General features: G+C 35.7%; 15 protein-coding genes and 3 pseudogenes across 25 annotated transcripts in view; 11 read left to right on the top strand and 7 right to left on the bottom strand.

Moving 5' to 3' along the window:
• LOC147542846 (putative phospholipid-transporting ATPase 8) overlaps positions 1-4,219 on the top strand; it is a 7,287-nt gene extending 3,068 nt beyond the window's left edge. The window contains exons 2-11 of the mRNA XM_086632791.1: positions 1-141; positions 271-381; positions 472-748; positions 1,701-1,789; positions 1,909-2,017; positions 2,107-2,316; positions 2,452-2,577; positions 2,852-2,950; positions 3,151-3,342; positions 3,470-4,219. The exon at positions 1-141 is cut by the window's left edge and continues 1,217 nt beyond it. Of these exons, the coding sequence (XP_086488917.1) occupies positions 1-141; positions 271-381; positions 472-748; positions 1,701-1,789; positions 1,909-2,017; positions 2,107-2,316; positions 2,452-2,577; positions 2,852-2,950; positions 3,151-3,342; positions 3,470-4,030 (1,915 nt within the window). The 3' untranslated portion in view covers positions 4,031-4,219. The remainder of the gene's footprint in view (positions 142-270; positions 382-471; positions 749-1,700; positions 1,790-1,908; positions 2,018-2,106; positions 2,317-2,451; positions 2,578-2,851; positions 2,951-3,150; positions 3,343-3,469) is intronic.
• A 21,142-nt stretch (positions 4,220-25,361) lies between these two features.
• Positions 25,362-26,810, top strand: LOC147542845 (uncharacterized). The gene has a single exon (XM_086637627.1). It carries the CDS (start codon positions 25,602-25,604, stop codon positions 26,616-26,618), a length of 1,017 nt encoding a protein of 338 aa, XP_086493753.1. The 5' UTR covers positions 25,362-25,601; the 3' UTR covers positions 26,619-26,810.
• Positions 26,811-29,835: 3,025 nt separating this feature from the next.
• Positions 29,836-33,764, top strand: LOC147542844 (amidophosphoribosyltransferase, chloroplastic pseudogene; annotated as a pseudogene).
• Positions 33,765-47,973: 14,209 nt separating this feature from the next.
• On the top strand, positions 47,974-52,243 carry LOC147542843 (phosphoglucan phosphatase LSF1, chloroplastic). Its single transcript, XM_086636594.1, has 10 exons — positions 47,974-48,600; positions 49,078-49,184; positions 49,695-50,154; positions 50,309-50,380; positions 50,470-50,591; positions 50,836-51,051; positions 51,190-51,295; positions 51,388-51,500; positions 51,667-51,814; positions 51,919-52,243. The coding sequence occupies exons 1-10, from the start codon at positions 48,256-48,258 to the stop codon at positions 52,036-52,038; spliced, it is 1,809 nt and encodes a 602-aa protein (XP_086492720.1). The 5' UTR covers positions 47,974-48,255; the 3' UTR covers positions 52,039-52,243.
• On the bottom strand, positions 52,210-56,996 carry AMSH2 (associated molecule with the SH3 domain of STAM 2). Its single transcript, XM_086636595.1, has 12 exons — positions 56,564-56,996; positions 56,389-56,453; positions 56,215-56,287; positions 55,977-56,084; positions 55,368-55,405; positions 54,910-55,177; positions 54,655-54,744; positions 54,085-54,147; positions 53,898-53,972; positions 53,441-53,503; positions 53,000-53,052; positions 52,210-52,640 (listed from the first exon to the last, which is right to left on the bottom strand). The coding sequence occupies exons 1-12, from the start codon at positions 56,645-56,647 to the stop codon at positions 52,466-52,468; spliced, it is 1,155 nt and encodes a 384-aa protein (XP_086492721.1). The 5' UTR covers positions 56,648-56,996; the 3' UTR covers positions 52,210-52,465.
• A 935-nt stretch (positions 56,997-57,931) lies between these two features.
• PEX14 (peroxin 14) lies at positions 57,932-62,792 on the bottom strand. Of its 2 annotated transcripts, none has more exons than XM_086636591.1 (13): positions 62,363-62,792; positions 62,118-62,245; positions 60,984-61,195; positions 60,842-60,890; positions 60,535-60,722; positions 59,941-60,121; positions 59,709-59,861; positions 59,388-59,464; positions 59,211-59,259; positions 59,052-59,110; positions 58,872-58,916; positions 58,709-58,777; positions 57,932-58,597 (listed from the first exon to the last, which is right to left on the bottom strand). In XM_086636591.1, the coding sequence occupies exons 2-13, from the start codon at positions 62,179-62,181 to the stop codon at positions 58,115-58,117; spliced, it is 1,629 nt and encodes a 542-aa protein (XP_086492717.1). In that variant the 5' UTR covers positions 62,182-62,245; positions 62,363-62,792; the 3' UTR covers positions 57,932-58,114. The 2 variants fall into 2 exon arrangements, with proteins under 2 accessions (XP_086492717.1, XP_086492719.1); XM_086636593.1 differs by having other exon boundaries at positions 59,388-59,461; positions 62,363-62,727.
• A 1,865-nt stretch (positions 62,793-64,657) lies between these two features.
• On the top strand, positions 64,658-69,465 carry AO (L-aspartate oxidase). 5 transcript variants are annotated; one of them, XM_086632948.1, is made up of 10 exons: positions 64,726-64,838; positions 64,989-65,057; positions 65,601-65,744; positions 65,824-66,178; positions 66,257-66,499; positions 67,437-67,493; positions 67,657-67,737; positions 67,975-68,036; positions 68,152-69,174; positions 69,380-69,465. In XM_086632948.1, exons 3-9 carry the CDS (start codon positions 65,611-65,613, stop codon positions 69,161-69,163), a joined length of 1,944 nt encoding a protein of 647 aa, XP_086489074.1. In that variant the 5' UTR covers positions 64,726-64,838; positions 64,989-65,057; positions 65,601-65,610; the 3' UTR covers positions 69,164-69,174; positions 69,380-69,465. The 5 variants fall into 5 exon arrangements, with proteins under 5 accessions (XP_086489072.1, XP_086489070.1, XP_086489074.1 ...); XM_086632947.1 differs by having other exon boundaries at positions 64,759-64,856; XM_086632946.1 differs by lacking the exon at positions 69,380-69,465 and having other exon boundaries at positions 64,658-64,838; positions 68,152-69,329.
• A 477-nt stretch (positions 69,466-69,942) lies between these two features.
• On the top strand, positions 69,943-72,371 carry LOC147542839 (GDSL esterase/lipase At3g27950-like). Its single transcript, XM_086632949.1, has 5 exons — positions 69,943-70,508; positions 70,805-71,011; positions 71,141-71,313; positions 71,401-71,671; positions 71,853-72,371. The coding sequence occupies exons 1-5, from the start codon at positions 70,247-70,249 to the stop codon at positions 72,086-72,088; spliced, it is 1,149 nt and encodes a 382-aa protein (XP_086489075.1). The 5' UTR covers positions 69,943-70,246; the 3' UTR covers positions 72,089-72,371.
• A 2,062-nt stretch (positions 72,372-74,433) lies between these two features.
• On the top strand, positions 74,434-79,060 carry LOC147542838 (subtilisin-like protease SBT5.4). Its single transcript, XM_086636585.1, has 11 exons — positions 74,434-74,783; positions 74,903-75,012; positions 75,113-75,210; positions 75,317-75,472; positions 75,616-75,718; positions 75,886-76,453; positions 76,639-76,736; positions 77,000-77,236; positions 77,347-77,461; positions 77,727-77,940; positions 78,307-79,060. Exons 1-11 carry the CDS (start codon positions 74,700-74,702, stop codon positions 78,867-78,869), a joined length of 2,346 nt encoding a protein of 781 aa, XP_086492711.1. The 5' UTR covers positions 74,434-74,699; the 3' UTR covers positions 78,870-79,060.
• Positions 79,061-80,147: 1,087 nt separating this feature from the next.
• Positions 80,148-85,035, top strand: LOC147542837 (subtilisin-like protease SBT5.4). 5 transcript variants are annotated; one of them, XM_086636586.1, is made up of 11 exons: positions 80,148-80,441; positions 80,610-80,719; positions 80,802-80,899; positions 81,002-81,166; positions 81,323-81,431; positions 81,540-82,077; positions 82,244-82,341; positions 83,127-83,372; positions 83,571-83,685; positions 83,800-84,013; positions 84,337-85,035. In XM_086636586.1, the coding sequence occupies exons 1-11, from the start codon at positions 80,367-80,369 to the stop codon at positions 84,873-84,875; spliced, it is 2,307 nt and encodes a 768-aa protein (XP_086492712.1). In that variant the 5' UTR covers positions 80,148-80,366; the 3' UTR covers positions 84,876-85,035. The 5 variants fall into 5 exon arrangements, with proteins under 5 accessions (XP_086492712.1, XP_086492713.1, XP_086492714.1 ...); XM_086636587.1 differs by having other exon boundaries at positions 80,261-80,441; positions 80,807-80,899; XM_086636588.1 differs by having other exon boundaries at positions 80,293-80,441; positions 80,629-80,719.
• Positions 85,006-87,744, bottom strand: LOC147542836 (serine/threonine/tyrosine-protein kinase HT1-like). Its single transcript, XM_086636596.1, has 3 exons — positions 86,636-87,744; positions 85,541-85,996; positions 85,006-85,362 (listed from the first exon to the last, which is right to left on the bottom strand). The coding sequence occupies exons 1-3, from the start codon at positions 86,987-86,989 to the stop codon at positions 85,117-85,119; spliced, it is 1,056 nt and encodes a 351-aa protein (XP_086492722.1). The 5' UTR covers positions 86,990-87,744; the 3' UTR covers positions 85,006-85,116.
• Positions 87,745-103,012: 15,268 nt separating this feature from the next.
• On the top strand, positions 103,013-104,879 carry LOC147542835 (RNA exonuclease 4-like). Its single transcript, XM_086635341.1, has 5 exons — positions 103,013-103,035; positions 103,167-103,318; positions 103,790-103,911; positions 104,002-104,438; positions 104,549-104,879. Exons 1-5 carry the CDS (start codon positions 103,013-103,015, stop codon positions 104,877-104,879), a joined length of 1,065 nt encoding a protein of 354 aa, XP_086491467.1.
• A 3,268-nt stretch (positions 104,880-108,147) lies between these two features.
• On the bottom strand, positions 108,148-111,964 carry LOC147542834 (uncharacterized). The gene is made up of 3 exons (XM_086636442.1): positions 110,446-111,964; positions 109,996-110,131; positions 108,148-108,594 (listed from the first exon to the last, which is right to left on the bottom strand). The coding sequence occupies exons 1-3, from the start codon at positions 111,660-111,662 to the stop codon at positions 108,400-108,402; spliced, it is 1,548 nt and encodes a 515-aa protein (XP_086492568.1). The 5' UTR covers positions 111,663-111,964; the 3' UTR covers positions 108,148-108,399.
• Positions 111,965-120,985: 9,021 nt separating this feature from the next.
• Positions 120,986-122,835, bottom strand: LOC147542833 (Phosphoglycerate mutase family protein). Its single transcript, XM_086637504.1, has 5 exons — positions 122,430-122,835; positions 122,084-122,329; positions 121,810-121,891; positions 121,378-121,592; positions 120,986-121,264 (listed from the first exon to the last, which is right to left on the bottom strand). Exons 1-5 carry the CDS (start codon positions 122,663-122,665, stop codon positions 121,144-121,146), a joined length of 900 nt encoding a protein of 299 aa, XP_086493630.1. The 5' UTR covers positions 122,666-122,835; the 3' UTR covers positions 120,986-121,143.
• A 1,562-nt stretch (positions 122,836-124,397) lies between these two features.
• LOC147542832 (uncharacterized protein At4g28440-like) lies at positions 124,398-127,560 on the top strand. Its single transcript, XM_086637637.1, has 3 exons — positions 124,398-125,320; positions 125,808-126,032; positions 127,002-127,560. The coding sequence occupies exons 2-3, from the start codon at positions 125,810-125,812 to the stop codon at positions 127,190-127,192; spliced, it is 414 nt and encodes a 137-aa protein (XP_086493763.1). The 5' UTR covers positions 124,398-125,320; positions 125,808-125,809; the 3' UTR covers positions 127,193-127,560.
• A 2,593-nt stretch (positions 127,561-130,153) lies between these two features.
• On the top strand, positions 130,154-133,740 carry LOC147542831 (polygalacturonase 1 beta-like protein 2). Its single transcript, XM_086638128.1, has 3 exons — positions 130,154-130,360; positions 131,373-131,591; positions 131,758-133,740. The coding sequence occupies exons 2-3, from the start codon at positions 131,517-131,519 to the stop codon at positions 133,606-133,608; spliced, it is 1,926 nt and encodes a 641-aa protein (XP_086494254.1). The 5' UTR covers positions 130,154-130,360; positions 131,373-131,516; the 3' UTR covers positions 133,609-133,740.
• Positions 133,741-135,059: 1,319 nt separating this feature from the next.
• Positions 135,060-137,484, bottom strand: LOC147542830 (polygalacturonase 1 beta-like protein 2; annotated as a pseudogene). The gene is made up of 2 exons (XR_015224214.1): positions 137,352-137,484; positions 135,060-137,090 (listed from the first exon to the last, which is right to left on the bottom strand). The product of XR_015224214.1 is annotated as a polygalacturonase 1 beta-like protein 2 (transcript).
• A 2,340-nt stretch (positions 137,485-139,824) lies between these two features.
• On the bottom strand, positions 139,825-140,361 carry LOC147542829 (agamous-like MADS-box protein AGL62 pseudogene; annotated as a pseudogene).
• Positions 140,362-140,605: the final 244 nt, after the last annotated feature.

Below are 140,605 nucleotides of genomic sequence, written 5' to 3'. Positions count from 1 at the left end.
AATTTCTTATGAAGCTGAGTCTCCAGATGAAGCAGCTTTTGTTGTAGCTGCAAGGGAACTTGGATTTGAATTCTATGAAAGAACGCAAACAACCATCTCATTGCATGAATTAGATCCTCAGTCCAGGAAACAAGTTGACAGGTGAACTTTATTCAAGAACTTTTTCTACAGCATCTTTCTTCTTTTCTTAATTAATATTTATATTTGCCTTCCTTAGTTCTGTGCAAATTGTAGTTGCTTGTTAAGTCTGTGCCCCTTTCTCCATTTCAGATCATATAAGCTTCTCCATTTTATCGAGTTTAGTAGTTCCCGTAAGCGAATGTCTGTTGTTGTGGAGAATGAAGAGGGTCAGATTTTACTACTTTGCAAGGGTGCAGACAGGTCAGAATCTGCATCCTCTTTCTCCTAATGATTTTACTTCCACCATGTAATAAAATTGACATTACTCTATGTTTATTTTTGTTCCTTTAGTGTAATGTTTGAAAGACTCTCGAAGGATCGACGGATATTTGAGGCTAAGACCAAGGATCACATCAGGAGTTATGCAAATGCAGGTTTACGAACCTTGGTAGTTGCATATCGCGAGCTTGGTGAACCAGAGTATAAAACATGGGAAGAGAAATTTCTCAAGGCGAAAAATTCTGTCACGGCTGACAGAGATGCACTAGTAGATGCTGCAGCTAGTGAGATCGAGAGAGATTTTATTCTTCTTGGTGCAACAGCTGTTGAGGACAAACTACAGAAGGGGGTAAATATAATGAGCTTCATTTACTTAACTTGAAACTTATAGACTATTTTATTCCTTGAAATAGTCTAAGATTGAAACCTTTGACTGATGAATTTGAGGACAAACTACAGAAGGGGGTAAATATAATGAGCCGAAATTTGTCGACATTTCATTCCTTGAAATAGTCTAAGATTGAATTTTGAGGGTGTTATGACGAAGAACAAACAAACCAAGAAAAACAATAATGTAAGCAAACAATCTCACAAACACAAGAGATTTACGTGGTTTGGTTGGTGAGACCTACTCCACGGCGAACAATGGCGCGATGATTTTCACTATGAATGAAGAACAAGATCACGGAGATTTCTCAAGGGTTTAAATTATTTCTAACTCGCTAAAACCCTAGCTCTCGGTCGCCTTTAACTCTCTCCCTCAAAACCGAAAATAGGATATACCCTTTACAGTGATCACAACCCCTTATAAGACTAGGGTGAACATAAGTAAACGGGTCAACAGTTTCTCAGGTCGCACACCGGGTCAGACATCGACCCATAATCAAGGCACTTTAAACGAAGGGGTTGTTGCAATTTCGAATAGACTGAAAAACTGCAAAAGTTGATCCCCCTGAACTAGTCCACTGGCAAGTTGCTACATAGGCATGCCCCAACTCTAAGTAAAGTTGAAAAAGGGAAGTTATCTTTGAAGTAGAGTTTCTATTATAAGTGGAAAAGGGGAATGCTAATAGAGAACATCCTATATTATGGGAATTTGAGAGTCGTTTGCAGTTCATGATCTAATTGTCTTAGAAACCAGCAACTGAACAAGTGCAAAATGGACAGTATACTTTTGTGTATTATGAATGACCTTATCAAACACAAGCACTGCATCCAGAATGTTGATTTTCATTTGGGTAAAGTGAAATAACTAACGTCTATAAGTGCATAGCCGAACTGATTACTTTTCGTGTTTATAGGTTCCTGAGTGTATCAACAAGCTTGCGCAGGCTGGAATCAAGATATGGGTTCTAACTGGTGATAAGTTGGAAACTGCAGTTAATATCGGGTAATTTACTAAGCTTTACTACGACTATGCGGATAATCCTGTATCCGTGTGACATATTATCCAAGTCTTAAGACCAAGACCGCTTTCTAGATTTTTGATGTACAAAGGTGATCTTACAGGTACTCATGTAGTTTGCTAAGAGAAGATATGAAGCAGATTGTTATCACACTAGATACACCAGAAATCAATGCCTTGGAGAAACAAGGAGACAAGGAGGCCATTGCGAAGGTATCCAGAATGTCAATTCTAAAAAAAGATATGGAAGTACGGAACATTCTTTCATGGTTTTCTATGTCTAAACCTCTTATACTTTTTAGGCTTGTCATGAGAACATAACAAAACAATTACAAGAAGGAAAAATTCAAGTATATTCAGACAAGAAAAGGAATATTCCATCGGCTTTAATAATTGATGGAAAGTCCTTGGATTTTGCTCTTACAAGACATCTGGATTACTTATTTTTGGAGCTTGCAGTTGGTTGTGCCTCAGTTATCTGTTGTCGTTCTTCACCAAAACAAAAGGCTCTTGTAAGTGTACAGTGTACTTCAGTTGTTCCTGTCAATCTTCTTTTATGATCCAATTTTCGTAGATTATCCTATAAAACCAATATATGTTGCTCATCATATGCAAAAGAAACCCATATGACTGTAGAGGCTATGCAGGTAACGCGATTGGTTAAAACCGGTACAGGCAAAACGACACTAGCAATTGGCGATGGAGCAAATGATGTTGGCATGCTTCAAGAAGCTGAAATAGGAGTTGGCATTAGTGGTGCTGAAGGAATGCAGGTCACTATATCTTCTTCTCGAATAACATATTTTCTTGATTGCTCGCTGTGAAGAAAAAAACATAGCGAGTTTTTACATTGAAATGCTTCGACTTAGTAATATAGACCTATTCTTATGTGAAGAATTTGGCGTTTTGGTTACTCTCACAAAACGTGTTTATAATCTTAATTAGTGTGCTCGAATGATAGAACTAAAGTCTTAACAATCAAATCTTGTCTCTTCCAACAATTACTTGTGTCTTGAACTCTTGATCCCAATTTAAATTTTATTGCAGGCTGTTATGGCTAGTGATTTTGCAATTGCTCAATTTCGGTTTTTGGAGCGTCTCTTACTGGTCCATGGCCATTGGTGTTACAGGCGAATAACTATGATGGTAAAACTATGCCCCTATCATTTTCTCTTCATGCCAAAATCAATGGAACTCTTTTCGTGGTTGTGTTGTTTTCCGAAAGATTGATGTATCTAGCTCTGCTAACCATGTTATTTAGACATCAATATAATGCTCCATCTTCTATTATACTCATCGATGTCATTCTCTATGAAGGGCTGAAGCATGTTTCCATTTATTTGCAGATATGCTACTTTTTCTACAAAGACATAACATTCGGGTTCACACTGTTCTGGTTTGAAGCTCATGCTTCTTTTTCTGGTCAGCCCGCTTACTACGATTGGTATATGTCCTTGTACAATGTCTTCTTCACTTCACTTCCTGTTATTGCTATTGGGGTTTTCGATCAAGACGTTTCTGCAAGACTTTGTCTCAAGGTAAACGATATCCATAATCTAACTTCATCTTTCTTGACATTAAACTATGAGAAGAAAGCTTAGAAAAGAAAGCCTTAATAATTCATGTATTTATCTTTCTTCATTTACGGGTTTTTCTGACATGCAGTATCCTCTTCTGCATCAAGAAGGTGTTCAAAACGTTCTCTTCAGTTGGTTTCGAATACTAGGCTGGATGATGAATGGTGTCATCAGTTCCGTTATCATCTTCTTCCTCACCTCCAACTCCATCCTTCACCACGCGTTTCGGGGAGACGGTCGAGTAGCAGAGTCTGAGGTTTTTGGTGTGGCAATGTACACTTGTGTCGTATGGACGGTAAACTGCCAGATGGCACTATCCGTCAGCTATTTTACCTGGATCCAACATGTCATAATCTGGGGAAGCATCACCTTCTGGTATATTTTCTTAGCGATTTACGGGTCAGTAAATCCGATAGTATCAAAAACAGCTTATAAAGTTCTAGTCGAAGCTTGTGCTCCTAGCCCTCTCTACTGGTTAACCATTCTCCTCGTTGTCATATCGGCACTATTACCTTACTTTTGTTACTATGTTTTTCAAAACAGGTTTTTTCCTATGTACCATAACTTAATTCAGAGAACTCGACTTCAAAAGTCGAATTCTGAAACTTCGGCCGGGCTTTTTGGAAAATCAAGACGAAGAGAATCGTGAAATATAGGATGTAATTTTCTTCTTTTTTGCTTGTGGTTATGGTAGTGAACTATAAAGTGTACAGAACTCATTTTACTTGTTATATAGAATGTAAAAATTGTTTTTTTTTTTTTTTTTTTGATGAAAGATGTAAAAATTCTGTTGATTTCTGAAATTGAAAATTGCAACAACAAAAGAAGATTTATGAAATGGATAGAGTTTATTAGTTTTCAACCAAAAAAAAAAGTTTATTAAGGTCAGAAGAGAAAGTCACCAAACCGAAAAGTTAAAGGCGGCAGATTTGGGGCATCCAAAATATTTTTGGGCCATAAAGACTTCGGGCAATCAAATACGAGTCTAATTGACTTAGGAGATAACCTTGTTCTCAGATCGAAATTTGAAATTTCAACTACTATTTCTGGTCCTTACCGACCACAACGGCCACCATCATTACATTCACTTCTCTCTCCTCCCCACTTTCTCTTTCTCTCGATAAAATTTACCCTTGTTTGATGGAAAAACCTTTAGGTCGATGGGCAAATTTTTATCTACAGAGAATATTTTAGATGCCCAAACAAGAATACATCCAATTGGATGTAAATATATGAAAATCGTATTTTTTGGGTTAATTTGACATTGACCCCCATTTATAATGTGATATTAGGACTTCACCCCCAAAATCAAAAGTGTTTAGGCGTTAACCCCCAATTGCCCTTTTTCCGTCTTTTTCACGTTAAGTGGTTCGTGTGTGAATCACACGCGTGATTTGTGACCAAACTGCCCCTCGTACCATCCTCCATCTAATCCAACGGTCTCCATTTCATCTCTTGATGAACGGTCTAGATATGATATTTCAAAATAGCTGTTGAAATATCATTCCCAAACCACCCCCCAAAAGCTCCAACGGTAAGAACCCTAAAGTCTTATAAAAAGCAAGAGCTTCACTCGATGGATGATGAGGTTTTGGGAGGTTTGAAACAAGGAAGTGAGTTCATTGTTGCAAAAACGATGGGAGGAGGAGCTAAGTCCAGTTCATCAACTGAGGTATGATTTGTTGTCTTCTATTTTCTGTTGGGGGTCCTTCCCTAATTAACATATTTACAGTGGGGTGTTATCTCATAAGTTATGAGCTATTTTCGTTTTCAGGAAGGATTGTGTCAAATTTGTGAGATCAAGACTCATGTAGCTCTAAATTGTCCCTTTCTTTACTCGGCATGTACGAAGAGAAATTGCGATGGCATTCGAAAAGTGATGGTGTCGAGTACTTCAAGAAACCCCGGAAGAAAGTATTTGAGATGCCAATACCTCAAATGTGAATCTTTTCAGTGGCTAGATGAAGCTATTCTTGTATATCAAACTCAACGTGTGAAACAACATCGAGTAGTGGGTTGCTATGGTTGTGGAGATCCAAATCACTGGAAGAAAGATTGCCCGATGAATAAGAACCAACAACATAAGCAAACTAATCCTTCCCAAACTCAAATTGTGATCACCACTACTCTTGAAGAGTTTTGTAACAAGTTTAACAATGTGAATCTTTAAAGTATGTATCAAGATGATATTCAATAAGTTAGAAGTTAAAGATAGTTCCATAAGTTAGAAGTTAAAGATAAAACCAACTTTTATAGCTCCATAAGTGCATGTTACATAACCAACTTTTATAGCTCCATAACTAACACTCAAAAGGTTTCAACTTTAGAAAAAACAAAGATTCAAAACATAACCAACTTTTATAGCTCCATAAGTGCATGTTACATAAACCTAACAAGACTTAACATAGTTCCTGTTAGATACCTAACACATCCTTCTTAGATTCCAAACCAACTGTTCTTCACAAAATGATCAAACTTAACAAGTTTTGATAAAACCAACCTAATGCTCTTCACAAAATGATCAACTTTCTAAACATAACTATCTTTCCAACAAAACAAGAGCAAAACTATCAGTATGTTCTTCACAAAATGATCAAACTTAACAAGTCTGCAAACTACTTCTTCCCTGCTTTTCTTGGCAGTAACTTAGAAGGCCTAAATACTTGGTTCATGGGTATTGTTGGTGACCTGCCAAAGAAGGTTATGCATCCTGGGTTTGCTGTAGATGTTGATGGTTGGGCTGTGGATGTTGATGGTTGAGTTGTGGTGGTGGACTGTTGTGTGGAAGGTGTAGCACCATTCATTCCCCTAGGCAGAGTTGGTGGGGGTCTTTGTGGTTGTGATTGACCACCCTTGCAGGTCCTACTGTTATGACCAAGACCACCACATCTCCTACACTTCTTTGGCTGCTTTTGGCTGGAAGGTCCTTCATCTACACCTCTCCTCCTTTGCTTCCTTGGCCTCCCAGCTGGCCTAACTATGATAGGTGGAAGAACTTCATACATTGACTACAAACACCACCAACACATCACATAAACAATCATTAGGACAAGATTAACCAAATAACAAAGTAATATTCATCAAAGAAAAAACAATCATTAGCAACACTTACTTCACCCCAGTCTTTGCTTTGCTTCATTGGAGTTATAAATCCACCATATGCAATTAGGTAAGTACTTACCTTGTGATAATCACTACAATATCTATCAATGAAGTTATAAGAAATGTTAAAAAGGTTTACACATGTTGCAATGTAATCTTAAACTACAAATGGTTAAAGAATTATCAAAAAAGTTATAAGTTCTTACTCTGCCCATGATCTCCTAGTTTGCATGATGATAGGGACAGCATGAATGCATGGGATTCCAGTAAGATCCCATACACAACAGGAACAAGTCAAGTTAGCCAAGTTCACAGTCCATCTATTTGCAGTATTCACCTCATACACATTGAAAAGATGGTCACTGGCTCCTTGGATTCTAAACTTGCTTATGCTCTTTTGATACCCATCTATTACCCTCTTGGCTCTTGGTACAATCCCATTGGGATCCCACTGTCTAGCTGTTTTCCTTCTCTCATATAGCAAAGACATCATCATCAAGTGAAACTTATCTATCATAGATGACAATGGTAAGTCCCTCAAGTCTCCTATCCAACTATTGAAGCTCTCTGAAAGATTATTGGTAATATGCTCACACTTAGTTCCTTGATCAAAAAAAGCTCTACTCCATGAACTAACTTCACACTTATGTAACCAAAGATATGCAGCTTCATTGTCTTTCTTCAATTGATCTGCCCACAATTGATAATCTTCTCTTTTATATGCCTTGGCTGCACCCCAAGCCAAATGCATAAGATCCTGACCACCATAAGACTTTTTGAAATTCTTATACATGTGCCTAAAGCAAAATCTATGAGGATTGTTAGGAAATAGTTGTGCAACAGCCTCTATCAACCCCTTTTGCCTATCAGAGATAAAAGTCAGTAATTTTGGATGCACTCTTACATGTTCACCTAGTTGTCTTAAGAAGTCATACCAAGTTTCAAAGCTCTCTGACTTGCAGATGTAGATGGCCAATGGATACAACCCATTATTCCCATCCAAGGCAGTTGCAGACAAACACACACCACCATACTTCCCTTTCAAGAAGCAGCCATCCAACCCAATAACAGGCCTACAGCCCTTCACAAAACCATCTAAAAATGGCTTAAATGCAATGCACAAGTTTTTGAAAGTGTGGTCAAAATCAGACCTTGCACATGTAGCCATAGAGCCAGGGTTAGCAGCAAGTAAGTTCATGCACATGGCAGGTGCCATTTTGTAACCATCCTCATAGTTACCAAATATCCTCTCAAGAGCTATGGACCTAGCTCTCCAAGCAGTCCAATAACTTATCTCCACTGTAAACTCTTTCCACATTGCAGCCTTGATGTTTGTGGGATTAAAGTTTTTTGGTTTCTGTGCTCTAATTGTTTCCTCTAAAACTTGAGCTACAAACATACAATCAGCCATTTTGTTCTTCAATCTAGAGTTATGCTCACAAGTGTGGTTATTATCAAGTTGTTTCAGAACAATTGTGCCTTTGTCCTTTACACTCTTCCTTGCATAGAAGAACCAAGGACAACCACTGGCTGCATTAACACATTTGGCTCTTAATCTGTACTCCTCATTTTTGATGTATTTGTACTCAAATCTTTGATCAACAGCATATCTTCTCAAGAACTTCCTAGCTTCATGTATATTGTCCCACATAAGCCCTACTGTTAGCACATCTTTTGCAAGTTCAGGCCTTTGGTGCTCCAAAGAGTCTTCATTGGTGTAAATGTTGGCTGACTGTTGCACAAACTCATTAAACTCTTGAGTTCTTGGCCTATAACCATTTTCATCTAAATCTACATCTGCTTCTTCCTCAATCTGTTCACTGTCCTTACTTGGGTCATAATCATCATCACTTGATGAATTATAACTAAGATAACTATCTTCTACAGGGAGATCATCCAACTCATCTGGCAGACCCTCAGTCTGAGGGTCTTGAGGGATTTGAGGTTCAAGAGTCACATTACTTTCATTTGTCAAATTTGGTTCTATAATGGACTCTGGTTCATTGGGATCAATACCATCCAAGTTGGGCATATCATCTAACTCTTCTTCAATAAGATCAACAAACTCTGAGTTGACATCATAAACTTTCTTCTTTCCCTTATCCTTTCTTCCACTGTTTGCCACATCTTGACTACCAACCAAATCAATAACTGTGTTGCTCTGTTCTTCCACCCTAGAAACTTGACTGACCTCAACTTGACTGACCTCAATCTTATCCTTGGTAGGACTTGATGTTTGATATAATTTCTTCCTAACACCACTAGAACTCAGTAAGCAAGGGGTCCTCTTCTTCACTGTTTTTATACCCTGTCCAACTGGAGTTGAGATGAGAGGTGGATTGTGCTCAAGAAACAACTGTGCTCTACCTCTTGATTGAAGGTCCCCTTCAATCCACCATGTTAGCAAATCTGCTTCTTTAACAACTTTACAGATAATACCCTCTTTCAAGTAAAAAAAGGTCATGTCATGCCCAACTAGATCTTTGTCCCTACTTACCATCCCTTGAACCAAGTCAATTATGTTAAGCTCATCACCATCAACATTTGGAATTAAGGCAATTTTACCACTCATATAGTCTTCACAAGTCCAATAATGTTTTTTAGGAAAAATATAGCTCTTCCAATGACCATCATAATTTACCACCAACATTATTTTGCCAAGTTCTCTGCTAGGCCTAAAGACATGAACAAATGATAGCATATAATCATAAAAAAACAACAAGTACATGAAGCAGAGTCTTATATGACTCTTGACAAAAGAACCAGACTCTTATATGACAAGAATATGAGACACAATAATATGAATAGAGCCTAAAATACCAAAACAGAGACTAAAAACCCTAAATAGAGCCTAAAAAACATAAACAGAGCCTAAAAACCCTTATATGATATAATGGAAAGTGTCTTAAAGCCCTTCTATGAACATTTAGCCATTTCTATGAACATTTAACCTTGTGTATGAGCATTTAGCCATTTCTATGAACATTTAAGCTATTTCACAGTAAACCCATCATAATATACATGCTAAATAAGATTATAGTTAGGTTGATAAGTACTTACAAAGGAATGTTGGACTTTCGTCCTCTATCCATTGATGGTAGTTCAACCTTAGGGCTAGAGAGAGAAAGCTATTTCTTCAATCAAAACGAGCTGCAAAGGGAAAAATCAAATGAGGAAAATACTTTACAAGTGATTCAAGAAGAAAGCCCTAACGATTTCGTTTGGAATCATGATGATCGAGCTCAAAATGAGATTAGGGTTTACCTGGTTCGATGAGGAAGAGATGGAACTCAGAACCCCAAAGGTTTCTCGCGGGTAGTAGGCAGTTGAAATTTGGATTTCATACATTAAAAAATTCTCGATCAGATCTGGACCGTTGATCGGGAGATGAGATGGTGTCCGTTAGATTAGAGGGGGAAGGTACGAGGGGCAGTTTGGTCACGACTCACGCGTGTGACTCACACACTGACCAGTTAACGTGTAAATGACGGAAAAAGAGCAATTGGGGGTTAACGCCTAAACACTTTTGATTTTGGGGGTGAAGTCCTAATATCACATTATAAATGGGGGTCAATGTCAAATTAACCCTATTTTTTTTAGTTTTGTGTGTACGAAAGAAATGACCTGTATATAATCAAGTAATCACACTCAATGAGACCTACAAACCTCATTGGATTCGTCACTAATTTCTCCTATTAAAAGATAATGACTTGTATTATTAGATAATTCCAAAATCTATTTCTTAACGAACACAAATTTGACTTTTTAAGTATGACTTTACTAGTGAGTAGCTTATTTTTTTAATTTGTGGTGGTTTACTCTTATATTAACATTATTCTTTAAAGATAAAATAAGAAAACATTCTAATTGCTTACTTGCATCAATTTTCTTGTTGAACAAGTTCTCTCTACATGACTTAGAAAATAACTATTTGTTCATCTAGTGACTTATTTTTGTTATTATTATGAAAATACTGAAATATATATATATATATATAAGTATTGGCACAAATATTTATGTTTTTTTTTTGGTCGAAAGGAGTATTTATGTTAATTGTTGGTTAAGTAAAATATGGGATGAACAATAGTATTAAAAAATGTTATTTTTATTTTTGAGTAACAATCACCAAAATCACATACATATTTGTAAAAATGAACAATCCGAATTTCCTATTTATTTGAGATACAAATGAACAAAAAATCGATAACCCTCCCAAATCTATCTAAAATTTCAGTTGTCAAACCATTTTTGTTTGGGAGTAACTTGGTGGCTAGAATTGCAATCAACCATCAATAAATCTGGTCAATGGGATTGGTCCTGATCCTAAAGCAATGGAAGGAAGGTTCTATAGCAACAACATGTCATCTATAACTAGGTCAAACTTCCCTCAAACAATACTTGTTTCCCACTCATTTATTGATTTTATCCATAAACCAACTTAATTAAAAACATTAAAGTAGAAAAAGACATTTATTATTGTTGACATGCAATATCCCAAGAAGGTTCTAAAACTTAAAAAGGAAAAAATACATATGTTTTTAATAATATCTCTCTTTAAGATTGGGATTTCTAGAAGAAAATTTTAGTCCATGACCAAACAGGTCCAGTCTCACATGTGATTTATTTTTTGGCGACTCACATGTGACTTCTTACTCTTGTGAAAAGGTGACTTGTGTTTGCGTATACCTACCAATTTCATCATTCTCTTGATTGAATTATGTATATATGTATTAATTTAGTATAAGCGAAACCGACGTAGTTTTAGAAGAATATATTTATTTACATATTCGAGACTAAGAGAAGACCAACATATAAGCCTTGACCCTTCAACAAAAAAAAAAGAAACATACAAGCCTTAATCAGAACACGGTTAAACTAATAATACCAAGGTGATGATTGACTCGATCTGAATTAACATACAGAAAAATAAGAAAACATAAACCATTAGTAAAAATACGAAAAGAAAAGTCACGAATAATAGAAAGAAACGCTACATATAGTTCTAAGTAGATCGCACAATCAGTTGCAAAAAAAATCTTATCAAACCACAGGAGATTACATCTGTATATTGATGAAATATATTGTGTTAATTACTTAACAAGAACAAACTTACAAACATAAAAAGTTACTCGAAAGCAAAGTGAAAATCCAGCCACACAATGTTCTTTTCTCTGAGTAGTAGTATAATCACTTGGGTGAACAAATTTGCAGTCAATTATTGGAGACCACCATTTTACCAATAAAAATGTATGATCACATACCCCAAAGTGTTGCCCGACCTCCTTGTGCTTATGAAAGGCCAACACAAGAGACTCCCCAAATTAGTCTGATTACATTTGTTTTACTCATTTATGTGTGTGCTTTTTATGGGAGTTTGAATGCATTTTTTATTGAATATAGTACTTATTACAGTTGGAATTTCGTACTCTCCCTTGTTTTGTGCAATAGTTTTCGAAAACGGGTCAATCTACAATGGTTACCAGTTACGTTTATCGTTATTGAATATAGCACAATGCATTTTTTTTGTACTCTCCCTTATTGAATATAGTAATAATATCAATAATTATATATTTGTTTTTAGTTAAATCAGAAATTACACTTATTTGTAAGAAATCGATCTAGGATGTTACATGGTTTTGAAATTTTTGACTCCTTTAAGTATAACATGAGATTTAAAGAAGTAAATTACAACAAGGAACGTACACAAAAGTGAATTACACCATGAAAGGAAATGAGTACAACATTATAATAACTTACTGAAAAGACCCTAAAAGTCACAAAACGAGAAGATCCTAAAGATCACGAATGAGTGATGCAGGCGCATAAACATGTGGGCCCACGTCCACGCGTGCCCACATCCTATTCGGCCATAATAGTAGTTTTAATTAGTATAGGAGAAGTTACTTTAATTTGATATTTCTTTATTTTGAATTTTCTATGTTTTGAGTAGTTTATTATTTTAGGAATCCTAGTTTGAGTCTATCTAGGAAAGTTTGTTATCCTATAAAAGGAGATCTAGTCTATGTTATTATGCACCTTGAAGAGAAAAACCATTGAAGTTATTAAGAATTTTAGTTTATTTTATCGTTTCTTATCGTTTTCTTTATTGTTCTTAGTTTATTTTATTGTTCTTTATTAATTCCGCTGCGTCTACATCAAGTGGTATTCAGAGCCATTTTTTTTAACCAATCACAATGGTTAATCCTACCGTTCTTGCTACAACAATCAAAGAGAACACACCAACTTTTGCCTCCAAATGGGACAACATCAACAAGAAGTTATCCTCGGTTACAAAATTGAAAGAAGTTTTCGAAAATTACAAGAAGGAAAATATGGAAAAATTCGACAATATCAATCATCGATTCGATCAAGTCAATGATTCCATCATGAAGTTATCTAAACAACTCGAAGGCATATGTAAGTCTCCCTCTTCTACCACCACTCCTTCATCTTCTACTTCAATTTAAACATCATCACAACAACCACCTCCAACCACCACAAACACAACCGTTGACACCACCACACCAACACTACACCACCACTCTCACCGGTTTTCCCATTAACATACATAAACCCTACAAGCATTCCAACCACACCACCTTTTTCCTTCACCAATCAACAAACATCAAACCGACCCGAGTCGTTCTCCCACCAATCTATTACCAACCCGAGTATAACCCAACCATACCCCTTCCATACCCCTCGGCAATACTATTCTCCAAACACCCTTCCACTCGAGACCCACCACCAAAACCGCAACCCCGAATCCTCAAAAACCAACATGGAAACACCTACTCGCCAACACTCTCATGCCGTATCTCCCCATCTCACGCCAAACCGAGGAACATCTTCTTCGAACCACCGAACCGATAGCCACCACCCCTTCCATCACCAAGAACCGGAACCCCTTACTCACCACGTCCATCAATTTTCCGACAACTATCCACCTTCCCGAACCCGGCTAACCGAATCCATCATCAACCGACCCACCGATTTCCCGTTTCCTCCTCATAATCGAGACCTAGATTTCCCCTTGACCCATCACCATAACCGAGAGGACCTTCGTGAACAAACCCGTCAACACCTCGTTGAACCCGACTATCCACCTTACCGTCATGAAACCCGTCCTCAAAACCGACCACACCCTTATGAACCGGATAGACCCAAAAACCGTCCCACCTATCAAGAACCGAACCATAATAGGTCCATGCAACGTAACCGTTTTGCTCATCCACCACGTCCCACTTATCATGAACCCGACGACCATCGCCCCGATGATCACGATTCTCCACCGGCTTATTCTTCGTACCGCGTCCGAATGGACGTCCCGGCATATGACGGTTCCATCAACATTGAAAACTTCTTGGATTATATTGCTAGATTGGAAATCTTCTTTGATGTTATGCAGGTATACGGACAAGAACAGGTTAGATGTGTTACCGGATATATTTCAAAAACAACTTTAACATGGTGGAAACAAGAATCTGAACAACGACGGTTATCAAATCTTCCTCCCGTATCCTCGTGGTCTGAACTTAAACCACTTATGATGGCACGTTTCCTCCCTCCTGATTACGAAAATCAGTTATGTCTGGAATATCTTCGTTGTCGTCAAGGACGACGTTCAGTTGAAGACTATGCTTCCAAATTCCAGCGTTTAAGTACTAGGCTTAATATCTCCGATACTGAATCCATGAAATTGGAAAAATTCAAAGATGGCCTTCGAGGTGACATTAAGGATCTTGTCAACCTTCGTCCTTTCTCTTCCGTCTCGGAATGTATTAGTGTGGCTCGTTCTTTTGAGTCAGATTCTCGATCTATTTATAGAGGGAACTACAATCGTACTAATTATGTTCGACAACCTATAGATGATACTGATCTTTCAAAACCAACGGATGACAGATCTAAGAATGTTCCTGAAAATCCGTACCAAAAACAACCTCCAGATAAGTGTTTTCGTTGTTTTGAAACAGGTCATTCTTCTAATAATTGCCCGTTACGTGGTATGGCAAATTTGGTGGAAAACAGGATTACTTGGATTCCTTCGCTGAGGAGATCGACCATGTCAATATTGATCCAGATTCAGGTGACCGTGTTATGTTAGTAACTCGTAGGGTACTTTTTACTCCTCTTGAACAAGACCATTCTCAACGGAAAAATTTATTTGTTACACGAGGAACAGTTTTGAACAAAGTTTGTACGATTGTTATTGATAATGGGTGTGTGGAGAATTTGATTTCTTCCAGACTTGTAGCTTACTTGGGTATTCCTACTATTCCAAAACCACATCTTTATCGTACTGCTTGGATTCAATCCGGTACTACTACACGTGTTGATCGCATGTGTACCTTTTCCCTCTCTATTGGCTCTTTCTATTTGTCTGACATTACTTGTGATGTTACCGATATGGATCTTTGTCATATTATTTTGGGACGCCCTTGGCAGTCAGATGTGGATGCTATTTACAAGGGTCGTTTGAACGTTTATGAGTTTCCATGGAAGAAGAAGATTATCACTTTGTTGCCGATTGCAAAAGGATCTGCTGAACTTACTTCCATCCAACAATCGGTTCGGGACGAACCTTCTGGGGAACAGGGTGCTGATGCAGACGCATAAACATGTGGGCCCACGTCCACGCGTGCCCACATCCTATTCGGTCATAATAGTAGTTTTAATTAGTATAGGAGAAGTTACTTTAATTTGATATTTCTTTATTTTGAAGTTTCTATGTTTTGAGTAGTTTATTATTTTAGGAATCCTAGTTTGAGTCTATCTAGGAAAGTTTGTTATCCTATAAAAGGAGATCTAGTCTATGTTATTATGCACCTTGAAGAGAAAAACCATTGAAGTTATTAAGAATTTTAGTTTATTTTATCGTTTCTTATCGTTTTCTTTATTGTTCTTAGTTTATTTTATTGTTCTTTATTAATTCCGCTGCGTCTACATCAATGAGAGTCATAAACTTTATTATACTAAAATATATGAAGGAAAGGTGAACCAATTAGAGAAATTGATGTCACCGGAGAAGAATTATGAATGTCACCGGAGACATTGACATTTGATTTCAAAGATGAAGGTTGAGTTGATTCCGTAACCTATCTTTTTGTTGTTTATGTGGTAATCTTCCTTCCTCCATTGATAGAAACTTCTTGTCATCTCCCATTGTGTTATTTTCTTCTTCTTCCATAATAAGTTTATACATTTCCCTTTATGTTCACTGATCCCTCTTCTGTTTCTCTCTCTCTCTCTCTCTCTCTGTATGAATAAGTATCAGAGCAAGAGAGAGAGAGATGGAAGTTGATACGAAAATCCAGATCGATCGGGAGGAGAAGAAAATTTGGGAATTGAAAATACCTTCTAGTTTCCTCTCCTTTCATGTTTTCTTTCTTTCTCTCTCTACTTCCAAAATGATTATAATAGAATACATACTATAAAAAGAGAAAATTCCGGGGAAAGAAACCCTCCAAAAAAATGTATGAAGATCGCGGGTTCTCTCTATAGGGAAGATCTTGGTTTCTCTCAGTAGTAAAGAAAACGGTTATCCTTAGCACACTCTTGGAAGATAGTCCAGATCTAGAACGAAACTATTATATCAATAACTATATGAAACATTTATAATCGCCTGATTTGATACAATAGCCGACTTTAAAGGTCACACAAGCAACCTATCAAGACTAACAACCCAAGGATACCAAACCTTACCTGCTTGAACGGGTCTACGACCACTAGACTGGACTATCCACGCGTAAAAGATATATTAATAAACACAAAATAAGCATTTAACTTTCATCCCAGTAGAATGTAGCAATAGTAAAAGACATAATAACATTTGTAACAACAATATCCATGGTTCAAAGTGTTGGAATCGGAGCCAATTTTGGATCGGTTCAAGTCGTCAAACTCAGAAACGAAGCACGTCATTGCGTTCGTCTCATCGAGCTCTTAAGTTTAGAGCCAAGAATCACTCAAATCCGATTCCGGATGAATGAGATATTCAAGTCTGAAGTTTGATCGATGTTTGGTTGATTCATGGACTAAGTCGCAGTAAGGAAAAGTTGGTTTAGGGACCATTTACACAAAGCGGACACGGCCAGATCTGATGGCAGGCGTTCGCTCCGCGCAAATGCGCAAGATCCAACGGATCTGGTTAAGTCCGTGTTGGGCACGGAGTGGGACATCTCCCGAACCTCAATCCAACGGTTATTTTCCTTCAGATGACGGGCTAGTTTCGGGATATCTCTTGTGATCTAACGGAGGGCGTTATCTCCGCGCTTTTGAGCGAGATCTGACGGCCCAAATCCCAGCCGACACGTCTGTTGCTAAAGAAGTGACCCATCACTTTACTTTCCAACAGATGCGTCCCTAAATCCCAACAGAAGTGTCCCTTATGAATGCATCTATTCGAAACCTATTTATAGGACTCAAATCAACTCCAAATTTCAATCCGTTTTTTCCAGAGTGTCAAGCATTGTTAGAAGATCATATTAGAGTATCTAAGAGAAAAATTTAGCAGAGTTTTCAAGGAGTTTCATAAGCAAGAAGTTTGGTCCATTTGCATTAAGTCAGAGGTTAGTATACTTTCAAGTTCGACTGCTTTCTGATTCGAAGTACCATTGAACCGAAAGGTTAATCGTTGTATCTTGGGAGACAAACGCCGGTAACTGTTTGGTACTATACAGGGCGTCAATTGTCTTAAGGAAAGAGGAATACATCGCCTCGATTAAAAAAATTATTTCTTCTTCTTATCCTCCGATTTTTCTTTTTCTTTTTAGTCTATCTGATTTCTTAATCAAAGACATTCTGATTTTCCAAATCAGAAGTGTGTTGATTTTTAAAGTAATAAATCAGTAAACACAGAAGGATGCAATTCCTCTTTCCGATCTTAAATCGATAGTGAGATTCGACTACGAATCATCTGTTCTGGATAACAGACATTATCGGTTAGAAATACGAAAGATATTGAGTTGTTTTATTCCTTAGTTTTCTCCATTAATTTGGAAAGTGTTTTTGATTAATTTACAAATAAAATCAAAGTAGTAACCAGTTTCACCAGTGATCCGGTTAGAGACTCGTTGAGTCAACTCGTTGAATCGGTAAACCGAAACCAACACAAAGAACCAACCAGAAAGGAGTAACACTTTTGAAAGTAGCCAAAATCAATTGTCATTTATGCCATAACCACTTTTATTTTAAAACTAGATATTATGCTGTCACTAATTACGTATGCACAAATTATTAGCTAAATAGTACTCTAATCATTCTTTTATAGTTTATTAGTTTGTGATATAAACCACATAAATAATGCCCATGTTGTAATATGGAGTCACTTTCAATTTAATGAGCCAAACTAATTTATATAAATACTTAAGTTTAATTAAAAAATGATACCACATCATGTGTTAATAACTTAACTAGGTATAACTTTTCTGGTGAACAAAATAACTGATATGATTATTTAAAAAAATAATAAATAATTTGGTGACCATGTGCATAACTATATACGTTGCATGGAAATATCTGGAGGGATGTTAATTATAAAACCTAACATTTGAGGATAACAGGAAATTAAGGTCAAAGCCGGAATTGTTAAAAAAAAATCGTAAAATTACAGGATTATCCCGAAATGAAATTGTTCATTTAAATTAACGTGAAAAATATTTTTGAAATTTTCTGGATAAATCTCAGTTTGCTCTCAACAATTTATTAAATTTCTGAACAAATTTATTTTTACTCAAAACTGTTTTACATTTTTTTTTTCATTTGACACATATTGAATGGCACTATCATTTTGCCTAAAATATTTTTTGATTTGTCTTATGAGAAAAGAAATCGTTTCGCATTTTTTGTTATGCTTTTGACATAAACATTTAGAGTAACGCTTTTTTCAATTTGTCTTTTGCAAAAATTAGAATGTTATGCATATTATCCTTTATATTTGAAAAAATCATGAAAGGAAAAATAATGTATTTGTAATGCATTATATATGTTTTTGCAAATAAACATATATACAACAAAAAAAAAACAAGCCACGACATTATTGTATATGTACATTGTCAACAATTTATAACAACACAATCATATATATATACTAGGTGTCCACCGCGTCCTACGGACGCGGTAGATCCCTTTTAGCTAACGCTTTTGTTATTGTACCCGTCGTGGTCGATCACGCCTCAGTGGTGTGTGTATCTCGAGATTGTGCATATCCAAATGCTAAATACGTCACGGATTTCATTTCTACACCATCAAACATCATACAGGGATCTGTAATTCGCATATTCCATGCGAATCACAGATTTTTGTGTCATCCTCGATGTTGTAGAAATTAAATCTGTGATGCATTTAGCATTTGGATATGCACAATCTCGAGATACACACACCACTGAGGCGTGATCGACCACGACGGGTACAATAACAAAAGCGTTAGCTAAAAGGGATCTACCGCGTCCGTAGGACGCGGTGGACACCTAGTTGAAGAGAGAACACATAAATGTTCGGATTTTTATAGCACTAAAGTACCAAAAACTAAACAAATAAAGTAAGAAAATAAATCTTATCCAAAAAAAAATTGTATCCATAAAGAGCAAAGGAGTTAAAAGGCATGGCGTAATATATTGATTATCAAATTATGTAGAGAAATTATAAGAAAATGAGGAGATTGGCAAATTAGATAAACCTCTATCATTCTGTATTTTTTTTTCTCTAATTTGATCTTTTAACATATTATCTCTCTCACAGAACAATAAAATGAAACCATTAACTATGAAACTTGGTGAAAGATAAACAATGAGAATTTATGAAAGATATGGACGAAACAATCTCACATGATCTGAAAATATGAATACAAAATGAAGACAAACATATATATATCGAAGATATAAGGACGTAACAAAGTTAAAGGTAACAATTCAAGAACACTAACATGTAAAAAGAAAATAAAGAAAAGAAAAGAAATTTAGAAGAAAAAAATATCTTCTAAGTTTGTTCGTTTCTTCATCTTCATTTTCTTCTAATCCTCTCTCTTCAAACACCTCTCTTGGGTCTTCGATTTCAAGAAGGTTATACTGAGACATTTCTTCTCTAGATATGTTGTTATCTCTTAAAGACTTTTTTGCATCTTTAGTGTCTGTAAACCAAAATAAAAATATAAATCTTGTCAATTAAAAGAGAGACAGAACAATGGAAAACAATATCAACCCAACCCCTAACGATAAAAACGCAAAATCAACATGAATCCATAAAATTTTGATCCATTAAGATTGTAGAAAAGCAAACTTTAGATCAAACCTTGAGATTGAAGTGTTGATGTTTAATCCATTAAGATTGTACTGCATGTAAAACACTAATATAAACTGAGACATCTGTCATTAGTAACGAAGAAGAAATCAATTTAAATTTGGAATAATTTTAACAGAGATATAATAGGAGGTAGTTCTGATTTTCTCCCCACTAATATCTCTTGTCCCACGATTTCATCACATGATTTACAAACGAAAGTAATGAATTTCATATTCTCAGAAATGAAAAGAACAGACAAATGGAATTCTAAACTATTGCCAATGTCCGCAAAAAATATATTTGAAAAGGTAAAATTATATTCAGCTTGACACATAGAACATATTGAGATATACATGGAAGAAGGTAAGCAATTGAGGGTTACCTGATCCCTACAATTAAGAGAAAGAGGTTAGAGAGAAATCAAATACAATAAAGAGTGGGAGGTTAGAAAGAATATATAAACTAAAATGTTCTACACAAATCTAAACTTTTTATGCTAAAATTATGGAGTAAATCATTTATCTGATTAAAGAAAGTACTAAATTTTGGTGTGCTCCATCTTCACCTTCATTGTATGGTTGGCACTATCCATCAATGTAATTTATATCAATTACATATATGACTCCATCTGAAAAATAAACATATATAAGATATTAACCTAATCTTAAAAGAAGAGGCAAGAATAACTATATGAAAGATATATAACAAATTTAATCGAATATAGGTAAGAAGATTGAGAAGAAAAAAAGAATAAAATGGAGAAGAAGATAAATCTAAGGTTTGTTGGTGTTTTTCTTCGAAATTGTAGTACCTGTAAAATAAAAATTATGTGACAAAGATATTACTGCAATTAAAAATTACATGGACTACATGAAAATAACTGTACGAAGCTATATAACAAATCTAATTGAATATAGATAAGAAGATTGAGAGGAAAAAGAGAATAAGTGGAGAAGAAGATAACTTAAACGTACTTACGAATTAAATTAACTTACCCAATGTTTGGAATATCTTCACTGTTTAGATGAAGAGGGGAAAAGAGAAAAAAAAAGAACTAAATTGTAATTGCACATTAGTTCAACAAAAAAAAAACTGCACATTGAATTGAGATGAAAATTCAAATATAATCAATCAAGAACACATTTAAAACCATAATATACCTCCACATATTCTCTTACTTCTTTTCTCTTCAATCACCAGTTTGAGTGCCTCTCCTACAAAGAGAATTAAAAACATTGTGTAGAGTAAGATGCAGATGAGAAAACATGGTGAAAATTTTACAAAACAATATGGAGCATGAATAATCTAACTTCAAGAGATTATGAGTTTTAGTTGGATTGGTTAAAAGATTGAGAGAAAATAGAGGCAAGTTTGTGAAAGCATTTGTTTGGTGAAATTAAAGTGATATAGGAAAGAGAGGGAAGATAATCGGGTTTGACAAAGAATAAATGGAGAGATCGTGAGTTATTTTGAGAGATCGTGAAATTATTAATCGTTATGAAATCGTGGAGGGATAAAAATGTTGATGAGAGAATCGTGGATGAGTTAGTTACAATTGATTTTTATGTGGGTAGTTATTTTATGAGATTTAAAACAACCATTAGATCGTAAAGTTTGTGATGAAAATCCAACGAACATGAACATCCAGGATATAAATCGACGGTCATGCGCAAAAAACACCATTGAGCTATATATAATAGATATATATATATATATATATATATATATATGTTGTCAACAGCTTATAACAACATATTTATACGTGTTGTCAACTTAGAAGGGTGAAAACTAGATTATTAAAAAATAGGTTTGTCTTGTTAACGACATAATTTTTTTTTTTTTTTGAAACCATCAAAATCATATTCATTCATAAGTGAACCAAACACAAGTTACATGGATGATAATTCTTATTTCTCTCCTTTGAACACTTCATAAGAGTTACATACCTTTAAATGCAAAGTGCCTCATGAAGAGAAAGAAATCGACTAGACACAGACACAAATAAAAAACAAAGAACGAAAATTGAAGACCCTAATAGTCGACAAAATAAAACTAAGAGATGTCCCAGTCGAGAGTCGCCGCCGCCAATACCAAATATGCGCCACCACCACTGAGGAACCATCAATTTATTGTACTAAACTATAGTGGAATACAAAAAAACCTCTCTCTTATACCTTTCTCCACGCCACCACCACCACTGCCATGAAAACACGCCACCAAAAACACCACCATTACTGTCACGGTACCATCTCCCCCGTCACATACCACACTATCAAAAACACCACCCTTTCTAGCCACCACAGACCACACCAGAAACCGCAGCAATACACACCACCACCCTTAACCACAAACCTCTTCCCTGCCCCACACCACCACCAGGCCATCACCACGAAACCCTCCACCACACCACCACCGTCACTAAGCAACACCACCAGATCTAGCGATAGAAACCAATCGCATCCCCGCCACATTCATTGAGAAAGAGAGAATATTTTGTGAGAGAAAAGAGGAGAAGAAACGGATGAAAAGAGACTTAATCTCGACCAATATAACAAACAGATAAGAGAGAGAAGAGAATCACGGCAGAAACTGAAAGATGACTCCTAGTATTTGCCTGGAACCGCCCTATAAAGGTTGCCCTAGATACTCTCTCTAGAGCGGTTAACGACATAATTATATATGTTGTGAATAGTCAAAAAAAAAATGTTAAAAATGAGTTTTCTACATTAATTTTCTGGGTGAATTTTTATTCCTATTTGGATCCAGTTAGGGTTTTTCATGCATTCTTCCATATCAAATTTATTATTGTTCATTTCAATAAAAAACAATTGTTGTTCAGGAAAAAACATAAAATAAAATATATATTTTTGGGATTTTGTTATAGTATTTTTGTATTAAAATGTTATATATATATATATATATATATATATATATATATATATTTGTTGAAACAAATGTTATATTATATTAAGGGTCAAATCATCAAGATATATTTATATTAGTATGGTTAAATGCCTGACAATACTTAAATCATCCTACAGTTTAGATATATTTTAGGTGGGTTCTACAAAAATTTCGTATAAAGAATTTTAGCCACAAATTCTTGTGTCGTTACAAGACGTTTTTAAGATAATTACAAATCTTGTTGATATAATCTTGTTAAGATACATGAAAATAATATTTTATTAATTATGATATATGTGATTAGCTATTACATTTGTCGTTTTATTTTTGTAAAAGGTTTGCATGGAATGTAAAGAAATTTAAAACTATTTGTTTTCATAAATATCTATTATTAAAATTAAGTGGACTTTTGGGGAAGATTTTCTTCTAGAACTCTAATGTGCAGAAGCAGATTAGGGAAGATCCTTAATAATTGCACCTGCCTAATTTTAATTAATGATGAAAAGATTAAATTAAACCATCCAAATCAAAAACCTTTGATTTTGATGAAACTCCTTAATGCCCAAGTTACCTTTTTCTCTACCAAATTCTTTGCCAACCTATCAAGAGTACTAAATATTATGAATTTTTCCTCCCACCACTACTACACTAATTGGGTTTGGTTGAGAGCTCCTAAAAAATGCCATTCATCATTCAACATGTTAAATGATGTATAATATCTTGAAGTTCAAATCTTCTAGATTTAAATGTGATGTGGATTGTAATCTAATTTAGAAGATAATGCCATCAAATCACTCGAGCTACAACACTTTGGCCTGTAAAATATGGTTATGTTTTACATGATTTTATGCCATTGGATACACCATTGTGAACGCCTTTTAGGCCTCGTAAACTTAACAAATCCTTTCCTCTAGATCTATTTTTCTTTAGCATCTAATCTCGAGTGCTTAAAAAGTTCAATCGTAGTATATGTTCATGAAAATGATAGGTTAATTCAGAAAAGATAAAGAAAATGTTGATTGGGTTGGTCATTCGACAATGACTCCAGAAGTCATTACATCATTACAGGACATTGATATGATAAGAACTTAAGTCCTTCTCTAGGGCAACCAAAGATAAACGTAATACTAGTAGAAAACTTTATTAATAACTTCAAGATTAATCTCCCCTAACTACTATGAACTCAGTCATATATATAGGTTACAACCAAACAATTTAGACTCCAACTAAAACTCCTAATTAGACTTCAACTAGAACTCAATATCTAGAAATACAGAAACGTCTAATATTAAATATCTATAAAATATCTATAAAATATCTTTCAAAATATGGAAACTCTTAATTTTAAATATAGAGAATATCTTTCTCTATCATGATATGTCATGAGGATAGCTATGAAATCATATTCTCAAGTCACCATTAAAACACATGGGCGAAAATAACATTAGAGAATACGTACTGAAAAACTTCAATCGCATCGTCAGTATTATAAAAAAGAGGGGAGATATATCTTTTATGAATGAAATTCCAGTTATCCAAAACATGAGATCGAAGAAGGTACTACAATATTTGTTGTTTTAAATAAAATACTTTAGAAAAAGCTAAATGATAGTTTTGTAATTACCTAGATTAATCAGGCTCTTCTCTCAACAACAAAAAAAGATTAACCAGGCTCCAAATATAAGTGCTTTCCGTAGTATTCAAATACTAGACCATGCTACTCTCGACCAAACAATCCGGAAACGATTTACGATCTCACTTGCATTGGCTACTTGATAACATACGAGAAAAAGTCTTATTATTAGTTTCTTAGTTGAGGCTATGTTAATTTGTAAGTCCCTTAGACTTTCACAGGGTGTTTTTGATTGATCTTTTAGAAGAGTACTATGAGAATAGTCTCGCATGAGAAAAAGGGTAACTAGCAACCAAGAATATAATGTACAGGTCATCTCCGCTCATTGCCAATTAGTTTTGAGTTAGATGACCACAAACTTAACAAGTACCAAATGATTAAGTTATTGGTGGGTGTATCGAGTATGCGGCTGATTTGGCTTCGCAACTTGGCCTAGGAGATAGGAGTAGGGGTGGGAATCAAGCTCAAGAGCCCGTTACCCAGTTTGGGATGCCCGAGCTCAATGGACTAATGAACTAGCCTGAAGCCAAGATGTGCACTGTCACCCCGACTCCTTATATCGGGCAAGAGACCCTTTAGATTTTGCTCACCCGAACACTATGCTCGAACATTAGGCCCAGAGAAAGAAAATGACTTTCATTCATTCGAACCTCCAAATCCTCGTTTTGTAGCAATCATGTTTACGGCCAAATGCCATACGACTCTAGTTTTTCATTTTGTTCATCTCTTCCTCAATTACAAATTGAAGTTACTATTTTTACTACCCATTAATCTAGCTCATCTGCTCCTAATCAAAAAATTGTTATTTTTAGTACCCACGGAAGTTCTCGCATCGTTTATGAATCTTTACCAACTACTAAAAAATTGCGAATCCTTCAACAAAAAAAAAAATAAAAAATTGCGAATTGCGAACCAAATCCAAAACTAATGAACCCATATGGTGTCCAACCCGACCCGTAACCGTTAAAAATGGGTTTTATATCACGGACCCGATTATTCACATGTGTAGATATTGGCACGTATAGCGTGTGAAACAAGGAAAGAAGGAAAGAAATAATGGGGATATGGGCGTCAATTTATGATTTGTCGCGTCAAGCGCGTAATATTTTACAGTATTTGTTTCTCTCTCTCTCTCTAGAATCTGTTCAAATCAAAAGCCATCAAACCCTTCCCTATAAATCTATCAAACTGAAAAATTATACCAACTTCAAAAACAACACCAGTTCTAAACCTAGAAATAGAAACTTTGAGTACCTAATTTTAGAGAGAGAGAGAGAGAATAGATCCGTAAAAATTGTTTCAAATGCTTAGATCAAATTCAATTTTTGTTCATTCACCAAGCTTTACTAGTTATTCTTCTCATAAATTTGCAGAAATTGCAACTAAAGTATGTGAAGAATTTGTTGATGATCGAGAAGAATTAGGTTTAGAACCTGTTCTTCTTGCTAAAGAAACGAGTCAGATCGGTCCGATTCACGAAGAACAAGAAGAACAACAAGGAGAAATCGAAGAAGAAGTGGAAGAGGAAGAAACTGGTAATAATGAAGAAATCAATGACGAAGATGAAAATGATGATGATGATGATGATGATGATGATTTTGAGTTTAGTTTTGTTTGTAGAGATCCAGATGAATCATCGATTTCAGCTGATGAAATCTTTGTTAATGGACAGATCAAACCGATTTATCCTATTTTTAACAGAGATCTTCTTTTTGCTGGATGTGAAGATGATGATGAAGAATCAAAATCTTCTTCAATTCGAGTTCCATTGAAAAATCTTTTCATTGAAGAAAGAGAATCAACAGATCTTCCATCATCATCATCATCTTCATCAGAAGCTGATGAACTTGAAAACTTACCAGAAGGAACTTACTGTGTTTGGAAACCAAATACATCATCTCAATCTTCACCAGAAACATGCAAAAAGAGTAATTCAACTGGATCTTCATCATCAAAGAGATGGAAATTACGTGATTTTCCATTCAGAAGTAACAGTGATGGTAAAAACACTTTCGTTTTCTTAAATCAGTCAGATACTGGAAAAGTTAAGAGTAAAGATCAAGACAAGTTATTAGAGAAAGGAATTTCTTCCGGTTCCGGTCAAATGAAACATTCCGGCGAGGTTAAAGTCGGCGGAAAAGGAAAATCGAAGATCATCTCCACTGGAGAAGCATTACCATCAGCTCATGAGATTCATTATGTGAGAAATCGAGCATTGAAACAAAGTGATCGACGAAAGTCATATCTTCCATACAGGCAAGATCTTGTTGGTTTCTTTACTAATGTGAATGGATTAAGTAGAAATCTTCATCCTTTCTAAAAAAAATCCCCAAAAAAATTCACATTTTTTCTTGGGGATTATCTCTAATTTTTGTTATTCACAATGTAATTTAATTAAGAATTAAGAGTTAAGAGACTTATACATACAGAGAAAGTGTTTTGATAAATTATTAGGTTATAATTTTTGTGGGTTTTGATCAAATATTTGGGGATTTTGATTTGTTAGATCAAATTAGGGTTTTGGGGATTCTTGAGAGTACTTCGTTTTTTTCTATTGTTTGATTTATTTCATACACGGTAAGTTAATAGTTTTGTTTGTTTTTTATAATTCCAAAGTTAAAAACGTGTAAACGTGTTTAATTTAATTGAAAAAGTTTAATTAATTTTTGAGTTTATAGCCCAAAAAACGGGTCCTAATAGGAGATATAGTCCTCTATAATCCTAAAAAGGATTTCAAAACCTAAATAATAATTTAAATGGATATCTAGTCCTTTTGGTCTCATCTAGAGAAAAAATACAAATCCATATAATACATATTAAAGATTTAATACCTATATTAACCTTCTTTAATATCAAAACGTGATTTACATTCTAAACTGTTAAAGATATTTTTTCCATTTTTATCTCAACTTTCTCTCTCCAATCACGTTTTAATGGAAAGTAACCAAAATCTTCAATATATTCCGTGATTGAAATCTGGTAACTTTCTCTCTCTCTCTCTCTAAAAACTAAATCTTCAATAAACCTCCATTAAACTCACCAGCAGCAGCTCAAACCTTCATTGTTTCATCTTCATACAGCAGCAGTAGTAAAAACCTCCATTGTAATTCAGGTTTTAAATTGTTTCTCTATTTATTCAAACCATTGAGAAGATCTAATTTTTATTTCCTCTCTTTTAAACTCGAAACTAGTTGTTAAACCTCCATTAATCTCAGAACTTTTCTTTCATCTTCATTAGATTGCTCGAAAATCATTCATCTTTTATATGGTTTAAAGTTACAGTTTTGTATTAACACCATTGTTAAGATCTAATGATGATTCTTTTTTTCCATTATCAGATTACGATGCTCTATTATTGAACATATTACATTTGTGATCCAACTACATAAGATCTGTTTCCATCTTAACTAGCTTCGAATGGAAGATTTATAATTTCTCTCTCTAAAACTTTCATAACTCTTTAAGATCTTTGATTTTTATTTCTTTATTTAGTGATGTGTTCAATGTTAGTATGTTATTTCTCCTTCCAATGTTCATTGTATATTTCTTCAGATCTACGTTAATTCCTCTTTTTTTTGTTTTTTTTTTGCAGATCAGAATCATCTGTCCGTACAGTTCTTGATCTTTGTGATTATCCACACTTATTCCTTTAACAGAATATAAAGTACAGGTTCTAAAACTTTCATAACTCTTTAAGATCTTTGATTTTTATTTCTTTATTTAGTGATGTGTTCAATGTTAGTATGTTATTTCTCCTTCCAATGTTCATTGTATATTTCTTCAGATCTACGTTAATTCCTCTTTTTTTTGTTTTTTTTTTGCAGATCAGAATCATCTGTCCGTACAGTTCTTGATCTTTGTGATTATCCACACTTATTCCTTTAACAGAATATAAAGTACAGGTACTTTACGATAACTTTCCATGTTTTCTGATACAATTGGTTAATAATATATTGATGTTTATCCTTTCTGATTCTTGTAACAGAATAAAAATTACAGTTACTTTACGATAAATTACCATACTTTCTGATACAATTTGCATACATTTCACATAAGATGATGTGTTAATGAACAAAGGTGCGTAAAGTATGAAAAATTTATCCAACATTACACGTCCTTTTTTTACCAGAACAGTGGTCATGACAAGCATATAAAACTTCTCTTAACCTAATAAACAATTGTACTTTTTCATACATTATACATAACTTATTGATCTGTACCTGTTATTTATGATCCATCTCATTTGTTTTTTATTAAATGTTTCATTATTAATGTATGTAAATTTGATTATAAATTTTTTTAACTAATATATATGTTTTTTTTCTTGTAGTAAACCAGCACTGATGGAATTTCTTACAGAATCATCACATAAACTATAGAAGTATAAATTACGATGAAGAAGATTGTTTCTATGATCCTGTTTGGACAACGGAGTCTTACGTGAAGACTTACAAGGAACATATAAACCCTGCCCCTAACTTCGATGAACCATGTACATTTAATGAAGAGTCAAAAACACTACCATGTTTGATTCGCCGTAAACCTGAAAGACCAAAGACAGTAAGGATCGAGAGCTCGGGCAACATTCTGACGGAATTTGTTTTTAAGTTACCTAGTCTACTATGTTCTTTTCATTTACAATAAAACACAGATTATTGTTCAATAAAATTTCGTTTCAGTCGTACAAAGGTTGTGTTATTTACTATACAGTATACATAATTTATGATAAATCACATACTTTATAACAAAAAACATCATTTCAGATTTACATTTCCTAACAAGTTACTATAATTTATGGTATATAATGGACATGTACGCGTAAAAAACAAGTAATTTATGTCAGAAAATAATCTAAGTATTCAATGGTACGTAATGGATGACACACACACGTATGATAAATTACGTTGTATACATGACAAATAATGGTTTCCTCGTCATAAATAACACATAATTTACGAACTTGTTTCATAATTTGTATTCGATGTGTGTTTATGTATGAGTAAAAAACGAAAGTTAAGTGAGAGAAAGTTGATACATATGTTTTGAATATTAACCCCCAAATCACGCTAATTGATCTCAGAAAATATATTCATTCCAAATCTGAAAATTAAGTGAGAGAAAGTGATATATAGATTTGGTTTCCAAATAAGAAAGGACGAGAGAGAAAATCTGTTTTGGAAAATATCTATTTTCAAAATCTGTTTTGAAAAATCTGTTTTGGAAAATATCCTTGATCCGTTACTTCCTATTAAATCTTTTCAGTTTATAACCTAAATATCTCCCCCAAATCACGCCCCCTGGTTTGGGAAACTTTCCGGATTCATTCCGAAATTTAAAAACCCCGAATTTTTTAGACGAGGGACATGGAGGGTATTTATCAATAAAGTATGAGTTATTTATGCCCTTATTGTCAAAGGACTAAATGTCCATATTTTGGGAAGATTGGTCTATATACCTATTATGAAAATGATTTTGGTCTATATACCCATGGACTCAAAGTTTAATTGTTGGATTTATATAGGTTAGATTCATTATCAATGGGCAATTAAATAATTTATTCATCTTGACCGTCCAAGACTAAAATAATATAGCAAAAAGATTCTTTATATCGCTATTGGAGTATGTTGCGGGACAGAATTCAGACAGAGAATTGTGTCATCTTTCAAAATCCTGTTCGATCACTTATTTTTATCTAGGTTCAATCGGATTTGTGGCCGGACAAATTATCATTCTGTTAAGAATTATGAAGAATGAGGAGATAGATTAAAGTTGGAATGCATTATTAAAACCACAAGGCTACACAATCCGCTTCTAAGGACTCCCACTTGAACCGTATTGATGCAGGGGCACCCGGCGTGGAGGCTTTTTCCATGACTAAACCGGGCCATGAGCCATCCGGCCATGGAGAGTAGCTTTAGGAAGTCCCAATTTTAGTATGATTATTAGAGAATTTAGGTTTAGGAAATTATGTTATTTTAGTATTTCCAATAATTGGAAAGGTTCAGATTTGAGTCTAGTTATTTAGGAAGTTGCAGTATTTTATTTATTTAGGAAAGTCTAATTCAAGTCTATCTAGGAAAGTCCAGAATCATATAAAAGGATATCTAGTTTGTCCATTATTCCCATGTTGAAGAGAAAACCCAATCAAGTTTAATCGAGTTTACAGTTATTTAGAGTTATTTAATCGTTATTTTATCGTTCTTCGTATTAGTTTATTTTATTCTTAAATTCCGCTGCGTTCTACATCATGTGGTATCAGAGCCACCAAAGTTTTTGGCTAATAATTCTGGAAATTTTTTTCCAGACCAGTTACATCAGTATCAATCGTATTATATTCGTCAAGATGATTATATTCAATCAAATTATACTCATCAAGAGATAACGAATCAATGCTCATGTTCTTCATGTTTATATGCGAATAACGACTCGTACAATTATCATTGGAATCCGGGAGAAATCGAACGAGAAACCCCTCCACAACCGTATTCATCATCACCGTCACCACCCCCACCATTGTCTTATACAGCTTCACATCCATATTCTTCTTCTACACCACCTCCGTACTCTTATTATTCACAACCGTTTTCACCACCTCTACCTTCATACACTTATTATTCACCACAATCACCACCACCACCGCAACCTTCGTACTCTTATTTTACACCGGCACCGTATTCACCACCTCTTATACAACCGTATTCACCTCCACCACCAACACAATCATCTTCTCTTACCTATTCACCACCACAACAACCACAACCGTCTTTTTTCGAAATAGTTCCATCGCTAATACCCGATTTAGTTAAGGTTCAACATGTGGTGAACGACATCAAAACAATAATACGTCAACCATATTCATCGTCTATTTTATCTTTCAATAAGGAAGAAGAAAGAGAAGAACACAAAGAAGTTGAAGAAGACGCTCACAACGATGTTCAAGTCGACGAAGAAGAAGAACAAAAAGAAAAAGAAGCGTACGAAGAAGTTGAAGCTATAGGTATTTACGCAATTACTTCATCACAAACTACGAAAGGTGAATTATTTTTGGTTGATTTTAACACTAAGTTAAAAAACAAAAACATCACTACCCGTATCAAAGTGGACACAAATTCTAGGGTCTTCAAAAACATTACTTATAATAATCCGAACCCTAGAACTACTCTTCAAACACTTCTTAAATCTTCTCATGCATTGAAGAGTAGTAATAAAAAGGTGTTCTTCACTAGTGACATTCGGAGATTTGGAATCGTTACTGTTCATGAAAATATTCTCAAATCCGTCGCCGAAGTTGGATTAGTTGCAGAAGTTTTCAACAAATCGAAACTCAATGAACTTGCCGGCGATTATGCAATCGGTCATGCCACCACCAGTTCTTCTATGCTAAAAAACGTTCAACCCCTTATTGCTGGTTACCCATTAAGATCTGTTGGAGTTGTCCACAATGGTAATTTAGTCACTTATCCTAAACTCAGAGATATGCTTGAAGAAAATGGTTCATATTTTTATACTAGTTATAGTACTGAAGTTGTTTCCCTTTTAATAGCCATTTCAAAAGCTAGACCTTTTCTTCTTAGGATTGTTAGTGCATGTGAACAACTTGAAGGAACTTACTCAATGGCTTTTCTTACTGAAGATAAATTCATTACAGTTCGTGATCTTCATGGTTTTCGACCATTAGTAATGGGTGGACGACGTACTGAAGCTTGTGTTTTTGCTTGTGAAACTTGTGCACTTGATCTTATTGAAGCAACATATGAGAGAGAAGTTCACCCAGGTGAGGTTATTGTTATTGATAATGATGATATTCAAACTCTTTCCATACCTCACTTTCAACCAAAAACTTCCATCGTATTTGATCGATCTATTTATAAATCAAGGAGAGTATTCAGTGAGATTTTAGCAACAAAAACTCCTATTGATTGTGACGTTGTTATTGTTGTACCTGATTTTGAGGTTCTTGCTGCTCTTGGGCATACATCAAAAGTTGGAGTTCCATTTGAACAAGGTTTAATTTGGTCACATTATGTTGGTATAACTTTTATAGAACCATCTCAGAGAATTAGGGATTTTGAAGTAAATTTGAAATTAGCCCTAGTTCAAGCTGTTTTGGAAGGGAAAAGAGTTGTGGTTGATGATTCAATTGTGAGAGGAACGACTTCTTCTAAGATTGTTAGGTTATTGAATGAATCAGGTGCAAAAGAAGTTCATATGAGAATTGTTAATCCATCCATGGTTGCTTGTTATTATGGAGTCGATACACCTACTTCGGAAGAGTTGATTTCAATTAAGTTAAGTGTTGAGGATATTAGGCAGTTTATCGGTTCCGATTCACTTGCTTTTGATAGTTGGAAGAGTTTGCTAACAGAAGACTCGTCTAAATTCTGTTATGCTTGCTTTACCCGAAAATATTCTGTTTCACCACCTAGCACAGAGATTAAAGCAAAGAAGGTTGGGGATTTCGTCGTGATGGTTTGGAAGACGACACTCAAGGTTAATTTTCCCATAGAGGGGAATGTGGTGCTTATGATATTTTTCACAGACCTACAGGATGACGGGAGATGTAGAAAATTATTGGACATATATTCTCTAAGATCGATTTTTCGAGGATCTTTGCAACGTTGGATTCGGTATGAAGTTGGTGTTTTGGTCCTTATTCTTCTTCGAAATTCCGACAAATGTCGAACAAAGTGGGAATTACGGATCGCCATAACAGAGTTCACCTTTTGCTGGTGCATTACGTTATTTTCTTCATCAAACGGTTCGGGACGAACCTCTTGGGAGAAGGGGATGCTGATGCAGGGGCACCCGGCGTGGAGGCTTTTTCCATGACTAAACCGGGCCATGAGCCATCCGGCCATGGAGAGTAGCTTTAGGAAGTCCCAATTTTAGTATGATTATTAGAGAATTTAGGTTTAGGAAATTATGTTATTTTAGTATTTCCAATAATTGGAAAGGTTCAGATTTGAGTCTAGTTATTTAGGAAGTTGCAGTATTTTATTTATTTAGGAAAGTCTAATTCAAGTCTATCTAGGAAAGTCCAGAATCCTATAAAAGGATATCTAGTTTGTCCATTATTCTCATGTTGAAGAGAAAACCCAATCAAGTTCAATCGAGTTTACAGTTATTTAGAGTTATTTAATCGTTATTTTATCGTTCTTCGTATTAGTTTATTTTATTCTTAAATTCCGCTGCGTTCTACATCACGTATGTGAGAGAAACAAGACATCTCACATGTTTGGTCACCTAGAGAGAGAAACAGGAGTTTCTCTCACATGCGGTTCAAGTGGGAGTTCCTGGAGGTGGGCTGAATATACTTTTTGTTATTAAAATAGATGGTGGTAGATTCCAACAAGTTTTGGCATATTCATACCGATCATATGAGCTTTGAGACTAATTATTTTAGGTTCCAAGTATCATGTTTATTCGTGAATATGCTATGTTTAAAAATGTACTCCATAAGAGATGAGCAAGGAATCATCCAATAAAATAAGTGGAAGATAAATTGTGGTTGGATGAATAGATTCATATCTCCAACGAGCTAAAAATATTTTATGTGTTTTGTAAATTCTAATATAAAAACAATCACCTTGTAGACATTATCAGACACAACTAGAAAAAAAAAAAATCGGTCTTCATGTTATATGGTCTAGGGTGATACTTAGGACGGTCTAAACATCCAAATAATGTATTCTTATGGACATTGTTCACTAGGGTATGTCTTTTTTTTTTTTGAAATTAGGGTATGTCTTGGAGAAGAGAGTCATCCAATGGTGTCAATTGGTATATGTCTGATCTCTTCCCCAATAATATCATTGGGAGGGCATGCTGTTTAATGGGGCCAAAATAGCAACTCCTTTATTTCATGTGATTAACTAGAAAACTTAGTCTCATATTTGTCTAAGGTTCTACTTTAGTCTAAAAAATTATGATTTGTTAGTCAAATTTAACCGTCAGTAATTTTGTATAACTATTCTTACTTTGTCCACGACTGATTTCTGATTAGTTGAGATTGAAAATAAAGAACATGAAATTAATTTTGAAACTAAAGATTAGAAATGAAAGAAATTATTGATTATTGATCAGTAAGTATGACCAATTTTTTTTTTTTTGAAAATTGAGTATGTTCAACGATAGTCATTACATTTGGCATTGATACATCAAAGATGTGATAAGTTCGATAACCGTCCATTCAAACTCTAACAAGACCGGGCCTATAGCCCAACTAAACGACGACCTAAAGCCCAACTACATTATTTATACCCTAATAATCTCAATTCAAATAACCAAAAGATTCCTTCTTTGAATTCGAACGCGGGACCTCCATGACTTTTTGGAGTTTATGTCAATAACTTGGAACCACTTGGGCCACCGTTGACATTAAGTATGACCAATTGAATTACCGTTTGAGGACCCAAACCAAAATGTTAGATAAATAAAGAGACAAAATAAAAATATTTGTTTGGTTATGAATGTGGAACCAAATTGTAGTTAATTCTTTATGAAAATGCCCAAACTACTCGCGTGGTTGTCTCTTTGTCTCCTTCCGTTCTTATGCATAGGTCTCTTACCTGTTGGATGGTCTTAGACTTCTCTCATGCTAAATGTTAATTTAAAGGATGTGTTCTTGATCATTTATGAACTGACCACCTACTTCTTCGACAACTAATATGAACCCGCCCATTCTCTCATAAGATATATACACGGCCAACGTTTTGGGGAAAGCAGAAAAGTTTCAGGGGAAGGCGGTGAAAAACCAAAAAAGGTCAAACCAAACACTCCCCTTCTCTCTCTCTCTTCTCCTCTCTCCTCTCCGCCTCTTTATCTCTTCTTCCCCTTTCCATTCTTTTTTTTATTGGAGAAACATTTCCATTTTTTTCTATTGTTTGATTCATAGCTTGGTTTGCAATAGAAAATGTATATGATTTCTAAGACAAAACTCTAACAGCAAAACTAAAAGTTGATATTCAATAATCTAAAGTTGTAAGAAATTACAGTATACATCAACAACATTTTGAAGCCCTAGAAGAAAGTAGGGGCAGAACAATCAAAGCATTCATTATTGTTTCAATTGAATCAAAGAAGATAAGTCAAAGTTGATGAGAAGATGGAGTTTTAGAGGTATTGTTGAAGATTGCAACAGATTCACAAGATGATAATTGCACAAAGATAACAACAAAAGCAACAAAAAACAGTAGGAAATAACAGGACACAAGATTTACGTGGTTCGGCGTTAAAACCTACTCCACGGGGCAGCAACAATCAATCTTCTTCTTCACTAAACAGGAACAGTTTTACAGGGTTACTCTTAAAGCAGAGAATAAATTCAGAACATGAAAATAAACCACTAGTAATTACATATATATAAGCACTTGGTAGTTTTCACAAAACAGTTTCTAAACTGCACAAAACTACCACCCACTCCAACAAGGCTTCACACATTGCCTTAAAAATAGGATATTTCTCAACATTCTCCCACTTGAAGACTTGTTCTCTTTTAGTGCGATGAACGATTCTTCAAGTTGCTGTCCAAACGTTACATCTCATCAAGTAACAACAAGCCCGAGAGGTGTCATGCACCTCTCAAACTTCTCTCTTGCAACCGGCTTCGTAAAGATATCTGCAAGATTATCATTGGTACTGATTTTCTCTAAGGAGACCTCTCCATCATCAACAACTTCACGAACAAAATGATATTGAACATGTATGTGTTTAGTCCGAGCATGGAAAGTTGGGTTTTTAGCCAAGTGCAAAGCACTTTGACTGTCACAATATACTGTCACCATATTCTGCCCAAATTTCAATTCACCAAGCAACCTCTTCAGCCATATAGCTTCTTTACATGCTTGTGTTGCTGACATATATTCAGCTTCTGTGGTGGATAAAGCAACTGTTGACTGCAACTTTGATTGCCAACTAATTGCTCCACCACCAAGAGCAAAAACATAACCTGTAGTTGATCGAGCTCTATCCTTATCACCACCAAAATCTGCATCTACAAAACCAACCAATTTCAAATTTTTCCCACCATAGGAAATAACACAATCAGAAGTGCCCTTCAAGAAACGAAGAATCCACTTCACGGCATCCCAATGCTCTCTACCCGGGTTTGCCATGTACCTACTAACTGCTCCCACTGCTTGGGCAATATCTGGCCTAGTACATACCATGGCAAACATCAAACTCCCTACTGCTGATGAATAAGGTACACGAGACATCGCTGCCTTCTCCGCTTCCGTGCTAGGAGATTGCCTAGAAGACAACTTATAGTTAACAGGAAATGGAGTACTGACTGGTTTAGCATTCTCCATATTGAAACGACGGAGAACCTTCTCAACATAACTCTTTTGAGTTATCCAGACTTTCCTGTTCTTTCTATCTCTATGTACAGTCATCCCAAGTATCCGATTCACAGCCCCCAAATCCTTCATCTCAAATTCCCTAGCCAAACGAGCTTTTAAGTTAGCAATGCTACTTTTGTTAGCACCTGTAATCAACATATCATCTACGTATAATAACAAGATAATGAAGCTACCATTGTCAATATCACAAACATAAGCACAATGATCAGCTTCACACCGACGAAATCCCAAGCTCACAATGAAGGAGTCAAATCTCTTATACCAACACCTCGGCGCCTGTTTTAAACCGTACAGAGACTTGTTCAACTGACAAACCAGATTCCCTTTATCTTCTTCTACAAAACCTTCGGGTTGAGTCATATATATTTCTTCATCCAAGTTGCCATGCAAGAATGCAGTTTTTACATCTAACTGCTCAAGTTCTAAATAAAAAACAACTGCCATACTTAACACTATTCGAATAGTAGTCATACAAACAACTGGAGCAAATATTTCGTTGAAATCAATACCTGATTTTTGAGCATACCCTTTGGCAACTAAACGGGCTCTGTATCTTTCTACATTCCCGTTAGCGTCTTTCTTTAGTTTGAAAACCCACCTGCAACCAATTGCTTTTCTACCCGGTGGTAATGTTACCAATGTCCATGTATTATTTTTATACAAGGCTTCCATCTCCTCTTCCATGGATGCTCTCCAAGAGCTAGCATCAACAGACTCACATGCTTCTTGATAGGAATTAGGTTCACGATCATCAGCAACACATGCATAAGTCGTGTCGTAGTCTTTTAACCATGTAGGAGAATGACGAGTTCTTTGTGGTCGATCTTGTGTTTCTTGCATTTGAGCAAGTGGTTCTTCTACCTGCTCTTCACCAACATCATCTTCCTGATTTTCAACAAGTTGGTTGTTTGAATCAGCACCCAATTGTTTCTCATCTCTTTTTGCAAATTCAACTTCAACACTATCTATCTCATGTACATCAGCAACTTTCTGTTTTTGCATAGCATCTTCATTAAAAATGACATCTCGGCTAATCACCAACTTGCGGGCAGTAGGATCCACAATCTGTACCCCTTTACTCCATCTGCATAGCCAAGAAAAATACACTTTTTGGACCTCACGTCCAATTTAGTTCTCTTCTCTTTTGGAACCCACACATAGGCATCACAACCAAAAATCCGAAGGAAAAAATAATTTACAGACTTACCAGACCATATCTCTTCCGGAACCTTGTAACCAAGTGCTGTTGTAGGAGATCTATTTACTAAATAACACGATGTAAGAACCGCTTCTGCCCAAAAACAGTGCTCCAAACCAGCAGCACTTAGCATGCTTCTAGCACGATCCATAAGAGTACGGTTCATACGTTCAGCCACACCATTTTGTTGTGGTGTGGCAGCAACAGTCCATTGCCTGTAAATCCCATGCTCACTGCAAAAATCCTGAAAATCTCCAAGATACTCTTTTCCATTATCAGTTCTCAAGCATTTTATTTTCTTTCCTTTCTGATTTTCAACCAAGGCCTTAAACTTTTTAAAACATGCAAATGTGTCAGATTTCCTTTTAAGCATATAAACCCAAACTTTTCTAGAATGGTCGTCTATGAAAGAAACAAAGTATAGTGCACCTCCAAGTGACTCAACAGTGGCTTCCCATGTATCTGAATGTATTAGTTCTAAAACATCCTTACTTCTAGAGTTAGACTTTGAAAATTTAACACGATGTTGTTTACCAAATAAGCAGTCTTCACATAAATCTAACTTAGAAGATTTCAGACCAGGAAGTGAGTTATTATCAAGGAGTACCTTTAAACCACGCTCGCTCATATGACCCAAGCGTTTGTGCCATGTTGTTGCCAATTCAGATTCTGCATCTGCAACAATTGCTTCACCGGCTACGGTATCTCCAATAAGACGATACAAACCACTGATTAATTCCCCTTTCATGACCACAAGTGCCCCTTTACTTACTTTTAGTCGCCCATTTTCTCCAGAAAATTTGTAACCAGCTTTATCCAAGACCCCCAAAGATATGAGACTCTTTCCTAGTGCAGGAACATGTCGAACATTAGAAACTGTACGAGTACTTCCATCAAACATCCGGACTCGGACATCTCCAATTCCAGCTATTTTACATGGATTATCGTCACCCATGTAAACAGTACCTCTATTACACACCGCATAGGAGTAAAACCACTCTTTATGTGGTGTCATATGAAACGAAGCACCTGAATCAAGAATCCATTGATGTATCAACTCGCCACATCCTATTGCTGACAACACAACACCATCTTCAGAAGAAGTTCCATCTTCAACTATATTTCCTTGTGAAGTTTCTGGTTCTGTTTTTTGTCCTCGCAAATCAGCTTTTGAATTTTCCTGATTTGCTTTCCGTAGTCGACAATCTCTTCGTAAGTGCCCAGATTTTCCACATGACCAACACTTTACTTTCTTATGTCCTTTAGATTTGGATCTGGATCTATCCCCATAATTTTTTTTCAGTCGATCTACCTCTTACCAACATTGCATCGCCTGAAGAACCTTGGCCTGATTTTCGCCTAGACTCTTCGGTGAGTAATGCTGACACAAGTGCATCCATACTAAGAGATGTACTGCCACTTAAGTTCATAATCAAACCATCCCATGAATCAGGCATTGAACATAACAAAAGGCTGGATTTTTCCTCTTCTTCAATCTTCACGTCAACTGCTGCAAGTTTATTAATCATAGTATTGAAGTCGTTCATGTGTTCTTGCAATGAAGCTCATGTGCAGTTGTTTCTCCTGACACATTGAACAAAACAACATCATCTAAAGCAAGTAGAATATCTGCCATTGCTAAACTATCCTTTTCTTCAAATACATCTTCCTTCATTTCAGGAGGTTTTCTCTCTTTGCCCTTAATCGCAACTTCACAACCATCTTTCACCAACATAGCTTGCATCTTCAATTTCCACAATGTAAAATTTGAACCATTGAATTTAGGGATTTCAAATTTTGAAGACATTGTGTAGATTAAATCACAACCAAAGCTCTGATACCAAATGTTGAAGATTGCAACAGATTCACAAGATGATAATTGCACAAAGATAACAACAAAAGCAACAAAAAACAGTAGGAAATAACAGGACACAAGATTTACGTGGTTCGGCGTTAAAACCTACTCCACGGGGCAGCAACAATCAATCTTCTTCTTCACTAAACAGGAACAGTTTTACAGGGTTACTCTTAAAGCAGAGAATAAATTCAGAACATGAAAATAAACCACTAGTAATTACATATATATAAGCACTTGGTAGTTTTCACAAAACAGTTTCTAAACTGCACAAAACTACCACCCACTCTAACAAGGCTTCACACATTGCCTTAAAAATAGGATATTTCTCAACAGGTATCAATAACAAATAATTGGGGAGTTGATAATAATAATTCCTCACTATCTTCTTGTTGTCTAGATGAGAGATACTTATGACTGAATTGGTTAGGGTTTATGAATGTGAAAAAAATCCTAGAGAGAGAAAGAGAAGGCCAGAGATTGAGAAGAAACGAACTTAGCTATTTTTCCTCTACTTCAACAATTAGTTGTGTGTTTTCCTGCAAGTGTGGTTTGACGACATTATAAATGTTGCTCGACTCTAAAGATGCTTTTGACTCTTTGCCAGACGAGTCAAACGAAGGTGTCTCGTCCGGATCTGGAAGAACCGGATCCAGACGAGTTTCCGGCGAAGAGAGACCCCCTTCGCCGGAAATTTCGTGAGAGAGGGAGAGAAGATAAGAAGAGAGAGGAGAGAGAAAAGTAAAGAGAAGAAAGAAGAAAAGAGAGATAAGAAAGAAGAATGTTGATGGTGATCCCTGGCATTAATGGTGGAAGTAGCCGGAATTCGGTTGAGGTCGCCGGAGTTTTAGTAGAGATGAGAGGAGAATAAGAAAGAATAAAAAATTGAAAGGGTGATGTTTGGAAGAAACAATAAAATTTTGTTTCCACCCAAAACTTATTGCCCCGGAAATTTTGCTTATTTCCCCAAAACGCTAAAAAAAAATCAAATCACATAAAAAGTTGCCAATTAGGAGAGAAGAATAGAAGATGTTATTTTGTAAGAAAAACGGACAAACAAGGAGTTTTTCTTTTTTTTGATGAAGAAACAAGGAGTTATGGGTTGGTTAAGGGTCTGCTTACATTTCTCAATGAATTAGAACCCTGTCAAAAAAAAAAATGAAATAGAATCACCGACCAAATCACAACATTCTTTTGCTCAATAAGTTCCAAACGATATTGTTTTCCTAAATTTAGATAGATTATAAATGTGATTAGAGAATAGCACAAAATATTCTGAATAATTAAAAAAAGTCTATCAAATTCTATTTTTAGCTTTACGGTTGGAGTTGCCCAATAACAAGAACGGTTGGAGTTGCCCAATAACAAGAACAGTTCAGATCACGGTCATACTTTGTGAAGTAGTGACTTACCTAACTAATGAGACACAAACTTACTCTAATTAACCAATAGTGTACACCTAATTTCAAAGAATAAAACTACATGTGAACTGAAAAAAGAGTTATTATTTTAAACTTATTGGAATAGTTATTCTCAATCTTCTTTTTTCTTCTAGAGAGGTACCTCAATTCCAAAGTGAGTTAGGTGACTGTTTAGCTATATGAGGTGATCTGATTAAAAGTAGTGAAACATCAAATAGGCAAAAGAAAAAGAATATGATCTTAAATTGAACTTCTTCTATTTCTTTCTAGTTCACTTTGATTTCAGACAGGGTGTCTCCTATCCTATGTTTCCATTATGAAGTGTTTGTGTCATCTTCAAAACCAATTTTCACTTATAAGATTATCTTAGGCCACTTTGGAAAATTGTGTTAAAGTTTTGATTCCTTCCCTTCTTTCTTCCTCTATTGATAGTGGGTGGGTGGTCATGAACAAGCTACTTGAGGAAGGAATTAAGGAAAGATAGGTTAGATGTCTACATATCCTATCTCTACAATTCCATCAACTTGAGTGAAGAAAGGTCATGTTTTCATGAAGCAATGACATTTTTAATTAGACCCCACCTCTCTTTCCAAGATATTTTGGATTGTGGTGGAAGAAAACAATAGCTTCTTTTGATTATCCAATCTACTTTTTTTATATGGGATTGCATATTGAAAAGAAATGGTGAATAAAGAAGCTATAGTAAGATAAAATCAATTATTAAAATCTATTCGATAACCATCTCTGGGACACTTTTGCCTTTTCGATTGGCAAGATGGTGGCAAAAAATCGTTTTGCAATATCTCGCACACGACAAATAATTTCAGTGCATGTAGAAGATGATAATTAACCTAATGATGACTTTTTCTTATTCTAGTAGTTATAGTAATAAATTTTGTTTATGCCATATACAAGTGTCCGGCGTCGCCATTTTTCTTTTCCTTTGGTGTTTCAATTTTCTCCTTTGTTTATTTTCTTTTTGCAATTCATGATTGTGATATGAAAAAAGGGTTTAACAAAATTTCTTGGGTATCAAACCAAATCCTCATAGGAAACTTTCATCCAATCCCATTCAAATGTAGTACAAAAAGACTTCACCATGACCCTAATGTGATCTTTATCAAAATGGGTTTTCTTTTTCATTTCCAAATTTGAATTTGTTATCTTACTCCATATGCAGATCAATCCCCACCACCACTACATAATGGTTTTTGGATTCAATGTTTTAGGTCTTCTATTTTATTTTTATTTTGTGGTAGCAAGTTGTATATATGTTTTTGATGGTTGCTTTGATGTTTCAATTCTACACATGTTCAATTTAGGTAGATAAGTACAATAATAAGCTTCAACAAAAAAAAGTACATTAATAATGTCTTTTGTGATATGTACACTAACATTTAAAAATAATGTAGTATATAATCACATGCTTTGGACATGCACAAAAGAGCAGACAATGTTTTTATATAGAACTCGTAGTTATCTGTTTGTACATCCTCTTTGAAATGCAAATATTGAAATCATTTTGAAAGTCGTAACACCTTCAAGGTAAATGATAAAGTGATAGTACTCTTAGATGTCGCACTATAACAACAAGGACGACAACATTCAATGTTACAAACCCAAAACAAGATCTACATGTGATAAATTTAACAATAACGTTTTATCATCTTTCAACAAAAAAAAGGAACACATTTTTATCATCATTATGAAATCAGACAAAATGAGAGAGAGATGAAGGGTGATTTGGGCATGACAAAGAAAGGGCAGAAAAAAACTAGAACATATTACTTACAAAAGATGCTAGAAACCCTAAGTTGGTAATACCAGACAAATTACAAAACTTGGACGGCTGGGAGGTCTATTACTCTGTATTCTCACCTGTAAAAGGCATATAAATTTTGTGAAAGAAAGACAAAACCCTAAGTTGGTCCCATGACCCCTCCAACCAATCACCTAAAATGCTAGGCTGCTGTCTAATATGTGATTAATGAGACTGATTTCTATAAAGGAAGTTGTTGGATGTACAGCCAGTTTCACACAACCAGCTCACATAAGGGGGCTTTTGGGCCTGTCACTCACAAGTTCAAGTTATCCAATCACCACCTTTTCCCCCCATGACTAGTCTGGATTTACATACATGTCTTTTTTTTTTCCTTCTACAAAACTATGAAAGTAAATAGTGAGAAAACTCTAAGAATAGCGAAAGGACAACCGAGGGCATAAATGTAGTCTTTCTTGACCTCTCTTTGGGGTCGAAAACACGTACAAATAAGACAAAATTCAAATTAAAACCCGACCTTTGGATTAGTCTAGATCAAGTTTAACAGTTTATTAGGAGAACTGGAGAAGGCTAAGTTCGCTATTTACTAATTTAGGTTTTTAAATAATATTGCCTAACTTTTTAATGCAGTATCTTTTTCTTCTAACCTAGATTTGAAATCTATCGGAGTCTAGTTAGATTTTAAAACCTCTGTTTTTATCTAATTCATGATTTGTGACTCATCTGAATCGCTTTATTAAAATTGAGTTTAGGTATATTCGGTTAGATTGTTTAGACCAGACGAGTAAGATGCCGACTATGAGTTCACATTGAAACAAATAGTCTACTTATTTCTTTTATAAGTTCAACAAGATATGCTATAGCCATGTGGAATGGTCTCCTAGGGTTCACCACACATCACTTTCGGTCCCAAGCAGCATTATGGGCAGTCCCTCCTAGGGCAGCAAGGAAACTGCACCCATGTACCACATTTTATCCATGTCTTCTTTTTATCATTCTCTTTGCAGGACAAACAATCTCTTTCAGTGTTAGAATTTCTCTGCTAGATTGCATATCAATCTTATGATTTTCAAGTTGACCTTCAAATACATTTACGTTAATATCGTAAAATATATTTCGTGATCTAAAATTAGCGAAGACATCAATTTTACTTGTCAAATACAACAGACGAGTCGGATTATTCAAACTAACCAAGCAAATAACAAGAATCACACTTGGTGCAATAATGCATCTTATCAAGTATTCCCAAGTTGGAAGTGTGATATTTTGTATAGTTGTCGCCTCCATGGCAACCACCAATACGGAGAAGACGACTTCGTAAACTAGGGTTTAGATCTATCCATGTAGAGTCAATCAGTTAGAAAAGTAGATGAAATGAAAACATCAAGCAACTCAAATGATCAAGAATGTGTTCAAAATGCATTGCATTAAGCTTCTCCTCTGACAAACATTAAACACTATTTTTCACTTGTCAAAACCTAAGAGAGGCCTAATAAGACATGATTTGTAATGGATGACAGGCCACCCATGACATAATTCTTTCATCAACTTGGTTGAAGCATTTAATCATAAGAAGAAAAAGAAAGGACTTTACTTGAACTGAAATTTGATCCATTAACAACACAAGTGGGTAAAAATTAATTGAACTTCAATACTTTGATTTCATTGAATAAACTTGCAACTAAAGTTGGGTCTTTTCATATCATATACAATATCGATGTTCAGTCTTCACGTATCGGGAGTTAAGAGGGAGTTAGAGGGGATGAGGCGATAAGCTTTCAGAAATTTCATATTAAACCGAGGACCCAATTTTCGGACGAGGTATCATTCTTTGGGTGGGTCTATAGACTATAGGTATTCCGCCAAATTGTTTTTGGCCCACCCTCACTCTTAGCACCTGCATAGATTGGATAGTCCGAGGGCACTCTGACTGTGTCTAAATCATGTTAGGCTTTCTTTTCCGATTATCATTCTTTGAGCGCCACGGGCCTGATGTATTTTGGCAAGCTTCAGGGGCTCTTTGCTTCTTTTAACTATCTTGCCTTCTTAGTTTTGAGAGCATAAGATATTTGATATAGCTTTTAAACACAGCATATCTGGGCTCTAGGCAACTATGTCTAAAATCTGAAATAGCACATGGTAAACACACTCTGGAAAACCTAAATACCAAGTGTTCCTACACATAACAACAAGAAATATGATTTGAACAGAGGTATTTCACTAAAGGTGTATAGAATTACATTTGTAAAATCCTAAACCTAGCTGCATCATTTTATAGTTGTTGGATCTGGAGTTGTCGCCACTGTGGATCTGGACATATGGGCAGCCTCCTCTCGTGGTGGGATGGTGTGGCTTTGGTGGTGTCCTTGGCTAAAGGCACCTCTTGTAAGCCTAATAGTTTTCTTTCACAACGTCACCAGGCGTATCATCAATTTCATATATTCTAATTCTAATGTAGTATTCTACAAAATAAGAATATTATTTTTTTGTTAGTAGCAAATTGTTTTGAATATGTTTGTGGTATACAACAGTTGGTAGCCCAAGTGGTTTCAATGTGTTAACATAAACTCCAGAAAGTCCTGGAGGTCCCAGGTTCGAGTCCCAGAGAAGGTGGAATCTTTGGTTATTTGAATTGAGATTATTATGGTATAAATAATGTAGTTAGGCTTTAGGCTATCGTTTAGTTGGGAACAGAAAAGTGATCTTTCCCTTAACCGACTTTCTCTCTCCCTCTCACACACGACTAGCAACAAACAATTTTCCAAAGGCGTCAGCCAAAAGAGATTTGTCGCGTCTGTAAGACGCAGTGGAACCTAGTTGTATAACATGACTCATTCCTTTACTTTAGGGCAAAACCTAGTTGTATAAAATAACTCATTCCTTTACCTTGTGACAGCTTTGTAACACCCTTGTACTGAGTTTTTAATCAAACAAATACAAATATTTGGATTTGTAACCAAAAAAGACAAATGTTATAGCTATGTTTTTAACAAAAGAGACTATATAACTTGTCTTTTTAACTTATAAAAGTCTAGAATTGGATCTTCCGGCAAATTTACTGGAAAAAAAAGTCAATTATTAGTCCTTTGCTAGTCTTTCATGGTTAATATATGAAATTGTGTTCTAGAGGCACCACCTAGAACTTCTTTACCCTATTAAGAAAAGAGGAGTTTTAAAAGCACCCCCTTCCTGCAAGTGTTATTGGGGGTGTTCGGTTGTTGGTGTCGAGATATTGTGTCACCTAGTGTTCTAAGCAGAATCTCAGACGTCTAATACGTCTAACACTAGTTTTCAGAATCACATGCAAGAACTAAAGATGAACTAGAATGGGACAAAAGATTATCTTATTAATCGCTATCCCTCGAACTAAATTCGATGTCTTTATCCAGAAGATGAGAGCTCCAAATTGTAGCTCCTATACTTGAGACACCCGAGCAATCGACTTGATCTCCCTCCTTTAGAGTCAGCTAGGACCTTACCTAGAGGTATCTACTTGACGTTGTAGAGATTGATTTTCTCTAGAAAAAATTCCATCTTTGTCCGAATGCTTAATCCATTCTCTTAATCCGTTCCCTCTAGTTTTATTTCTGTGATCAAACCGTCACTTGGTGGTGTAACCCGTTGTAGAATCCGATCTATGTTAGTCGCGAATCGCTGAAGTGATCCGGCGATCGTAGTTGGCCTGTAGCTAAGCGTTACGACCCCTAATTCGACCGACTAGATGATCTTCTAGATAAAGTCATCATTATCCATTCTGACAAATTGGGCGCATTGTTATCTTGGTCGAAAGACACCTCCTTCAGACGAAAGGATATTTCCTTCAGTTGGCCTCCTTATATTCTTGAAAATGGTTAAAAAGGGCTTCCTTTCAAAACAGACACTCCCACCTTTTTTAACTTAAAATCGGTGCACTCTGGCCTATTTGGTTACAAAGTTGTCTCCAGTCCGCCGATCCCAAACGACCGAAGAACTATTGAATGTAACTCAAATCGGTGAACTCTGGTCGAATTTTATTCCAAATTTTGACTCAAGTGTACCTAATTCAACTTCAATTTCAACTCTAAAACATCTTTTTTGAATTTTGAAGACCTTGAGGCGAATTTCGTAACAAATTCAGTCTGAATCCACCAATTTCAACTCAAAATATTGGAGTTAATTCGGTGGACCTTGAGTCGAATTTTCTAACAAAATTCGCCCGAGACCATCGATGTGAAGAAGTCTGTAACCAAATACAACTAAACGAATTTTAAAGAGTCAAATGGGGTACGGGGAGCTGGGTGCGCCATTAACAATTATGGGAGACCCCTTTAAAACTTCCTTTCGCAAAACATCTCATTTTATCCTCCACAAAGCGCTGGTCTTTATCAATAGATGTTTTGAGCATTCTTTTGACTTTTTCTTTTATCTTTATTTTCGTTTCTATTGCTCTTCCAAAAGCTTCAACAAAATTCTTACATTTCTTCGTATTTTTCGAAGGGTATCATTTGTAGTTCGTTCATTGAAGAAATAAATTAAAGAAAGGCTTCAAATATCTCAATTTCTTATTAAAAATCGATTCTCAAAACCCTAAATTTATTTTCTGAATTTATATTTTACCCAGTGTTTGAAAAAACGGTAAAACTCTTGAAAAGTATTTATCATTGGTTTTGGGTTGAATTCGAGTGTTTTTAGAGTGGTTTGTAAATGATATACACTTAAAAAATTTTAAATGATCCTACCCTCAGACTAGTACGAGACCTCTTAGACTGGACAATGCATAGGCAAATTCTCGAGTTAGACAACCTAAGATCTCATCCCAAGAGCCTAATCCCTAGATCAATCAAACTATTTTTTTTTTTTTGTGTTCAAACGACCAATCAAACTATTTAGTACGAGAGTATGCTTGCTCTCTGGAACATGATTGTCTAAGGGGACGGGGCCTAAGTAGTCATTTGGTCAAACGGCATTGACTTAAGTCAATGACTCCATTATGACCTACAACAAAAAAGTGGGCCTCCTATAGAGGCACCCCATGATTGTGTGGGTCTGTTAGCATACCTTACCATTGTAGGTGAACAAAATCAACAATGAATCTGATATTTGGAAGGTATTTAAGGGTCCCACCTTGACTCTGTAGCTCTTCCTCCTCGATCAGTCAATAATAATCCTCTCCCTCTCTCTCTCTACTCCTCAATTCCCCCCATTAAAAAAATGGAAGAAAACACAAGAAACCTCAATTCCCACCAATTCCTCATCCCCTCCTCATATAAATACAACAATCAAAATCTACCCAAAGTTTTGAAATGATCATAAATCATTTCATAAGTTCAAATCTCGATAACCCATCTCCACATTATCATCCCCCATGTCTTCTTCTTCTACTTCTTCTCTGCAACTCTCATGTTATAGAACTGCTTCTAATGGATCTTCTTTCTCTCTCTACAATCATAAACTCACTCAAATTTCTTCTTCTTATTCTTCTCTTTCTTGTTTTGGTCATGGAGTTAGTATTAGTATTAGAGAGGTGGAAAAGAACAAGTTTTTTTCAAGTAGGAAAGTTATTACTAGGACTAGGGTTTTGGCAATGTCAAATTCTAATAGTTTTAAGATGAATCTTAATGAGTATATGGTAACAATTGATAAACCATTAGGTATTCGTTTTGCAATGTCTGTTGATGGGAAGGTTTTTGTTCATTCACTTAAAAAAGGGGTATGCTCTGTTCTTCAATTCTACTTTTTTTAGTATTTACTTTCATACTCTCTCTCTCTCTCTCTCTCTAATTCTTTATGTCTTGAGTATTGATATTTTTTGCTCATTAGATATTTGTGGTTTAAATCCTTAGAATGCATATATTGTGATTGAAAAATCTCTGTGGCCATGTTGGGCACGAGGAAATGAAATGTATTCCGAGCGTGTTCCTGGTAATTGCAATACCTAACGTTGGTGTTTTAATTTGGTGAGGAACGTGATCAGTAGAGATTAGTTTTGTCCGTTATATGATTGACAATTCCATGGGAAAAGTATTCGCAAACCCACGTACCCCACAGGGTCATGATGCAATCTCGTGCACCAAACACCATTGCGGAGTGTGATTCCGGTTGATCGCATTCCATTTGCTTGTGCAAAACATTTGCCTAATAAAATCAAAATTTGTTGAATGTTTATCTAATGCCAACTTTTTTGCAGGGAAATGCTGAGAAGACAAGAATAATAATGGTGGGTGATACTTTAAAGAAAGCAAGTGATGGGTCAGGAGGTGGATTTGTTGAGATCAAGGACTACATAGATGCAGAGTATGCATTTCTATCTTTAACTCCTTCCTTGTAGTTTTCTTATGAGCATTTCTACTTTTTTATTAAGTCAATTGGATATTTGAAGTTGATATTTGTGTAATCCAAATAGCTTTATAACTAGTAGGTTAGCAGTTTCGTAGTCTTAGGAGCGATACCAACTTCCAGTCATGAGAGGAACCTCGACAACCTGTATAGACCAGGCTCCCTTTATAGATATTCCTCGTTTCGCCGAGCTCTTAGTATGTTTAGTTTGGCACTTATATGTGCTATCAGATCAATACGATGTATTTGGGCTACTCGTTACTCGCGTAATGGTCATGGTGTATACTTCTGTAATTTGTAATGACGTGCCTTTGATGTTAGGATCGTGATGCATCTCCCATTGAAGAAGAGTAGTGAATATACTTGAGATTGAACTGTATTTGGTGTCATAGAAATGTAGTGATTCTTCTTCTTCTTCGACGAATAGTTCAATTTCAGATACTTCATTGCCTTAAATTGTTTCTATAGGAAAATTCTGAAGGAGGAAAATGGATCCTTTAGCTTGATCCTTGAAAGACCACCAGCTCCTTTCCCAGTCCAACAACTGGTTAATAAAAGTGATGTCGATCTCTTATTCAATAGAGGTCGTGTTCCACTAGCTTCTTGGAACAGAACTGTACTAGCATCTCATTTGCAGTCATCATCCGAGAGCAGTGGAAATTCAGGATTTGCTGTTTTCTCGTCAAAAATCTTGACCGTACCGGGGTGGAAGTACCTAAGTGATCAGAACAAACAAGTTTCTTCACAGAGAAAGAATAGGTTTTCTACTGCGCCGATGAGCCAGCTTGTTTGTATTGTATCTGAGGACGGAGCTGGAGATGGTGAATGGGCTCATGGAAGTTTTCCACTAGAAGAATATATTAAAGCTCTTGATCGTGCTAAAGGCGAGCTATACTACAATCACGCTCTTGGTATGGGATATAGTAAGGTATTTCATCTTTTCATTCATTGCTCCATTTTGTTCCATTCGTTCTTCTTGGCCTGTCTGTGGATTATTACTTGAAACATTCGCCTCAAAACTTTTCTCACCAAACTAACTTTGTTGAGTACTGACTCCCCACTGTTGTTGATTTGTGGTACAGATTACGGAGCAATTATATGTAGGTTCATGCATACAGAAAGAAGGCGATGTGGAAATGTTGGCTGACGTTGTGGTATAAGTACATACTCTGTGTTATGTTATTGCTTCTTTATCATTGTGTTTTCTGTTCAATTAACACCACAAGATGAATCTGTACAACAGGGAGTTACTGCTGTATTAAATTTCCAGAGTCCGAATGAATGTACGAATTGGGGAATTAATTCAGAATCGATCAATGATTCTTGTCGTCGTTCTAACATTCTCATGATCAACTATCCTATAAGGTAATTGATTTCATCCTATATCTTGTTCGCCTTCTCAAGTGGTCGTTTCCACTTTGTGTCTTGGACCAATTATCTCGTGACCGTGCACACTTATATCGTCTTGTTTGTGAGATGTGTGAAACTCTATTGCTTAAGAGTGGTGGGTATCTTCTGTTTTTTATTTTTAAATCTGGATGAATGTCAATAAGTTCTATATACTAACTTATCTAGGGTACCATAAAGTTCTGTGTGGTTTATACTGCAGGGAAGTAGACTCGTACGATTTGAGGAAGAAACTTCCATTTTGTGCAGGATTACTATTACGATTATTGAAGAAGAATCATCGAGTTTATGTTACCTGTACCACCGGGTTTGATAGATCCCCCGCTTGTATTATCGCATACTTGCACTGGATGCAGGATACTGCCCTCAATGATGCTTACAATTTTGTTACCGCCTTGCATCCATGCAGACCCAACAGGTTGACCGGCGCCCCAGCCGTTTGCTACATTTTTCTTTCGTTTTGATCAAATTCTTGACGTTATTTCGCTATAACATGTATTTGCAATTATAATTCGTATAGTTCACTGACCAAATAAATGACTGAAATTTGATTCAGACCAGCGATTGTGTGGGCGACATGGGATCTTGTTGCTATGATAGAGAACAATAGACACGAAGAACCTCCAACTTACGCTGTGACCTTCGTCTGGAACGGAAGAGACGTATAATTTCTTCTCTGCCCATCTGATTTGTTACTTGAATTTGGGCCGTCCGGTTCTCATATTCGTTGTGTTTTCCTGTACATAATTTATAGGGGGAAGATGTATCTTTGGTTGGAGATTTTACAGGTAACTGGAAAGAACCCATTAAAGCAGTTCACATGGGAGGATCAAGATATGAAGTAGAACTTAAACTTAGACAGGGAAAGTAAGTTAAACTAGCTTGTTTCACCATCTTCACCGAAATTTTTCATATCTAAGAATATCCTGTCTCGATACTTTTCCAAACAACATCCATGTTATTTTCTGCTAGGTATTACTTGTATGCCTGTCTCGGTACTTTTCTAAACGACATTCACGCTATTTGCTGATAGGTATTACTACAAGTTCGTAGTCAGTGGGAATTGGAGGCATTCAACAGGATCACCAACAGAGACAGACAACAGTGGAAATATGAATAATGTTATCGTAGTTGGAGATAAAGCCAGTATACGGCCTTCTTCCGTTCAACAACAATCGAAGGTGCATCTCTTTTCTTCTTTGAGAGAGAGGGCTTTAACCATTTAACGGGTCGAAAGTTTTTCACATCTGTAATATTAACACGAATGGCGTTTATCTTGTTGTAGGACTCATCTATTGTCAAGGTGATAGAAAGGCCATTGACAGAGTACGAGCGTGTTACGTTGGCAAAAGCGGCTCGATGTATTACATTCTCTATCTGTCCAATCAGACTAGCTCCCAAGTAGATGAACCACAACCATTTATAGAACGTTACAATACAGTTGATGAGAGAGAGAGAGAGGGAAAGAGGGAGTCTGGTACTCTGGTTCATTCATCTTGTATAAAATAAATTGAAGCATCTACCACGTACGAAATTATTTTAGCGTCAAGATGAATAAACTGCAACATTGAAGATATTCAGCGAATAAAGATCTACTTATGTTTTATAAATGGATCAAAGTATTATTGTTGTAACATACAAAGCAATTATAGATGTACAAAGTGAAAAAGAAATATGTATAGTTGTTATATGACGAATAGATCCGACTGAACTACACGATAATGCACATATCAGCGAAAAAAGAGATCAGGTACCCTGAACTGCTTTCTGATGGTGTGTCTGACCTCAGATTTGAACTCACTCAGCAATAGGAATTCGTATTTTGCATGAAATTAACGAAGATCGAAAATTTCAAACCTCAGGTTCGGATTGATATAGACATTGGAGCAATCCTCATAGAGGGGTCTTCCGTCCGATGTCTCTCGATGCGAATGAAAACCTCTCTCATCGCACTCTTTAATGACTTCAAATCCTCCAGGATTTGTTAGCCGAAATATTCCATAACTCCTGTTGGCATTAAACAAGATCAATGAGCACTAAAGCCTAATAGACAGTTTAAACATTTTGTTCGTCAGAGACATGATAACAGTAAGGACAACTAAATAAACCCTAATAACCTTCTGAACTATGTCACAAGCAAGTAAGAGATAATGTGTTATTTAGGGGGGAAGTCAACATTGTTTACGGTTAGCGTGATGATTTACGTGTGGATGGGTGAGACCTAGTCCACAGAACGATAGCGTGATGATTTCACTATGTATGAAGAACAAAGTTACAAATATATCTCTGATCAAATATTGAGAGTCATTAGCTAACTGTTAAATAATGAAGCAAAGAGTAGGCAACGACAAGAAAGGCTAGATCACCTTGAGGTATCTGTTGGAGCCATGACTACAGCAACTGCCTCAGGTAGCATTACCTGGTCAAACAGAAAAGGAAGTTTAGATCGCGATATCTTCGAGAGTGAACATGTTAACATGCATAATGAACAGCTGAATTTCTATTGGTTGTAATATCTGCTTCAGCCCAGTAGCAGCGAGGTACAAGAGAATATGAGATGCCAGACGTCATGCAAGTCTCCAATAATGTGACAGTTTTCTCACTCAGCTATGCCTATACATGCAATATTAATGTCAACAGATCGGTGTGTTGTTTTAGATGAGATAGCAGTTTAGGGGTGTATTCAATTCGTTCAAGCTTCATAAGAAAACTATCCCCATTAACCAAGTCTCTTATTTTCAAAACAATTATTTTCCAAAGAAAAATGATTAATTATGTTATTTGTACTACTAAAGTTAATCAATTACCTGATAAGAGAACTGAGTGTGCAGATCAATGGATGACATAAAGCAGGTCTGAGAAGGGTGTGTCTGAAAATATAAACAAGGATCCGATATCAGATTTCAAATAAATAGACAAGTTCCTAAACTACTTCAGAGCATCATATGTGATAACAACGTTCAAGAAACACTCCTCAACTTCGAAAATTACTACTTTGATTGAAACAACAGACAAGAAATGAAAGGAGAAAAATAATACACGGCTGTAAGTAACAAAACCAAAACCGAAACCACTGAACTCGATAAGCTATAGGAGAAAAGAAAATTGGGAGCCAAAATATTCAATAGCTGTCCATAAAACCCCAACCCAGATATAACAAGAATAGATACAAATCAAATTGTCCGCCTGTTTTAGGATAACGTTTTCCTTTTCCTTTTAATTCAATCATATTGTTGAAAAGAAATCAAGGGAACAAACACGTACATGGATCCATCCGATAGGAAATAATGAGTGTTCATCTAGTATGGAAAAAATATCCTCCTCATTTGTCGCCTGACACTGTCGTTGGTGACTAAGATATGTTAGTAAAGAAATTGAAATAACTAGCCATTAAATGAACTAGAGCTACGTACAAACATTAACTTGGCTGAGGGCGTGCTTGGTATCTTACCGAACTGGATGTCGCTTCCTGCTTAGGTATTATTAAGGTGGTTACGTAAAATACTCTGTCATTCTGGATACAGGATATGAGGAAAATAATCACTTTATTAGTTATTACTGCAAACAAGTTGATTGTGCAGACTCCAACGGACGGATAAAAATCAAATGACTAATAGGTAAAAGTTCTTATGACGAGGAGACAGATCCATATACTTAAACTTGATCCAAATAAATAAATCTAAAAATTCCAATCTTTTAGTTTCTCGGTACGTTGCACCAAGCCTCAGATGGTTCCAACATTCAAACTACTCGAGCCAGAAACCAAAACCCAGTCAAGATCAACAGAGTTGGGTTCCCTAGGACGTAGTGGACGTGTTAAAATAGGAACCATTTTGAAATTTCAATACCTAATGAAAAATGTATAGAACAGATAAGTATTGAACAAGGCTCCAGTTTATGGCCCATCTCAAAGAGAACTTTAAAGGAGCAACCCAAAAAAGAGCAGATGAAATACATCTATAGAATAAAAAGGTACAAAACATATACGATGGTTATTGTGGATAAGTAACTCAAATCTTACAAGAAAAGCACCAAGCACACCACAGGTTTCAACATCCTTGTTTGTGTTGTCACGGGCAAGTGCGAGAAAGTCTTCCATCAACCTGCTGGACTGGACAGGAAAAATAAAGCATCCACCAATTAGTAACCTTTTTCACAATATGTTAAAAAACAAAATTGACACTCATTTAGTTAGAAAAGCTGGGAATCTATCCGAGAACCTCGTAAACTTAAGTGACAACCCAATTGAAAGACAGGAAGAAATTTGATTACTTACAATGTGTATGTCTTGGTAAGAAGAGTTCAAATACTCGTATTGTGAATCAGAAACATTGATATGTGAAACACTCAAAGCCTGGGGTACATTATGTACGAAAGAAAGAACAGGAGATGGAGACGATTGCGTAACAAGGTGAACACTGACCGTCCTTTGCATCTTCACGTTTGTGGGGGACGGAGTTGAACAAGATGATGAGCAACTATTGCAAGAATTCACTTTCTCTGAAGAAGTCACTACAAGATTCTCCTGATCAAAACAATGGAAACTGCAATATTGCAGGAAAGAATAAGTTATCGGGCTCAAGAATACTGATAGAGACTATTAGACTTCTGCAACTTCCATCATAAGATGTTATCCCAAGTATATATAGTAAATACGGACTGGTTTTTGGCTTTGTGCTAGGATTGGTAAAATATAGCAGAAAAGGTCGTCCATGAAGAGAGAAAAATTGATACCTCTGAGTTTCCATTTCTGTTATTCCATCACCTCGGAACTGAAACAAAATATTTGAAGTTGATTATAACTTACCCCTTATAGAGAAAACCGTACATAACTTCAACTTAAGGATGAAGTGACAGTTGCAGTTAAAATGCTAATGCGTCTGTTTCTCTTATTTATCTACAAAACGTGAACTGCTGGCATCTTTATCTCCTATAGGATTAAGTTCCTTTGAGTATGAAATTCGACAAGAATAAGGAACTAATTGACATATATATAATTAACCTTAAGCATATTTTGAATCCCACTTCGGTTGGGTGATAACATGCCTGTGTCTAGCCAACAACCCTTGGCTCAAGTGGTAAGAGGTAAGTCTTCCAACTTAAAGGTCAAGGGTTCGAGGCACACGCTTACCAATTCAAAAAAAAACATGCCTGTGTCTCCAACGGGAAGACTAGGGTTGGAATTTTATTGTTTCGGAAAAAAACATCAACATCTACTTGTCTTGTAAGTTGTATCAAGGAAATACTAAATATGACAATTGTTAGGTAGTACTGTTCTGAGATTAAATAGTTAAGCTAATAAAAGTTCTAAAATCGAAAAAGATTATGTGACTTGAATGTTACCTCAATCGAACTATTGCTCGGAGCGGGATCACTATCTATTGTGCTTGAAGTATTAGAGCCAAATTGTGATTTCAAGATTTCCAATTCTTTTATGAACTCTTGATGAATCTGATCAAAACATTTATACAAACAACTTAACTACTACTCAAGCTTCACATAGAAAAACAACTACAATATACCAAAGAGATCAAGAAACAAAACCCTAAAGGCAAATGAATCAAATAAAATAACCAAATACCTTATCATGATAAAGCTTTTCTTTAGAAGAATGGGTTGAGTAACTTCCATGTTGATGTATAATTGAAAGTAAACTGCATATGAAATCAGATTATGAACATTTTAAACTTTAAGCACAGTTAAAAGATTTATGAACAGAGTTAGGGTTTTCAATCAAAAAGTGAAATTGACAAACCTGATGTATCTTTTCAGAGTCAAGGAAAGATGGGTTTTTTTCTTTTCATTCCTACACTGATTTGCCTGATCATTTAAGCAATATGAGAAGAATTCACTTAAAAGTTAAAACCTAATCGACCTAAATGAATAGAGAGAGAGAGAGAGAGAGAGAGAGAGAGAGAGAGAGAGAGGACCTGAGTGATGAGTTGATCAGCAATTCTATAGTAGAAAGAAAGGGGGAATTGATTGTTTGGGTGGTCACAACCTGAGGTTTCCATCCCTACTACTTCCCCTGTGATTAATTTCTGTGTCTAAATTCTACTTTCTCTCTTTGGAGTTAGGGTTTATGTTAAAACTTGAAAAGGACTCCTGAAGAAGATGAAGAGACATGAAAAAGGCCGAGTTGGGGAGAAGAAAGAATTAGGTCATGAAATGACGGCACGGCACACAGAAAGAGACGTGGGGGTTTTAGTTTTTTGCTTTTGGAGGTGATGATGTCATTTTCACGTAACTTTAATTTCTGGATTATATAGTTGTTGGTTACTGGTTTTCTTTCTCACCGAAAGGCCAATTTACCCGCCAAAATTATTTGCCCCTTTTATGCCTCACCCTGCTAAAAGAAGAATTGGTTTCTTTTTCAATTACTTTTTTCTTCCTTAACAAAAAAAAAAATTACTTTTTTCTTCCTTATCTATAAATTATTACAATATGATATAGAATCTAGTATTAAAAGTTATTAATGTTCCAAATTCACATTATAATAGATAGATTTATATGGTTATTGTTAAAGAGACCCCTGATCTGATAATATATAACTCCTATGATTTTTGTGTTTCTACCTTAGAGAAAACCCTAGACGTCGTCCATAGACAGAGATAGCCCTCTGACAACAGAGTTTCTTCTGTCATTTGCAAGGATGGAGGATGAGAGGTTTAGAGTTTCCGAAATTAGGGTCATATGTGTAAATATCCTTTACGTTCACCTGAGTCCGAGTGAGTTGAAACCCGGTGGAGGGTGGTATCCTTTGTGCTTAAGTCCGCACAGAGGCTAGGCGGAGCGGGTTTGGGTGTTTGTGTCTGCCTGAAGGCCCAGCAGAGCCAAGCTCGAAGCGTCCCACATAAGGAGGCAGTCCACCTACCCAATACCGGAACGAGCCAATACCCACGCGCCACAATCACATCACAGACTTGGGCAGGCTTCAAGCACAAGAAGTTCTAGTTATATCCCCACTCCCTTATGCCTGCATACCTAACTAGCCAGAGAGCGACAAAGTACAGGAGAAAAAGAAATGAAGTCTCTGAGTTGCATATAGCTACTACTTTGCACACTGAGAAAGAACACTGATTTTTCCTCAGATGACTAAATCTTTGACTAAACATCGTGTAAGAATCCGACAAGATCAAGAATCAACTCATAATATGCCCACTCAGTTTTGATCTCAATCAACTTGTTGAAAATTATGGTTGACCTAATAAGAGATGACAAGATTAGCAAAACTGTCAGATTGAGTTTTGGTTCTTATCTGAAATTGATCATCTGCCTTGTTATATCAGAAAAACTAGTTCAAAAGAAAAGTAGAACCATATTGATATAATTGTCAAATATGTATCTTCTACAACTTTAGTCTACCATGAAAACAGCTTCCCAGAGTTTGCATCTCTCTAATTTATTTGGCAGTAGAATAAAGGGGTATTTCCATGAAAAAACTAGTTTTATAGAGAACTTCATAAACCCTACCTGATCGCTTAGTTCGCCTCCATGAAATCTGCCCTTTCTTCTTGTATTTCAGTAGTCGATGAACTAACATTCACATAATTGTTGTTTTCAACTTCACCCCCTGATTCGGCTAGTTTTGTGACCCTCTGCAACTCATCAGCGCTTTCTTCCGAAGGACGAGCAATCAACTTCTCTTCTTCAACCAATCGCTCTGTTCTAAATGATGGTTTTGTTTGTCTAATGGCAGCTGCTGCTTCAGGCATGGCAATTGGTGGTGGTTGAGGAGGTACCCATGCTCGTCGAACTGTCTGCTGTTCATTGATTGTTGAACGGGAAGAAGACATTCTTGTTTCATCCTCAGATTCAACCTCTGTGATCCTTACGTTTTTCTTTTGCCACGGAAGTTCTGAACGGTCTCCATTAAACTGAGAAGTGGGTGGATAATCTTGCACCCTGGAGTTGGTAATATCACCGTAGTAAGAGCCTTCTTGGTTCTGATTCGTCTCCCATGGCTGTGGTAAGAGATATTGGATCAGAGAACAACAAAAAGTAAGTTATCAACCAACTGAGCTTCGGTTCGACCTTTGAAAGAAAACATAAATTTGGGAAGTCAAGAGATAAACCTTGATTCTTGGTGCCAAACGAGGATTTGATGGTGGTTGGTTAGGGTTTGGAGGCAAATCATTGATTTCCTAGAGTTCAAACCAGAATAAGAGTTAAATTTCTATTCAGAAGTGAATGTCCGGTAAAGGGTAATGCAAGAATGCTCGGAAAGAAGTGGGTTACCTTGATGCCAGGAGGCTTCTCTCCTCTTTGTATCATAGCCATGACCTGAAAATGCCAGAATCATAGTTTTGCAATTCATACACATTAGATTATGAAAACTTCGAAGTTCAAACCATTTCTTTCAGACAAGAATACTTGAAACCAGGAGCAAGTTCTTAAAAGTTTTAACTAAGATATTACCTCAGCAAACTGCTTAGGGTGTGGTGGCTCATTAGATACAGGTGCCGATGAAGACCTCACTGCACAAAATAAAATGAACCGAAAAGATTATAATTTGGACATAGATAGTGACAAAAGCTGAATAGAGGAAAATCAACAATTCAAACGCAAAATAACAACCTGAGCCCAAGTCAGAATTCACGCTGCCATTCATTCGTTGTTGCTGATACTAACATTTTCAAAAATAAAAAAAATTAGCAGAAGCAACTCGAAATAAAAATTAGATCTACAAAAGCTTGCAAAACAATAATCAACATAAAATCTTAAGTTATTGATCGAGTGGGTTTTGTTGATTACCTGTAGATTTGTGTAAAGGGCTCTAACATCATCTTGTTCAAGACTTGAATTCCTCAATAGGTTGTTACTTGGTCCTACTACATTGCAGAAGAAAATTAACAACAAAAAAGGGAAAAGAGTCGGCTGGTATCAAGTTAATAAGCGCATGAATTAATAGGTATTTGCAGGATCTCTTTGAAGAAGATAAAGAAGGCAGTAAAATATACCCTACATACTCAAAAATGTTATCTTCAAATAAAATGAATCGACAGATCTAGGCAACCAAGAAACACCAGTACGCAAACAAAATATTCCTTCTAGAAAAGAAATGAAGCAACTTACCATTTCTTGATGACCCTTGAACTCCTTCAAACTGCCTGTTTGATGAAGCATTGGCTTCACTTAAACTTTCCAATCTGCGGACAGAAGCAGTCAAGGATCTCATTTGCGTTTGGACATCCAACACAACGTATAAGGCCTCATGGAGCTTCCTGTCTGAGAGGAACATAAAAAAAAGGGTTACCACACATAAAGGTGAATATGCATATAAGAATAGAGAATAAACTGAACCCACCTTCGTTTCTGGAATTCAACATTTCTTGAGTTGCCTTAGCCACATCTGCAGCTGCTGCAGAAGCAGCTTTTGCAGCAGCTGCTGCTTCTTCAGCTACACTTGGTAACATACCTTTGTTCACTGAATATTCCTCCAATGCAGTCTTTCCAATCCAAGATTTAAATCTAGGAATAATAGAATTCTACAGAATAATAATAATCAGATTAATATACACATCAAAGTTCAAAATCCATCTGGTAAATTAACTCAAAGTTTTGGTTTATGCAAATGCATTACTAACAAGTAATTGTAGTTTTTAGAAACAATTAATAATCATGTGTATGTTCGAAACAACACATGATGCGGTATTTAAACAACATCCAGCACTTCTTTTTTACTCACAACTGAAAGAATCTTTTAGGTTTATGTCATCATTCTTCCAGTTTAAACCCATCCCTTCACTTTATTTTTTCTTCTTTTTTTCAATTAATAATCATGTGTATGTTCGAAATGTTTATTTTGTAACTATCTTGGTTACGTGACTGATATCAAGCTCCTAACTAGGGGTGGTTTACAATGTGAAGAGACTGAGAACTAGAAAAGGTGTTTCAATACCTTAAAAAGAAGTGTAATTCCAACTCCAGAACCAAACAGGAAGGCTATGAGCGCAATAGCACGGGACCAACTAAGTTCAGTCCTATGTGTGATTCTCGAAACTATACCACTAGGGGCAGAAACTACAAGCTGTGGACTTGGTGCAGCTACCAAAGGCTGCAGGTTGGATGCTACCGCCGACTGATCACCTGTAGTCAAAAGGAAAAGTGAACATCATGGTTCGAAAATCCGATATGTGAGCCAAGAAAGATTGCTTAACACTTCATAAGTGCATAAAACGTCAGGAAATCAAGACAAACTATATTACCTGGATTTGGGGTAGCTACAGGGGGAGTTGTAACAGTTGGAGATGGATCCTACAGTTTTAAAGAAACATTGTGAAATTATTATGCATCGGAAAAATAAAGGAATAGTACTTCTATTGTCAAGTTTAGGTATAATAAGCTTACAGGTGCTCGGCGAAAAGCTTCATCTATCTCCTCTCTTGTTAGTCCCTTCTTCTCAAGAAACGCCCGGCGGTGAACGACTGGAGAACCCCGAACACTTGGATGTGTTAGAAACTTAACAGCACTTAGAATTTGATCTTCTCTCAGCGGTTCTGAGTTGACAAACACAGATGGAGGGGAGGCTTCTCTTGGAATGTCCCCCATTGCAACTCCCCCTGCTCCATCAGTCAATGTTAGATAATCAGAACCCGGAGATAAGGTAGAAATATTTCGATTTCAGGTACATCTGTTTAAAAAGAGGTCCTGAACCCTCTTTGTTCTCCAGAAATTAGTGGATATTATATGTTCACATCAAGCTTTATATTACAATTTACTGTCTACCATTAGGTATGTGGCAATATAGTGAGAATTTGGCCTTTACACTTTAAATCAAGGTCATTCTACACCATTCGACAAGGCAAATGCATCGAAAAACACAAACTAAAGAAGGTGACTTAGTTTTTTAGGTCCGACCATGGTAGAAACGAAACTAAAATTCATAACAAAAACAATATGAAAATAAAAGCGAGCAAGCCAGAAATGAATTAGGGAATTCAAAATGACATACCAACATACATACTTGAGAGACTATCTAAGAAAACTTATTCCATCACAATTGATAAAAGAGAAGAATTAATCGTTATGATGAAATCACCCAAAAGCTCCCATGAAGAAAAACAAATTCAACTAAAACCCTAGGTTTAATTCAAGAATTCAACATGGGTTTTTAATCAAAAGGTCCCTTATCTTGTAAGAAACCAAAAATTCAGCTATATCGTGTGAAACCGTTAACCATTAAAAAAGATGAACATGTTCCACCAGCAAGCATCAATTAAAAACAAATCAAGATACCCATATCAAATTTCAACTAGACACACCTAATTCTAGTTACACAATCTAGGGTTTATTCTGAACTGCAATCGACCATAAACTCATTAATATCAACAGGTTTTAGCAAGAATCAATTATATCAAATAAAATTCAGATACCCAAATCAAGATTTGACTAGGGTTCATACTAAACTCTGATCCAATATAAAATTGAGCAAGAAACAACATCAATAAACAAGCTTTCAACATTGAGGTAAGATTATGAGACCTGGGGTTTGAGGTTTTTCATCAGTGAGATTAGTAGAAGAAGGTGGAGTAGATTCACTCCCCATAATCACCAAAACTGCTTTCAATTAACCCAATTTCTCACTCTTCTTTCTCTCTCTCTCTCTCTCTCTACAAAATTAAAGATCAGAAAAAAGATAAAATGAATGTATTGATTAAAGTGAAAATGATAAAGATATAAAAACAGAAAAGACGTCAGATATTAGTTTTGCTCAAATCAAAGCAAACCTGTGAAAACAGAATGAAACCCTAGTTGCTGATCAGATAATCAATTTCCACCATTTCTTCTGTTTTGCTCGTCGTCATATACTGCCACAGTGAGGTTCCTTCACTATTATCTCTCTCTCTCTTACACCGAAACAAAGGGGTTTATCCGGTCATACTGTCTTATTCAACTATTTGCTGTTGGATTTTCCTCGAGTACTGAGAAGTTGACAAAGAAGATGAATCCGACGGTATGTAATTCGGTTTTTAACCGGTTCATCCTGATATGACTAGGTCTTGATAGGGGCGGGCCGACCCATTTGACCCAGCATACAACAACTTTCTTTTTGTTTGGATCGGACAAGTTATTACTACATGTACTCAAAATCAAGAAGAACTAGTTTTTCGGACCAATTAAATGTCATGACAAAAGAAAAAAATTAAAATCTGCCTTGAATCAATTTAGTTTTGGAATCAAATTTTATCTGATTTGGACAACCATTAGCTACATGTACGTAGTCTATACATATTGTCATGGTACTATCATAGTAGACAAAAATAGATATATAGGATTTTAGAAATTAGGGTTTGATGTTGAACTAAAAATGAAATTATGCTTGCAATGACAGAACTAAGATTATGTTTGATCAAGAAGATTGTCAAATTCTCTTTATAAAATATCGTTCAACTATCTCGTACATGGTCACAATAAAATACTCTAGGTATTGCAATGAAAGACCAAGTCCAACTAAAAAAAAAGTCCAACACCAGACTCCAAGGAGGGGTTTAGTCTAGTATCACTCTCAGCGAACATCTTTCATATGTTTTAATATCACTCTCAGCGAACATCTTTCATGTGTTTTAATGTCTACAGGCTCTACGACTTGACTCCTATCACTTGGGAGAGTCCTCTTACTGAACCTTGTGTTTTTTCTGATAACTCGTTGTAATTTGGAATTTGTCTTTGTGCCTACTTATCACATTTCATCTAAAGAATAAGCTAGGGGAAAAGTGTATATTGAAGAGATCAAGATAAAAAAAGAGCCTCATTCATACACAACAAAGGTCCTCAACATCAATCAAGAGATTCATAACTCAAAACTCCTCCAATATCTATCTCAATTGGATGGGTTTTTTGTCACCTCTATAATCTTATCCACTGGTTAAAAAGAAACCAATATCAATAAAAAGAGATGAAAACATAAAGAGATGAAAAGGGTGGCTTAAGACACGTGAAGCACCTAGCCAAACAAGCAAAATTGGAGGGTGTATTTTGTGTTTTGAATTGACCTTTTGTTTTGGCTAATGTTCTCCTCCACAATAAAATAGCTAGCATTGGGATGCAAATAACAGATTCATGGTGATCACATCTTACAGATTATACTTTCATTCTTTAATTCCACTTGTGTGCTGAGCTTGACTAGAGAACACCTTTTTGTGGACCCAATTTGAGGTGATGAGTACAAAGGGGATTTTGAGTAGAAATCTCTATTTTTCCTCTCTTGAATATGTAGGCCATTTTTGACTAAATTCCCTTCTTTACAAGTACGAGCAAAACCATAGCAAAAATGTTGATGTTGGAGGAGCTAAACTGTATGCGCAGAGATAGCACCCCTAAACGTAGGGGTGAAAACTATCGGACATGTAGGTACTTAGGCGAATAGACAAAACTAAATTAGTACTCAAAACCTACCATTGATTACTTATTGTGGCTACTGATTCACTAAATATTTGCAGATGTAATAAAAAAAAAAAAACACGCATTGAGCAAGGTATAACCCTCGGGTCAAAATTTTTTGGGCGTTTGTTAGAATTAAATTGACTTTTTAAAGAAAAATTGTAATACAACAAATAAAGGAAAGTTAAATTCAAATATATAAAAGCAGCACTGACGTTCTAAAACTCTTGTACGCAAGACCCAACGTAATGACAAAATTTTCCAATTCTAGCATCATCTTTAGCTATAGTACGACGAATGAATAACTAAAAAAAGGATCAACCACAGATTTTGAGAAGTTCTACAGTTATGGCAGTTGTTTCAATAAAAATATTTCAAAGCAATCTACTAATATTTCATAAAAACAAACACTAATTATATTTCGTAGGCTAACAAAAAACCACTCTAAAAAGATAAACCGTATAATTTACAATTTATTCCAGTTAAACATAACTAAAAGTATACTCTAAGGTATGTCCATCCATCAAGTAACAATATGATTGAACACATGAATGACTTTTACATCCTCATGTGGGTCACACTACAATCATAAGATTCTATCAAAGGAATGACTAAATAGCCATAGAAGACATAATTTAGTCAAAATAGTAAACCACAAGGATTAAAAAAAAGGGGAAGGAAGGAAAGTGGAGGAAGAAAAGAAAAAAGTGAAACAAGGGGAAAAGGCCCACATAAAGATTGCACCTTTCAAGGATGCTTCTCTTTCGAGCACCCCTGTTTCTTCTTCTTCTTTCTTTCTTTCCTGCCAGAGACAAAAGTCAGGTGTGGCGCTTCGGAAATGTGGAATTTTTTTTATCTCGATTTCTTCTCCTTCATTTCCCAATAAAATTACCCTATATTCTATCTTTCTCTCTCTTTTATAAAATAGTATTATTGATTGTTTTCGAATCTCTCTTGGGTTTTCTCTTTCAGATTCATATTCATATTCTCCCTGGGTCTATTTTCATATTCTATAATCCAACTGAAACAGAGTAAAAGCTAGTAAGTATTGGTTTTCAATTGCCTTTTGCTTGATTCAAGTTTATGTCAAAATCCATTTGCATGGTGGGTGTTTCTATTTTTTGGGTAGTTTTTGAAAATTGGGTTTTTGTTTTTTAGATGATTTATCATGTTATTTTAGTGGTTGATACTCAAGTATTTGGATTGTTATTAGGTTAATCTTTGATATCTGATGATGGGTTGTTCTTACTTTTCCAAGTTTCAGATGTTTCAATTATCTTTTAGTTCTTATTTGATTCATGATGAAATTGGATATTCTTATGAGAAGTTTTTGTAGAAATTTTGTTGCTTTTTAGGTGATAAGAATTCTAAGCCCAAGGAATAATAAATGGTAGAGAACTAAGAGAAGAGTCTTTCTTAATCTCTAATTTCTCCTTCTGATGTTAAGTAATAGGCTTTTATTATTAGATCTTTGTTCTTACTTAATCTACCCATATACGGTTTTCATCAATTGTCTCAATTAGAAGTTCAAAAACAAACTTTGAAGTATGATCATTTTAACTTTCAAGGGTTTGTTTCCTTCAGAGTTATTGTAATGGCGACGGGTTTGGTGTCGGGGAGGTCCAATTTGCATTGTAGAATGGATTCATATAAGCAACATAGTTTCAAAGAAGGTTCGTATCCGTTCAGCCTAACTTTCAAGAGATGTACAGATGGAAAGGCTTTGAGGTATAAAATCACATTGTTCGGCGATATTGAAGCAATGGTTTCACTTTTAATGGCTAAAACATTGGTAACAATTTTATAGGTCAGGTGGATTATCGAAGTTTTTGCAGGTCCGAGAACACGAATTCTTCAGAACTCTTATTACTGATAGCAGGAAGAACATCAGAAGCATAACTGTATCTTGCCTGGGCGACAGTGCTACAAAATATTTTGATTTTGCTATAATTGGCAGTGGAGTTGCTGGACTACGATATGCTCTCGATGTTTCAAAATATGGATCAGTTGCAGTGATTACAAAGGCTGAACCTCATGAAAGCAACACGAACTACGCCCAAGGTGGTGTTAGTGCGGTTTTGGGCCCGTTGGACTCGATAGAGGACCACATGCGGGATACCATTGTTGCAGGAGCTTATTTATGTGACGAAGAAACTGTGAGGGTAAGCTTCAAAATGGTTAATGGTTTCAATTAATGACTAGAGTTTGTATTTTGAGTTTTTCTCTTTAGTTTTGTATAGGTAGTTTGCACAGAAGGTCCCGATAGAGTACGTGAATTGATTGCTCTTGGTGCATCTTTTGATCATGGAGAAGATGGAAATTTGCATTTAGCGAGGGAGGGAGGACACTCTCATCATAGAATTGTTCATGCTGCTGATATGACCGGAAGAGAGATAGAGAGGGCATTGCTTAAAGCTGTGGACGATTGTCCGAACATTTTTATGTTAGAACACCATTTTGCTATAGATTTGCTGACTTCTCAGGTTTTCTTTTTTCCTTCGCATAAATTCATCAGTTTTAACTTCTAAAATACGTCATATGATCAGTGTCACTCCTTAGATATCAGACGGTTCAGCTTGGAGGAGCATGAAAATGTTTATATACTATTCACTTTTGTAGCATATGCAGTTGATAGGCTATTTCTAGACTATATCTAGCATTTGCATTAGAAAACCCCTTGGGGCAAGCAGATGAGAGCACATACTTAGTATCGTCTTTATGATTGAAGTTGATACGTTCTTGTTGCGATTTCTCAACAATAAGGTTTGGATGATAAATTAATGGGTTTTTTTCCTACATAACATGGATACTCATTTCTAAAAAAATTTACCGTGTCAAATACCCGTGATGTACCCTCATAGTCACTTCAACAGGTATAACGGGAGATTTTGTATGTATCGTGTTTACTTGCACACATGTTAAGACCATAAAACACTACTCTAGGATAGGTTAATGGTTTTCGTCTATAATAATATTATGGTTGATCAAGAAATAGAACATTGTAAATTTGTAACAAAAAAGGGTCTAATAAGTAACAGAAGAAAATGTATGTGCAAGTATGTGTCTCTGTTTTTGGGCTTGTTTCATTCAACGTGTTCGACACCACGTAGCAGTGTTGAACAGAATACCTGTACCTGTCCATGGTTCTTAGGTATGTCTCAACGAATAGTGAAGGAAGAGCATTTCATATCAGAGATTGATGCAAGTGGTAAAAGAGAGATACTATATTTCCACATCTTATGTTGGTGTATGTTCGACATTTTGATGTTTCATAATTTATATATGTTTCCTTATGAACAAGGATTTTTCTTTCGATTATCAGATAATCGGGTTTTCCTAATTTTATATACTTCCAAAATGCTCTAGGTCTATCCATTCAACGAGTAAATTCTAAAATGTACTAGTGTTTATGCGTGGCAGGCTGGCTCAGAAATATATTGCCATGGTGTGGACACTCTGAATACTGAAACACAAGAGGTGACACAGTCGATACCTTGTTTTCTTTTATTATTTCTCGTGGAAGTTTTATGCGACCTACATATCGTTTAGCCACCATTCGAGGAGGTGCGACGGTTAGTTGGTTGGTGGAAACCATCTAAAACATTCATCTTTAACTGTTCTGCATTGATACAAATTCCAGGTGATCAGAGTCATCTCAAAAGTGACTTTACTTGCATCAGGTGGAGCCGGACACATTTACCCTTCGACAACAAACCCTCCGGTATTTTTGCAATTTCTTACTTTCACCGTTACATGTTTCAATTTTTTCGCTTAGGGGGATGGAAATCTAGGATTCAAAATGTTAGACTTTAATACCAAGTTTGGGGTTTGGCAATTTTCAGTTGACTTGCTGGCATTTTCAATCTACTTCTCAAGCGTTTAAGCTAACAATTTTCAGTTGACTTATATAGTCGAAAATTCTTTTGTTATCTTCTACATCTCATTCTATTATTCTCAGGTAGCCACGGGTGACGGAGTGGCCATGGCCCATCGAGCACAAGCTGTGATTTCAAACATGGAGTAAGTAAATTACCAAGTTTTTTCATAAGACGACACTCTTTTACTTTATTCTACTGTCTAAATATGGGCAGGATGGAAGAGAACTCACATTATCATATTACACTCACATTTTCAGGTTTGTACAGTTCCACCCAACTGCATTGGCTGATTTGGGTCTTCCAATCAAACCCTCCAAGATTCGCGAAAATGCATTTCTTATCACAGAAGCTGTTAGAGGAGACGGTGGTATTCTATATAACCTTGATATGGAGAGATTCATGCTTGAATATGACGAGAGAGCAGAACTTGCACCTAGAGATGTAGTAGCAAGAAGTATAGATGACCAACTCAAGAAACGGAAAGAGAAATACGTTCTGCTCGATATAAGTCACAAGCCACGAAACGAGATTCTCTCCCATTTTCCCAACATAGCTGCTGAATGCTTACGTTACGGGCTAGACATAACCCGTGATCCAATACCAGTGGTACCTGCTGCTCATTATATGTGTGGTGGGGTTCGGGCCGGACTTCATGGAGAGACAAATATTCAAGGCCTCTATGTGGCAGGCGAGGTTGCTTGCACAGGACTACATGGAGCAAACCGTCTCGCAAGCAACTCATTACTGGAGGCACTCGTCTTTGCACAACGAGCTGTACAACCTTCAATCAATCACATGCAAAATTCCACCCCTGCCATGAATGATTCAACATCTTGGGCTCGGCCCATAGTACCAGAGTCACTTGAAAGCTCAATACTGACAGAGATAATACAGAGGACGCGAGAAGTAAGAGAGGAGCTACAATCTATAATGTGGGAATATGTCGGAATTGTGAGATCTACAAACCGACTCAAGATGGCCGAACAAAGGATCGGGGAGTTGGAAGCTGAATGGGAAGAGTATCTATTTCAGAAAGGATGGGAACTAACAATGGTTGGACTCGAAGCTTGCGAAATGAGGAATCTCTTCTGTTGTGCGAAGTTGGTTGTGAATAGTGCACTTGCGAGACACGAAAGCCGAGGACTTCACTTTACGATAGATTTTCCTCACTTGGAAGAGAGCAAGAGACAACCTACAATTATCTTTCCATGTTCGTCGGTGAAGGGTACATGGAGTTCACAACAACTACACAAACATCTTCATTGTTGAAGTTTTGAAAGGTAAACTTTGTTGTTAAACCATTTATACAAATTATTAGTCATAAGCTTTGTATTGGAATCATTCAAACATGAAAAGCAGAACAAAATTCTTGAAACAATTCAACCATTTAAAGAGCAAGAAAGTATTCATCCTTTTTGTCTTTCAAATAAACAAAGATTATTGTTAAGTATTTTATGTGGTGATTTGGAACTCCTATTTCTACAGACCCTAGAGTTGTACAGACTGGTTCTGGCCACGGTACCAGAGGCATCGAGCCCAACCCGAACCCACCCACATGTGCATTGTGAAAGGTCTGTACATTCAGATTTTCTGTACAAATCAAAGCGAGAAGTGTTTTGGGAAAGAAAATTGTCTCCTAGCCCATCTTGGCCAGGTACGTGACCCGACGTGATTTAGAGAGAGAAAGTAATATGTATCTCTGACTGGCCACATACCCCAGTTGGTTGTTTGCAGGCTACTGTTTTGGTTGAGGGCATAAAGATTGGGTCAATCGTATTTGACCCACTCAGGATAGAGGGCAATTTGTTTCAAGACCTAGAAATAAAAAGTTTGTTTTTTACCCCAACACCTACTACCAAAAACACATCAATTTTCCTACAGCCACCGCCACGTCCTTCGGTTACCAGGACCATCTCCCCAACCACCACATCCTTCGGACACCATGGCCATCTCTCTCCATCCGAAAACAATATTTCCCAAGGCGACCTACATAAAAATGTGTCAGATTCCTCGAACTGATTTCGTGCTGATGTATGAAAAACATCTAACTCTCTCTCAATCCAACCAAAACAATATTTCACAAGCGACCACCATTAAAATGTACTATCAGATTTCTAGTGAATTATGATTTTGAATGAGTGAACCTTGAAAATGACTCAAAATGTTGTTCTTTTTCCCATATGTCACAAATCGGTCCCACCATTTCACCACCCCAGTAGAATCAGTTGCATTTATAGTACTTTCTTATCCCCATTAGCTGTAAAGTTTACTTTCCCACTGTCGGTTTGGTCCTCTTAAGTAGAGAGAGAGAGAGAAGAAAGAGACTTCTAGTGAGAGAGAGAGAGTTAAGACATGAAACTGAAAGTTGAGTTATGGGTGTTTGGATACTTGTTTTTCTTGGTTATGGGAGTAGTAAATGGAGGAGGAGGATTGATTGAGGAGGTTGAGTCAAGAAGTTGTAATTTCCCAGCTATATTCAACTTTGGAGATTCAAATTCAGATACAGGAGGTATATCAGCAGCATTTGGTCCCATTCCTTCACCAAATGGGGAATCATTCTTTGGGAAACCCTATGGAAGGCTTTGTGATGGCCGTCTAATCATAGATTTCATTGGTAACCTCATTACCTACTTTACTTTCATTGTCTACCAGAGTGTCCAGAACCTGGGTTACTGACGATAGTCTTACATTAGTATAGTTGTCAACGTGTTTTCAAGTAGGGCATCAACTTAAGTCCAGTTCAATTCTAAATTTTTACTACGGGTCATGTAACCACTTAGTGAAAACAATTGGTAATGAGCTGAGAAGACGTTAATAGTTTGTACAAATGATTTTAGTGTTTTATGTTTATACGTATGTGATTATTTGTAAAGATAATGAAACGAAAACATGTAAATTTGATGTGTGCAGCTGAGGAGTTGGGTTTGCCCTACTTAAGAGCATATCTAGATGCACTTGGTCTTGAAGCAAATTCTAGTTATGAACATGGGGCCAATTTCGCAACCGGTGGGTCATCCATAAGGAAAGGTGGGTACAGCCCGTTCCATCTAGGTATTCAAATCTCTCAGTTCCGTGAGTTCAAAGAACGCGTTCTACTACGACAACAAGAAGATCCAGGTAAAATGCTATACTATTGGTCGACATTTTGAGACCCCACCAAAAGAGCTCGACGGTTTTTGGGTTTTTTTTTTGTCTTTCTTGTTATTAATTTCGATTAGCACTTGTTTCGATGTTTTTATTGTTCAGAAAACAATCCAACATCAAAATATATTTTCCCCAAACCGGAGGACTTCTCAAAAGCTCTATACACATTCGACATTGGCCAGAACGATCTCTCCTACGGATTTCAATACACGACAGAATACGAAACACGTACTTCAATTCCTCAAATCCTAGATATATTCTTTGATGCTCTAAAAGTAAGTGAACGGAAGAAGAAAATACAATTACAACCGTCTGATTTTCATCTAATGGATATCTAACGTTGTGTTTTCGTTTTGATACAGCAACTTTATAGTGAAGGAGCAAGAGTATTTTGGGTACATAATACAGGACCCATCGGATGTTTGCCTTATAGCTATTTATATTACCCGAAGAAATCGGGTAACCTTGACTCGAATGTGTGTGTGAAGCCCCAAAATGAAATAGCTCAAGAATTTAACACTCAACTCAAATCGGGATTGTTTCACTTAGGAGAACAACTTCCAAAGGCGACTTTTACCTACGTTGACGTTTATTCCGCTAAATATAATCTAATCAACTCCGCCAAAAATGAAGGTAAACTAACCTGACTCAGTCTGAGTGGCCGGCTCATGTCACATTCAGATTGATTTTTCTTAACCTATCTTTTCTTCATTATCGTGATATCACCCTTTTGGATCGATATTTTTATTTTGTTTTTATTTAAATATGAGGTTGGCTAATTAATATTATTTTTCTACGTTGGTTGTGGTGGCAGGTTTCGTTGACCCACTTGAATTTTGTTGTGGGAGTTATTATGGAGCTCATGTAGATTGCGGAAAGAAGGTGATTATAAACGGAACAGTATATGGTGACAGTTGTGAAAATCCAACGGCTCACATTAGTTGGGATGGTATTCATTATAGCCAAGCTGCTAATCGATGGATTGCTAATTACATCATTAACGGCTCAATCTCTGGTTCATCTCTTCCCATAGTTGAAGCATGTCAGTAATTAGTCCCATTTCAAATCTTACTTAGGTGTCGTTTGACAACTAAAAGTAGAAGTTCTTTTACTTGTAATAGTATCGTTTGGCAACCAAAAGTAGAAGTTCTTTTACTTGTAGTAGAAGTTCTTTTACTTGTAGTAGAAGTTCCTTTGCTTTAAAAAAGTAAAAAATTATCGCAAGTATGTTTGGCGAAAATGTTACTTATAAGTACAAAAGTCAAAAAGTTAGATTTGTAATGTAATTTACTTTTCTATCTTTTTCTCATAAAGATACATGATTTCAATCAAATTTATTTATGATTTTCATTGTTACACTTTTAGAAGAGGTGGTGGTGATATTGATAGTGGTGGTATGATGGATATTGATAGTGGTGGTGGTGAACTTTGGTGAACTTTGGATATTGATAGGTATGATGGATATTGGAGGTATGATGGATATTGATAGTGGTGGTGGTGAACTTTGGTGGCCAGACGGACATAATTTGTCTCGGACTTCAAGCAACCAATTTCTCTTAATATTTGGACGTCTTAGATTGGATATCGCACTCTCTACTAACTTTCACATGTGTAGGCTTTAGGCCATTAATTCGCCAGGCTTTATCGGGCCTATCATATTGTCTGAAGTGTTAAAAGTAAGTAATACAAGTTTGAGAAATTTAGGGTTTTGATCGAATATTAATTTTTTTTTCCCTAGTGGCCTAGTCCAATCTGTCGCCATATTTCGTTATGGAGAAGCATTTTTAGCCATCGCGAGGTGCGCCTATAGAATTTCTCTGGTTTACCGACTTATAGGCACAAAATAACTGACATGGTCCCACTTTTTTTCTTATATCTAGTTCAATTTCTTTCTTTACTATCAAGACATGGTTGCCCTAGTGGTTAAAGTGTTGACATATACTAAGGGCAGTATTGTTAGTGTATAAATAATATAGTTGAGTTTTAGGCCATAGTTTAATTAGGCGCATGTTCTTATTAAATTTGACAGTATTGTGCTTATCACATCTTTGATGTATCAACAACGGCATTGTAGTGACTATCATCGTAGTCAATTTCCAAAAAAAAAAAAAGAACTTCTTCCTTTACTGAGGGCAGTTTGAATTCACTTTTCATTCTATGATAATCTTTATGTTTCAAAGTACTGATAACATATTACCATTGAAAATTGTCATTCATCAATCTATACTTGGATACTGAGCACTAGTTGGTGGAATCTCGAACTCCAGTCAACCCAGACACTGTCTTTGTGGTTGGGTTCTTGTGTATTTATTCTTTTACTTAAACTTTTTTTGCTAATGGTGTTCTTTTATCAACCACTGATTTACGTTAGATTTATATTTTTAAACATACTAGGTCTACTCTAATTTCTTCTTGTTTAACGAATTCGTACCCACATTAGCCAAAAAAAATCTATCGTGACATACAAAGAAGATTTATGACACACTCAACTAAGAGAAATGCAAGGGAACAAGAACTATTGGGCAGTCTCTGGCATAAATTTGATGTGGTTTTCCATGATTGGAGCGAAAGCGGATGAGAATTATTTGAAGTTCCATTCGCGGAAAGCCACATAAATTTTTTGTCCAGATTTTTTCGTTCCCCAGAAAATTACCGGTAACGATGAAAAATTTACTTAATTACTTACTTTGCTAATGCAACAACTTATCAGGCTAATAATGTATATATAGTTTTTCTTTAAAAGTTATGGTTGTGGCAGGGAGCAGGGATGGCAATGGAGCTGGCTGCTTGGGCTAGGTGTCTATAGGTACGGAAGATTATATTTCTTTTTAGGAAAATGATCAAATGCCCGGACCAATCTCGGGCTCCCGACCAGGATATGTGGTTGGCTGAGATTTAGAGAGACAAAATACTTAGCTTTCTCTCTCTAAATCTTAGCAGGCCACATACGACAACTGAGATTGGGTCGGGATTGTGACCGGACATACCATCAAGGATGTTCTTTTTAATAATTTCTGGAAACAATAAGATTCCAACATTAGTCTTTCCAATGAAGAAACAAAATTATCATCTAAATTTAAGATTTTGATATTTAAAACTCTGCAAAATTAAGAAAAGTTAATATGCTCTCAAGACATTTGGCAGAGATATTAAATTTAATACTTTATTTGGCTCTAGAAAATGAGTTTTTTTTTTTAAAGAATAGAAAATGAGTTAGTCGAGTTTTGTTACATATAAAAGGGGGTTCACAACTAAAATTTTCCATACCCAATGAGGTTTTCAATAGAACAACTGGAGCTATTATTTTTTAAGCACAAATAAGGATTACCAATGCATTTAAGTCCTAGAATTATGGGCTGCTTCAAATAAATTCTAAAAAAAGTGGATGGTAAAGAGACATTTTAGATCCTAAATTTCTTGTTTTATTTATAGAAAATATAATTAAAAAATATTAAAAAGACAATTTTACCCCTCAATTTGATAAAAAGATGATACAAGTAAAGAATAAATTAAAGCAACAAAAATGTCCATAGTAAAAATTAATGGACTGTAATTTCTTAAACCTAGAAATTTCAAACCACAAAACTCTCATCATATCAAAGTTTTAAAAAACAGGCAAAGAAACACAAAAACTCTTTCTCCCATAGGAAGAGTAGAAACCATGAAGAAAAGGAGCATCTTCCTTTCCCTATTATGCTTCTTTGTTTTCTCTCTCTTAGGGAGAACTACCCTTGCAACTAAAAGAGTAATTCTTTTTGTTTAATTAATTATGAATTTTATTTATTCTAAATAGTTATTTCCTTTGTTATTATTATTATTATTATTATTATTATTATTAAATATGCATAATTAAATTTCTCACAGAACTATGTCGTGTACTTGGGGTCACATGATCATGGTCCTGATCCAAATTCCTCTCATTTTGACAAAGCAAAAGAGGATCATATTGAGTTTCTTGCCTCATTCTTGGGAAGGTGAAATATTTTTTTTGTTAATTTTTTTTTGGTTAATTAAATTAAATTAATCGATTTAAATTTTTTTTCTCTGTTTTGTAATATATTTTTAAAATCACAGTAAAGAGAAGGCGGAAAAAGCGTTAATTTATTCATATACGAAAAGTATTAATGGGTTTGCTGCAAGTCTTGAAGAAGAGCAATCGAAAGAAATTGCAAGTAAGTAATACTTATTTCTTACAAAACCTATTAACTTTTTGTTGATGAAATTATTAACTTAATGTATTTGTGTTTTTTTTTCTTCTCATTGCAATTCAAATGAAAGAGCATCCCGATGTTATGTCGATATTTTTGAGTAAGACGCGGAAATTGCACACAACCCATTCATGGAGTTTTCTTGGATTAGAAAGTGCAACCGAAGGACAATTATTCAAAGCTCCGGATTTTGGGAGCGATATAATCATTGGTGCACTTGATACAGGTAAATTTTAGAATGTTGTTGCCTTTCTTCATGAACTTTCCTTTTTTTTGGACATAAAGAAATACAACTACTTTCAAAAAAATTCTGCACAATATTGTTTAGAACGCCCGTAAATGCTCTAAATTACGATGTTATTCGTGTAGGTGTTTATTCAGGATCAGAGAGTTTTAATGATGAGGGATTGGGACCAATTCCGTCAAGGTGGAAAGGATCTTGTGAACCCAATGATGTCGTCACTTGTAACAGGTTTGTAGTCGATCTTGTCAAGAACAAAATCTTGTATCGGTTAAAACTAGATTAGGCTGATAAAAGCAGAAACAATATCAGCAACTGCTAGAACTTTTTGACCTTATACACATAAAACACTCTATTATCATTTTTACACTAACATTCATGGGTGAACCATTTTGAAGGAAGCTAATAGGAGCAAAATACTTTGACTATGGATACAAAGACATGATGATAAATGAGTTTGAGACTGAAGCACCACCTTCAACAGCCCATGACACAATGGGCCATGGTACTCACACACTCTCAACCATAGCTGGCCGACGAGTCCGTGGTGTTAACCTATTCGGTTTTGGCAATGGAACCGCACGAGGAGCATTACTAAACGCTCGTGTCGCTTCTTATAAAGTTTGTTGGCCACCGATAAACGAAAATGCTACAGAATGTTGTGATATCGATATTCTTGCGGGGTTTGATGCCGCAATCCACGATGGTGTCGACGTTATATCGGTTTCTCTAGCTCAAGCTATGGGAGATGGTGAATCACAACCTGATTATTGGATGGATACCACAGCTATAGGTGCATTTCATGCCATGAAGAAAGGGATCATTGTTGTTTGTTCAGCTGGTAATGATGGGCCAACTCAAGGTACTGTGGCAAATGTTGCTCCATGGATTTTAACTGTCGGAGCAAGTATGACCGATCGAGGTTTCATTAATTATGTTACGCTCGGCAATGGAAAAAAATTCATGGTACGTACTTTTACATTTTTAGTAAGAATATGGGTTGTAGAGACAAAAGTCTTGTTTGGATCGGACCACTACCTCAGTGTACTGATTCAAAGAAATCGTGTTTTTCAGTCTGCTTTGGGTCAGGGTCGACACTGTTTTCCATTAATTTGTTGAATATTGTATAGTAAATTTCTCGAACTCAACAGGGACAAAGTCTTTCAACCCAAGTCTTGCCGGAGAACAAATTTTATCCTCTTGTTCATGCGGCTAGAGTTGGACTGCCCGATGTAGATAGTTACGTGGCGTAAGTATGAGACATTTATCTGTTATTTTTATTTATTTGGGTAATGCTCGTTAAATCGGATTTGCATGCTATTTTCATTTTTATTTATTCCCCAAATTATATGACTCTTCTTCATTTTCGAACTAGTGATAGATTCATTCAAATGCAGACCTCCTCAGTTTCATTTATATTTTATTCGTTTATGTAGTATTTAAGTACACTATATTTTCGTTTTATTATTTTGAGATGATCCAAAAGTTGATTTTTTTTTTTTAAATTTGTAGAGTGTCGTGTCAAGTAGGATCATTGGACCCAGAGAAAGTAAGGGGCAAGATCGTAGCGTGTCTAGACGGAGATCTTCCCAGAGTGGTTAAAGGGAAAGCAGTGGCAGATGCTGGTGGTGTTGGGATGATTATTGTAAATTTTGCTCCTTCGGATGTCTATGCAGATCTTCATTACCTTCCCGCTTCTCACATATCTGAAAACGCTTCAACCATTTTTGAGTATATCAAGACCAATCCGTACGTTCTCCTTTTTAATTCCCAATCATTCAGACAAATCAAACAAAAACTGATTTCGGAAAATTTGACTCGATTCCTTATGATTTCGTGTACGAATGATTTATGTGCAGGAATCCAACAGCTACCATATCAAGCTCTACAACTCAGTTAGGTCTTAGGGAAGCTCCATCTCTGGCTTGCTACTCTTCTAGAGGACCAAGTTCTGTGAACATGGAAATTCTCAAGGTATGAAAATTCTACAATTTTTAATTCATGACTTACAATAACAAGAGTGATAGTCTGCCCGACCACATACCTCTGCCGGAGTGCCGGGATTCAGCAGGGACAGTCGCCGGGCAGAATCCCATTTTCCGTACTTTACGAAAGACAACTTTTACGTAATACAGTTAGATGCGAGAGCATTTGACTGTAGGTCATTCTATATATGTTTTTTACTATGGAGAAATGTCATTTAAGTAATTAATCGAATGTGTTTTTATTATTTGTTCAGCCTGATATTATTGCACCAGGAATGAGTATACTAGCTGCATATTCAAAAGATGGACCTTTAACAGAGTTAGCTTCTGATAATCGTCGTGTACTCTATCACATGCTCTCTGGTACTTCCATGGCTAGTCCTCATGTTGCTGCAATGGTTGCTATCCTCAAACTTGCTCATCCTGATTGGAGTCCTTCTGCTATTAAATCTGCTCTTATGACTTCCAGTAAGGTTTTATTTTTTTGAAAATGACTTTTCCCTGCCATAATTGCGGTCAAATTCCGACAAAGATATGTGATTAGACAAGGTTCAGAGAGATAAAGTAAAACCTTTTCTCTATCTAAATCTGCCTTGCCACATACCCTTGTCGAGATTCAGCTGAGATTGTGGCCGGACAGAGTAACCGTCTCTGTCACTTTTACTTAGGGTGTATTATCTTTTTCTGTTAGGGTCTATTCCTAGGATGACCTTCTAGACCTAAATACCTTGTCTTACATTTAGGTTTGTGTGGCATATAGATTGATCACATAGATAGTATAATGTAGACTAGAAAAAACTCATAATATTAACTTTGTTTCTTCGACTTGTACAGCTAGAACTCGAAACGACTTAAAACAAACAATTCGAGAGTGTACTACACAAACAGAAGCAAACCCACTCGGGTTTGGAGCGGGACACGTACGTCTATACCGGGCTATGGATCCGGGTTTGATCTATGACTTAACCATGCACGATTACTTGAACTTATTATGTACCATGGGATATAATGATACCCAATTCAAGAATTTCATAAAAAAATCTTATGAATGCCCAAAAGATTTTGATATTTTGAACTTCAATTATCCTGCTATTACTATTCCTGCTCTAAGGGGTAGTGTAACGGTAAGACGTATACTAAAAAACGTCGGTCCACCAGCTACATATAACGTTACAATTGTTCAACCTTATGGAATTACCGTAACGGTACAACCGAAGCAGCTAAAATTCGAAAAATTGGGGGAAAAGAAGATGTATTGGCTTACTGTTACAGCTCAAGAGAATATTAAGACTAAAACTTTTGTTTTCGGAATGATTCGATGGTGGAATGGAGGTGTACACAGTGTGAAGAGTCCTATTTCAGTGATGTTGGCCCAAGAGGAAGAAGCAGAAGAGTAGAGAACTTAAGGTTGGGTTTGGTGGGTTGCGTCTTATTTGTTGTTGGATTCATTATGGGTTCAACCATATGGTTCATTGTTGTATCAATATTTTAATTCTTTTGTGGTTTTCAATTTTTATGATCTTTTGTATATGTAAATGCCTTATTTGTACCAAATTGAGTGAAATATATACTTTATCATAGTTTATCATTTTTTTTTTGTTTCATGAACAATAAATAAAATTTTGACTTTGGTATAAAATCTTTAAGATATTTTCTAATAGGCCATGTCACTTTAAGTCCAAGAAGAATTCATGAACCTACGAGTAACAAGTTCTTTGTTACCCAGAATAGAATAATCACTTAAAGAAAAATTTGATTTCGTTACAAAGAATTTTGGGTTATCTTATAATAGGCATGTCACTTAAGTTAGAGAAGTGGGAACTAAGAATAACAAGTTTTTCGTCACCAAGAACAGAATAACCATTTAGGATAGCCAATTAGCCAAACATAATATATTTTCCAGAAGTCCAAAATGCTTTAGATGACTTCTGTGTTTGTCGACCGATTGATAGTTTATGATCAGTTTCTCCCTTTGTCTACTATCTTTCTAGAGTTACCCTGAGTCACTCCTTTTTTTAATTTTTTAATTCATTAACCCGTTGAGAAAAATAAGCCACTTTTTGTACTAATCAGTCTACCTAGAGTTTTTCTCTAATGCGAAAAACCAGAATCTTACATGTAATGGTGAATAAATAGAACATAACCACGAAGCAAACAAAGGATAATGACATGCAAGATTTATAGAGGTTCGAAACAAGTCTTACGTCCTCTTTCAGCCGCAGCAAGCTGATCCACTAATCCACTATGAACTTGAAGTTACAACGTACCCGAATTACCATACACAAAGTCTAGTACACTCTCTGGTTACACAACTCTCTTGATAAAGCCTCTCTCTTACTCTTTCACTTTGATTTACAGAAGAGAACCTTGGGATGGATGATTCAAAATGATGAATAGGGAAAGCTATTTACAACATTCCATCATGGGGATGAGCAAGAGAGAATTAAATTAGTTCCCAATTTTCTTGTATCTGTTTAATGTCAAGCTGCATTGTCTTCCTCAAGACAAGTTCTCTAAGTTTGTCACAAAAGTTACCGTACTTCATTTACGGTCTCTTTTTCGACAAATTCACATGTAGGTAGTAAATAATCTTTTAAGCTTTGGACTTTTTACTCCTACCATTAAATAACCTTTAAACCCCACCATATAACATAAGCAATTTTATAAAAATGGATATGGGTAATTGCCAACATGAATCCTACCCATAGTGTGTACTTTTCTTATGCAGTTACACTTCATTAAAAATGAAGTTGAGTTTTTAAGAAGGAAGATTATTAAGGAGTTACTAGTACTTAAATTAAAATCTACAAACCGAAAATTGAGGGCTCAAGAAATGTTTATAAGAGAGAGATAGGGAGAATAAAGAAGAAAGGGGAAGAGTGCATAAAATAGATATGAAGATTATATGCTTCTTCCTTTCCATTTTGTTTTTCTTTCAATTTCAAAGGCCTATAGTTGCTACTAAGAAGGTGAGCATTTTTCATTTTTTGACCATAAATTTGATTATTTTCTATGACATTTTGATGGAAAATAATCGACTTACATGAACAAATCCTTTATACTTCCTTTCTTTGCTATTAAATAGCATTTTGTGTATTTTATGTCATGATATCGTTTTTATGTTTTTTTTTTCGTAGTCTTATGTTGTGTATTTAGGTGGACATTCACATGGTTCTGAACTATCATCCGTTGATATTGATCGTATAACTAACTTACATCATGAATTTTTGGGATCTTTCCTAGGGAGGTGATGAATGTTTAAAACTCTTTGTATATAATTATTATGTTTAATGTATAATTTCTTAATTTTGTTAAGTTTCTTGTTATAGTATAGAGAAAGCAGAAAGTGCTATGTTTTATTCCTATGCTAGACATATTAATGGATTTGCAGCTAATCTAGAAGAAGAAGAAGCAAATGAGATCTCAAGTATGCAATATTTTCCCCTATTAATTTTTTTTTTCTCCCTTCTTAATCCTAGTATTTTTTTTATTGTTTTTGTCTAATATTACATTAATAAAAATTTCGTAGAACATCCCGATGTTATATCGGTGTTCTTAAACAAAGGAAAAAAATTACATACAACAAGATCGTGGGATTTTCTCGGATTAGAAAGAAATGGAGAAGTTTTAGCAGGATCAATATGGAAAAAAGCAAAGTTCGGTGAAGACGTGATTATTGGAAGTCTTGATACTGGTAAGTTTTAGTGATTTTTCTCTCTTGTATTTTTTTTAATTTATGGTAAATTTTAGTGATTTTTCTCTTTCGAAATGAGATATCACATATGGGCTTGGGCTTCAATAAAAACATAATATAGTCAGGCCCAATTATGGATATGGGCTTATATTGTAGGTGTATGGCCTGAATCAAAGAGCTTTAGTGATGAAGGACTAGGACACATTCCAACAAGATGGAAGGGCTCTTGCCAAAATAGCACCCAACATGGAGTTCAATGCAACAGGTTGTATACTAATATCTTGCTACTTCTCAATTCAATGGCCTTGATTTTTCGACGTCTACATTTTTCCATCATGAAGAAAAATAATCTTCAAAATCCTTTTGTTCTTAGGAAATTGATTGGAGCAAGATACTTCAACAATGGGGAGAAGGTTTACAGAGAAAGTCTAGACTACAAATACCATACAGCAAGAGATTTCAATGGCCATGGGACCCACACTTTATCGACGGCCGGGGGCCAATCAGTAGTCGGAGCAAATATCTACAGATTAGGAAACGGCACAGCTAGCGGTGGATCGCCAAGGGCCCGAGTCGCCACCTACAAAGTCTGTTGGCCACCTATCAACGGAAGTGGCGAATGTCCAGATGCCGATATACTCGCAGCCTTCGACGCGGCCATACACGACAAGGTTGATGTATTGTCAGTATCACTAGGAGAAAACCCCATTGATTATCTATCAGATAGTATAGCAATCGGATCATTTCATGCTGTTAAAAATGGGATCACAGTTGTTTGTTCGGGTGGTAATATGGGTCCTGATTCGGGTCGGGTCAATAATGTTGCTCCATGGATATTAACAGTAGGAGCAAGCACCATTGATAGGGAATTTTTATCTTATGTTGAGCTTGGTAACAAATTGCACCTCAAGGTAAGAAAAAGATTAGCCCTAATTATTGTTTTAGTGAAGTATAAATTTATTAAATTATTTAAGCATCCCCAAGATTTATTGATTCAAGATTTTGTTCATGATTTGTATTTATATTCTTTTTTGATCCTTAAATTGTGTTCCTACTTATCTCTTGGTATGATTTCAGGGGCAAAGCCTATCAAGTACAAAATTGCCGCGCAGAAAATTATATCCTCTCATTACTTCCACAGCTGCTAAAGCTGCCAACGAATCTGGGGAATACGCGTAAGTTTTTTGAACTTTAATCTTAGAGCATCTCCAATGCAACACTCAAATTCTAAATCTTAGAGTGCCACACAAGATTTTTTAGAGTTTTTCTTTAAAATCCATCTCCTATGAAAAACTCAACATGAATCTCTAAAGTGACGTGTCAAGATTTGTTTTAGAGATTTTTAAGAGGACACTCTAAATTTAGAGTGTCTTCTTGAGGATCTCTAAGTGCCACATAAACAAATCAATTAGTTTTAAACCAAAATATAGGTTTGTAGAGTTTTCTTGAGTGTTGCATTAGAGAAGGTTTTGAAATAGAGTGTCTCTAAATGGCCAAACAGGAAAGAGACCATTTAGAGATCCATTTTCCACACTTGACACATAAGATTTTTAGAGTTTTTGTTGAGTCTTGCATTGGAGATGCTCTTAGTAAGCTGAGTCTTCTCGGAGGTCATTCTGTATCTAACAACTAAACATTCTAGACACGATACAATTTGTAACTCGGTACTATGTATACCAAGTTTTGTCTTACCACGTGGTTGGCATGGAACTCGAGTCGTTTTGAGGGTTCAAAGAATCACAAACATCATGTTTGATCGAATTGAGATTAATCTTTTTTTTCCAGAATAATCTTATTCCGCTTAAAATTTAATTTCATATTCATTCTACCACGTCAAACACAATTTTCAAAAACATGGATCATATCGCCCGAAACGTTGAAAATCTAATAAATGACCATTATAGCTTAAATAGCATAGACTCTAGTCTATAATTGTATACCTAAAACTGAAATAATGCAGAAGGATATGCTTACCAGAAAGCCTTGATCCAAAGAAAACGAAGGGGAAGATTGTGGTTTGCTTAAGAGGAGAAGGTTCAAGAGTGGAAAAGGGAAGGACTGTGCTTGATGCTGGTGGAATAGGAATGATTATTGCCAATGACCCAGATTATGTCGACGACATAACTCCCGAACCTCATGTTCTTCCTACTTCACATATCTCAGCAGTCGATTCCGCTACCCTTTTCTCTTACATTAATTCTACCAAGTAAGTCCTCTAGCAGTTACCGATATTGTTTCTAGCTAGTGGGTTTTGTTTCCGATAAAAATTTGACGAGTCCAACCAAAAGGCCTTATTCTGTAGCTAAAAATTTGGATGCTTTCCTATGCAATGTGAGAGTAACAATTATTGAATAATTTGGGAAAATAGAATGATAAGTTGACCTAATTTTGGATTTAAATGTAGGTCTCCGGTGGCTTATATTACACCACCAGAAACAAAATTAGGTGTTAAACCAGCACCAGTTATTGCTTACTTTTCTTCCAGAGGACCTAACACTATTACACCAGAAATTCTCAAGGTTTTCATCAGCATCTTATATTTTATTTCAATCTTTTCGAAATTTTATAATTGAGAATTTTATTATGTTTAGTACTATTGATTTGTTTTTCGCCTTTACTATTATTTCTTTTAGCCTGATATTATAGCACCAGGAGTGAATGTTCTAGCTGCTTTTACTCAAGCTAGAGGACCTTCAATGGCGTCGTCGGATAAACGTCGTGTTTTATTCAACACCATGACCGGCACATCCATGGCCTGCCCTCATGTTTCAGGTGTCGTCGGCCTTCTCAAAACACTCCACCCTGACTGGAGTCCCGCCGCGATTAAATCAGCCATTATGACCACAGGTAAATTACAGCGCCGTATAATATATGTGTGTATATATAATATAAATGTATACTGTATTACCTACAGTAGTTTTTTTCCAAGTCAGATGTGAAATCTAACTCGAGGTCTGAATTGACTAGAGTTAGATTTCAGAATATTTGTTTTTCGTCTAATTTGTGATGTCTGACTCGTCTAATGACTGACTTAGCGCTGATTTTAGGTCTATTTGAGTCGAACTATTCAAATTCAGATAACCAAACAAAAAACAAACATCTAACATTATGAAACTAAAAGAATGAACTAGTAGTAGTACTAATCCTTCTCTAATTTTGTTTTTCTTCAGCTAGAAGTCGAAATAATGCTAGAAAACCAATTCTAACGGAATCAAGTGTTTATGGTTCTCCATTCAGTTATGGTGCCGGACATATAAGACCTAACAAGGCAATGGATCCTGGCTTAGTTTATGACTTAACCACTGACGATTACTTACACTTCTTATGTGCGGTTGGCTACAACGAAACTCAACTCTCCACATTCAAGGACGAGCCTTATAAATGTAAATCTATTAGTCTCTTAGACTTCAACTACCCTTCGATTGTCGTCCCTAGACTCTATGGTCCTATAACTGTGACTCGAACTGTTAAGAATGTTGGTCCTCCTGGTATTTACACTGTGAAACTTACCGAACCCTACATGGTTTCGGTTAATGTTAAACCGAAGAAGCTAAAGTTTAGCAAGAAAGGTGAAGAGAAGACGTTTAATGTTACTTTGGAAGTAAAGGGAAATGAAGTGATTGAAGATTATGTCGTTGGGAGGCTTAGATGGAGTGACGGTGTTCACTATGTGAGGAGTTCTATTGTTGTCATGGAAGGGCGAAAATAGTGGTTAAACTTCTAATAAGAATGTTTTTGCATTTCAGTTTATTATGTTTAGTTGGTTTTCCTTGTTTCATACTTCATTTGGCATATGTTATTTTCATGTGATTAGTGTATTTAAGGTCACAAACATGATATTTCACAATAAACTCAGAGATTTTATAGCATAATTAAGAATAATACATAAGAGAACTTACATATATTACTCGAGATACTGAAAAATATGGCACATGTACATAAGAAGAAGTCTAGTGTTTCAGAATAGATCTATTGACAGGGATACAGTTAGGGATGCACCTGATGACATTTCGATGTTCGGTTGGACTGCATGAAGAGAAGAACGCTGGATCCTGTTCGAAAGCTTTTATATAATTTTCAAGAAGTGATATAATTTCGTCAAAGTGTGGTCGCTTCTCTGGGTTAGTTGACCAGCATCGGCTGATGAGACATTTGAGTGCCATCGGACAATCAGTTGGCAGCGGAGGTCTTGCATTCTGCATGAACACAACTGATATAAGATACAAGAAAATTTAACAATGTTATGTGCTAAACTAAACCAACCCAGACTCCAGTAGTTTCTATCGTTTCGGTTGAAGTAGTGAAACAGATCATTTCCAATATTCAGGAGTGTTTAAAAGGATGAAGACATATTGGACAATTTACGGCCATTACCTTCCTGGAGACGGCGAAAGCAGCCTGTTCAGGGGTCATGTCACTAAATGGGGTCAATGCGGTCAAAATTTCCCAAACGACTATGCCAAAACTGTAGACATCGACTTTCTTTGTATGATGCTTGTCTTTTATCATTTCAGGTGCCATCCATCGGTATGTCCCTGTAAATCCTTTTCCACTCCCACACTGAGACTCTAAACATGAGATCCCAAAATCTGCAACCTTGACACACATATCCTCTCCAAGAAGTAAGTTTTCTGATTTGAGATCCCTATGGAGTACTCCTTGGGAATGAAGATAATGCATCCCTCGTGCAATATCGAGAGCCAATTTCAAGACCAGGTTGAGAGGAACTGAATGGGGTTCCTGTTGATGAAGGTATTTTTTTAGTGAGCCACCGGCCAAATACTCGGTGATGATGCAGAATACTGGAGGCTTCTTACATGCCGCGACAAACTGCATGATGAAATATAGAGAATAGTATTCCAGACAATAATCCATTTGGTCATGACAAAGCCTGAAAGCATGATAATAATCTTCTACGCAATTTGTTCAAAGAAAAAAAGCCCGACAATTAATACATAAAGTCAATATCAAGTTTGAGATTTAACTTATTTTTCCGATTCGTTTATCACTTCATGACATGAATTTCAGACCCACATCTATAACTAGTCTTCGGTTAGAGAAATAATCTCAACCCCATACAATTAGCTTACTATTGGGAGTAGGGACAACATCACATGGTAGTCTCAAGAACACTATTTTATAACACACTGGAGCACAACGCATTAAAAAAAATGTTTGGGATCTTAAGGAAAATGCTACTGAACCCCAATTTCAAATCCTGAATAGTATTAGTCCTTGAATTCAATTTGTGGTTGAGGTTCGACTATCGACGCGTTGATTACTATCTTCAACTGAAATCCAAGTATAATTGAGAATTCAGAGTAAAAAGTTCAGCAAATAAAAACCCCCCAAGAAGACAAACTAATACCTAACTTGAAAAACTTCAGCAAACAATTCAAGTACAAAAACGAAATAACTTCTTAAGATATAATCGATTAAGAACAACGAATTTAGGAACAAAGATCTTACACTGACGATATTCGGATGTCGGAGATGGAATAGAAAGTTAACTTCAGAATTAAATTGATTCTCCAACAAAGTAGCTAATATCTCATCTTCTTCAGGCTGACTTATTAGCTTAATTGCTACTTCCATTTGCTTGTAAATCCCTTTATAAATTCTACTGTGTTTTCCAGAAGCAAATTTATTTCCAATTAACAATTCTGACATATCAACACTCCATTCTTCTTCTTCTTCTTCTCCTTTTATTTCTCCACCAAATGAAACTAAGTACTTCGACCACGATTGTTCTTCGTGGTGGTTTCTTCGTTTCTCAGGTTTACTTAGATTTGAAATCTGCTTAAACCATCGCAATTTCTTCATCGAGATCCAAAAAAAATTTGTTAGGTTTTTGAGACTGTTAAAACCCTAATTTTAGGATCCTTTGAAAACCTAATGTAGATTTAAAAATCCAAGACTTCAATTCATCTAAACCAGACACAATAAACAAAATCTACAAATCTATTCATTATCTAGTTCAGAAAACTCACTACAAATTTCCTTTTCTCACTTTTCACTACATTTTCGCTGTTCTAAATGTGATTAATCTTGTGCATTCATAGCTAAATCATCCATCTAGTTACTCAGAAACCTAAATAGAATCCAAACCTCAAAGAAAGAAATCTGTTTGTTTCTTTCTTCTTCTTCTTCAAAAACTCAATGGAAATATCTGTTTTAATAGTAGTAAAGTTTCTTCGTTTTTTATATCTAAAATTAATCTTCTAGCTCAAAATCAAAAGTTCAGAAATGAGAAAATGCAAATCAAAATCAAGAATCTTTACTACTTACAGAGGTAACAAAGATATGAAGGGAGAAGATTAGCGAACAGAGGAACTAGGTTTTTGGAGGAGCTCTGTGAATTTGGTGATTTTTAATGTGGGAGATTTTTAGGGTTAGAGAGAGAGAGAGGAAGAGAGAAAGAAAGAAAGTTAGAGAGAGAGAGAGTTTTTTTTTTAGAGAGAGCAGAGAGTTGTTTGGAAGTATACTGTGAAAAGTTTGCTGGATTTGGCGGGTTTTTCTCTTTCTCACACAAACACACTACTTTTTCAGTTTTGTCCAACGTGGGAAAAACTACTCACATCTATTCCCTACCTCCTTCCTCCCTAACTAGCTACTCATTTACAGTTTTACCCCACTAAAACCATTTTATATTACTGAATTGCCATTATTAGTGGTCTTCTGAGGTTGGCACTAGTTGTGGCCAACGGGTCGTGTTGGTCCGTTTACGGACCGACACGATCCCGCACAACAACGGCCGGAATTGCCACGAAAACGACACGGCAACAATTGGACCGTTGTCATAGGGCGTTTATGTGCCTAGATTTTGTAGTCTGGGCACGTCACGACTCGTTGGTCACCACTAGTTAGCACTCTGGGTCACAATGGGTCGGTTCCGATTTTAATTTTTCATTAATTCCAAAGCTGGCCCCTCTAACAAAAAGATAATTTTCAGGGTACGAAATTTTAAAAAGAATTAGTGAATTTTGACAAATTTTTCAGACCAAAAAGATTTCATATTTCTCATCTTCGATGACTAATTCTGGGCACCACTACCTTCGACCACAACCATCATTTGTCTTTCTCCTTCTTCTCCTCTCTCTCTCCCTCCTTTCTCTCTATCTCAATTTTATTTGTTTCTTGTCAAGTCTTTTTGTGTTTTTTTCCTTCGTTTAACGTATATAATATTAGGTCTGATGAAGGGTAATTTGGTAATGATAGATTTGAAAAATCAAAGCTGGAGGGGTCTTAAATGAAAGTAAACAGAAGTTGGATGTCCGTATTTAAGGAAGAGAGCCCACATCGCATGTGGGAATCAATAAAAGTGTCGGACGTCCGTATGGTCCTTCCGTATACGGACTCATTTAAACACACACACACTCACACACACACACCTCTCATCTACTCATTTGGACTTAACTACAAAGTTTTAACCAATCTTCACTTTTAATCCCTACTTTATTCGTATCCCCTATTATAAGTTCTCGTTGACCACGATCCACAACCTATAGGAACCAGACTATCTACCACTTTTAACCCTGTTTGCATAGGCTTATTCAAAGATTTCCGTTCAATAATGTCAGGGGCTTTAACTTTGATGCATCTTCGTCTGTGATAGTTTAGAGCCCTCCATAGTCATCCTCCTACTCATGACGCCCTCCCCCACATTCTTTTTAACTTCAACCTTTGGATAGTAGTGTAATGGATATTATTATGTGAAATATCAAAATTACAATGTATGGGGTCTTGTCCCAACAGGAGTGCATCCACATTGAAAAACCAGAAATCATAGGGTCGTTGATCGGTTATAATAGTCCCTCTTCGCCAGAGCCGACCCTACCACCGACAAGGTCCAAAGACATTTATAGCTTGGGCCTTTAACATAAGTTTTTTGAAATGCTTTGTACAAAATTATAAAGAAAAATGAATTTGTGGGGACTTGAACCTTGGTCAGTTGAGTTGCAAAGAAGTATATGGACCAATTACTAACCCCTCTTCCATTCTAATTATTGCAATGAAGAACACAGAAGTTTAAAAACTCAAATAGAAGGACCTTTAAATGGTGGCTTTGGGCCAGGGTCGGCCTTGCTTATTGCTCAGTAGAGAATCTTGAGCCAGTGCTATAAGGGGTCCGTCAGGCTTAGTAAGTCTCGAATCCTCTCAGACCTACTGATTGGGGTTGGACCTAGGTGTCAAATGTGAGGAAAATATTGAATTGCTAAGGCTTGGCGCGACCGTGGTGGTAATCAAAGTCGAGGACAACTCGTTATCGATGGTGGCAATGGTAATAGTCTCATATTGTTGGAGAGAGAGTCTGAAGCCTGAGCTATATAGATATTCCGTGAAATATAGTAAGTGCATGGGCCTTTTGAATGGGTTCGTGGAGCTTTGGCAAAAATAAACTCATGTACCCATTGAGCTTGGCCCTAAGTGTCAAAAGCGATAACAACATCAAACTGTTAAAGTTTGGAGCGTCACAACAGTAAAGATAGAAAGCGATAATTTATTGATTATGTTTTAGTAAAGGTTGATATTTAAGGTAATTTCATAACCTTTAGGCATATCTCATCTTTATAATGTGTAAAGACCAACTGATATATAGTATGATGTATTATCTATTCTGCCCATATAATCTTATATTTTGGTAGAAAAATAAGAAGAAGAGATAGAGTGATCAACGATAGCAAAAATACATAAATTTCTTTGAAGATTAAGGAAAAGAATCACGAGATAGATGGTAACCTAGGCAGTCAAAAACTATTTGTACTTTGTTTAATACATATACTGATAACTTAGACATATTTGTGTTCTTTGATATCGCAAGCCAAATTAGAGAATGATTGATGGACACAAGAGTTTGTTATAAGTCTTAAGGAAATCGTCGTTTATTAATCGTTGTTAATTACTTTTCCATACAAAATATGAGGAATTATGCCTTGATTTAAATTAGATATGAAATCTAAATTGACTAGAGTCCTATTGTACAGAGTTTGTCTTTTACCTGATTGTTGATTTCTAACTTTGACTATTTTAAATGAATTTTAAGTCTATTTGATCAAGACAAATCTGATTTAAAAAATCACGAAAACGAACATGAGAATAATTACCATCATTCACTTGAAACAAAGGAGAATTTAAGGTTTCGTTTGGGTCTTTGGGGATTGGGTTTGTACGGGTTAGAACAATTTTCATATGCTACTATTTTGTAAAGGTAGGCATAATTGTTCCCAAAATATATGTCAAAGAAAAATGTAAATATATAGATGAATATATGGTCCTTACGTCCAAAAAGAGGGTCTTAATAGGAAAAATAGTCCACCAATCCACCAAAATCTATTAAAAGTCCAAAAACAAATTGGAAAACCAATATCTAGTCCATATGTTGATCTCAATGCACAATATCCCATCCCTAGGCAAAATTAGTTTCTTCTTCTTCCATTTTTACCCCTCTATATATATCTCCTCCCTTACAACCATTCATCCAGTCTTCTTCTTCTCTTTTATCAACCAAACTCTCTCTCTAACACTAATCTAACAAAAGTCATGATTTTTTTTTTCTTTTACTCTTCTATAATGGAGATCAGAAACCAGGGGCGGATCCATGGGGGGTGCGAGGGGGTGCGGCCGCACCCCCTGGATCCTCCCGAAAAAATAGTTGTAGTGGTTCTTTTATATATACAGGTAAAAATAAATATATAACTAACAATGTATTGGGATAACATAGACAATGTCTTGGCTCAGTGGTTGAAGCGGGCGTGTAGTTCCGTTGTGACCGTGAGCACGTGAGTTCTAATTCTTTTGCAAGCATTTTAAATGTTTTTTTTTTCGTACAAGTGTCAATGTCTATATATAGCCAATCGTATGTATAGATGATAACAAGCGTATAATGAGTGAGTGGAATTGTGGGAGCGTGGGAGGCCCCAAGCGAAATTAATATATGGGATCCTATATAGTGTTTGTTAGAAAAAATAAATAAAATTTTAATGATGGTCAGAGGTGGATCAGATCTTTTGATCTCTCAAAATATAAACTCTTGAACAAAGAAACTATAACTTGATTCATTTTATAATCTGATTTAAAAAATTATTATTATTTTGAAATAACATATAAAATTCAATATATAAGGCCCTTTACTGCGTTGGTCCTACTTTGGGCCAAGACCGCCCCTACTTAAGAATCAAGATGAGTGATGATCCATGGATGAATGATTGTTTAGTTGTCTTTATTGAAAAAAGAAGTTTTTGTGAAGTCGACAATGAATCGATTATGTGAACATTTCAAAATACGAACTCTCGTAAAGGTCAATTGTCTTTGTAATCGTTGATGTATTAATATAATTAATTAATGTAAATATTTTGTTATTACTGTGTTTGCAGAAAAAGATTTAAGTATATAAATTCGCACCCCCTAAGTGAAAATCCTGGATCCGTCCACATTCACCTTCCTAAATCAGTCATCTTCTCCATCGTCTTCAACTATCATCATGGTAACTAACTTATTTACATTTCTTTAACATTTTTCTTCTATTAACAACTTCATCATGATGGTTATTTATCATTATTATGTTTTCATCTTAAATTTTTTTCAGTGAAGAAACTAATTTTGATCTTTAAATGCATTATGTTCTTTGTTGTTTCATGTATTGATCATATGATATCTACTTTATGACCAGATTTATCATTAACTGATGTTAGTAAGCTCTCTAAAACATAAAAAAGATGGATCCACGTTTTTATCTATTTGTGTTTGTTTCTCTCTACATTTATGGTGTTCAAGCATTATATATAATTGAGTTAAAGAGTAAAGAAGAGGAAGAGAGAGAGAAAGAAGAAGAAGAAGAAAAGAGAGAGAAAGAATAAGAAGAAGAGTAAGAGAGAGAAAGAAGATGAAGAGAGAGAAAGAGAAATTTTTTTTTTTCTTAAAGGTGGCCGGCCGGAATTTTTTATTTCAGCCGGCAACCTTTCGCCGGAGAAGAAGGGTGAGGTGGAGAGGAGGTGGTGTGATGGAGGAGAGATAAGGTGAAGTGGATGATAAAGAAATGGGTGATGTGGCTTTTTTTTTGTTTTTACCCTTTTTCAGAAATAATTCTATTTTGGCCCCCGAGGATAATTTCGTCAAAAATTTGGCCCTTGGGGCCAAAACGAACTGCCGGACACTTATGGGGACTAAAACGGCCAGTTGGTCACAAATCGGGGGCCAAAACGGAATTAACCCTATATAATTCTTGATACATTTTCCTGAAATCTTGTACATTTTCAGATAGTTTGTACATTTTTCAGAATGTATAGTTTAATGGGTTATTTTTCAAATGGCCCCCAACTTTGTGACCAGCTTACTGCCTGGCCCTTTACTTTAGCAATAATTCACGGTGGCCCCCTTTTTCCGTTATCTTTAACATTCCGTTACTCTCTCTCCTCCATCTCATTTTCTCTCTCTGCCAAGTCACCTGTCACGCCACATCATCATCTTTTGCGGCAGGGGTCGCCGGCCGGCGACCTTCAAATTTTTTTTTTTATTTTCTCTCTTATTTTTTTTTTAACCTTCTTCTCTCTCTAGATCTGGTGAACCAGATCAATGGCCTGCGAACAGACCTTCAAGGTCTGTTTCGCAGGGCATCAATGGCCTGCGAACAGACTTTGAAGGTCTGTTCGCAAACCAATTATCTGCTGAACCAGGTCTAGAGAGAGAAGAAGGTTTAAAAAAAAATTTAAGAGAGAAGAGTTTAATTTTTTTTCTTTTATGTTTGAAGGTCCCTGGCCGAAAAATTGGCCGGTCGGCGACCTTCACCGGTGAAGATGATGATGTGGCGTGCTGAAATGATTTGACGAGAGAAAATGAGATGGAGAAGAGAGAGTAACAGAATGTTAAAGATAACGGAAAAATGGGCCCATACGGGAATTATTGCTAAAGTATGGAGCCAGGCAGGAAGTTGGTCACAAAGTTGGGGGCCGTTTGGGAAATAACCCTAGTTTAATTGTCAAATGATCTATAGTTTGTACATTTTTCAGAATATCTAAGGATCAGTAATATTGCAATATCTAATTGTATCACACATTTTAAGATTTTTTGTTTAACCATTACTGTAACATTGCGTAAGTTGTACCCTACAATATTTACAATATCTTTCAAGCATTATTTATAATTCTGCATACATTTTTCAAAATCATTGTACATTATTTACATAGTTTGTACATTTCTGAGAATGTGTATTCGAACTGTCTGATGATCAACAGTTTGTACATTTTTAACAATGTCTAAGGATCACCAATAAAATGTATGTTCTTCAAGTTTCTGTTATAGTTTAACCATTATTGTTTCATTGTATAAGTTGTACATTACATTACATACAATGTATGTTCTTCAATCTTCTTTTATGACTTGTAATGTATATATTCTACAATGTTGTATAAGGTTTGATGTTTGCTTTGAGCAGATCGGTCTACTTTAGATACACAATTGAAATGATCGCTACTGTGTTACCGTTGCATATCCAAAAGAAGGTTGTCAATAGAGATTACATGGATGGACACTAATGAAGTGTAGTTCGATGTTTCTAATGAAAGAATCTAACCTCAACCACTATTGTGTTGATGATATTGTGAAATTTTTTGAAGCAAATTAGTTGATTTTTGATAGATAAATTTTATCTTTTTGACGTATTTATAATGTTATGAAACATTTATTGTGAATGTAAATAAGATGTATAGTTTGATGTACTGACCATCACGAAGCGTGTTTAATACATTTGATTAAATGGTAAAGTCCACCACATTAAGACTGTGACGCATGTTATAACATTTCGAAGTACACATTTTAAAAAATCACATAAACATTAGAAATGGATGTAAGCACAGTAGAAAATGTACACGACCAAGATACACTTTATATAACAAAAACCAAAGTACCTTAATGTAAACCACAAAAACCAAGATACAATTCATACATGTGTTTAGCACCATTTTCTACGTATTTCCCAAAAGGCTTTAAATTGAAGCATTTACAACTTTTTTATCTGTATAACCGTGTACTAGAGCAAACACAAAATTGTTGTAAGTTTAATTTTTACAAAAAAATTGTACATTCTCCAATTTCAATAGACGTGATTCTTCAATTCACGCTCGTTTTCTTTCAACAACATGTAAGATACTTTAACTCTTTTCCGTTTAGCAAGTTTTGTCCCATGTTGTAAGATACTTCAAGCATTACATCTAAGATTTATATAAAGATTTTATATAAAGTCATTCATGCATTCAACATTTCTAATAATTCATAACCTAATTTTTCAAATGGTTAAAACCTAAAGTAACTAACTAGTATGAATTACACACTAAAAGATGCACTGCACAAACTACCAGATGCAATATACAAATATTGAATTAGAAATGAATTACATCTAGGATTCGTACAAATTTGTTTCTGTACTCAACATTTCTAATAATTCATAACCTAATTTTTCAAATGCTTAAAACCTAAAGTGACTAACTAGTATGAATTACACACAAAAAGATGCACTGCACAAACTACCAGATGCAATAGACAAATATTTAATTAGAAATGCATTACATCTAAGATTCGCACAAATTGGTTTCTATACTGAGTATTTCTAATAATTAATAACCTAATTTTTTGATGCTTAGAACCTAAACTCATTGACTAGTATAGATTACACACTTCAAAATGCTTTGTACAAACTACCATATGTAATATACAAACTACCAGTTGCGTTATACAAATTACCTGATGTATAAAATCTCTTGATTAGGGATATTTTGGGCAATTTGGACAAAGGACTAAAAATCTATAGATCTTTGTGGGTGGACCTTGGACCAGATTTTTCCTAGCTTTTGGAATTCTAACCCATGACTTGTATGTCATTAGGATGAAAAAAGATTTGATGTTGATAGTATTAGTTGGATAGTCACTTAATTCACTCAAACTAGTATTATTTAATCCAGACAAGAATGTACTATTAAATTAAGGTTATTAGCAAAGTACAAGATTAATTAACTTAAGTATATTATTATTAGGGGACAAGTCTTTCATAAAAAAGTAAAACCTTTTGCAAGTTTAAAGAGACACTAGTGAATCAGAGTGTAGGTTAAAAAAGTGTCTAATATTCTAAAATAAATGAAAAGTTGGGGAAAGAATATATCCTAGGTGAGTGGTCGATTCGATTGTCTCATTCTTAATATACTAATTGATGTAAGATATATTTCTTTAGATGGTTTATGATAATTATATGAAAGAGATTATCTTACAATTTTCTCGTTATTTAGTTATGAAGTAAATATGTATTTAAATTTAGTTATTAGTATGATAGTACCCATATTTGATGGAGTATTGGAGTAGTTACAAAATTTGTTTTTGACATCGTCGCGAGGGGGTCGAGAAGTTCATAATCATATCCTAAATCGGGTAACTACCCTATAAACTCCATATATAAACATATCAGAGCAAATTCGTCTAACCAAATAACAACTGACTTAAAATGGTTATTCATCTGGAACATTAACACGATCCCGCGACTAAAACTATATTTTTTGGAAATGTTGCACCAAAAGTTACCTGTTAAAAGCAAAATTGGGAAATGTGTAACAATTATAGTTGCACGTACTGTAACCAAATGGAAACTCTAGAACATGTCATTCTGCAGTATTCCTATGCAAAACTTATCTAGTTTTATTTTAATATTAAAACATACCACGTTAACTCAGTCTCAGAATGGATCCTATCTTGGGAGAGACTAGAGCCATACCACGTCACCTTTTATGCTAACACTATATGGTGTATATGGAAGGCGAGATGTAACAATTGCTTGTCACAATATAATACCCCACCAGTACAAATTATCCAAAGAATTCAGGAAATCTCAACCACAACAAACACAAATATTGATAAACAAGTACCGAAAGACAGTAAAGAATGCACCCCTCCTCAAGCACCCTACCTCAAGATCAACACATACGCTTCGTACATAGATATCACTGAAGTAGCAGGCATTGGTTGTATCATCTACGACTCCAGTGCTCAATTCTTAGCCGCGATTGCAGAAACCCTGAAGAATGTGAAGCCAAGGCGATACTACGAGGGATCACATGAGCTACAAACTTTCGCCCAGAATACATGCATATTGAAAGCGACAATAGAATCCTCATCGAGCATCTACACAATCCAAAAGAAAATATTCAGGGTAATCCACATGCCACATTGCAAAGACACATAATCGAGCCAAGCGGTTCAAAGGAACTGTCTTCTCGTACACTCCTAGAGACAACAATACCAAAACGGACAAATTAACCAAATGGCGAGACATCATAACAGATCAAATGAATGGAATTCTTTTCCGGATTTCCTTCGGTGATGGTTGTTTTATGTTTCATGTTAGCTTTGCATTTTCCTTTCTTTTTTACTTCCTTTCAACAAAAGAAAAAACAAAAAAATAACAGTACCCCAAACTCAAAAGAATTGGTTCTCATTAGTTTTTTTTTTGTGAAGATCCTCAGTGATCAATGTGTCCCCACTTATATAAAAGGAGTTTGGGACGGGTCACACTCTCCCAATCTTGTCCTGCAAAAAGAAAAGGGTCGGTCATTTAATAATCGAAGTGAGATTTTATTTTTGAATTCGCCTTGTATATGAACATAAGTTTTCGACATATTTCACTTATCAACCCAAATTATTTAAAAATAAATATGCATTTGACTAACAGGGGCGTGGGTGAGGGAGTGCAGGAGGTGCGGTCGCACCGGGCCTCCCTCACCCAAGGGGCCCCTTTTCTGAAAAGTTAATACATAGCAGTAGGTTTAAACATAAGCCAGCGGTCATGTAACATCAAATCGATTTGGCTCGGTTGGTCCGTTCCTTGCTTAGGAACACACAGGTCCCGGGTTCGAGACCTCTAAGCCACTTTTTTTCTTTTCTTTTATGAGGCAAGGAGGAGCTCATTTGGATGATGTTTTAAGGGCAATGATATTATTTGATATAATTTCGTAGGCCCCCCAACCAATAACTTCTAAATAGTTAGTAAGCAAGTTGGTTTCCTTAACAAAAAAAAAAGTAAGCAAGTTGGTTCCGCACTCTAGATGACCTAGTTTCAAATTTTCTTCATTTCCATTCTCTTATCTTTCTTTCTCTTTCACTCTTTTGATTTATTAGGTTCAAAATTTTCTTTACAAAATTAATGTTTTTTTTTTGTTTTTCTATTAATCTTTAAGCAAAAATAATTAATGTCTATTGTTAATGAAAATTCTGTAATTATATGTTTAATTTGTTGTATGGATGCATTTATATTTAATGTTTATAGTTTTGGGTGTATGCTATATTTTATTGGCTTATTGCGATATAAAGGGTCCCGATTAAAACTTCGCACCGGGCCTCCAAATATTCAGCCACGCCACTGTTGACTAAATGTTTAATTATTGTATATAATTGTCTAAGTAATTAAGTATTTAAATATTATGTAACTAACTATGTAAGACGATTAGTTTTAATTGGGTACTTTGGGGAAATAAGAATACTTTCCGAATGAATATTTTAAAAGGAAGATGCGAATTTTGATGAATTTTTCGGGGTGAATTTTTTTTAAAGTAAACAAGTCATCTTCTTCTTTGTCCTCATCTCCAACCACCACCAACAGCGCGCACCAACACCAAATCCGCCCGCCAACACCACCACCATTTTCCCCTCTTTTCTTCTTCTTCTTTCCTTTCGTCATCGTCGTCAGTTATCCTTCTTCTCCCTCTACTCCTTCCTCTTTCTCTCTCTCCTTTATCTTTTCTCTCTTTATTTAATCCTTTATCTTTCTCTCTCTTCCTATTCGTACTATAGGAAGGAAGATAAAGGAGAAGAAAGGAAGGAAGAGAGAAAAACAATGACATTGATGGTGGTCGAAGGCAGTGGAAGGTGAAGAAAGATTCTAAAAAATATTGAAGGTTCCCCGCAATGGTCGTTCCCCAACGAACAATGACGGAGTGGACAAAAAATGGTGGAGTTGTAGAGAATAAAAAAGAAAGCAAAAGTATTTCATTCAAAATGGTTTCCCTCTGTTAAAATCACAATTATGTGATAATCCGAGATAGGTGAATATAAATAGAGAACCCATATTTAACGAGGTTCAGTCGGATATTCACGACCTACATCTTCGGAGAAAACCACAGCGTTACATACGTTATTCCTCACAATTGAGGTGATTCGTTATAATAATTGAATAGTAATCGGATGATTTAATCCTAGAACCCTCTCTTATTTATAGAGAAATTAGGTTTAGGGTTTCTTAGTTTCTCTTAACTAGACTAAGAAAAAATATGAAATATATCTAATATTACCATTAGATACTTACAAAAATATCCTAAATATTAGAAAATGTATCATCGTTATCTTTCATATCTTCTAATATCTTGGACTCATCTTGATCGTACAATCTCTTCAGCTCGATCCGTCTCCTATCTCAATATCCCCCGCAAGTTGGAACACGTAAATCTTGGATTGTTTGACTTGGAGAGAAAAAACATGTTTGAGTTAAAATAACTAAACACACAAACTAGTGTCTAGTTAGGGAAATAATTTATGCACTTAACGAAAGTGTAATGTTATTGTAACATTTGAAGTCATTGATAAGACCAATGAAAAAATACTTATGTGAAACAACTTTTGACTAGTAAAACTATCGTATAATTTTCCCAAATAGAAAGAAGCTTATTGCAGGATTTAGATAAAAATGTAACATACATCATGAATTTTAGTTTTGTTGTTTTGACTTTATCCTCGATACTAATTGGTAATTGAGTTTACTCCCTCAGTAATTAGTAACTGAATTTATCCCTTACATTTCTTTTTTGTTGAGAATTAATCCCTTACACTTATTATTCTTGGAAAATATTAGGGTCACATAAAGGAGTTTAAGAGTTTAAATCACAAATTAGATAATTTACGGACAAAATAGTCTCTGCGAATTATTTCTTGACTTACATCTCACAAACCCACACAAAAGTAAGGTGTTATAATCACTAAAATCACGTTATCTGATCGTTTTTTTGTGGTCATATTTTTTTCGCATGCCAAAAACATTTTAGTGTCAAAGAAGTAATAAGTCTAAGAAGATAAATTCAATTATTAATTTTTTAGGAGGTAAACTTAATTACTAATTGCAGTGAGAGGGCAAAGGAAAGAAACTAAGCTATTTTTTATAATAGTCTTTGTACCTTACGGTACAACTGGTCCACTTCATTGATTAGGTACAAAATTGTACTTAAATAATTAATTTTTAAATAATCAACTACTATCACAATAAAATAATATAAAGTTCTAGGAATATAAGACTCCAATTGTTGACAGAGGAATAAGATCAAATCATGGGTTATACAGTGATCTCAACTACCATGATTATTAATTTATTACAGGCCCATCACATCACCTAGATGATCCTCACACTACTAGATTAAATAAAATTATTAATTGCCCCAACATCCTTTGACCATGGCCAATAATCTTTGACTCGGAATTTCTAAAAGCCTCTTTCCTTTTCATGTCTTTTTTTTACACCCTTGTGTTAATGAACAAGGAAGAAGTAGAAAGATGAAAATGGTGGATAAGAATATAAGATGGAGAATCATAGAGATCTTTTTCTTAATTTGTTTTTTTTTTCTCCTCATTTTCATTTTGTATGGGGTTCATCTGAAAAGTCCAGTAGGAGAAGGTGCTTTTAAAACAAAGGTAAAATGGGAAGCGCTTTTATAACTTCAGAAAATTTGGATGTGCTTACCATTTTTTTTTTTACATCGATAGTCACTATCACGAAGGCATTGATAGATCAATATACGACCGCTGAAATTAATTTTTACGGAAATTAATTGCCTAAAGTCCACTTTATTCATACCGAAACTCAATAACATTGGATTTACATTTTTATGGGATCTAACCTGAGACCTCCCTATTGCGGAACAGGTGCACCACCAACTGGTCTTCTAGTTGTTGACTTCACCATTTTGTTATATACATGCACATCTAAGAACTCTTTTCTTTCAAGTCAAAGAAAATGTGAGTGGCAGGAAAAAAGGGTAAGTGTAGTGTGTAAAATTTCTCTTGGAATTTGATCAGGGAGATGACCATTATCTTGGGAAATTTTTGAGGGCACGCCCAACTTTCCTTAGGGTCTGTGAAGAACAATAGTGAGGAGCCTTCAAAGTTATGGCCTCCCTGACTTAAAAAAAAAAAAAAAAAATTTGTGGACATTATAGTTTTCTCCGTACGTGGGTGACTTGGTTCACATTTTTTTTTGTTGCAATACGACTATATGTTCTAGAAATACAAAAATCATATTATTTTGAATCTTAAAAATGTTTATCAGGAAGATTGTTCAATCTCAACTCTTAATTAGTAGAACATTATACTTCTGGTCAAGACTATTTACATCGCTGGCTAGCCGGCTATGTTGTGTCCTAGAATGTTGAGACTTGTTAGTTTTCGTTACTTCTCTAACATTTGTGTCATATTTTTATAAACTCTAACGACTTTTAAATCGTCCTCTTAACAAAAAAAAAAAAAAAAAACGACTTTTAAATCGTGCTCTCACTACTCTCCACTTTGTTAGTCATTAAGACGAAAAATCCAACCCACAAGAAGCATATAATGGGGGACCAAGTCAAATACTCCTTCATAGTGCTTCAAAGAATCATCTAATATGCTATCCAAGGCTCACTCCATGACTCATTTCATAGACAAAGAGAAAGCTAGTGAGAGAGAGAGAGAGAGGGTATCTTCGAGTAAAGCAAAGAATCTGAAATTGGACCCACAGTAGTCAAAAGGAGAGAAAGGACTGTTGACATTCCCTCTCTGTTTAAGTCAAAAGTCAAAGACCTTTTGACTACCTTTTCCTAAAATCAAGAGAAAAACAATGGAAAGTAGAAAACAAAATAAAAAAAAGTAGTCATCATATCTCTATCATTTCATCTAAATCTAAAGAATATGCAAGAGAGAGATGGTAGAAGCACCATTAAAAATTGGTGGTTTAATGTTAGATGAGTTGACAACCTTATGATGTTCTAGTCCCTTTTAATTTGTAACCAAAGAATTTTCATAGTACTTTTTATGAATGATTCCATACTAATTCACTGTACTAAAATGATCGTATATAACAAAGAATTTCACTAAAAGACAAAAAAAATTCAAAATTTGACTTTGATCTAGACCGTTCTTTTACCATGTTTGATTCATCAAATCAAGAATTTTGACAAAAATCTTTTGTGTACTTAGCACTTTCCTATGACAACGGATGAGTTTCAAAGAATTAGGATTCAAGACAAAAATGAAAGAGAACTTATATTTTATGCATTACCACATCGAATATGATGATCACATCGAATTTGATGATCAAATTGTCTCCGGGCCTAGCGTGGATGAGGTAATATGTCCTATGACAGCAATGTTCCATCTACCTCCTCCGCCATTTTTCTCGTAAAAAGAGATTGGAAATTTTTTATTCTTCTTGGTCTAATACATATACTAGTGAGAGATGTTCCATCTGGCAACCTACTTGATCAATTTGTTTTCAATTTTCTTTTTTGATACTATAAGATTCAAACAATAGTCTATCTCCACATTTTTTTTCCCCAAACATACTATCTACTGAGAAGTGACATCATTTTTTACTTGGTTTTTCCAAAGAATATAAGTACTTTTTTCTTTTGCATGGAATGCCTTTCCACCAAGGTGCATCCACAAAAACTAGATTTACTTTAAACAATGTGAATCCATATATTCCTCAATCTAACTACTATTATTGATTATCCTTAAACTATCAACTAATATGATGGGTCAAGATTGAAACAATCTTACTAAATAACCTTATCCTATTTCTCTGTTAAAGAAGCATATGAATCTATGCCTTTATTAAGATCTAGTCTAATTATTTTAGTAGATATCACATTCCCATGCATGCATAAACCATGCACTCTTTTTACACCTTCTCCCATCACAACTTGAAGGGTTATCTTATATGATGACATTAGGATAACAAGTCAAAGGGAATCAAGTAGGGTAAGATAAAATATTCTAGTTTGACACAAGATATCCACCTCTCCACAATGTTAATTTGGATTGATACGAATGTTATGTGTAGGTTAGAATAGAGTTTAAAGGTTGTAAGAGAACAGTAATTCAGTGCAGAGTTTTTGTGGTAGCATTCTTTCTACTTTTAACCATTAAAGAATCAACTCCTTTCGTAATTATTTATTCTGACTTTCATATTTTCCCGTCTAAAATAGGAGTTCATTTCTTAACTTCATAAACATGTTAGAAAATCTTGTTCTTAGTGATCGTTCGTATATTTTTTTTGTAAATCTCCATTTTCTTAAGTTTTATATCGGTCTGGTAGGCTTTAAGTGTTTCCAATTGTATGTGATTAGATTGTTTTTTGTCATTAGTGTACCACTGAAAATAGTGATTAATGAGGTGACAACCTAGTTTAGATGGATATGATGAAATATTGCAGAGTGAAATTATCACTTACCCTAATAAAAGGTAATCATGAGTTGAATCAGACCACAAAAAAAAAACTAGCCAGAGAAAAACTGAGGAAGAAAACTCCAAATTTAAAAAGATTTAGAAATGGGTTCTTAATGCAGGAATCATTTCAGCCCTTTCCATGCAAGTTGACTCCTCCTTTCATAACTTCATTCCTTTCTCAATATTCATTATAAATACTCACCACCTTCTTCTCCAAGAAGCAAACCATTAGCTATTCTCTCATCTCTTAAGTAATATACATATTCTCTCTATTGCCTTAGATCTCTAACTATTCTGGTGCATATACTAAAGCACAGACAGTTAATCATCTTTGATTCTTCCATCATCATGGACAATTCTGAGTCTCTTAGGTATATATGACATACTCTCTCTCTCTCTCTCTCTCTCTCTCTCTCTCTCTCACACACACACACACACACACACACACAAAAGACCTTAGGGTTGCATATTGAGTGAACTTTGTTGTGATGAATTTATGCAGGAACAAGTGTGCAGCATGTTACAGACAGTTCAACAAGAAAGAACACCTAGTTGATCACATGAAGACCTCATTTCATTCTGTTCATGAACCCATGTGTGGGATTTGTGGAAAGCATTGCCGCTCTTTCGAATCCCTAAGGGAACATCTTATTGGTAATTAACTTATGGATCATTCGTAATCTTCATTAAAATAAACAGGAACCAGGAAGAGTATGTTCATGTTTCACCATATTGCTTAGATGTTACATGCACATATAACTCTAAGAGAGCAATTAATTAATACATGCATGTTAAAATTCGCGTGCCTCGACAGCCGCCCAGTTGTCTCATGTGAGAGGTGTAAGTGTATCTCTCTCTCTCTGTATTGTTGTATGTATTCATAACTACAAGAATTAGTTCAACTTACTCGAACTTGGGTAGCTTCCTATGGGAAGGTCATAGTTGGCGCCGCCCCTATAGCTACATATAGAGTAGTTTACTCGATTTTTACACCTTTGGCCTCGCGAATTCGTTGAGCTCAGGCCCTAAAATAAACCAAGATCTAGAAAAATTTTAATATACGAAATATCATTTGTGAGAGTACTTTGACATATAATTCAATGTTCCCTGCTTGAAACCTACCAGGACCTTTGCCAAAGGTAGAATGTGCTAGGGTTTTCACTTCGAGGGGTTGCAACCTCTGCCTCACTGTTCTTGAGAGTGCTAATGCAGTCCGGGCTCATCGACAAACATGCCAATTCTCACGGGTAATTGAACCTTCAAAACGATTTATTTTTGTTTGATCAAGGTGCTTATTAGCAAGCTAAGGTCTAATTGTTTTTTGCATATATATGTAGGCTTCACCAACCGATATCCTTTCTCGAATGTCTAACTTAAGCATAAACAACAACAACGGACGAACAAGGGGGCAAGTGGAAGCATTTGCACTCGGTTGCAAGATGGTAGGTGGAGGAAGCGATGGCTCACTAGATCTTTGTGCAAGAGTGTGTCTTATCAACGAGGATAAAAGAGTTATCTTTCATAGTTATGTCAAGCCACAAATTCCTGTCACAAACTATCGATATGAAACAACAGGAATACGACCTGAATATCTACGAGATTCAAATGCCATACCGGTAAGAGAAGTGGCCAAAATCATTCAAGAGTACTTGTGCAATGGAGAACCAATATGGAAGATACGTTCTAAAGGCGGAAAAGCAAGGATTCTTGTAGGCCATGGTCTGGATCATGAGCTTGAATGTTTAGGAATGGAGTATCCTTCACACATGATAAGGTAAACCCTCGTTATTATCATTCTTTTCTGAAACAGTAAGATTTCAACTCTAATCTCATATATTTTATGTTCATATTAACTAAACCAATATTATCATACATTGTTATCAGGGATACAGCAAAATACCCACCATTAATGAAAACAAGCAAGCTAAGTAACTCACTCAAATACCTAACACAGGCATATCTAGGTTATGATATTCAAATGGGTATACAAGACCCATTTCAAGATTGTGTAGCAACAATGAGACTATACAAGAGAATGAGAAATCAAGCACATCGAAGCGAAGACTACCCATTAGCTACCGATACACAAAATCGTAATAACTTCGCATCTTGGAGGCAAAACGAACTCGAGAAAATGAGCTCAGATCAATTACTTGCTATTTCAAGGTCTGATTACTATTGTTGGTGCTTGGACTCAAAGAAAATGTTTGAATAACTCTGAAAGATCATTCAAGAGGGACAATCTATATACATATATATATATATATTATTTTTATATAAGCTAAATTAAATATTGGTAACTGAGGAAGAAGAATAAAACCTAAGATTTTGATCTTAGATATGTATGGCTTTGCTATTTTTATCTAATAATTATATTTATCGACTCATATTGTGTGTGCTTTTGAATGCATGTAATCTTTTCTTATTTAATATATAATTTAAATATTAATATTTAGATACGAAGAGGAAGAGTCGAAGACGTATATAAATCTATAGAAAGTAAAATACAGACAATGTGAATTTCTTGTCTAAAACTACGTACATTTTTATATTTTATTGTATCTCGGAACTAAATATGAGTAACAACTTAAACCCCAATGGAAGTTATATATTTTCCTTGGAAAAAATTAGTCCTCATATCATCTTGATCCACTCACTATCATCTTGATCCACTCACTATCATCTATAAATAGTCCAAAGAAAAATTAAATTTAACAGGGTTTGGCGATTGATGCATTTAGGCTTAAGCATCTCCCAAAGCTCCGATATTTATTTAACTTTGGCTTATAGGCCAACTCCCTAACATTGTGGTAGGTGTGGGGGCTTATAGGCCAAGTCCCTACCATTGTGGGTGCCGTAGAAAAAAAGACCCGGAAGACCGCTAGCCGACCTGTTCGCCTGAGACATAAAAGGGCCCATGGGCACCCGATGGGCGTAAAGGTCAGTACTCGATCGGCCCGAAAGAAAAGGCGGGCCGGACTCGATCAAATTTGTGTTGATGAACCATCCACTAATCGACCGTCGAAGATGACCTATTCACATACCTAACCCATAGGACCAGTAAATCTGACCAGCAAAATCGACCGAATTAACCGACCCGTCCACACCTCCTTTCTCTCTCTGAATCTCTCTGGCCTTTCACATCTGCGCCTCCATTCTCTCTCTGAATCTGATCATGTCTACCCTTTTCCCTACATTTAGATCGTTATTTTTTTGAAATCCCTTTACATTTTACTCTCTCAAGTTTAAATCTCTCTTATAGTTCGTTTCGAAGTTTTGCATTGAACCTCCATCTCTGATTCTCCATCTGATCATACTTTGAAGTTTTGGTTTTAACTTTTCCTATATGTTTTCTGTCTCTTTCCTCAATACTTACTTACTTACTGGTTCGGTTCATACCGACTTACCGGTTTGATTCGGTCATTTGCTGTCTGAGGGTTGGTTCATGCGGATTTCATGTTTGTAGATGGTTAAAACTCTGACAATCAACGGGTCAGGTTGAATGCTACGGGCACCGACCACGTGTCAAAAGGACTTACGAACAAAAAAAACAAATGACCGTGAAGCCTCTGGACACGGTGTCGTCCTCAGGGGGCTTTGACGGTCAAGTGAAATACTTAGTCAATAGATCTCTACGGTAAAGATACACTTACAGTATATTCGGGAGCAACAAAGGTGAGGAAGATGATGATAATGGTAATATGTGATAACCTCCTGGCCATAAATGGATGAAGTTTGCGTCGTCTAGCTCTTTACTGCTACTAGTACTTCAAGTGCAACTGCCCTAACCTCTATTTCTCTTGCTCCTGAACATATTCCTTCCTGCGGTAGTGGTGGTGCTTTTTGGACGAGAACTAATATAGGTAGACACGATCTTATTCCAACAGCTTCAGAGGAGCTTTCTTATTATAAGTCTAAACCTGAACGTATTGTTGATGATATAGAGAAGTTCAATGTACTTATGTTGGTGGAAAGATAATAAGAAAAGACATCCCATTTTATCTATTGCACGAGATGTGCTTGTCAATCCCGTGCCGTGTTATACCGCGTTTTAGTAAGTCTTTAATTTGGGTTTTGCAACCTCGAGGGTCCAAGGAAATGGGATGTATAATTTTCCAACAGACTAATGGGCCTCTTAAATATGGTGGAGACAATCAAGAGAAGTGTTATGAGCACACATAGTACAAAAGACATAAGAGAAATTAAAATAAAGGTAGAAGAAGAATGAGAATAATTTGAAGTGAACCACCATCACTTTGTGTCCTCATCACTTTTCTTAGTCCTATCCCCCATGACGAAGGTTTCTCCACCTGAAACCATCGACTAGTGTGTTTTGCTTGAACTCTAGTCCAAGGAGGGCAGAGAAAGAGTAAAAGAGATTAGGGAAGCGAGATGAACAAGTGGTTGTTGGTGACGAAGACGGGGCTAGTGGTGGTGGAGATGGTGATTAAAATAAAATAGAGATGGTTGTTCTTAAAACTCATTTTGGCTGTGCGATCACATGTATATTTTCTCTAGATGATAGAACATAGTCTAAATCTCACCATTTCTTGAAAAGAAAAATATGGACAAAGATGGAGGGACGATAAAGAAAATAAATGTTAAATTTGCGGTCATCCAACTAAAATACAATAGGTAATAAACGGAAATGACCTAGTTATATATATGGTTACCCGATTACACTTTTTCCATGTTTGGTTCTGGCACCATTCCCTTGTTGGCCTAGTATGAACCAATTTTAAATTTATGGTCATTCAACTCAAAACCAATTATAAATGAATGAAAGTACTTTGATATTATATAACGTTGCTTACTGTAATATCTTTCTCCATGATCGACTATTTTCACATAATACAAAATTATTGAATTCATGGTTTTTGTTCTGGATGTGTTCAACATTGGACATGTCCACTTACATAGATCAAGTCAACAAGGTGTTGTGGGGTTTGTAAAACTATATGTTCCCAAATAACTTCCCATAATAAATGATTAGATGAAGATTGCAAGCTGTATTGACACAGACTTATTTTGTCTAGGAGATCAATTAAAATCAATAAAACTTTATTCTTAATTTAACTCAACTAACATTTCCACTTCATCATTTAATTAGTTGAGTATCAGACAACTAGCATCATTTCTTTCTTATAATCCTTGCCAATTTCATAATTTTGGTCCCATCTCACCTTATAGTCATAGATCAAATCTTAAAATATTGATGAGAGTTTCACTCCAAGAATTAGTGATGTCAACTGGGCCGGACTGCACAAGTCCAGACTAACCCACGCTAATCACTATTCAACAAATGATTAGAGAAAAATGGTGGGGAACAAAAAAATTCCAGACAGATTCTAGGAAGAAATTCAATATAACTTTCCATAATTGGAGCAGAAGTAGATACGAATCATTCAAAACCACATCAGATTCCTCCCTAGAGTACGTTTGAAATTTCTTGTTCCTTAGTATGAATGGATCACAGAAACTCATAAACAACTCATATCAACTCATAAACAACCCAAATATTCACAAATTAGAACAAATGAAAACCAACAAGATAAAAATCTCTTGTTTTATCTTTCTTTACTTGCTTCTCTCTCTCTCTAACTTTTATCTCTTCATCTCTGTACAAGAATAACTTGAACAATTATTTTTCCACAACTCGCATTCAATTTTCTTACTATTTTAAGAGTTTCATCTATAACATTAATTTAAAAGCAATTGTTTTTTTTTTTTTTTTATTAATGGTAGTTGTGGGTGCAGAGATTATAACCCGAAATGAGAGAACTAAATGCAAATGAAAAGAATGCCATGAAAGACATTCCTATTGAACCAGTAGCCATCTCTGTGAACTTATCTTTCCCCCAATTCGTTTGCCAATCGTCTACTCTAGTCGCCGCTGATGAGGAAGCCGATATCAGAAGGTACGTCATTATCTACAAAAACAACCAAGAATGAACGTACCATTTTTCATTAATAACAATGAAATTTAGCTTAAACAACACTGATTAGATCATAAACAATTGATTCGAATAGTACGTAAAAAAAAATATACTTGCAGTATAGTGTGAGATAGGTATAATGCAAATTGTAAATGATATAGAACACTTGAAGTATATACTTTCAGAGCGAAACAATACTTGAGAATCTTCATTAGCTTGGGAATATGGCAATCGAATTAAAGTTAAGTTCAATGAAAAACATAAGATTCGCTTCTCCAACACAACTTTTTGCAAACTAGGGTAGAAACAATTGGTTAATCTCGAAAAAAATCCATTATCCCTATGGAGGAATCAAAGAAATTCTAAAGAACTAGTTAAAGATCCACCTTAATAGGTCAAACATAAATCAACCGAATGGTTTTGATTTCTAACTATCACTAACACTGGCTTTCGGTATTTTTCACGAACACCAAAAACTAATAGGTTTGTTAAAAACAAATTCAACGGTTAGAGGCTTTTAAACAAAAACCCTCGGTGTGGACAGTTAGAAATGTCCAATAATGTTTCCCTAATTAGATATACCCGAACAAGTTTTCATCTAATGCCTTGACCTTGACCAAAGGTGATTGGTATTATTTGAAATCGAAATGGTTTAGTGTATAGATTTCCATTCACTTCTCTCTATTATGGCAGAAAGGTGAACCATTAACGAAACATTCAAAAGCATCGCTACTATTTTGAACATTTTCATTCAAACAAACTATTAGCTAGTACATTTGACTTTGAGTTCGTTAACCGAAAGTTAGATAAAGTTAGTTTCATCATACTCGGAAAGTTTCCAAAAAGACGTTGATTAAAGAAAACAAAGCAACGGAATTGATTGAGTTACCATATAGAAACTATAGATGCAGATCTAAACCACGAATATAATAACATGAGTTCGCCAAATATAAAAAACAATTCGCTGCCACGACAATGAAAAAGCAGAATTGCAATGAAAGTCATCAAGAACCATAATGAAGAAGGATCTTCCATGTTAATTAATCATTATAATTAGCTACCCATGTTAGAATATTAACATTAAACATACTTTAATTATAATATTTCACAAGATTCAAGTCAATTATGAAGCAACTTAATCAACGTATGAAATTGTTGTCTCTAATGTTATAATTGCCCTAAAAGGAGATAGAAAATGCTACTAAAAGTCTAAACTAGATGAAAGTTTCGGACTTTGCTAGATGATTCATGAATGAAATCACTACTCCTAAATGAAATCACATATCAAAATTGGTTCTAGCTTTCGGGTAAAACTTTCGAGGAATTTGAGAAACACCCATTTTAAAGATGTAATTGAGAATCCTTAATACAGAGTTGAAGAGCTCGAGAACTAACCTGATCCATAGAGAAATCGAAATAGTATCCAATATGGCGAGGGATAATGTGATTTTCGGTGACTAAATTATACGCCAAGTCGAACGCTTGAAAACCCGAATAAACAAATCCTATTATAGTCACTGATATACAGTACCTGCAAAATTAAACTAATAATCATATTGAAGAACTCAATTTAAAAACCCCAAATTTTCAATTCATTTTTAAATTAAAGAAAGAACAGAATCCAATTTGAATTCCAATTAATTGATGCTAATTTTATATGCTTTCATCTAAATTCTTCACACCTATCAAAGAAAAGAATCTAATTTACCAGGAATAGATGAATTGAAGTCATCAGAACCCTAAAAATCTAAATTTTTTTTCTCGTTCTTGGTTGAAATTTAACAAAGAAGAAAAATGTTGAAGAATTAGAATAAAACCCTAATTGAAGGATGAGTTTTGACTAACCTGTACTCTTTATAACGATCGAATGAATCACCTGCCCAACCTTGAGTTTTATCAGCAGCCATGACTGAAAATGAAATCAAACAGAAAATAACTGCACAAACCCTAAACCCTAAAGCTACCCTTTTGATCATTTCTTCTTTACTATCTCTTTTGATAATGGATGATAAATGTCTGGGTTTTCGTTGATTTCCATTCTCAATATCTTCTCTTCTTTCTCCTCTATTTGGGTAACCATCTTCACCATTACGATCTGTCTTCCCCATTACTGAAAGTTCCTCCCTAATCGATCTATTAACCATGAAAACTGGTGGCGAATTTTTCCCTTGAATTGATTCTAATGGAGTTTCCGGTGGTGGAGGAGAAAAGGGTTTCTGTTCAGGTGGGGAAAATTCATATAAACGACGGTCAACTGGAACTATTGCTTTAGACAAAGGACTTTCCGGTGGTGGAGGAGAAAAGGGTTTCTTTTCTTTTCTGAAAAATCTAAGCGGAGATTGAGTATTTTCCGGTGGTGGTGGCGGTGGTGGTTGGGAAGGGGAAAGGGGTTTTTCCTCTTCAGGAAGAAATCGAACTGGGGAAGTGGGATTTTCATTTCCCACTGGTATTGGTGATTGAGGAGGAGAAAAAAAGGTCTTTTTTCTTTCCCCTGGAAAAATTCGAACTTGATGAGAAGTAGGATTTTCATTTTCTACTAATGGCGATTGAGGGGGAGAATAGAATTTCTGTTGTCTTTCTCCGGTGAGAAATCGAACTTTAGATGTGGGATTTTCATTTCCCACTGCTCCCACTGGTGGTGGTGGTGATTCAGTGAGAGGATGAGGATCAGAAAAGGGGTTTCTATCTCCCGGAAGATATCGAACTTGACGAGAAGTGGGATTTTCATTTTCTATTGATGGTGATTGAGGAGGAGAATAGAATTTCTGTTTCCTTTCTCCGGTAAGAAATCGAACTTTAGATGTGGGATTTTCATTTCCCACTGCTCCCACTGGTGGTGGTGGTGATTCAGTGAGAGGAGGAGGATGAGGATCAGAAAAGGGGTTTTTATCTCCGGGAAGAAATCGAACTGTTGATGATGAAATGGGTTTTTCAGGTGGTGGTGGTGGTGGTGATTGAGGTGGAGAAAAGGGTTTTCTTGCTTGAGCAAAAAATCGAAGAGTTGAAGATTCCATTTGAGTTTCAGAGTTGGTAGAAATGGAATTCCTCTTTTCTTCTTCCATTATTATTTATAAAGCTCTTTGATTTATAATACTACTAGTAACAAAATAATTAAAGGGTTGAGAGAAAAAGTAGTAGAAAGGTATGAACTTTGAAGTGTTGGCAAAGGAAGAAAAAGAAGGGTTTGTGATTTGTTCTTCTTCACAAAAGTGATAAAGAGAAGGAATTGGTAGGAAAATAAAGTTTTGATTTTGCACTGAAAGAAAGAAACGAACTTGATGAGATTGGTTTTGTTTCTCTCTCTCTCTTTATATTCTCTCTCTCTATTTTCTCACTATCTGTGACTGTGGGCGGGCCAAACTTCTACTTCAAATCGTACTAATTTTACTTATTTATTTTCTCCCTTTCGGTCCCACTCAAATTAGTGGGAAATTTATTCTTGGGTTTATTCCTATCCGGCCACCGATTTGTGATCAACTTGAATGTTTAGTCTCCATATTTGTCTAGCATTTTAATTTGACCCTCAAGTTGGTTAAACACGCTTGACCGTAGATACGTCCTTCACTTTTCATTTGAAAAGGTTTTCTCTTGTCCTTTGTTTCTTTCCTCTTCGTCATAAAGAGTCGTCGACAAATGGTTGATCGCAAGTCAATTGAACTTTTTTTTGTTAAGTTTGTTTAATATAATCATGCTTTCAGGGCCTAAATTGAAATTCTAAATAAATGTGTTGACCAAACTATCTAATCGGTCATAAATTGGAGCCCGAATTGGAATAAACCCTTTTGTTTCTTTTTGGCATTTGTATAAATTTCTTAAAGCAGATTTTAGTCGGCCGGCAAATAGATACTTATGTTGAGTTGTTTACATCTTTCTCTTAAGTCTATAAGTCACATGTTCGAGTCTTTCTGAAAAATGAAGCCCTTAGAATGACCTTTAAGAGTACGACGGTCGTGCTTATCTGGCTAGTGTATTTATGTAACGCAAGTTGTCTCTTTATATTATATCCTCGTAATTTCATACGACGACCTTTAAGAGTACAACGATCGTGCTTATATCAGTCGCCCTTTCTAGTTTTGCCCATATGATTTTATTTGTTGGGTCTTTAGATTTGAAAAAATTAGTTAAAATTTTCTAAGCTAAAATCGAAGAGAGGTTTACAAATGTTAATATATATTTGTACAAAATTTTATAATATCCCCGTGTTAGTCTAACCTGGAAAGCAATTAAGACGTCTTTTTGCCAAATCTAACATGAAATTTGATTTTGGATCAAATTTCTTAATTATCAAATATACGTCTAATTTGACATGATACACACTACTCACATTTTATTTTATTTTGTCCAAAAAAAAACTGGATAGTAAAAAAGATGGAGTAGTTGAAATTGATCAAAGAACTTGTTTTATTCCTTGATGGTTTACAAAAGAAATATAAGACTCTATTTATAGAGTTACAATACTACTAGTTTCTTATTTTACTAGTTCATGATATCTTAATAGTTTCTAATAGTTTTATGCTAATTTATTTACTAGTTCCTAATATCTTGCTAGTTTCTAATATTATTATATGAGATATCTTAACAAGTAGAAAGATATTTCAACATTCCCCCTCAAGTTGGTGCATAGATATCGCACATGTCCAACTTGTCTACCAATTTCGAAAATATTCGACTTGAAACTGCTTCGGTAAGAACATCAGCCAATTGATCTTCAGATCGGATCTTTGGTAACTCTACAATGTTGTCTTCCAACTTTTCTTTAATAAAACATCGATCCACCTCAACATGCTTTGTGTGGTCGTGCTGGACTGGATGGTGTGCAATATTACATGCTGCTTTGTTGTCACAATATAATTGAATTGGTCTTTCAGAATGGTATCCTAAATCATCCAAGAGTAGTCTTAACCATAACGCTTCACATATGCCATCAGCCATACCTCTAAATTCAGACTCTGCACTTGAACGTGCAACAACGTTCTGTTTTTTACTTTTCCACGTGACAAGATTTCCACCAACAAAGGTAAAATATCCTGCAGTTGATCGCCTACCATTTATTTCCCCGACCCAATCTGCATCATATATACATAGATAGTTCGACAACTCGAGTTTTTAGTAAACAAAATACCTTTTCCAGGAGTCGCCTTCAAATATCTCAAAATGCGTAAAACAACATTCATGTATTTTTCACCGAGATTGTGCATAAATTGACTAACAATACTTAATGCATATGCAAGATCTGACCTCGCGTGTGCCAAGTACATCAACCTTCCAATCAGTCGTTTATATCTTCCTTTATCAACCGATATCTGATTAGGTTCCAACAATAACTTTAATCCTTCTTCGGCAGGTATATCAATCGGCTCACACGCTGACATACCCACCTTATGTAACAAATCTAAAGTATACTTTCTTTGGGATAGGTAAATTTCATTATTAGATCGAGATACTTCAATTCCAAGAAAGTATTTCAACGGACCAAGGTCTTTCATCTCAAACTCTTTAGATAAGTAATTCTGTAAAACCTTCCGTTCTTCAGGATCATCCCCAGTAACCACCATGTCATCAACATATACAATAAGTGCAATGACTTTTTCTTTTTGCCTTTTTATAAATAAGGTATGGTCAGAATTGCTTTGGCGATACCCGAATTCCTTCATAGCCTTTGTAAACCTTCCAAAACCACGCTCTTGGTGATTGTTTTAATCCATACAATGACTTTTTCAATCTACATACCTTCTGGTTATGTATCTCTAGTATCTTGCATCTCGGTGGAAGGTCCATATAGACTTCTTCTAATAGTTCTCCATGCAAAAAGGCATTCTTTACATCAAATTGTTGTAGTGGTCAATCTAAATTTGCTGCTAACGATAACAAAACGCGAATAGTGTTGATTTTTGCAACTGGAGCAAATCTCTCTGTGTAATCGACTCCATAAGTTTGAGTGTAGCCTTTTGCCACAAGTCTTGCTTTGTAACGTTCAATTGTACCGCCTGCTTTGTACTTCATTGAATAAGTCCATCGACATCCCATCGGATTTTTATCAACTGGACGATCAACTAGCTCCCAAGTGTCATTCTTTTGGAAGGATTTCATCTCTTCATTCATAGCTACTTTCCATTTTGAATCAGATAAGGCTTCCTGCACATTGTTAGGAATATATACAGTAGATAATTGATTTACAAATGACTTATTTAATTCTGACAACCGATGATCTGACACATACTGGATCATTGGATATGTGACTCTACAAGACAACTCAGGTTCATATGTCGGTTTAGGAATACATCTGGTTTGTCGCGATGATAATATGTTATTAGGTGGTTCAGAAGGTGCTTCAAGAACATCCTCGACAACCGATTGGTTTGGTGTGTTACTAACCCTTGGTTCAACGACTTCAATTGGAGATAAATCCACATTGTCTAACTATTTCTTCAGGAGTCAAATTTACTTCAATATTAGATCCATTGTTGTTCTCTTCTACCTGATTATCCGTTTCTTCGTAATCAAGAGTCATAACTTCTTGCTTGGTTTTCTCCCCCTGAAGTTCAGACTCAGGTGAAAAATACTTAGAATCTTCATGAAAGATAACATCCAATGTAACAAACATTCGTTTAGTTGGAGGATGATAACATCTGTACCCTTTCTGATTTGCAGCGTACACATCTTAATGCGTTGGAGTTAATTTTGTACGTTGGTGCTCATGAAGATGAACAAATGCCACACACCCAAAGACACGGGGAGGCAAATTTGAAACTATTGGAGTGGTTGTAACATCCGATAGAGCTTGAAAAGGAGTCTCAAACTCAATAGTACTAGAAGGTACTCTATTAATTAAATAGGTTGCAGCAAGAAGTGTTTCTCTCCAATAAGATAATGACATATGTGCTTCGATCAACATAGCCCTGATAACTTCTAACAAGTGACGATTCTTTCTTTCAGCGACCCCATTTTGTTGAGGGATATTTGGACAAGAAGTTTGATGAACAATACCATGAGAATTCAAATAAGTTTGAAGTGCATGATCCATATACTCTACTCCGTTATCACTACGAAGTATATGGACATTTGCGATGTACAGAGTACTAAACAGTTTATGAACACTTTTAGATTTTATCAAACACACCCAAGTCATCCTAGTACAATCATCAATAAAGGTAACAAACCACCGTGCCCACCCAAAGTAGAAACCTTAGATGGACCCCAGACATCGGAATGTAAGATCATAAAAGGAGTTGGACTTTTATTTAAATTTAACGGAAACGTTGCACGATGACATTTTGCAAGTGCACAAACATCACATTGAAAACTTGAAACATCGCATTAGCGATGGAAATAATTTCTTAAGGTAACCGAAGGAGGCATGCCCCAGACGCCGATGCCATAACCATATTTCATCTTTATTTTTTATTTCAGAATTGTTCATTACTAATGTCTGACGCAATTTACTAGAACTTTCAGATACTAAATCCAAGTAATACAACTTCCCTCGCCTAACACCATGACCAATTGTTTGCCTTGTCCGGATGTCCTTAAATACACAAAATTCAGGTCAAAAGATGACAACACAAAATAGAGTGGTGGTTATTTGAGACAATAAATTATGATCTAAAGATGGGACAACCAAAACAGAGTCTAAGTTCAATGTATTCGTCAGAGTTATAGGTCCTTCCCTTACAACAGGGGTTGATGTGCCATTGGCAGTAGAGACATATTTATGTGAAGATTGGTTAATGGTTGAAATCTCTCTAGAATCAAAAGTCATATGATCTGTAGCACCAGAATCAATTATCCAAGTACTATTCGAAACATGTGTAGACATATTTAAAGTCTTGCCTACATTACCTGTAGTGGCTATTTTCGATGAAGCTTGCTTAACAGTTAGATCTAGGGTCTTCTTAGAGTTAATCTTTCGATTATATCCCACCATTCTGGATAGCCTAACAGTTCATAACAATGACTTTTGGTATGACCAATTTTATTGCAGTGAGTACACTTATAAGTAGTTTTGTCAGATTGACCAACAACTTTAGCAAAATTTGGCTTTGCCTTATTGCGAGTCATTATTGCAGAAGCATCAATAACCCTTCACTTTAACTAAACTGGAAAAAATATTATGAAGATGAAGATGAGGGCTCTTTCTCTTTCAATCAATATAAATTCACAAAACAAATTTAAGACCTTGGCTCCGGTACCAAGTTGAAATTGATCAAAGAACTTGTTTTATTCATTTTACAAAAGAAATATAAGACTCTATTTTATAGAGTTACAATACTACTAGTTTCTAATTTTACTAGTTCCTAATATCTTACTAGTTTATAATAGTTTTATGCTAATATATTTACTAGTTCCTAATATCTTACTAATATTTCCTAATATTATTATATGGGATATCTTAACACATAGAAAGATATTTCAAAAGTTATCTTATCTTTTAAGTATCTAGAAGGTTTGCTTGAGATTTTATTTGGTACTGATACCATCAATGGAGTCCTCAATAACTAGTGTCTTGAGTATTTGATACAAAAAGAAAATACTACTTGGTAACACGTCTAGCCGAGTTGCAATGTATCCACAGGTTCATCCATCACTCATGGTGTTAGAACTGCTAAACCTAAATTGCATGCCATAGTTCTCCGAATAACTAACCAGCATTTAAGAAAAATAGTTAGGGTGGGTCTATAGACGGCCCAAATTTCGGCATAGAGCTTCCTCTTAGCACTTTTCGTGGGTTTTAGACTAAACAGTTGGAAGCCCACTAACAAGGCAATCCGAACGCTCGGATTGCCGAGTTATTCAAACCCAACACAGATTAAGTCCTGAACGAGTGCCCTCGGACAAATCAGTCCATTGGGCGTCAATAGAGAGAGCTGGCCTATAGCAAATTGGGAGCACCTATAGATCCCAAATGTCTTTCTTTTCTTACTAAAACAATCAAACTTATATGCCTTCTGCATTGTGTGATAATGACGGTGACATGACGTAACGAAAGAATGATCCAACGTTAACTTTATATGAAATACGTAATAATTAACCAACGTTAGGGTAAAACTTAAACCCCGACCATTAATTGATCAATACATACGGTGTTCCTTCAAAAATTAAATTCACCAAAAATAGTATAGAAAGAAATCATTCCAATCCATAGTTTGTCAAAAAGACATCGTCATTAGGTACGGTCAAAAACCGTTCCTAAAAGCCATAATCTGTCTCAAATAGTCATTTGGTATTCTCCATAATATATATTAAAACATAGTACTTCACTATTAAAATCAAAATAAGCACTAAACTTTAAAGCTCACCAGCACTAGTGCGACGAAGATGATGTGGTCTTATGTTTAAGTAAAAGCTGGCGAAGTTCATCGAAACTTGGAAGCTTAGGAAGTTCCAAAATCTTCTTCGAGTACTCAGGTCTTAACCCTAAAACCGCTCGGGAAACTAAATTATGATCAGATAAAGGTTCACCAATGAAGTCTAAGGTATCAGCAATACCTTTAATCTTCTCCATATATTCCACAACAGAAAGATCATTCATATTTAAACCCTTAAGTTCTTCAAGAAGTTGAGGAACCTTAGTTATGGTTTCAGTAAAAAACCAATTCTCAAGAAACCTCCAAACTGAGTCAGCAGTTTTCAGATCAATAATCTGACTCAAAACTGGTTTCGTTAAAGTAGAGTAAATACAACTGAGTAAGATCTGATCAACATATTTCCATGACTCATATTCAGGATTAGGAACAATAGAATCAGGGTTAGTAGGATTTCTCAAATAATTAGGTTGTATAACTTGAGGATCAATATGAGAAAAAACACCATGAGAGTGAATGATAGGTAAAATTTGACCTCTCCAAATGAGATAATTATTTTGATCTAACTTGACAGAAACGAAACGTTTGATCGCTGCAAAGAGGGTATGGATAGAAGGAGAAGGAGAGAAACCATAAGTAAGTTCCGCGAAGGGATGAAGTGAATTAAACTCCATTGTTGAAGGTTAAGTTGTAGGTGTTTTTGATAACCCTATTCTCCCAGACTCATATTTGTGTTTTTTTATAGAGTAATGCCCTAGCTTAGGGATTATCAGTATATGTCAAAAATGGAAGGGGAAACAAAAATGAATATGTAATAAATGTTGACAACTCAAGAAACAAAAAAACTACTCATCTAATTCAAAATGATTCTCCAAATGTTAATTAGTTGAGATTCTCTAATCATCATTTTGACTTAAAAGATGCCGTAATAAAGACACATAACTGATTGAGAAAAGGTATCGACAGTGATACGAAAAGTGTTAAGTCAAGTATATATGTTAGTATGTTATTATGGTAAGGTCAAGTTAAACGACAGACAAAAGAAACAACTCGTAACACAAAGTTACAAAATTAGAGAATGTTTAGGACATCAATAGATTTGAAATCTAGAGATGCCGATACCATTGTTGTTTTCAACCTTTGACAATTTTAAATCTAGAGATGGGGAGACCATTGTTGTTTTCAACCTTGAAAACTTTTTACTAATATAATTTTATCATTTTAATTTTCATTAAGGAAAGAAGGCCTTCCAACCATGTGTCCTCACAGCACATGATAAACCTTTAATTATTTTCTATTTTTAACTTAAAAATCTCGAAATTAATACAATTACAAAAGTAGTATAAAACTTATAGTATATACATTATGATTTCGTGAAGGTAATGATTTTTTACTTTTTAGATGGCTTGTAATAATAACAATGCTACTATCTTTACACTTTAATGAACCTCACTTTGTATCCAATTTCAATAGCAACTTATTAAATATGGATGCTACTATATGCAACTTTAGTTTTGCTAAGGACAACTATTAGACAAAAATAACTAAATAAAACTAACTAAAATTGTGTCATAAATTGCTAACCAACACCAACACCAAAAATCAAATATAACCGATCTCTCTTCCATTCTATACTCAACTCTGAAAAAATTATTACACAAAATAACTAAATAAAATTAATTGAATTTTGTCTTAAATTGCTAAATCCAACACTAAAAGAAAAAAAATCAAATATAATCAAATTTTTTCTCAAAATTTAAATTTCTATTACCATAATTAATTATTCATAAATAAAATTTATTCGAACATTAAACTAAAAAGTTAACCAAATATTAACAAATAACAAAAAAATATTATATTCCAATCAGAGCATTCCAAGCTATAATTTGAGGTAAAATCCAAAGAAAAAAAAAGATCAAATATAACCGAATTTTTTCTCAAAAAATATTGGGTTCAAAGAGATAGAGATAGTATCTTTTATAATCCTAATAACTTTAACTTAGTCAAGCTTAGTTTAAATTTTGGTTCCGCATCAACGGGTATATTTTCAACAAAAAAGAGTCACAACAGATATTCATTCATAAAATCATACATAAAATTACCAAGTATCTTCTATAACCCTAACTACTATGACTTATTTAAGCTTAGTTTATACCTTAATAGTGTATATTTCATTAAATCAAATCGTGTTTATAGATTAGAATTTTGGTTTATCAAGTCCAACGGATATTGTTCAACAAAAAAAAAAAATCTAACGGATATATTTTCAACAAAAAAAATTCTCATGGGATATTCATAAAATCATACAACATAAAATCACTATGTATATTTTTAAGCTTAGTTAAACTTTAATAATGTATATTTCACAAAATCATACTACATAAAATCATACTACAAATAAATAATGTATATTTTTTTAAAACCTATAACACGTTTAAGTATTTTTCTTAAATATTACATAACACTAATACAACCAATTTTATTTTTGTTTGATAATTTAATAAAAGAAAAAATTGTGTCTAGTAAATAATTTTGGGAAGTTAAAACATAGTTATATTTAGCAATCTAAGATTCAAAAAATTATTTGCTAGATAAAACCAATAAATCGATCTTTAGTGTTGTTTAGCAATTTAATAAAATTTAAATGGTTGTGTCTAGCAAATAGCTTTATGAAGCAATTATGCAGCTTCATTTAGCATTTGTCTTAAATATATATCAATTGTCTATTCTTGCATAAAATAAATTTACCATGACGATCTAGGAAGTATTGAAAGATTCATATTTTGTATAATAGTTTCTTAATTTAATCAGAAAAAGCATCCCCAAAGATTTGGGACCAAAATCTGTTAGAGATGACCATTGAATAAGTATCATTCTCATGAGTTTGGTTAAGAGCACGAAATGCTACTATCTTGGGAGAAAGGTATTTTCTGCAGTGGCACCATAAATATCGCATAACAGAGCAGCGGCCAATACGCCGACAATGGTGGTAGCCGTGACTCATGGTAACAGGCCCACTTTTACAATCCCTACTATAGAATACTAAACCCAATATGTGAAAAATTTTAAAGACACCACCACGCTTAGCAATTCTAGTACTGCCCTTAACCTTCCCCAAGTGGAATTACAAAAATCACTATATCTTAGTATCTTAATGAATCATTCCAAATTACATTCAAATTGAAAGTTTACGATTACTTTGAAGCTTATTAACCGAATTTGAGGCAGAAAGAAAATAGTTTCAGGTGCACTTTGGCGGGTTATCACACTTAAAAACCCCAGAGGCTGGCTTCTTATAAGTAGGTATTTCCTTGGCGTCGACGAATCTCACCTCCCCGGGACTGAAAGAAAGATCATTATGCCTGAAAATTTAGCAGAAGGAGAGTGAGAAGATCGTAATGACATAACATTGAAGTATATACATGTATATTTGTGTGTGTGTGTGTGTGTGCGCGTGCTCGTTTGTGGTACTTACTTCCGAAGATCCAGTCCTAGTAAACCAGCTAGTAGAACAGTCAAATTGTCTGAATCAGGTGAAACAATAATCACTGTATCTCCTGAATATTGGGTTTCTAGAATTGACATAAGTTGTGTTACACGAACAAACACATCGGCAACACTTTCATTTGGCGTTCCATCGTTTATTGGTGGTGGCTTGATGCTTGATGAAATATTATCAGATTCATACACCTATTGAAGTCCAACACAGAAAATTACAATATGAATATCTTGTTGGGTAGTCTTGGGTCTCTCTCGTCCCAAAAGTAGCTCAAGAGGCGAGACAGACGAGACCCAATGTGGGCTCTAATATCAGTTTTGGGAGGCCTTGGGCCTACCTAGCCCTGTGAAAGCTAACTCAAGAGATAACGCTTTTCAATATAAAAAAAGATTACAAGCTTGGTCTTACCTGTGCAATTGCATCCAGATTTTTGCCTTCGAAAGCTCCCAAACCGCGAGCATCCAAGAAACTGTACTCTGGAACTATATGGCTTTCCGACATGACAAAATGCAAATGAAAAAAAATAACTATGTTAAGTTTATGCTCATATAAATCAAAACCAATTGGAACCGGTTGGAGAGAAGCTAGACATTATATTTTTGGTTACTAAATCACCCTTCTCCAATGTGGGACTATGTGGTCATTCCTTAATAGTGAAATTCAATGGTTAAAACTCATTTACCTTCGATTAACTCCGTTAACAAAGGCGATAATTTCGGCAGCCTGATAAGCTCTTTGAGTAATAGAAGGCCAAATCCAACAACTTTGATCACAAGCTCCCATTGCTTTCAATCTAAAAGCTGCCTTTATTGTTTGTTTCTTTCCTGCTTCTGATAATCCATTGTCCATTGAAGTTTTCGCTACTGGGTTCGTGTTAATTAGTCCTAAGCTCTCATATTCCGACTCACCCGCTCGAACAAGAAAATATCTTTTTTGGTAAAAAGGAAAGATACCCACAAAAGAAAACCCTAAATCAAATTAAATGAACTTGAAATTGATACTTTGTAATAATGGAGGAAGGTGAAAACCTGTTATTGAGGCGAAATGGTGGCATTTGGAAGAGTCCCCTGGCATTTGCATTTGATAAAGAGAGAATGTTTGAAGATTCAAGAAAAAATGGAGTAATGAAAGGGGAAACTGTGAGAGATAAGAGAAGATTTCGTCGATCAATGGGTATGGGTTTGATGAATTTGCTGGTATTTTTAGGGTTTGAGGAAGGGGATATTGATGAAAGTGGAGAATTGGAAGTTGGAGTTCTTAGCATTATGGAATTTGAATTTCTGTTATGTTGGTTAAAGAAATTGTAATTAAAACGGCTATTAACTGTTCTTTGGAATTTGGGAATTCTTGATGTTTTAGGGGTCTTGGAACACCTGGGGGGGGGGGGGGGGGGGGGGGTATGTGGATGATATGATTGTATTAAGATAAGGCCACCTTATGAAGGATTTTATAGAAGGGGTGAAAACAAGGTGGGCTGGGTTGGGCCGTGCTAGCATAAGAATAAGGAATCTTGTGCTGGATCGATCCAAGATGGAGTGTTCGGTCGCGCGATTTAGGCCTGATACCTAGATTTGGCCCAACCATTAGTAAGATATATTTTTTCTTGATCGTCGGACCTCGGCTACTTGATCAGTCATGTAGTATCTTATTATCATCCCTATTGGTATTGGCAAGGGCCAAGATCATGTGGACTCAGCCAGGTCTAAAGGCACAACGGTTGAATTAACCCATTTTCGTTCTTTTTGGTGCTTAAAACAAAATGGATGCCTCGGGGACAAGGTGAGATAATTGGTGGTTACAAATTTGTATATGTTATTATCAGAGCCGTGGTTAGGAATTTGAGGGCCCTGGGCGAAGTTTGATGATGGCCTTTGGTATGATAAAAAAAATTACAAGCAAAAAATTGAACCATATGCCGATTAAAGACTTCTAATGAGCACGATAAATTTACACTGATAAACAAAATCTTTGTACGACGTATAATTTAGAGTCTAAGCGATCTTTTTAATATGATATCTTTTGTATCATGATTTTCTCATAAGTATTTATGTATTGTTAGAATAAAAAACACTTAAACCTCTTTTTCTTAAAAACACGTCTACAGATGAAAGATATGCACCCAAACACAAAACAGTTTAAAAAAAGTGTGACGGAGCATAAATAAGAATCGATTTAGTAATAATTCTCTCAACTTCACAATTATAAGGAAAAGGAAAAAAAGTGAGTGATGGGTTTCGTACCCGTGTCTCAGGTATGGAAGTCCACAAACTTGACCACTAGAGCTGATGGAGTTTCACGTTGAAGTGTTTAGGGCTACTTATATATAACTGAGTGGGACCTTCATAAGAGGTGGGCCTTTTTGGAGGTGGGGGCCCAGGGCAGACGCCCTTCCCGCCCGCCCCCAAACACGACACTGGTTATTATTTATGTTTGTGTTTTTAGAATGTCTAATGCGCCCAGTGTTATGGATGTAGGTGCCCTTGGTACCTCAAAATTTGTCAACTACTATAGCTTTAAGTCAAGACCCCTATAGAGCGCTTCCCGATTTTATTCTTGTATGTTTTTAGGGTGATTCTAAAGGCGCCTCTCATTTTTATTCAGCCTCGTCTTTACTCTCTGCACTTATCGTAGGTAGGAAAGCCGGAAGCTGTAGGGCTAGCCTTAGTTTGTGTTGTCCAAATCCGTCACGAAGTAGACCTAATCCGAATGCCTCCAGATTTGCCTAGTCCATAAACTAAACAGAAAAAGCGGGCCGAGTAAAAGACGAGGGACGCCGATAGACGTTTTTTATTCTTTTTTGAGAAATCGGCTACAACCTATGTTCTCATATCTTTGCGGTGGGTAGAAGCACATAAATGGTAAGGTTTAACAACGTCTCTTTAAGTATTTTCTTTTTAGAGACATATTTTCGTTTTATACCAAAAATTGACATGATTGTTATTAACAACCTAATCTTCATTCTTCATTATCCTTCCTTTCTTCCTCTTTCTCCCACTGAATCTCACAAACTCTCTCTCTCTCCCTCTCTCTCTCTCTCTCTCTCTGTCGTCCTCTCTCTGACTCTCTCTCTCTCTCTCTCTCTCTCTCTCCCCCTCCCTCTCTCTCTCCCCCTCCCTTTTTTTGTCGTTCTCTTTCTCTCTCCATCTCTCTCCCTAATCCAGGGTTTCTAAATTATCTATCTCCTTTCCTACAGAAACAAGTTTCTATAATTTAGGGTTTCTTATGATTGTTGAGCTTGTTGTTCATTCCTGTCTATTGAAGGTAAAATTTGATAATTGTAGAGTGAGATTTAGGCACAAAAGAAAAAATTTTGTAATGTTTGTTTAATAGAACATGGAGGTGGTGGCTAACTCTAATGAAGAATTTTAGATTTCAGAAGAGCATGTGGATTGATTGAAGCTTTTAAATGAGATTTGTGAAAAAAAATCTTTCTTCAATGGTGTCAATATGTTATTTATCTTTTGTTGGTCAGAATTTGAGCATTTGGTGGGTTAATTTACTTTGTTGTTCTTGGGACTTGATATGAAGATGTGAGGAGATGAAGAGTAGGGGCTTAATAACAATCATGTCAATTTTTGATCTAAAAAGAAAATATGTCTCTCAAATCTTTATTCTCCAAAGATTTTTCTTTATTCCCCATAACCGTGACCTAATATTATAGGCGCCTCCGTCACAACAAATATTGGGAGCCCGTTTGTGAAGGAAGGAGATGCCTGTAAACTTCCCCTTAAGGTTATACTAGGTATCCGATATATATCACTGGTCTTGTCTCACCAACTATACCCACGTGTACGGTATGGATAAGCTCCTTAAAATATCAACGGTCAATACTGTAGCAACCACGTCCATTCTTAAAGTCGGATTATCTCGATAACCCCCAAATCTCTCTTCAGCTACTTCTTCTGTTACCACCACAAAGGTGAATTCGAAACCCTAGAACTTTCAATTTCATTTTCCCTGTTTTAAATTCTATATATATACTCCGTATAAGTTAGCCCTCAGAGAACTAGCTTCATAAGTAATTGCAAAGTAATTTTGTAAATTTAGTTTCATCTTGATCAGACATTTTAATTTTAGGTTTTAGATTTGTAATATTCGTATTGATTTTCATAGTTATCAAGTTTTAGGTCGAGTTCTTCTTTGATTGAGGAAGATACCTCAAAAAAGTTGTTCTTTTTTCATTTTGGGAATAATATAGTAAGGTGGTGTTTGTTTTTCTCTCTAAATTCAGATCTGAGTCGTCTGAATTGTCTGATTCAGGTCGTTTATCTGAAATATACAATTATCCCTGACCAAACCAAGTCAGACTCAGACGAGTCAGATCCATGGGAGTAAAAAAAATACCATCTAAGCCTATATTGTTATGGTTTTGATGATTTTACGGTTGATTTGATGAATTTTGCTAGAAATGTCTGAGGCAAAGCCGGGTATGAGGAAACCAGTGTTCACGAAGGTGGATCAGCTTCGACCTGGGACTTCTGGACATACTCTCATTGTGAAGGTAGTGAGCTCAAAAATGGTTTTGCAGAAAGGACGCCCAGATGGTCCTCAAGTACGTCAAATGCGAATTGCCGAGTGCTTGATTGGAGATGAGACTGGAGTGATTATCTTTACTGCCCGAAACGAGCAAGGTATTTAAACTCGTCATAAGTACGTTTGTGTTTAAGACCTAGTGGTTCACTATGGATCATGTCGTGGCACAGCCATGTATTATCCGTGGCATAAACCTGTGGCGTGTCTGCCACATCTTGGGCACTCCAGGCATGGCCCATAAACAAGTCATGTCGTGTGAACGTCTAGGCAGTCTAGCCATGACCTGACTGTGGCCGTACGGTGCACGGGCTGATTAAACAATCTGTGTCGAGCCGGAAATGGGCCGTTACAGTCTGTCGTGGATAGGCGGTATAACCTAAGCTCGAAAAATCGGAAATCGGGACTAGTCGGACGACCCGGGCCTAGCTACCAGTCGGGACTACAACGGGACCAGTCGGATTTAATCGGTTTAAGTTAAAATATAAACTTCCATTTCCATAAGGGTTGAAATAACTCTTGATGATTTGGATAAACTAAATGCACTTGACACAATGTCTATTCACTTTAGCGAGGTAAATCAGATTGATTATGCTTATATCAGGGTCGTTGTTTGTCCTTCTACACTATCATATATTTCTTGGTCTATTAGCTTAATGCGTATTTTGCTCGTTATCGAAAACATCTCCAACGATAATAAAAAATAAAATCACTTTTCTCATAATAAGATCTCAAACTTCTTGGACGAGTTAAGGTTTTACTCAAGATGTTACCCTTTCTGTTATCAACCAATGGTAAATGTATGGCGTGTACTACTTTATATTTCGATTTTTGTACCATAGTTTCTATAACTTGAGCTGTGTGCGTGAATTAGTGCTAGTCTGACTGGATAGAGTTGAATCAAAGTTATTTGAGCTGAAATCCGACACACTGAGGCATTGTACTGAGTGATTTCTAATGTGTTTTAAACTCTTCATACTAATTTTACTACCATGTTGAGCTTTCTTTTGATATTATTTGTTATCTTTTCTTGTCGTTGATGTCTGGAATTATACGCATTTTATGTACAGTGGATTTGATGAAACCCGATACGACTATAATCCTACGAAATGCAAAAATCGACATGTTCAAAGGATCAATGAGGCTCGCGGTAGACAAGTGGGGTCGTGTTGAAGTATCTGAGCCTGCTAGTTTCACTGTGAAGGAAGATAACAACTTGTCTCTGATAGAATATGAACTTGTCAATGTTGTTGAAGAGTGACCAAGTTGAAATAAGATTGAAGGAACAACAAGAAGAAGAATGTAACAAGTAAGATATGGATTTTGTGGTGAGGTTGCCAAATTGATAATCACTTTTAGGAGAGGAATTAACTACTACCGATAAAGACGGGTTCAAAAGCCTTCGCAGAACTCGAGGAAGGCATATCGAGACATTTTCAAGTGACTCCGAAAGCTATAAATGTTGCTCGAACCTGAGCCACAGGTAAGCACCAACCTCTTGGAACTTGCTTTGGGTTATTTGCTTGCCGAAACCTGGTTTTTTTGCTAAATTTCCGAACAAGTTACGAGAATTGTCTATCCATGTTTATGCTAAGAAAATGTAGTTTGTTTATGTGGAAATTTCTTCATTTATATTCTCATCCCCTTATATCGTATTTGTATCAAGTTCATCTAACAATGCATTCTCATTCTAGCTACGAGCATGTTAAGTCATGGGTTTTCGAGTTAGCTTACCTACAACAAAGGCGATATTGGCCAAATTTGTACCATCGTGTTGATGTTTGGCACGCGGGACTGGTATTTCATTAGTTGGAGTCGCATTCCAAAATGATGTTTGATATACATGAGTGAATCAGGAAATACATTCCGAAGAGGAATTCTATTCTTCGGTTGGGGTTGTTATTTCCTTTCCCTGGAATAGTCAATCAAGCCGTCTGAGAAAATTTTCAAAAAAAAGTAGCGTAGGACCGCGTAGGACAATGTCAACTTCTAACAGTCAAAATCCTGACAAAACCAAACAATAAAATAACATATTGGGGTCAGACATGACCTAATAGTCCTGAGAAGCCAAATGAATCAAACTTTTCTTTATCTTCATTTCCAAGATGAAACTTAGAAAACTACCTGGTTCTCTCTCTGTAAGACACTTTAGAGATCTTTTATGAGTCCTCTATGTAGTGGTTTGTATAAAGGAAAGGAAAATGTCAGAATCTAATAGATGATGGAGAGGGTTTGGACTGGAAACCCTAAATTATTAATCATTTTGGCTGTTCTCATTGGTTACCACGTGGCTTTGATTTCCTAATTTGACTTTCTTCTTTTACTTTATATGAAATTTAATTCAAATTATTATTCGCCCCACTCTAAAAGATCCTACCTTAATAGATCCTTCAAAGACTAACTCAGATTCAAATTATAATTCGTCCCACTCTAATACATCTCTCATTCCAAATTTGCTATAACACTAATGCAACTTGAGAAGTCATACTCTTTCCAAGTCACTTTCCTCTCTACAAGTCAACACTAGGTTGCCCAAGTGGTTGATAGTGTTGACATAAACTTCAAAATCCTAGACGTCTCAGGTTCAAATATCAGATGAGGTGGAATCTATAGTTATTGAATTTGGTTTATTAAGAAAGTGTAAATAATAAACTTGTCGAGCTTTAGGCGCTATTTGTTTGATTTTAGGCTTCTTTAATTATTGGTTTAACTTTAGCGATTATCGTGTTTATCACATCTTGATGATGTATCAATATCATGTAATGACTAATGTGGATCATAGTCAATATCTAAAAAAAAAAAATTGTTGTTACCCAACTTTAAAAGTTATGGATTCTTTTCTTTTCTTTACCCCCTTTTCAAAATAATGGCCTTTTTATCGTGTTTCTAAATATGCCGCTGATTAGGGCCGATTGACACTCGTCAGCGATCCAACACTAAAAAATAAAATATAAATATTTTTTTTCTCTCTTCTCCTTCCACCACCACCACCACCACCACCATCATCTATGTACTTTCCTTCCTCATTCGTCTTTCTCCTCTTTCTTCCTCTTATACACAGGTTTCATCCTGGGGCAAGCGAACGAGTCTCTTTTCAGACCTCACAGTTAGGCTAGAAAGAAAGAACTAAAAGGCTCGATTTATTTTGTTTTTATAAAAAATAACCAAAGGTAGCATATAGTTTACAATAGCTTAATTGGTAAAAAAACATGTTAGAGAGTTCAAAGTTGAAAACAACCCCTAGCTCAATCTCAAACATAAATATTTTTCCTTCTTAAATTGTATTTTGTAAAAACAATTTGAATGATACTTCTAACCACCACCACGATTACTAAACCTCCACCATTATACTTCCACTACGACCACCACCACCACGTATTAAACCTCAACACTAAGACCACCACCATTATTAAATCTCCGCCAAGGCACCACCACAACAACTACCAAACCACAACCAACACTATGACCATAAGCACTAAAATAAACTAACCCTTTCTTTTTCGGAAGTGCTCTAAAGTGCTGACAAGATTCACAGAATCATAAGGATGGGGTTTCTTTTTTCTTTGTTGAAAAATGAGGATGGGGTTGACAAGAGAATCTCTCACATGGAGCTGGCTCCTAGACGCGTTACAGAAACCCGGGCTTAGTAAAACGCGACCCCATACCCGGACCTGGATCCGGATCCGGATATCCTAAAATCACGCGTTATCTCCGTCGTGCTAATAAACCCACGTTTGGCATGAGTCAACAAACTATCCACTGTTGCTCGCGTGGAAAGATCAACGGCTATAAAAGCTTATAAGATACCTTTTGTGGTGGCCCTTTATATTTTTGTCCATGTGGCAACATGAGTACTTTGTTTTCACTACTTGATCGAAAAGCTTAAGAATATACAATATGCTTTTATTTTATCTGGAATATTTCTAAAGTTATATTATTCAATATATGATATGATTTGACCGTGAACTAAATAATTCAAATTCAATAAATTATGTATTTTACTTTTAATCATAATTGAACTTAGAATTTCTAGTTTATGGAACAGATATTCACCATACCTAGAGAGATTGTTAAAATTTACTCAATATCATTTGAAACAAAATATAAAATCAATTGAAACAATAAAAAAGAGTTGGATTCCGTTGGATTGCCTTAATGTAAACAAGAAAATTCTCCACATATTTATCATGTTGTTTTTACTAGTTGAGAAACATGGTAAACAATGATAAACAAAAATTGAAATTAATTATTAAAATTAAAAGAAATTTTTCAACAAATATCATATGGCAATGTAAGAAGTATTTTTCTACTTATAAACATTGAAAGCGAAGAGAGCATCTTTTAAGAATTTTCTATCAACTAGGCTAAAATGGGAGTATGTTAAAATTTAAAATTTGGGGTATAATAGGGAACTAGACCCAAATCTAAGGTGGTGTTTGTTTTTTTATTTGTGTCTGAATCTGAATTGGCTGAATTGAATTGACTGAATCTGAATAGGCCGAATTGTTTTACCAATGTGATGTTTGTTTTCTACATCTGAATCATTATGTCTGAATAATTTTTTTGACCATTATGCCCTCATTAATACATTAAACCAAACAAACCCTAAGCCTTCTAAATAACCAAACAGACCCTAACTCCTATTCTAAAAAAAACCCTAACTCCTGGCCAAATAGAAGTGGTAGAAATTAGGGTTTTTTTTCATTTTTTCCTCTCCTATCCCTCTCCCTCTACTCGCCGGATCTCTCTTTCCGATGGGAAAATGGTCGCCAGATCTCTCTCTCTCTCTCTCTCTCTCTCTCCCTCTAACCGATGGTGAAACAAAACCCTAATCTATTTCCCCATTTTCCTGTTCTGGTTTGTGGTGGTGGCTGCTTGTTCATTGTATTGGTGGAGGCGGCTAGTTTGTGGTGGTCTCGATCTGGATAGTGATGGTGACGAAAAATTGTTCATTGTGGTGGTGGCGATCTGGTTCGTTGTAGTTGTGGTAGATCTGGGTCATGTTGGTGGTGGTGTTGTGTTGGTGGTGTTCTATGGTGGCGGTGGTTCTGTGGAGGCGCTGCTTATGTGGGTGCGGTGGTTCTATGGTGGCAATGGTTTTGTGACGTTGGTTGTTCTGTGGTGGTGGTGGTTCTCTGGTGGTGGTGGTTCTATGGTGATGGTGATGGTTCTATGGTGGTGGTGGTTCTATGGTGATGGTGGTTTTGTGATAATTTTTATTTATCACAAGGGTATTAATGTCATTTCGTACTTTTCAGAAATGGAGTCTTTGTTTCAGACTTCTTTTGAAGTCTGAAAAAAGTGAGACCTTTTTCAGCCCATTCAGACAAAGACCAAATTCATCAAAATTTTCAGATTTTCTTAAATTGAAAAACAAACATCTGAAATCTGAATCGACATCGAATTCAGATTTCAGATCTGAAAAATAAAAAAACAAACAGCACCTAAATAATATTTGAAAAATATATATATTTTATATTTTTCAAAAAAATCACCCATTTTCTCTCTCTTCTATGATTTGTATTTAACTCGATTCAAATATAACAACCAACATTCTCCCCTCTCACTCTCTCTCTCATTCCTCAATGGCCAAAATGTCTCCCCATCTTAATCTCAAGTTCTTCCTCCTCTCTATGCTTCTCTCTTCCTCTTTCTTCAATGTAAGTACACTTTTTTTCTTCTTCATACTCTGTTTTAATCAACTCTCTCTCTCTCTCTCTCTCTCTCTCTCTCTCTCTCTCTCTGTAGTTGTGTAGATTAATGTGGGTTGTTCATTATGTTTGTGCTTTTCACCTAACTATCAAACTTTCTCTTTCATCAATGCAGGTAATACTCGCCGGAGAAACAAAAAATTCAGATCCCCTGAAAAACCCATTTACGGCTAAAGCTTCACTCATTCGTTACTGGAACCGGAAAATCTCAAACAATCTCCCAAAACCCATGTTTCTAATCTCAAAAGCTTCCCCATTAACCGCTTTTGAATCGGCATTTTTCACTAAACTCGTTCAACAAAATAACCTATCAACTCACCTTTCTTCTTTCTGTTCATCTGCAAACCTAGTTTGTTTCTCCGATCCAATACCCAGTTTAGAAAAACACAATAAAGATGTTAACTTTGCTTCTTATAATCAAAGAAACTTCACTAATTACGGAACGAGTCAACTCGGTGGACTTGACTCGTTCAAAAACTACTCAGAAAATGCAAACATCGCTTCTGATTCGTTCCGACGATACAGCCGTGACTCAGTAGGTCATGACGATAAATTCAACACTTACCAACCTGATATAAACGTTGGCGATTCAAGTTTCAACACTTACGGTGCTCATACAACCGGTGGATCGGGCGATTTTAGTAACTACGCGGAGAGTCAAAACGTCCCAAATTTCCGATTCACAAGTTATGAGTCAGATGGAAACGGTAGAGATCAATCGTTCTCGACTTATTCTGATGAGGCAAATCATGGGGATGAATCGTTTACGAGTTATAGTAAGAGAGGAAATGGAATCAAAAACGATTTCTCAAGTTATGGAAGAGAATCGAATGTTATTGGGTCAGGCTTTACCAGTTATGGTGAGTCAGGTAACTCAGTGAACGATTCATTCATTTCTTATGCCTTTGATACAAATAACCCTCAAAACAATTTTAATAGTTATGGAGACGGTGGAAATGCTGGAACTGAATCGTTTAACAGTTACCGTGAACAAGCTAACGTGGGGGATGATACTTTCCAATCATATGGTAAGAATTCAAATTCGGCAGAAGTGAAATTTCAAAATTACGGGAAGTCGTTTAATGATGGATCAGATAGTTTTACTGGGTATGGTCAAAAGGGTACAGGCAGTCCGTCCATCGGGTTTGAAACCTATGGTGTGAAAAATACTTTCCAAGAGTACGAAAATAAACGAAGTGTTTCATTTGCGAAGTACACAAATTCTTCTGATTCGACCAATGCTAAAAATTCCGCAAAAAATACAAATTCATCTCATAGTAGCAATGTCATAAATAAATGGGTAGAACCAGGTAAATTCTTTAGAGAGGCGATGTTGAAAGAAGGAAATGTGATGCCTATGCCTGATATTAAAGACAAGATGCCAAAGAGATCATTCTTACCCCAGTCAATTTCATCAAAATTACCATTATCCTCAAGTCAGATATTAGGTTTGAAACAGATATTCCACGCCAGTGAGAATTCATCGATGGAGAGTATTTTGAAGAATACGATTCAAGAGTGTGAGAGAGCACCGAGCATGGGTGAGACCAAAAAGTGTGTGTCGTCGATGGAAGATATGATTGATTTCGCGGTTTCGATATTGGGTCATAACATTGTGGTGAGAAGTACCGAGTCAGTCAAAGGGTCAAACCAAGATGTGGCGATAGGAAAAGTCAACGGAATCAATGGTGGAAAAGTGACTAAATCAGTATCATGTCATCAGAGTTTGTTTCCATACTTGGTGTATTATTGTCATTCAGTTCCTAAAGTGAGAGTATATGAAGCTGATATATTGGATGCCAAGACTAATGAGAAGATCAACCATGGAACTGCTATTTGCCACGTGGACACATCTGCATGGAGTGCCACTCATGGAGCATTTATAGCCCTAGGATCAAGTCCAGGTAAGATTGAGGTGTGCCACTGGATCTTTGAGAATGATATGACTTGGGCAATTGCTGACTAGGTATTAAATTATATTTTTTTAGAAGGTGTTTGGTTGGTCAAGAACTTAGCAACTAAGAATAAATGTTATAGTTAAGATGAAACAAGAACCTAAATTTGGTTAAAATTGGAATGAAATTGAAACAAGTTTTATGAGATTTTATCTAATTGGACTTACATCCACTACATTGAGGCCCAAAACCTCTGAAAATCAATGGTTATACTAATGCCTTTTGTATATAAGTAGTATTCTCTTTTAGTAGTTAAATATAAAGTTCAACTCGAGGTTTGAATTGATCCAAACATATTGCGTAATATTTTTTTGTTTCATTCGTACGGATAGTTGGTTTTAAGTCTAATGAAGTCAAAATAATTCAAATTTAGATGAACGGGAATCAAACAGAGAGAAGGAAAAAAGCAACAGCCACGTATAAAAATCTTGTCTCCAGAATGCAAAAACATAACTACTAAAAGAATTGTTGTATAACTCGTCTCAATAGATGATTTTAGGTTAAATTAGACCAAATATTTAAAATTGAGATAAACTAGATTCAGAAAATGAAACAAAAACAGTACGTAGGATGGAGAATCTTCAAAGAAATGGGTCCCAATTCAACAAAAAAAAAAGAAAAGAAAATATTAAACAAAAAGAAAAAGAGCAAACACAAAATAAAAGATGCTTGGTTTTAGATAGTTTAGATAGTTTATAGATGCACTCTAAATAAAAGAGCAATTATCAAATTACCTTTAAAAGCATCCACATGCTCTTTGAACAAAAAAAAAAAGAAAAGAAGTAAAAGTGGAAAGTAAAATTAAAAAGTGTTTTTGGATATACGGTAAAAGCTGATATTTCTTCTTCTTTTTTTCTTGATTGAAGGATCTTTCTTCACTATGGTTTATGAATCTTGTTAGTCACTTGTTGAACTTGTTTGGATAAATTCATATCTTCTATTAAAGGAATCTAAGCAGGAGAGTCTATAGGCGCATCCAAATTTTGCAATAGGCCTGCCCCTTTCTGTTAGCACTCCTTGGACAGAACAGTCTGAAGGCACTCAGTCTTGTGAACAGCCAAGACTCGAGCCAGTCCAAGTACCCTCGAGTGCCCCTGTTTGTGGACCTCATACTGCTCAGTTTGAGGCCCACAAAAATGCTAAGAGAAGGGCGATGCTATAAAATTTGGAAGCGCCAATAGACACTCCCTAATTCTGTCTCACAGATATCTAGACATAATCCCGAGCATAGTGTCATAATATGTATCCAAACCGAAACTAAAGAGAGAGAAATAACATTTTCTCTTTGTACATCCTATCTAGACACATAGTCTGACTGGGATTTGACAAATATCTTTCAGGCGGAGTATCTAACAAGGAGTGATATTGAGTGAAGCCATGATCTTGACCCTTGACACCCAAGCACAATGGTATTACATCTAAAAACGGATGCTTGGGACCATCTACAATTGAGGTACATAACTTGCCAAAAACTAACATTCAACTCATTCTTTATATATTTAGGTACACAAGGTCGACGCTCCACCTAACAAGTATGATAGTCTAACCTAATTCATAATTGTACCGACAATGGTGCAAACTATCATTTTTCATAAACTTATAATATTAGACTATACTCTCGCATTTTAATCGGCAGTGGCCCAAGTCATATCATTCTCGAAAATCCAATGGCACACCTCAGTCTTACCAGGACTTGATCCTAGGGCCACAAATGCTCCATGACTAGCACTCCATGCTGATGTGTCCAGATGACAAATGGCAGTTCCATGGTTAATCTTCTCTCTAGTCTTGGCATCCAATATATCAACTTCATATACTCTCACTTTAGGAACTGAATGACAATAATACACCAAGTATGGAAACAAACTCTGATGACATGATACAGATTTAGTCACTTTTCCACCATTGATTCCTTTCACTTTTCCTATCATCACATCTTGTTTTGATCCCTTGACTGATTCAGTACTTCTCACCACAACATTATGACCCAACACGGAAACCGCAAAATCAATCATATCTTCCATTGACGGTACACATTTTTTGGTCTCACCCATGCTCGGTGCTCTCTCACACTCTTCAATTGTATCCTTCAAAATACTCTCCAACCCAGAGTTTTCGGTGGCGTGAAATATTTGTTTCAGATTTGATATATTACTAGAAGTAAATGGTAATTTTGATGAAATAGACCTGGGTAAGAACGACCTTATTGTCATCTTGTCTTTAATATCAGGCATTGGCATCACATTACCTTCATTCAACATCGCTTCTCTAAAGAATTTACCGGTTCAACCCACTTATTCACAACCTTGCCATCATGAGTTGAAGTATGTGAAGCCGCACCGACCTTCGGCTTTTTGTACTGTGAAAATGAAATTGCTTTCTTGTTTTGGTACTCTTTAAATGTGGTATTAGAAAGGTATTCTTTAAATCCGATTGAAGGGGAACGAGTTCCAGCTTTACCATATTCAACAAAAGAGTCAGAACCATCTTCATGCACACCGTAAACAAAGTCACCTGGACCCACAATAATTGGTTTCCCGTAACTAGTAAATTTCAAATCTGCAGAATTAGATTTCTCAGCGTATGATTGAAATGTATCGTCACCGACATTTGCTTGATCTCTGTAACTATTAAAACTTTCGGTAGCACTGTTACCATTATTTGCATAATTGTTGAAAGAATTTTCAACAACATTAGATTTGAAAGCATAAGAAGTGAATGAATCGTTCACCGATTTACCTGACTCACCGTAACTAGAAAAACTAGAACCAACAACGTTAGTGCTGTTAGAGTAGCTAAGGAAGGTATCATCGCCCACGTTAGTGTTTTTATTGTAACTAGTGAAAGATTGATGTCCTGAGTTGGTATTATTAGAGTATGTTAAGAATCCGTTTCTTCGGCCTCTTGAATCCGACCCATAACTCGTGAATCGGAGATGAGGTCCGTTTTTATCTGGATCGTAATTCTTGAACTCGGATAAACTGTCGGTTGTGTTTTTTCCATAAGTTTTGAAATCTGAATCGCCTTGGTTTCCATCTGGTTGGTAAATGTTGAATTTATCTTTGTTTCTCACCGAGTCAGGACTGTATCGTCTGAACGAGTCAGCTGCTACGTTTTCATCATTTGAGTAGTTCTTGAACGAGTTCTCACTACCGAGTTGACCCGATCCATAATTAGTAAAGTTTCTTAGTGAGTAAGAAGCGAAGTTAACATCTTTAGTGTGTTTTTCAAAGCTGGGTTTCGGATCAGTGAAGCAAAACAGGTTTGCTGATGAACAAAATGAAGGAAGGTGAGTTGAGAGGTTATTTTGTTGAACGAGTTGGGTGAAGAAGGCTAAATCGGTAGCAGATAATGGGGAAGCTTTTGAGAGAAGAAAAAACGGTTTGGGGAGATCGTTAGAAATTTGTCGGTTCCAGTACCGAATCACAGCGGCTTTCGCTGTAAATGGGTTTTCAGCATGACCCGATTTTTCGTTTCCTTGGGCAAATGAGACCTGCAACAATGACACTTGTTTTACAGATTTTCAACAAGGGGAAAAGTTCACTAAAATTTGACCAAAATCCAATGTAGACAGATTTCCCCCAAAATTAAGACATAATTTGGTGGAGAATCCCAACTGTCTACTTCGAAATTTGGTCGGAGTTTTGTTCACTTTTTCGAGCACTAACATACTAGAAGGTGAAGACAGAAAAGTACTAAAACAAATTGTATGAAAGTAAGAAAATAGAGTTCATTTGAATCTTTAGTTACTCACATTTGTGGTAGAAGAGAGTAGAAGAAAGAAAAAGAACATCTTGAGCTCCAAGTGTTTATCCATTCTTGTCAATGAGGATGGAGAGATAATCTAATATTCTATCTCTCAAGATGACAATTTATTGTTGTTGTTGGTCCTTTCGAAATTTAAATGGTGGAGCAAGTGGTCTAGTGGAGAGAAAGAAAATCACTAATATCTAACAAGGGAACAAAAAAGAGTGCACATACAATGTGACATGTGACAAGACTCTCCTAGGGTCGGGTTGAACCTATAGGAATCTGTTGCAGTCTTTCAATGTGAGAAGATTTTATGTACCGACTTCAGTTAATATGTGGCCTCGGCGACTAGTGTACAACGGATGAAAACCGTCTTAATTTAGTGGTATGACAATGCCAATATTAGACTCCTACTTCATTCTTATCACTTCAATAAAGACGCATTTATAATGTAAACCAAATATATAAATGTAGCTTATCCAAACTACATTTTTCATATGCCTTTATCACAAATTAAAAGGGTCCGGAAGAAAGTTGACAGGCAATGGCAGTGGACAGAGTCATGGTATCATGTACAGTATTTGGTTGGTACACCATCCAAATTTCTAGTGTATCCTTATTATGGAGATATATATGAGAATATTCCTTGATTGTATATTGGGTAGGAATACTTGATTTATGTACCACCTTTACCCTTATTAGTCCCTAAGTATGTCGAAAAGCTGGAAGTACGTATCTTCTGCTGCAGTCCATGCGTTATCTTGGTTATTAGAAGAAAGATTTTAGAACCAAAAGTCGTGTTTTAATTTTATTCACATTTATTGTTTTGTTTCATTAAATGTGGAAGCTAGTTTGGTACCTAAATCTTAGATTTTGTTAAAACTGTAGGATTTTATGGCTCTACTAGCTTATGAGGAGCCAGAAACTTCTCCGATGTAAGTTCCGAGTATCGTCAGCATGTTGCAGACCGTCTGAATCAAGCTCTTCTTGGTTTGTTTCTTTATCCCCAATATCTTCTCATACGATCTTTCTCATGTTATCTTTCTCAACTTCATTGTTTGTACATTTCGTATCAGCTCATGCTAATATGCCTAGCCATTCAGCACTGGAGAAGCTGCTAAAACAGGCCACAGTAGTTAGGGAGTATCTACATAAAGAAACTAGCAAGGTAATAATCCTATTGTTATTTCATATATCCTGTTGAGGTATTTTTATTGGTTGTTTTAGTTGGGGTTCTCGTATGTTTCTTGATCTTGTTTCGTCACCCTGTTATTTATGGAGTGAAATTCATTTGTTAGGGGTTGTACTGCGAAAAACAAAGGTTTAGATTGAATTGCTTATTCTATATATTTGTGCATTGGTAGGATGCTCCACCATTTTCCTTGAAGGCTTTTCTGAACAGCTAAATGAAGAAGAGTGAGAAGTTTGTTGTCAATTGGGTAACTGAGATTCTAATATCGTACTTTTCATCGTGTTGGGTTATATAACATTTTGCGCTAACATTAAATATATTTGTTGTTTATTGACTTGTTTACGGAACTGGAGTAATACTTAAAACAGGTGAGTGGGAATGCTATATCTGAATGAAGATATTAATCCTCGGTTTATGTATGAGCTCTGCGAAAATTGGATGAGAACGGCGAAGTAGTTATTGGTCCATATAAGAAGTTATGCTAGGAGATTATTCCCACTTTGATATCTATCTTTCTTTGGTATGCCATACAATATAAAACTCCGACGATTGACACTTTGACGAGGTGAGGGTTTACATTGGTAAATCGGTGTTATCTCTACAATGGATGGAGGAAAGGGCTTAGCATATCCTCATGCAATGGGTGAAATTTTTTCTATTCATATGGAGAGTTTCATTAACATGTTTTATTAGAGTTCTCAATTGGGCATTTTTTTTGTGTTTTCTTTCTATGTAATTCGGCATAGAACAATATGTGACGATGAAAAAATAATTTGAAAGGAAGTTATTTACAAGAAAAGCGAAAAACAAAAGGAAAGTACTTTGATCTGTTTTCATCACATCTCCTCCGAAACACGCAAATATCATAATGGATTATATTATCCAGCCCGCATTTATTTCCACGATTACGCAACTAAAACCAAAACACTTACATTTAGTAAATAAATTATTTAATTCATCCCATGAACCACTTGGAGAGAGATAACCACCATATGGTTATAGATTTTCTTACAGTTCTCGTGGCTTTTTATTTTCTTACGTTCTTTTGATTTATACTAATAATTTGCCTTTTTTTTCGTAATGATCTATTAAGAATAAAAGAAACAAACCATTCCACATCATGTACTAACCAAACTGATCGTTTTATTTTGGATTATAAGTGAATTTATGGAAGAAACAGTACAATTGAGAATCAACTAACCAATACAAACGAAAACCCTAATATTCTTTGGAATCAAAGAACATCAATGCTTCAATATGTATCGATATTTTAGGATTACTTCATCTAAGGAATGGAACGCCCAATATTGGCAGCTCCACGCTGTAGGAGTTCATTAGATCGAATTTCGATCTTACTCTTGAGATTTCCCATGTAGTCGTTCATTACTTCCAAGTCAGCTAGAGGTAGTTGGTCGATGGGCGAGTTCCACCATGCTTGGTTCCTAGCTTGCTCAAGATCCTCACCTCTTCTCTTCTCAGCTTCAATCTGAGTCATAACGTCATCATACTGACTGCTCAACTCTATGACATGAGCCCTTCTATGAACTTCAATGAGTGATGCCAAAGGGTGGTTGTCACGATTGTCGTTTCCAGTGAGGAAACGGTCAGTGACAGAGTTCACCGAAGGATTGCCAAATGAATATGGTTTCCCACCAGGTGAGAAGACTATTATAGCAATCTGCGCACCACATAAAACAGAAAGCTCACTGGCTTTCTTGAAAAGGCCGCCTCGGCGTTTGGAGAAGGTGACTTGGCGTGCCTCCTCATTCTCAATTCTCCTGATTTCGATTCTTTGCCGACCTACACTTTGGTGTCTCGCCATTGCAGCTACACAAGAAAGAAGAAAGAAATGGAATTTTGTTAAACTTGGAAGTATGAGTCTGAGGCCTGAGGGTGAAGATATATATAAGGGATAGTCCATGTTGATGTACTCATTTTTGTGTCTCAATTAAACTGTCAAATAATCATTACTTGGCTCATAAATTGTGATTTTTCTTCTAGATACTATATAAATGACTATTAATATTTACCAAAAAGCAAATCATAATGATTTAGTTTTACTCAAC

Source organism: Eschscholzia californica, unplaced genomic scaffold (assembly GCF_041429995.1).
Source record: "Eschscholzia californica isolate CP2 unplaced genomic scaffold, dmEscCali1.0.p SCAF_4, whole genome shotgun sequence".
In the NCBI taxonomy this organism is placed as follows: Eukaryota; Viridiplantae; Streptophyta; class Magnoliopsida; order Ranunculales; family Papaveraceae; genus Eschscholzia; species Eschscholzia californica.
Note: the sequence above shows the minus strand (reverse complement) of the source record. Positions and strands in the feature narration are given on the sequence as shown.

Bases quoted from the DNA above. Each gene is read 5' to 3' on its own strand.
- LOC147542837 (XM_086636586.1), top strand. From the start codon at position 80,367: ATGAAGATTATATGCTTCTTCCTTTCCATTTTGTTTTTCTTTCAATTT. The intron at 81,167-81,322 runs GTAAGTTTTAGT...CTTATATTGTAG, and splicing joins TATTGGAAGTCTTGATACTG to GTGTATGGCCTGAATCAAAG. The intron at 82,078-82,243 runs GTAAGAAAAAGA...GTATGATTTCAG, and splicing joins GTAACAAATTGCACCTCAAG to GGGCAAAGCCTATCAAGTAC.
- LOC147542838 (XM_086636585.1), top strand. From the start codon at position 74,700: ATGAAGAAAAGGAGCATCTTCCTTTCCCTATTATGCTTCTTTGTTTTC. The intron at 75,719-75,885 runs GTTTGTAGTCGA...ACCATTTTGAAG, and splicing joins GATGTCGTCACTTGTAACAG to GAAGCTAATAGGAGCAAAAT. The intron at 76,737-76,999 runs GTAAGTATGAGA...TTAAATTTGTAG, and splicing joins GATGTAGATAGTTACGTGGC to AGTGTCGTGTCAAGTAGGAT.
- LOC147542833 (XM_086637504.1), bottom strand. From the start codon at position 122,665: ATGCTAAGAACTCCAACTTCCAATTCTCCACTTTCATCAATATCCCCT. The intron at 121,892-122,083 runs GTAAATGAGTTT...CATGTCGGAAAG, and splicing joins GTTAACGGAGTTAATCGAAG to CCATATAGTTCCAGAGTACA. The intron at 121,593-121,809 runs GTAAGACCAAGC...GGACTTCAATAG, and splicing joins ATCTGGATGCAATTGCACAG to GTGTATGAATCTGATAATAT.
- LOC147542843 (XM_086636594.1), top strand. From the start codon at position 48,256: ATGTCTTCTTCTTCTACTTCTTCTCTGCAACTCTCATGTTATAGAACT. The intron at 50,592-50,835 runs GTAATTGATTTC...TTTATACTGCAG, and splicing joins ATGATCAACTATCCTATAAG to GGAAGTAGACTCGTACGATT. The intron at 51,296-51,387 runs GTATAATTTCTT...CATAATTTATAG, and splicing joins TCGTCTGGAACGGAAGAGAC to GGGGAAGATGTATCTTTGGT.
- LOC147542835 (XM_086635341.1), top strand. From the start codon at position 103,013: ATGGACAATTCTGAGTCTCTTAG. The intron at 103,319-103,789 runs GTAATTAACTTA...GAAACCTACCAG, and splicing joins CCTAAGGGAACATCTTATTG to GACCTTTGCCAAAGGTAGAA. The intron at 103,912-104,001 runs GTAATTGAACCT...ATATATATGTAG, and splicing joins AAACATGCCAATTCTCACGG to GCTTCACCAACCGATATCCT.
- LOC147542836 (XM_086636596.1), bottom strand. From the start codon at position 86,989: ATGAAGAAATTGCGATGGTTTAAGCAGATTTCAAATCTAAGTAAACCT. The intron at 85,997-86,635 runs GTAAGATCTTTG...TTCATCATGCAG, and splicing joins GACATCCGAATATCGTCAGT to TTTGTCGCGGCATGTAAGAA. The intron at 85,363-85,540 runs GTAATGGCCGTA...GTGTTCATGCAG, and splicing joins CTTTCGCCGTCTCCAGGAAG to AATGCAAGACCTCCGCTGCC.
- AO (XM_086632948.1), top strand. From the start codon at position 65,611: ATGGCGACGGGTTTGGTGTCGGGGAGGTCCAATTTGCATTGTAGAATG. The intron at 66,179-66,256 runs GTAAGCTTCAAA...AGTTTTGTATAG, and splicing joins GTGACGAAGAAACTGTGAGG to GTAGTTTGCACAGAAGGTCC. The intron at 68,037-68,151 runs GTAAGTAAATTA...TCACATTTTCAG, and splicing joins GCTGTGATTTCAAACATGGA to GTTTGTACAGTTCCACCCAA.
- LOC147542845 (XM_086637627.1), top strand. From the start codon at position 25,602: ATGCTTAGATCAAATTCAATTTTTGTTCATTCACCAAGCTTTACTAGT.
- AMSH2 (XM_086636595.1), bottom strand. From the start codon at position 56,647: ATGGAAACCTCAGGTTGTGACCACCCAAACAATCAATTCCCCCTTTCT. The intron at 56,288-56,388 runs GTTTGTCAATTT...TTTCATATGCAG, and splicing joins ACTCTGAAAAGATACATCAG to TTTACTTTCAATTATACATC. The intron at 53,504-53,897 runs GTACGTGTTTGT...TTATATTTTCAG, and splicing joins TTCCTATCGGATGGATCCAT to ACACACCCTTCTCAGACCTG.
- LOC147542834 (XM_086636442.1), bottom strand. From the start codon at position 111,662: ATGGAAGAAGAAAAGAGGAATTCCATTTCTACCAACTCTGAAACTCAA. The intron at 110,132-110,445 runs GTTAGTCAAAAC...TTAATTTTGCAG, and splicing joins GATCGTTATAAAGAGTACAG to GTACTGTATATCAGTGACTA. The intron at 108,595-109,995 runs GTTAGTTCTCGA...TTGTTTTTGTAG, and splicing joins TCGATTTCTCTATGGATCAG to ATAATGACGTACCTTCTGAT.
- LOC147542832 (XM_086637637.1), top strand. From the start codon at position 125,810: ATGTCTGAGGCAAAGCCGGGTATGAGGAAACCAGTGTTCACGAAGGTG. The intron at 126,033-127,001 runs GTATTTAAACTC...TTTTATGTACAG, and splicing joins TACTGCCCGAAACGAGCAAG to TGGATTTGATGAAACCCGAT.
- LOC147542831 (XM_086638128.1), top strand. From the start codon at position 131,517: ATGGCCAAAATGTCTCCCCATCTTAATCTCAAGTTCTTCCTCCTCTCT. The intron at 131,592-131,757 runs GTAAGTACACTT...TCATCAATGCAG, and splicing joins TCTCTTCCTCTTTCTTCAAT to GTAATACTCGCCGGAGAAAC.
- PEX14 (XM_086636591.1), bottom strand. From the start codon at position 62,181: ATGGGGAGTGAATCTACTCCACCTTCTTCTACTAATCTCACTGATGAA. The intron at 59,465-59,708 runs GTAAGTTGCTTC...TCTGCAATGTAG, and splicing joins TCAAGGGTCATCAAGAAATG to TAGGACCAAGTAACAACCTA. The intron at 59,260-59,387 runs GTAATCAACAAA...TGAAAATGTTAG, and splicing joins CCCTTTACACAAATCTACAG to TATCAGCAACAACGAATGAA.
- LOC147542839 (XM_086632949.1), top strand. From the start codon at position 70,247: ATGAAACTGAAAGTTGAGTTATGGGTGTTTGGATACTTGTTTTTCTTG. The intron at 71,012-71,140 runs GTAAAATGCTAT...TTTATTGTTCAG, and splicing joins ACGACAACAAGAAGATCCAG to AAAACAATCCAACATCAAAA. The intron at 71,314-71,400 runs GTAAGTGAACGG...GTTTTGATACAG, and splicing joins TATTCTTTGATGCTCTAAAA to CAACTTTATAGTGAAGGAGC.